The sequence below is a fragment of the Diceros bicornis genome, chromosome 16, assembly GCF_020826845.1.
Source record: "Diceros bicornis minor isolate mBicDic1 chromosome 16, mDicBic1.mat.cur, whole genome shotgun sequence".
NCBI lineage: Eukaryota > Metazoa > Chordata > Mammalia > Perissodactyla > Rhinocerotidae > Diceros > Diceros bicornis.
In genome coordinates, this window is record NC_080755.1 from 64,850,903 (window position 1) to 64,995,081 (window position 144,179).

General features: G+C 46.2%; 1 protein-coding gene across 5 annotated transcripts; it reads right to left on the reverse strand.

Moving 5' to 3' along the window:
• Positions 1-3,400: 3,400 nt before the first annotated feature.
• Positions 3,401-118,787, reverse strand: ZNF516 (zinc finger protein 516). 5 transcript variants are annotated; one of them, XM_058557318.1, is made up of 6 exons: positions 118,674-118,787; positions 69,568-71,494; positions 19,504-20,964; positions 13,110-13,214; positions 12,144-12,211; positions 3,401-4,334 (listed from the first exon to the last, which is right to left on the reverse strand). In XM_058557318.1, the coding sequence occupies exons 2-6, from the start codon at positions 71,315-71,317 to the stop codon at positions 4,275-4,277; spliced, it is 3,444 nt and encodes a 1,147-aa protein (XP_058413301.1). In that variant the 5' UTR covers positions 71,318-71,494; positions 118,674-118,787; the 3' UTR covers positions 3,401-4,274. The 5 variants fall into 5 exon arrangements, with proteins under 5 accessions (XP_058413301.1, XP_058413299.1, XP_058413300.1 ...); XM_058557316.1 differs by lacking the exon at positions 118,674-118,787 and adding an exon at positions 118,331-118,458; XM_058557317.1 differs by lacking the exon at positions 118,674-118,787 and adding an exon at positions 117,920-117,979.
• Between the last annotated feature and the right edge of the window lie 25,392 nt (positions 118,788-144,179).

Sequence of the window (144,179 nt, forward strand, 5' to 3'; positions counted from 1 at the left end):
AAACCACAGATCAAGACAGGCTGTCAAAGGATTTAAGCCACCTCCTGAAACAGGGTAAAAAGGTCTTACAAATCTCAAGAACTCCAAGATGTTTTTATTGATTTCAAATTCCAATAGAATATGTTTTATCTAAATATTTTTATCACATAACTGAAACATTATTTTTTCAGAAATAGAGTTAAATACATCAATCTAGTGTATTACAAATTCTAATATAAAGAGTACAAAATATAGTTATGAATTGTATTTAAAAAAAGAAATACAAATTCTATGGTCTTTTGCATTTTACTGCCTCAAAGTATAATAGCAAAGTTGATGAAGAATGAACATTTTCCCCCGGTCACTTCCCACGGGCATGCTATGGGCTCTGGGGGCACCTACACCATCACTTGAAGTTCTGGCCCGTGAGTTTTTTCTTGTTTTTTTTTTGCTCAGTGAATAAAATGTTCTGTGATTAGAACTCAACAAATTTAAAAGGAGTAAAGCAACGTACACTACATCAGACACATAGACATCTGAAAGTGGGAAGGTGCAGTTACACAAACCCAATTCTTCTTTCTTGTACTTTCTGGAAACCTCTTGGGCTGCCGGGGTGTTATTTGTCTTGTTTTAAAGAAGGAACGCTGGCAAAGGGAACCGGGCCAAGAAAACCCAGGGGGGCACTGTCCTTCAGGCCCAGACCGAGGACTGCCATCACTCGCTGTCATCCCGAAGACGCTCATCCCGGGAGCCACGCTCTCTCTCGGCGGAAAGAACATGAAGCTCCCGGAGCCAGCTCCCTGGAGAGGAACGGGAATGGCGAGAACCGCTCCTCGCTGCGTCCAATGCTGCATCCTAACGGAATGCTGACCTATCGTATCTACATGTGCGTGTGCCTTTATACAGACGTCTATATAACGTCATACAGCCCGTGACAGAGGGCCCAAGCTGAAGGTGGCTCTTGACATACTGGGCAAAATCAACGTTCCCTTCTCTTACCAAGTGTCCATACATAAGTCCCAGGGCAATTTCCTGCAGCACCTTCTTTTCAGGAAACCAGTGCCTTTCTTGGTTTAAAAAATAAATAAGTAAACATTGGGGAGACCTTTTAAAGCATTTAGTACTTTTCAAAACCAAAAAGGCAAAAATCCACTTGGCTTGAAAATTTATGTTTTGACCAAGGTGAAATTTATGCATCTGAGATTGCCATAAGAACTTCCAGGAACCAGGCAGAAAAGTGACAGAACAGCTGATGATTTCTCAGAGAAGATGACTTTTCAGAGAATTTAAATGTTCATTCTTCAAATTAAGGAGTATGCGTGAATAACCTGAAAGATTTCTATAAGCTCATTATTTGTGTGTTATTTGAATTCAACAACGAGTAAGAAACGTGAGCGGGGAGGAGGAGAGGGTGAGGAGGAGAGCCAGACCAGCAGAGCCGCACCAGGAGCAGCAGGAGTGCAGGCGGGGGGCAGGGGAGATACACAGAGAAGCTGTGGTGTAGACAACCAAACCCTTTATTGTCCAGGTTACATTAGATGCCAACACTGTAAAAATCCTGTTAAGAAACAAGGAAACAGCAGACTGGTAGAGGTAGTAGAAAGTCTGTAACAGTCAGAAAGTGACTCACAGGAGAGATCATGCGGAAATTATCATTCAGAAAAAAGCGAATCAAAACATATTGGCTAAATAAATAAGAAAACACAAATCATATTAAATACTATGGTCGAACTGACACAAACACATTAACAAACCAATACAATACTGATGATCAGTGGAAGAAAGGAACCACCAGCAGGCCCGAAAACGGCTTGTCCTGGAGGGTAGCGTTCTCGCGGGGTCCCCCTCCCGTCTATTGAGTCAAGAGAAAATCTTATCTCTGTACTCCATGCAGCACACGATTGTTTCAACTGACTCGGGTTGCACACTCTGGCCCCGGGACCCCGGGAACGCACCCCTCTCTCCACCAGGCCCCTTGGAACAGAGTCTCCCAGGAAGACGCTCCCAGCTCTGAAAGCCAGCTCCCGCGTGCCACTGCGGAGACAGAAGAATGGACACGACACCTCCGTGTCACTTTGGGTACAGAATTTCTTTTAATAACTAAAACACAGAGAAACAGACAGGACTGAATCACTAGCCCCTGTGCACTCCTGAATGTCACCGTCCACTTTCAGCCAAGAAAATAAAAGCCAGAAAATGCAGAAATTATCATTTTGGGGAAACTATCACAATGATCCAACATAAATCAACAGAAAGGCATTTTGATTTCTAAGGTGAACAGAGGAATGTATCTCTGCAATGTATCTTTGCTCGAAATAACTTTACAGAACAGTCAATTACAGTCGTGTCATAGTATCTGCACGGACATTCCTAATTAACCAACACGACAGATCATTCTGGTACACGTCTGGTGTAAGAATATCAGGAAAAAATAAGTAAAAAAACATATATATATATACACATATATAATGTAAATATATGTATATATATAAGCTAGCCAGTTACATTGCATTGTTTGCAAAAGTTGCAAAGTAACCTGAACCGTCAAGTAATTTAAACTCAGTAACAAGTAGAATCCAGAACCAAACATTAACTAATAACAATAACAATAATAATAATAATATAATAACTCAACAAATCATTAGAACAGGAAAACCACACTTTAGTTTTTGTGTGTGTGTGTGTGTGTGTGTGTGTGTGTGTGTGTTTAAACAAGTCTTTGTATCAGAAGCCCATTTTCTACAAAAACTGCACTAATCCATTACTGTATTAAGTAAACGGTCGCTCTCACCAGTATTAAAGGTTAGGATAATTTCTGTACATGTAAAATTATTGCTTTTTTTGAAAAATATATTTAGCATGCTCGTTTTTAATCCATTTCCTGCCTTTACAAAATTTCACAATTAAAAAAAACCTAGTAAAGCTTTTGCAAAAAATTTCACAGAACGTTTTCATTCAAGGCAGCAGTAACTTTCGATAATGCATAAAATCATATGTGCAAAAATCTGAAACTCTCAGAAATATTACCATCACACACAGTGTCACGGTAATAGAACAGAAAATATTTATATCTGTGGAATACAACGTTAACTGCATACACTGCAAGGTTTAAGATCCTTGGTTACAGGCCTTAACCCCCACCACAAAAACTTGCATTTGCGTGACTGAGGAAGAGGTATATAAAGCCGCCCCCACCCACGGGCCTGGGGACCTCCACGCACCAGGAACCAGGTCCTCGTCCTGTGGAGGTCCCCAGGCCCAAGAAGGAAAGACACCTACTTGCTGGGGTGGTGCAGGGACAGATGGAACAGGGTAGGCCGGGAGAGAGGGAGGGAGAGCAGAAGGTTCCAGAGCACCAGCACCTGGCGATCTAGGGCCCCCAGACTGCTCAGGGATTCTCCTGCCATTACTAAAACGGGAGGGGTCAGTGGCTAGAGAATTTGTTAAGACGGGCAGTCTTCCTTTGTGAGCAGTTTGCAGAATGTAGCCCTGTTACAAAAAGGTCCTGAGAATAAACAAAGAAGCCTGCTTTTCTTAGTGTTCAGCTAGCTCTCTTTTCTGAAGCAGAAAGTGAGCATTCCCATAGACGCGTTTCCTCTGCCGGATTCACTCAGTACCAATGGTGGAAAGTACGAACGAGCACATGGGAAAGGCAAACGGCCCCCAGAGGGGTGCGATCAAACCTGTGAACAGTGAGGATCTTGTCACTGGGCCCTGCTCCATCAAGCCTGGTTTCCACAGCACCTGAACGCCACCTCCTGCCTCTCTCTCATTTACTATTTTAAATACTCACTAAGACAAGGAGAGGCCATGGTATTAATACTTTGTCAACCTCAACTCCACCTCTGTTTGTTCTGACATTACCCCGACAGTCCTTCTGAGCGTCGGTGGCTTCTATTACAGTGCTTAGCTTCTTCACTCTGTCCAATACACACAAGAATCTTTTTTCCAGTGTCTCAAACTTGTCTTGAACAATATAGATGCCTTGTGCTCCTACTATGCCTGACAATATCATTGTTTAAGAAAAATATGGGACTGTGGTCGATGAGCACATATGTGCATATAGAGTATCTACATGTAATTCTAGAGTATCTCATCTTCATTTATGGTTAAACGTTTAACACGGAGAGGCATCTCCCGTCAGTTTCCACTCCAGCACAGCAGCTCCAGGACTGGAGATGTCCAGCTGTTCTTCCATGGGGTAGCCAGGGTCACTGTCGGGAGGCTGTTGGGACATCCGTGAGGGGACTGCTGATGGCTGTCACAGGGCACCGGGGTACGCTGGAAATGTGTCTTTAGGTTCCCTTTCTGAGAGGCACTGTCTGGACGGCATCTGTGTTAGAATGGTCTCTCCCCTGGATGAGAAAAAGGAGACAACAGAAAAGCTCATTTCTGCCTTTTGGTGTCTAAGTGCACTTTTCCTATTAATTTTCTTATCAACACCCAACACCCAAGAACACAAACAAGGACCTTCACAGAGCAACCTAGCCAGGTCAGCAAAGACCCCTGACATTAGCTGTAACTCATTTACACGAGCACGAGACGGTTTAAATGTGCCTTCCTGCCTTCCAGAAGCAGCCTTAGGAAATCACTTCCAGTGACTGAGAGAGGATCGTTAGACTTCTCTCGCTGTTTCACACATAAGAATGGCAAATAATAGCGTCTGAACCAGCTCGGGAGAAAAGGTTAAAAAAAAGGCAAGATTGGCGGAGGATTCAGAGAAGCAACATTCTGTACTACAAAGTGGATCTCCACGTGAATGATGGTTCCAAAACCAGGCTGAATTTGGAGGCCCTACAAACAAAAGAGAAGTGCGGCTGTCACACAGGACTGTCAGAACCTGAGAGCTCTCAACAATTTCCATAAATAATTACCATGTTAGGAAAATAGAAGGGATATTCTAAAGTCAAGTAAACTGCAAGATAGAAATGAGAATAAATGTGAGCCTGCAGCTTTTAGAGAGTGCTCTCAAATGACACTTGAAGCATCACTGTTTGAACAATGGAGTTTACAATCTGAGGACAAAAACAAGAGAGCAAGATTAATCTTACTTAACTGCATTAACCTCCAGCTAAAGTCTTGATGAAGTGAAACCAACCGCCTGACATTAACATGCATACAGAAAATAGAGCACTCACGTCACATTCTAACTGGTTTCCAGCTACGCCCATAGGAACCCTTGAAATAAGTGGCAGGGAGAGGTCTGGTTGACATAATGAATTAAGAGCTTCTCTTTCATTAATAGTTTCAGAAAACTCCTATTTAAAATTGGCCCTCCGTTCATGACATCTACCAGTCGACATCTAGTGGAAGTCAGAAAGATATTCAAAATTTTATGGGGGGCTGGTGGGGCTAGCACAGCGGTACACACAGCAGTTTATTTGCAACGCAGGAAACAGTAACTGAATGAGAGATGTGATAAAACATCCTTAAGTAGGTGGTGAGTTTCCTGCACTAAACTGAGAAGGATGTTTTACATTTTTGCACAGCGACATCACGCCATGGAGAGATTCATCGTCAACAGGCCTCATTCAGAACTGGTTCTAGCTACGTTCAAGGAAGGAATGGCCTTTGCGTTTATGGAGAGAAAAACACAGGGCAGTGACTGTTAGCTGTCAGGCGATCAGCCTCAAAAGTGTCTAGGAAGTGACTGTGTGTAGCCAACAGATTTGCCAATGATTCTACGAAGGGGACAAAGAACGCAGAGGAACACGTGTGCTGTGTGTGCCTAGATTTCGTATACACAACACAGACCACCCCCCAAGTATCCACCTGGATCTCTCTTCCTGTAGACCAGCATACAAGCTTGCACTGGGTGGTAAAAAAGACCATTACAGAGCCAACAGGAGATGGCCCTCTCTCCATTAAGGACTTAAGTCTTACATGGCAGGGCCCCGAAAGTTTTAAAACTATTTATTTAAAAAGACTGCAAAATCTGGATAATGTAAATACCTTGGTTGTTAAACTTAGTCCGTAAATCGAGATGCACAGATGCCTATTTTCTCTTTATAACTGATGGGATGTGTTCAAATAACATCTCACTTTTTAGGAGAGTGGTTTTCACCTACTGATTCATTTCGACCAACACTGCATGACTCAATACAGCAATCCCAGAGGGTTTTAAGAAATGAATGACATTCACCTGAGAAACCAGGCACGGGGAAAATGCAGCTATGGAAGAAAGGAGCCACAGAAATACTTAAATTACTTGGACACATAATATTTTGAGAGCACACTCATTTTTTTCCTCCTACAAAGAAATAGTCAGAAAATGAGAAGCTCACTTTTTAGAAAATGTGGCTTTTCTTTTTTGCAGCTGTGTGAATTGTGGGCTTTTCAGAAAATTACTGCTGAAAGAAACATTCTCTTTCTTGAAGGCATCTCAATGTTCTAGGATGGATATTGCCTTCTGGAACTTGATGAGGTCTACTTCCTTCCCTTCTGTCTTTAGAAGGGAAGGGAATGTATATGTGCTCGTGTGTGGGGGTCGATGACACATTCACAAAAAAGCCTGTATCCCCCAGGACACACAAGAACCCGTCAGCCTTCAGAAGGAGCCTGCTGGACCAGGCTGGCAAGTGGTATGATGCTAAATGCTTAGCGATGTTACACACAGTACCTTCTTGACTACGACCTGTACCCAGCAAGCCGTGAGGAAGCAGGGGCTCGTATTATGGTGGCTAATTTTGGATAAATCATTAGTTGCATCATGACTCTTCATAGTACGTTGTACTTAAGAAAAACGGATAATGTGTTTTAAGATGTTTGTTTGGTTTTATGAATAAGAAAACTGCTTACACAAATAAGCTGAATTTTGAAATTTGATCTGTGATGCTGAGAATCTAAAAGTGATACTGAAAACAGATTACACATATATTCAAATATACCAACCTACGTGATTTCTTCATCATTTGCATTATAATATCCATAGCTAAAAATGAAACAAATTAGGTTGCTATTTATTTTCTCACTTCCTGTTATTTTGATTAATGGAATTATTTCTCCAGCTTAACTATTTTAAAATAACATTTAGAATAATAATAAACTATTAATCATAGTCTTTCAATTTTGGCAAAGAATCCAAACAAATCAAAACACCAGATTTCATATTTCAGCAGACGTTGGTCTGGTCTTTTAAATCCCAGAACCAGAGGGTTGGGGAGGGAGCGGGTTAATTTTTCTTGGTTTTAAACACTATTTTAATTTTTAACGTTTAACAATAATATAATGGAAAAAACAATTTCTCCACAACACTAAAAAAAACTTCCTAGTTTTTTCTCTAACATTCATAGGACAATGATACCCATATTTCAGCATATAATTTTCAAAAAATCTTCTTTCTAATGATGAATATTGATGATTACTAGAAATTAAACATGTACTCAATCATGCTAAATATATGACAAAACAACTTGAAAATGACAATACACATAAACTCCTCCTCTCATTTAGAATTTTGCTCGGGGTATGATCAGAATTATCTTCATAACACAAGAAGCACAAACAAGGAGGGCCTTTACTCAAGGGCTGGAGGAATTATCCCCACAGCTACGGATGCTCCACTCGTGAAGATGGCTCCTGACCTCTGGCGCCCAAACGCTTTTACAATAAATGCAAAAGAATGAGATGCCAGGGAACAGACACTGTGACATGGACTACCTATTGGAAACCCTAGTATTTAATGCGGATCTTTAACTTCTAAGGACTCAGTCAGCCTTTCCAGTCCACCTGTCAGAGGAAGGCGCTGATAAAGAAGGGATTGCTTCTGGGACCTCCTACGGAGAGTGTGTGCCTGTAACCGAAGGGGCTTAACCAGCGTACGTGCAGAAGAGAGACCACTACCAAAAACACACCACAAGGAAATTACCTTATTTCTCCTCAAAGTTCATGTTCATTCTGACCTAACTGAATTAAATCAATTTCAGCATATATACCTGGACCTCAGGCCTGCTGAACTGTTTCACTGAGATCCATGGTACACTACGATTTGTTCGAATTATCCAACACAGAAAATTCAAATAATAATATAGCCAAGTAGGGGCAGGCGTTGTATGGGTGGGAAAAGGCCATCTTCAGAACAGAGGAGGAAACCATGTCTACGCTGACAACACTTTTCTCAAACCAATAGTTTTCTGTATCCTTCCTTTCAGGAACAACTAGCAACCAGCCTGTAAGACAGACCCAGACAGACAAGAGCATGTCTCAGCACACTGCGGGCTCTGACAACGCCGGCAGACACCAGTAAGGAAACAGCCACTGGTTTGGGTCCCCAGCACATCCGGGGCGGGCTTGGTGATGACGGGCGTATCCACACAGGCGTGAGGCCGTGCATCTGCAGGTTCACAGGCTGTGCACCACACGAATACTCACACGGTACCTGGTCTCCTCCAGGTATAAGGACGACTGTTCATTTCAGAATAACTGACAGTAACAGATAACTCACTGAAGCGTGCCCTGTGCCAGCAGGTCTCCTTTCTGTCTTCATCTTCACAGCAAGTATACAAGTGATGTTGCTGCTGTCATTATTTTATAGACGAGGACACTTAGGTGAGGATCAAAGTTAGAGCCTTCTACTCAAAAGCCCAGTACCTTAACAATTTACATTATTCAGAGTAGAATCAGCTGACCTTGACTGAATTTAAATGCTGATAGCTATTAAATATATAGGTTCCTGGCCAGGCTCGATCTTCTCCACTTCAAACCGACATCCTCATCTGCCTGTTGGACATTCCTAGTTGGATCCCCAAGAGGCATCTCGAACTTGGCTGGAACCTAACCTGGAACCGGTTTTGTCCTGCTGCTCCTGCCCCAGTCCAGGCTCAGGGAACGGCTGCTCCCCAGAACCGCTGCCTTCAGCCAGAACCTCAGGACCACTTGATCCCATCCCTTCCCCATCATCTCACATCCGATCCCCAAGTCCTGCCATGTCCCAAACCTCTCCAGGCCCGTGTGCTCTTCCCCAGCCCCGCCCTAACTTGTGCACCTCTGCGTCTCACTGGGATCCCCAGAGCGCCTCCAAAGCGGTGCTCGGCCATCTGTCCAGAACCCCCGAAATCCACTTCGACCTACTCCAACCTGATGCTCTCTCTAGAGACACAAGCCTGGTGACGTCATCCCCCGCTCAGGGCTCTCCTCTGCCTTCAGGGGGAAATTCGTGCATGTCAGCGTGGCGCCCAACGCCTGGGGGTCTCTCCAGGCTCCTGTCCTGCACTTCTGCCTACCCGCACTGGCCCTCTCTCCTGCGGCCTCGCTGAGCTTCATGGGCTCCTGTAGCGGAACATGCTCCTCCACCGCTGGGGGGCTCTCGCAGGGGGCACCTGCCCTTCCGCTCCCAGCGGGTCTTCTAAACGCCCCAAGCCTGGGCTCCAGGGCCCTCGCTGTATCACCGTGCTGCACCACTCTGCCCTGTTTTCTTGTCTACACCGCCTCCTGGACCTTAGGGACCATACAAACAGGAAAAATATTTGCCTCGTCCCCCCAACATCCTGATTGTCTCCCCAATATTACAGAGCCTGGCACACAGTAGGTGTTCAATATTGTTAATGAGTGAATCAATGATTACTGTAAAACTGACTCCCAAATACTGTTTCAATTAGATAATTTAGCATCTATTATGTATATCTATAAAAGTCCATCAACTTTAAGTGTCACATCAAATAATTTCTGCACGAATACACGGTGTTGTATGATTTAAAAAAAAGTCCACGACCCACAGCTTCTCAAGCCCCCAGGAAAAGAATCTGATTTAAATATTAGTTAGTTAATGTTAGTAAAGCACTCAAAACATGAAAAAGAATGAGGCTGGTAAGTAAAGTGAGTCCTGTTCTAGATATAAATAACCACAGGATTGTTCCATGAATCCGTAACGTATCCTAAATCTAACACAATAAACAATGAGAACTACAGGATGAGAAAGAAAACAGTAACATTTAAACCTCTACCTATTAGTGATATTTGTCAGTTATCTCCACAGACACATCTCTCCAGGAATTCCTAAAGACATAGTTCCAGAGTACAGTAAGGAAAATGGAACTTCCTTCGAGAACCAGAAAATCCCGGGATTCATCAACAAAACGTACCTTCCATGTAACGAAGGACAAGAAGTACTACCCAGACAGGATCTGGAGCATGGCATTAAACAAACCAGCTGCCCTGACGAGAGAGGCACACGAAGCCAGCTCAGTTTTAATATCTCAGGCCTGAACAACCTCTAACATGAGATGGAAAGAAAGACAGTTGAGCCACCGAGGGCCATGCACCAGGAGTTAACAGTTACCAAGACCACAGGATCGAGTCACTATCCACGTGGAGCTAAGAGGTTAGTTGGTACTAAGTATAAAATAGCAGAACTTGAGTTTATAAAGACAGACAAAAATATAAATACAACTTTTCTCTATTATAATCAAGGATGGGTAACAACTGTTATGAATTCCCAGCAAAACCATAAGGAACACAGAAATAACTTAAAATACGGTCTCAGTGATTTCTTTGTTGATCTGTTTCTCCCTTGACGGAAGCACTTTCAAGAGGCTCAGGTAGAACTAATGCAGCAAACAGACTGACGTGTGGCCCTGAGGAGCCTCACTGCGTCATGCATCGACCTGCCTGGGGCTCCCTGCCCTCTCAAACGCTCTGATCGAAAGCCACGCCTTTGCACGCAGAAACACTCGGGATTGACTCCAGTTGTAATCTCAGTATGTAATTCTCCAATTACGGCATGACCCTGCTGTGACTACATCCCACAAACACATCACCGTGACTCGTGTCTCAAGGGGGTTTTATTTCTCTTAAAAAGGACAGCGCTACCTGATTCCAGTTGAGGTCACATATGTTCGGCAATCTTGTAATCCAGCATTCAGCGAGATGTTACTTATTTCACAAGTTGTCATAGTATCATGAAATAACTGCTTTACATTCTAAAACTATGGGTTTTATTAAGATAGACAGAAGTCACTGACTAAAAACTATCACACACGGCAAGGCATTGTGTCGACGGTATGTGGAGAAAAGGCTTTTCATGACAAATAGGAATTCTAAAAATGCGCTAAAAAACACAAACAAGTCCCTGATCAGGTCACGTCCGTGCTAAGTCCAGCTCAACTGTCAATCAGCAGCACGCCCTGGGTAGAGCCGTCCCGTATCTCCTACATTCTCTTCTAGTGAAACAGGCTGGAACGATTCCCGAGGCTCCTCTGCCCTCTCGGTCACCATCATCACCGTCAGCAACCGTGGATCCCACAGGTGATTACACCTGCTGGTGAGGGCACACCACCTGGTCTGACACCCCGACAGGGCCTCGGATGTTAATCCTGGTGGCAAAGAAAGCCCTCCTCATTTGCAAAGGGGAGAGTTTACAGTTGCAGAATCTTCTAAGGCAACCGGTTAGAAAGCAAGAAAGTTATGTAGAAAACGCTTGTGGGAGAACGGGAGGATGGGTGTGACATTTGGTAAGAGGGACAGGAAGGGAGAAGAGCTCTAAAACCACATGCTCTCATCCCATGATAACATGAGAGGCCACCTATGATGGCGCGTGCTTCACTGCTTTACAGCCAGACACTGAATCCTAGCATCACTCGCATCCAAGCACCCTGCCACGGTTTGTGGATACCAAATGGTTTACGTAACAAGGCCACAGATCTACCGTGACACGCATCATACGTACATGCACACGAGCGTTATGATGCATCATGGCCGTGCCAGTAGCATGCATAACACAGATAATCAAACCAAGAAGAGGACACAGACACGAAACACCACACTCAGCAAAACACTTCTTAGGGAGTAGAACAAAAATTCTCTTCTGAAGAAAGGAGACAAAGCATAGTCCGTTCTCAAGCAAACTTATGTGCAAAACCATCTTGGGTGGAAAAGTATGAATTGCTAATGTTTTAAGTCACCACCAAGGTCTCCCAATTCCCTCACCGCCAACAAGACTGAAAGTAGCCGAATCGACCTCAGCCACGTAATCACGGCTGAGATGACCTTCAGTGTTTATCAACCACCTACAACACTGTCCTCAAGGACTGGGTTCTAAATCAAAGCAACCTAAAATTATTTACACAGCTAGTAAAAAACCATTTGGTGCTTTCATGATGAACATCATGGCACACCTTTTCCCAGCCACCACATGAAAACCCAAACACCCAATTAATCGGAAGACCTACTTGTTTGGGGGCATCTGCAGAGGTGGCGTGGGCTTCAGCACCTCGGAGGCCATTAGACTCAAACGCCACTGTGGGAACAAGGGGGTGCGTTAGCAGATGAAGACTCGGGCTTCGTCACCACGCCACACTAAACGAGTCCATTACACATTAAGGACTTTTCACAAAGAAAGACACCAGCGCCTAGCCTGTGGCCGGAAAATACCAATTTACGGTAACACTTACTGTAAGAGACTGTGATAATGCAGCCTGGGGCCACTGCCCTTTTTAATTCAGACTTCGCTGCTGAAGAAAGCCATCACTGACAACATTAATTATCAGTGTGTGTGCAGAGGGACCCTCCTCCTGCATTACTTACCATTTGGCCTCTGTCATTTTGCATCAGACCGGCTCATGCATGCATCCTTCACACTTCTAATAAAGCACTCTCGGTCTCTCATCTCCCTGGCGCTGGGTGCTGTCTGCACAGACACTGCTTTCAGCCTGATACGGTCTCAGGCAAGCGCTTTACAAAAAGGCCCGGGAATTCTGCCACCCATCAATGACCAGTCCAAAGGGGGCCTGGGCACACACCACAGTGGCCGGTCAGTGCCAGTGAGGGAAAACCCAAGCCGTGGGTCATGCTGAAAAGGGCGCTTTGATGTCAGTGTGTGCTGGCGGCAGCAAAATTCATTAGCATATTCATTTCTGAGGAGTCTACTCTCTAATTAAAATGGAACATTTGTAAACAGGCTTATCTCAAATTAAACCACATGGTATTTGGATGCAAAGAAAAATCCTTTCAGGTGCGAGATGGGAGAGGCCAATGTGTAATTACAGAAGAGGATGCATTACCCCCACCCCATGGGCGAGATCTACACATGTCACCAACTGTGGAGAATGCAACAACCAGCAGAAGGGACCTCACGCCCCCACGCCCCCCTTGGGGTACTCAGACTAACACTGGGGTACGAGGGGCGGGTGGGGTACCTGCGTGAGCCCGCATGTGGGTCCTGAGGTTGCTGGGCTGGTGGAAGCACTTCCCACACTCTACGCAGACGAAGTCTCCTGGGCGGGCCTGCATCCGGAGCGTCCCTGGTGGCGATGGCCGTGGGTGGTGTGCAGGTGAGGTGGCGGGGAGGGGAGGCGAGAGGAAAACATCATTAGTCTGTCTGGCACATGGTGACGGAGGAACCTCCAGGCCCTGGGTGACAACTGTCAGCCTTCCTGGAGGCTCCCTGCCAGGCGCACACAGGACTGCAAAGGAGCATAAATTACCGCGAATTAACACCCACTCTGAAGACGCCCTCTTGGGCCGCCTGTCAGGTGGGCTCGGAGCAGCCGGATGCTCCCCCAGCCACCAAGGGCTCTGTCAGCAGCACATCACGCACATCGGTGTGATGCTGCGGGGATGAGGATGCTGCAGGGCCATGCATCAGGAAGCAGAGCATCAGCGCCCCACCCACCTGGCCCCTTACCTGTGTGCAGGCTCGGGGCACAGAGCAGACACCTGGGAACGAGCCCAGGCTTAACGCACCAGCTCCAGACTCCCTTCTGACCCTAAAAGACGCGCTCACCTTTCTGAGAAAGGAGATGCAGAGGCCGCTTACTAGTCTGGACAGGCGCCTGTCCTGGTTCAAGGCCTCTCTCTGCAGAAAACGCTGGTTTTTCATGTAATCTAGCTCCAGAGATCTCCCTGGGCCTGATCTTCACTGGTAGGCTTGGTGGTAACTCAACTCAATGGAAAAACAAAAATACTAACTAGAAAAGGTACTCCTGGGCCAGGCCACTGGCACAAGTGGTTATATGTGCGCGGTTCGCTGCGGTGGCCCAGGGTTCGCTGGTTCGGATCCCGGGCGCGCGCCAATGCCCTGCTTGTCGAGCCATGCTGTGGCGGCGTCCCATATAAAGTGGAAGAAGATGGGCATGGATGTTAGCCCAGGGCCAGTCTTCCTCAGCAAAAAGAGGAGGATTGGCAGATGCTGGCTAAGGGCCAATCTTCCTCACCAAAAAAAAAAAAAAAAAAAAAAAGGTTACTCCTGAAAGGACGATTTTTTTCAATGATGCTCCTAGAGCTAAGGGTGTCTGTAGCTGAAGTCTGACATTGGATGTAAAAGGCACATGGAAGGATGACAGGGGGTCTGAGTCAAATTAGCAGAGACTAAATCCTTCTTCTTCCTCTTGTCCTAAATCAGGGTGCCTCAACAGGCAAAATTAATGTGAAGTCACTCTCACATTACAGATAATGTTTATGGAGACAATAATCAAAGAAATGCATGAACTGTAAGGCGGATCTTGTCCCATTTCTCATTGGACAGGTCGTGAACAAGAGTCATAGAGAAATTTAAGAACTTGCCCATGAAGTTCTCAATTTCCCAATGCATCATCCAGGAAGAGAGAAAGAATAAGACGACACATTGTAACCAGTACTAATCCCACTGTCATTAACGAAAAATCACTTACTAATGGGGACAGGGGGCCCCACTCACTGTGACACATCAAAAGCGTGACTGGGCCAGATCGACAGGGCGCCGGCCTGCTCTGTGTTAACTGCTGCTTCGTGCGTGCTCTTTCCGAGAGTTTTAACCAAGCAAGTTGGGTGGAAGGAGACGCTTAGGAGGGCTGTCTCCAGATGATCTATGTGGGCCTGGGGGCTTCTCAGGGTGCCTAGACACCCCATATCCACAGAGTTCTGAGTATACACATCTAGTGCGAAACGTCACCGCTGTCGATAGCTAACTGAACATGTCTTTCAGGAATATCTTTCCTTCCTCTTATTTTGGTCCAGGAAAATCTCAACTTCAAAAGCAATTTTGTTCCCCATTCACTTTCATCATGAGCTCCGTCCAGTTGAGATCCTATGAGAACAATCTCTGACGATTACTTCGGTGGTCTGGATTTTCCGAGGGATAATCGGACTGTAGCTAAATCTAGATTCTAACCATACCTACCCAGGATACTTACTAACGATGGCAATACACAAGACAGCATTTGCGTCTAACATTCACAACATTCAAAAACTAAGTCATCATGATACCTTTTTCTAATTCTTTTAGCTATTTCCTATACAAACTAGCAGCAGAAAAAAACAGAGCACTTTTACTCACCCATCCTTATTTCCTTAAATTAAGTATGCATCAGCACGTGCGCACGCGCACATGCACATGCACACACACACACACACACACACAGTTTTCTCATGCCTTTTACCACATCACTTTCTCTTTACTTTTTAAAGAAAGACCCTTGCCCTTTATGGTCAATAATATTATGCCCAAGCCACTCCAAAATTCTGAGTTAATCACAAAGGTTATAAACTTCATTTGAATTGAAGACTACCTGGTGAGCAAACAGCTCTAACTCTCTGACCTAGAAACTCAAGTTGTATAGAAAGTGGACTCAAAGTGCAGAGGTCTGGCGAATCTTCCAGAGGCACGCACAGACTCTTCTCCACAGCCCTGCCACATGTAGCTTTATGATACTGTAATATGCCCACCTACAAGGGAAAAAAGGAGACTGAAAAGATTCTATGAAAATCCTACAAATATTCAAACAAAGGAAGTACAAATCCTTCATCATCATCATATTAATGTGTCCTTGTTATAAGTGACTTTTTAAAAGTCCCAATAAGAAAGATCTTATATATTATTCTATCTAGAATTATCCTATTCTATTATCTTCAATTTTTTATTCTAAAACCCATATTACTATATAATATAGGCTAGCCAAAAAGTCTGGAAACACAGATAATTTATTATTTTATTACTACTCTATCAATAAACCATTCACGTTATATTCATATATGTTTCCAGACTTGATAGCCACACTGTAGAACGACTGTAGAAAATGTAGTGTTTTTCACTCTTAGTGGGTTAGTCTGCAGGTCCCTAAGGGAAGCGACAATGGTCATTTCCATGTAACATCCTTCCTCTTCTGGCAGGGTTTCTAGACTATTCATTTCTATACAAACATCATTCAGTCGAAATACTTGTGGTATTTTGTGGTAAAGGTCTCTGAAAATTCTCTTTATTAACTTCTGAAAAAATTTGATGTCTTAGCGGCATCTCCTGATACCAGTGTTCTCCGTTTAAACAGAACACATCCCTTGAAAGATCACAGAATCACACTTCTGGCACCCACAATTATTTCACATACACCACAGATGAATTACTCTTCTCTTAGAAGATTCTCTTCTGCATATTTCTGCCTCCTCTACTACAAGGCCCTCTATGACAATACGTTCGATCAATGGCCTGCACGGAGAAGTTGCGGTCTTCAACTCTGCAGATGACACCCCACTAGGAGATACACAGCAAATGTATCAGACGACAAAATAAGACCCCAAAAAGTGCGGACAGACTCACAGATTAAGACAAGTCAAAGGATTATTTTGAAAAGAGATGAATTAAATATGATTCTAGATTTACGGCACACAAATCAACTGTATAATCCTCAAGAAGGAATGGGTGCATGGCAACAAGTGGAAAACAAAAACCTTAGAATGTTTAGTTACTGGAGCATTCAGTAATGTGTCAGTAATGTAATTTTTTTTTGGCTGCATGTATTTCCTAAGCTGCAATAATAGAGGCAGAGTCTCCATAACAGGAAACATTAATACTCTGTTCACCTCTCCAATAGTCAAACCACACCAAGCCTGCTGGATTCCTTCCAGCTACAAGAGCGTCATAAACAAACATTCAAAGAAGGGAAAAGGAACCAGTGAAGGCCCTGGAGGCCAGGTAGGGACTGCTTGAGCCTGAGATGGGATCCAGGAAAGGCAGAGCACAGCTGGAATCTGGTTCCAAGACTCAACAGACCATCACACAGACAAGCTGGAGGCTGGTTCTGTTCAGCCCCCACGTCGAGATCAGGAGCCAAACAGAAGTCCACCAGAGACAAAGGGGCCATCCAGGTGTCAGCAAGTCCCTTCTCACCAGGGCATTCAATCTTCGCACACAGGCCGGTCAAGGGATTTAGACACGCTGACCTCAGTTCTTCCCTAAACCCGGGAAGCTACGATTCTAAAAATGCACTTATTCACTAGTGTATTAAGGCCAAAAAGTTTAAAACACTTCCCTTAAGAAACCCCAATCACAGTGAACTTGAACACCATAAATTTGCTGACTTACACATAACTATATTTCAGTGTGTACATTAGAAGAGCAAATAATCCAAGAAGAACACACATGCTTTACGGACAATTTAGTATTTTTCGCATTTAAAAAAAATATTTAAACTCTCTTTTTAAAAAAAGCCTTAGAATCATTTATTTAAAAAATTTTAAGGAAAAGGAAAACATTTCAGGCTACTTTGACTTCAAATTCTGTCATCTGAAATTCTCAAATTCATAATTTAAAACTCACTTCTACTTTTTTGGGGGGGAAAAAAATCAACAACAATGTAGGCCCACAGGCCAGCACAAAGGGCCTTTAAAAACTGCGCAAGCCGCTTACTAGGTGTAAATTGGCAGGTTTAGAACCGTGTAATCCATGTAGGCCATTAGGGTATAACTAATTAAATTACAAGTCCGGTTTACTAAGTGGAAGTCATTAAAACAGCAGTGCAAACGTCTAGTTCACCCCGCTGGGAGGGCACAGTCACAGGGAAGGACTGGACGGAAGGGCGAGGAGAAGCGAGAACACAGGGCCCCCGCTGAAACGCACTGGTCATCTCGTGTCTAAAACTTCTTGGCTTTAGGGTCCACGAAAACCCACATCCAAAGAAACGAGGCTGGTATCAGATCCAAAAGGCCAACCAACACACTTTTATTCCATTTCATAGCAAATTACCTGCATGATTGGAAAATACTGCTGAGATTGTGTAAAGCTCACTTTATTTACATGAAACGTGAAAATGCTCAGCTACAGGGCAGCTGCCTTTCACCGCCTACCACAGGGCAAGTGCCCAGTTACACCTCAAGCATGGGGCCCCTTTGCCAGGAGACGGGACGAGAACCTTAAACAGGACACTCCGGTGCTCACTGTGCCTTACGAACACCTCGGTATAAAGCTTCTCAACAGCCTCCAAACTTCCAGGCCCTTAGCTTCATTCTAGAAAGTTCACAAGAAGCGCTGGCGCTGAGCAAGAGCCACAGAGCTCCACGCAATTCAAAACAGGAACAAAGGCCAGCCGCGGATAAAGACCCACTAGCAAAACCTCTAAGACTGCGGGACGCCTGAGTTTTCTCCTACTTGAAAAACACCTTAGTTTTTCTCTACGAATAAACACGAACCAAGGGCATCGCTCCATCATGCCAAGACAGCTCCAGCGTGCCTGTGGGTCCAAAGGTTCCGTAAGTCGCGGGAGAAACCCAGAGACCCACATTTGTCCTCCAGGCACCATGCAACCTGGACATCTCACACAGTGGATTTGGGGTGTCTCTCTGTTGACACAGCTTCTCCCAAACCTTGAACCACATCCTCCAAAAGTGCTCCCAACATCCTGGAATTTGAGGGACCAGATTTCAAAGGTCACTGTAAGTGGTAACCCACCTTAAGGAATTACAGGTGCATGATGTACAATTCTATTCAAAGAAGGGTTAGGACCACTCAGGCAACAAACTAGAGACAGAGCTCCATGGTGGTTTTTGTTTGCCTGGTTTTTTTTTTGGTTTTTAATAGGAAATACTTAGATTTCCCAGTGTTCTGGATGTGAAGTGAGAGCTGCCTTCACTTTATAATCAAGAACACGGGTACCATATCCAATGCTTCACTCAATGGAGCATGTGGAAACTGCTGGCAAGTCCTTAACATTATTACTATCAGGTATCAATACTGCAATACTGGTAGGAAAGGAAGATAACCATTTAAGGTATTTTTTTTTCTGGAATTTTAGCACAAATCAATTCCCCAAACTTGACATAGTACATTCATACCCTGCAAGGCTCTGCTTACCAATGGTGGAATCCTGATATCTATTTTTTTAATTATATATGTATAAAAATAAAACCAATCACTTCAGATAAACATTCTCGTCTTTTGAGAGATAAGAGACAATGAATATCCACCGATTCTTGTTTAAAATGACCAAGTGCAGTGCCATCAAGGCTGCTCCCTCCTGTCAAACTTTAGTGTGGGGGAGATGTAACAGGATTTTCAAATCAACACTGCCAGGAGGGAAGCCCGGCAGGGCCGCAGGTTAAGATGCCCACGAACACCAGGCTCGCACCCCCGCAGGCTGAGTGACAGGGAGGGGACGGCAGCACACATCTGCTACGCTCCGGAGCAGGCAGGGAGGAGACGGGGCGGGCTGTGCTGTTCTGCTCTCAGACACACAGCAGGTGGGCAGCATCTCGACCTTCTAAGGAGAGGCTCCTCCGTGAGGTCCACCGAGGCCGTCGAGTGGCAGCGTTCAGAGGGGAGGGGAGGGGGCCCGCACGTCTTACCTCTGTGCTCCAGTGCAGGCCCGCTAGCTCCCCAGCTCTGGTAGAGAGAAGCCAAGTCCTTTGGAATGTATGTCTTAAAGATACTAAGGATGTCCAGGCGCTTCTCATGGCCCTCGGACGCAGGCTCCTGCTTGATGGGGCGCACGACGGGCTGGGCCTGCAGGGCTGCGTTCCCTCTGGAGCCCACTCCACAGCTAGCCAGCGGACGCAGCTCCTGGCCGGCCTTGGAGGGGGGCTCTCGGGGAGGTAGAGGGGGGCCCCCATCACCTTTCACGTGCGGCTGACCCTGAGGCTGAGGGCTGAATTTGGCTTTCAGGGGGTCCGGGGCACTGTGCTTATTTGGGGGGCCAAGGCCAGCCCCCGTCGGGGGGATGACATACTTGTCCCCTGGCCTGCTGTTGGCCAGGGGCTGGGAGCCCACCCGGGCAATGACAGTGGGCGTGGGGGTGGCACTTCTGCTGAAGCCGCCCCCACCTGCTGCGGGCCCCGGTCTGGGGCTGGCCTCCTGCTTGGGCCTCTGCGGGGGCAGCTGTGCCGGAGCACCATGCTGCTCGGGGCTGTGGCCAGGTCTGGTCTGCCTATGCCCGTCGGGGCCGGCCGTCCACAGCGCACAGGGGCCCCCGGGATGGCTCTCCTTGCTCTTAGGCATGCTAGCGGCTTTCGTGGTCACGCCCAGGGGTGAGGAGCTGCCCTTGAGCCCTGGCGCCCCGCCTGGCACCTGAGTGCGCGTGAACCGAGCAATGGGCAGAGGCTGGCACTCTTTGCCCCCGAGGGCAGGCGGGGGGCCCGTGCGTCCGCTCCGGGCAAGGAAAACCAAGTTGTTTCTGATGCTTTTGTAACCATTGGGCTGAATCCACTGGGGGGCCATGGAGTTGCAGCTGACCCTGTGCCAGATGCGTTTGTGCATCCACAAGACCTCGGGGTAGTAGGTCTTGTGGCTGCAGTAAGGACATGGGTGAACGGCCAGAGCAGCTTGCAGCGAGGAGGCCAATTCCTTATGGCTGGGGTCATCCCGGGTCGACCGTTCGCTGAGGTCTAGCGGGATCAGGTCCGGGGCTGGAGCCCTTTTTCCTCCCCCAGAATGCTCCTTATTGTGCAAATCAGACAGCTTCTCTTTCAGGTGGCTGGCCTGGCTCTCTGACAAGAGCTGCAGATCTGCTCCTTCTGGAAAAGTCTGATCCGAATTTGACGGGAAGTTTGCAGCGTCCCTCGAGCTGGGGACTTCTTGCTTGGGATGAAATGCTGGCATCTTTAAGTCCATAGAGAACCTGGGCCGCTCTGGTCTCCTGGAAGCGTCTCTGCCGTTGTTTTCAAGTGCGGACACAGAGGCTGCGACCCCTGCTCTGGGTGCACCTGCGTCTCTGTCTGACGTGTGATCTCCGCGTGCACGACTCTGGTCTCCGTTGGAGAGCACGGTCGAGGCCACATCCTCAGCAAAGCAGCAGCGGTGTCGCCTTCCCCCTGGGGATCAAAATGTAAAGCGTGATGTTACCATCTCTCATCAGAACACACGAGACACAGAGAAGCACATCCAAAGCGCCTGCGGCCGCTCAAGAAAAAAGGCCGGAGCATCCTCGGGGAGCAACGCACGGGTGCAGAGGGGGCGGCTCGCAGGGAGCCCTGGAGGAGCTGACCAAACCTGAGGGCAGTGGGATAGTATCTGGGGGGGAGCTTCTCTTTCCAATTGGTCAAATGACTCAACAGACGGCAGGGAAACATAACATAGCTGCCTATCTAGTTACCTGTAACGACACAGCTACTAGTTAACAGAGGGTGACTAGCTATATCAAAAAACCAGGAGAAAGACTTAATCCTTCCTAACAGCATGAGGCTTCCCACGGCTTTCAAAGAACTCTCTAACGCAGTCTCATCCACGGCTCCTGTGGACTTCATCACCACCCCTGACCGTTCTAAGATGAGAAGACTCAGGGAGGCTCCTATGCAGCCCCTGGTCACAGAGGCAGGACCAGGAAAGAGCTGTCTCTGCCCTGGGGACCTCGGCTGCCTCAGAGACTGCGGGGCTACAGGTGGACTTCAGCCTGATCCAGGGAGGGTCCCTATGACACTCTCTTGTAAGGTCCAATGTTCAAGCCCCAAACCTTGACACCTTAAGTCCCCTCTGAAGGCCTGAGAGGGAGGGTCAAGTCAAGCTGTCCACACACCCTGCCCGCACAGGAGGCCCAAGAGAACCGAGCGTCCTGGATGGGGACCCCAGCTCTCCGCACCCGGAGTGCTTGTGCACGGACTCCCCTACAGCAAGACTCCAGTGACTGGAACCTGTCTCTTCCCGAGTGGATGCTACACGCTGGCCAGATCACCACACGTGGGCTCCATGGTTTTCAAGCTTCTGCAAAGTCAGACTAGACTACAACTCAACTGGATTCAACACAACTTAACAAAAACTCCGTTTAAAGTTTGCATGGATGACCCTGAGTTTATCTAAATCTAGAAGTCAAAATCTAGAAGATTTACAAACATTTCTGGAGATCATAAACCTCCCCCAACCACAGAGAGCAGATCCTTCATCATCAATACACCCTGGAGGCCGTTTATCACATCACAGCCGTGTCACAGCAGAAACGGATGAAAATGTTAGGCGTTCTCTTAGAGAAGGCCCAATGCTGTGGTTTTTACATAACGTGTTTTAGACATTTTAACATTCCGGTGGAATGTAGGTATCTGTTTACACATTTTGGGACTTAAGACTTAGGAATCACATCAAACTGGCAAAAAATTCTATTTCAAAGTGATCCTCATGAAGGCAGGAAAGCATCCTTCACAGAAGGCGTTTACCACAGATCTGAAGGAGCACAGTGACACTCACATTTTCCATTAGCGGGTAGGTAGGGAGCCACTCATAAGCAATTAGACATCCACATACAAAATGTTACCAGTCTGTAGTGATCAGCAGAATTGGTGAGGAGGTACAACCAAGGAGGGATAAATTTTATGACTCCCATCAGCTCCGAATGCTAACACTTAAGTAGAGTCAGGTCCGTGTGTCTGTCATGTGATACCTGGTATTGCTCAGAAAGCGCGCTGGGCAGCCCTGGAGAGCGCCACCGACGAAAGGGCATTTAACCCAGAATTAAGTACAGGGGAACATCTCGGCCTTTGTTTAATTCAGACTGATGTGCAGTATGTCAAGTTCACTTTTAAATTTTCAGAGTAACGCCCAGGGCTAATGGACCAAGTTTTCCCTGTATTAAAGGAACAGGGATTTATGAAAACACGCCAAAGGTGATCAGTGGAATTCATAATCGGAAACAATGAGGCCAGTGTAATCCGACGCTGCACATCCGCGGGGCTCTCTAAGCACATCTGTCAACGTCCCCGAACGTGACGCTCCCAAAAGGATTATAAAACGTCACAAGAGAACTTCCAGTCCCTCTGACCAAGACACTAAGTGAGAAACTAAAAGCAAATGACATTATCAGTGTCTACGATGGGGGCGGTGAAAAACTGTTATCAGAGGAAACGGTAACAAGAAGAAAGACTGTCTGCCAGTGGCATTCTAACTCCAGGATGACAACTGAGAATGGGGACTATCCATCTTTTGAGATCAAAATAAGGGTAAGAGGAGGGCAAACTGGGGGACCAGGTGCTTCCTCACACCAGGAGCCCGCGCTGTCACACCCTGAGCCTTCGCTCACTGAGGTTCCTCAGGCAACAGGTCTGGTGAACTTGAACTTCAACAGCAGACGCTAGGTCAGCTCCGAGAAGGCCTGCCAGCTGCCTCCCCATCTCGGGTCCTCCCCACTGACTTGGAATGGGCCCCCAGCAGCTTGGAAGCCACTGGAATAAACCTGCTCAGTCGAGGGGATTGCACAGTGCTGTCACTTAACACCGTCAGGCTTCAGTACATCCAGGACAAAGCAGGCCCAGAGGAGGTGCCACCCCAGTGGCCACGAGGGGAGCGGGGACTCAGAGTCTCTGTTTCCGAGTTCTTCGGGGCCATCTCTGATTTTATTCAGGAGGGCATCTCATCTACAAGGTGGACTTCCCAAAGAAGTAAGTTCCACTCGCGCAAAGCAGGCCTCCTCCTCCCCACTCCTCCTGCAGACGGCAGCCAGCAAAGAAGGCGTCCCCTCGGTTCTGCAGTGACAAGACAGGTTCTGCAGGGACACGGCTGGGCTCGTCCGTCTGCGGTGCTCACAGTTCTGTGCTCAGTGAACGCACAGCTCCACAGAAGCAGCATGCCCAGGACACTTCCCGAGACTCAGAGGACAGACAGCTAAGAGTCTGGAGCATTCTGGGTTTACGTAGATAACTGCATTCGACCCTGACCACGAGGCCAAGAGCGGGCATCTGGAGACGAGAGAATAGGCCGGAAAGGCCCAGAAGTCACTGCGCCCACAGGGAGCCCTGGTTCTGACGTCGGGCCGCAGCCCCGTGCCCCACAGCAGGCACCTCAGGAGAGCAGGAGGGACCTGCACAGGCCTCGGGAAGCACGCCCCATCACGAGCCACATGCAGGCAACGCATGTGCTACACCACGGAGGAAACGCCGTCACACACGTGAGCACGCACACACACGCACACATGCACACACACATGTGTACCAACAGCAGTCTTTTTTCCATGGCCCGCTCTCTCCTTAGCCCAAACGATAAAGTACATGACCTACACACGCCTCAAATTTCTCCGTCTCTTTCTAAATAGGACCTTCCTGGAAATGGTTAAAACGCCGACACGGGTCGGGTTTCAGCAGAGGTGATGCATGTCCCCCTCTGGCGGGGCCCGGCCACCCTGCACACACAGGAGCACATCTCACGTAGGGACTCCCGCAGCCGGTGGCTGAGCGGAGGTAGGGACATCCTTGTTTTAAATCCGAGGCAACAGCTTAAACGTACACACAAACACACAACCACCCCCAAAACACAGAAATACAGTAATTACGGGCACTTGGTGTAAAAATTACTCCCCTTTCACTTTTTCCATTTTTTTTTATTCTAAGAAAAAATTTACCATTCTAACCATCTTTAAGCGTTCCCCTTTCACTTTTATGACTGATCTGGGTTTCCCTGTGCAGTCTATTTTCCATTTTTATACCCATTTTTAAATCACTTCATTCTTAGTGTGTATCAGGGCCTCTTTTCTGTTCTGTTCTCAATTAAGACACGACTCAAAACCAAGCCTGTGTGTGGGTGCCCCTCCAGGAGACGAGGTGGCCCAGGACACGGAGCCCACGCGGGAGCCAGCGGACCTGGGTCCTGTCCGGCTCTGACTGGGGACCCCGAGACAGGGCAGCTAACCACAGCACTGGGCGTGGGGCCTCCCACAGGGGCAGGCTTCTCCTCCCTCCTCTGCAGGGCACCCTGCACACAGGAAGGGATCTGGCGTCCGCAGAGGGCCCTGGGATGCCAGGCAGACTTGCGTGCACCTGACAGCACATCCTCCCTTCTATCTCCTTAGTTTCCGTTTCCACAAGATGGGCACTCAGTCAACGTCCTGCCTCAAATGCTGTTTCCCACATTCTCTAAGCAAGATCCTTTCCTTGTCTGGTTCTTTTCCTAAGTGATTAAAATAAGGATTCTTCCCATTTCTCTCTCCTTTTATTTTGTTTCATAAAGGGCATTATTTATTTCCACACATAATGGATATAACTTCTTTAATTCCACAAATGTAAAGGATTCTCTCTCCACCCAGCCTCTTCAGGTTTCTAGGGAGCGTTGGCAGGTCCTTTCCAGGGCCCGGGCTCAGCAAGTGTTCAGCGACACGCGGGGCAGGGCTGCCTCGGGAACGCTGAGGAGTCTGCGTGATGGCTGGACCTGTGTACCCCTGTGCAGTCAAGTCAGGACCATCACACTTTTGTGAAGGAATAGGAGGCCCTCCTCTCCATTAATAGGGAGTGACAAGTGAATGGAGGAACAGGTAACTGCCAACACTGCATTCACGGTGACATCCGATTACACTTTCGGCTGACAAGGAAAACGGCTGAGGGGTGGCACTGAGCTAAAAGGTTAAGAAAAGGCAAAAGTCCCAAGCTATAAAAATCATGCAGGAAAGAGAGCCTGAGTAGCATCACTGAGATTCTTAAAAGAAGACAAGGAAGTTACCTGAATTCTACAGAGTCTTGGGAACACAACGTTTCCCTCCCAACCCCAAGATGGCTCCATGAGAACCACCACGAGGAGGTCCTTTCACTAACACCTGCTTCACAGTCTCCTGCAAGGACTTCATTTGGTTTTGAATTTCTCAACTCTTTATCACTCTAATTTCCTTTCTAAGAGATAAATTCGGAGAGCTCCGCTTTTTCCTATTTTCCAGTGTTAGTCTCTACAGCCAACACTGTCACCCACATGTGACATTTCACTCATGCAGCCAAACATCTCAAATGTTTTATTACACAATTCCAGTAACCGTAAGTCAGTTCACAAACTACCCAGGTACTATCCACACCCTTCTTTCCACAGCACAAAGGAGGAAAAATGCCCGGGCGTGTGGAAGCCGTGACGCTGGATTCTCACCCCAGCTCACCTCCCAGCTGCCTGAGGAAAGGGCCAGCCGTGCAGCCCGGGCGGTCCTGCTCCTGGGCCCGGCATGTCGGGGTGTCAGGGCGGGGAAGCACCCTCTTCACCTCAGTTCAGTCAGCTCAGGTCAAACACATTTGTGAAAAGTGTGTTCTTCCAGGCCCTCCCCCACAACAACCAAATACGGAGGGAGACACACGGCCCGTCTGTGGCCACACCCAGGGGCAGTTTAGCACACCTGTCGTCGAATGATTCTTAACTACCGTAGTTCACTTTTCAACACTGTACACACGTTCATGGGACTTAAATCACACTGAATAGCAAAGGAAGTAGTTGGTAGAAATTTTAACACAGATCAAAACATATTTTGCAACAGACCTGCTGAGAAAGCAGATTAGACAAATTCTGTGAGCCTTTGTATTCTGGTTTATAAAGTAGGAATAGTTTCAAAATATTTTATTCAGGGTCTGGCAAAAAAACCAATAGCACTATAAAAGCCCTCAGCTGTATGGCACGACTTCCCTCCACTGAGAGGGCTACCACACTGGTCATTCAGGGGACAGACCAGGCGTGGACCTGGCCTCTCCTGATAGTCTGGGGGACGAGACGAAACGTGGCTGGGATTAGAACACTAGGTGGACTGGAGCTGACCCGATGCCCCAGTCTGGACCAACAAGGAGGAGGGTCTCCAAAGGATGCTACGGCATCTGTCCTCCCACAGCCCCACCACCGTTTTTATCAATGGCCTAGACAAAGAAATGGGACTGGACAAGCTTGTCAGACCAGAAACTGACCCTCAGCTAGGAGGAAGAGCCAAAACCTTCACCAAAGAACAGAGACTCAGAAGCTTTCAACAAGATGGAAAAAAGGCTCAAAACTAACAAGATGAAATCCCATAAGGAAAAACAGAAAGTACAGGAAGTACAGGGTCTGCCTTAAGAGCTGCGCTGTGAAAAAGACACCAGGCTCCTAGGGGACCACAAGTTCAGATCAAGGAAAGCATCCTCAGCCACAGCCAGGGAAGCAAGGGCACAGACGAGCACACACCTCACTGGAAGAGCCCGATCTTGGCTCTGAACCACATACTAAAGACACACAAGATGAGCAGGAGCATGTCCAGGACAGGCCCATGGGGGGAGCTTTCTGGAAACAAGTAATATGAAGAATGATTGCAGGAACGTGGACTGTTCCACCTAAAAAAGAGGGTAGTGGCTGGACTGCCACAAACTTGGACGGTCGTTCAGTATGTACTGAATGAATGATTAGTTCATCAAGGGCAGCATTCTGGTTACATACTAGAATCATCTGGAAAGAACACGACCAACACTGGTAAGAAATTCCCAAGGCAGGTGCCTAGACCTGCATTTCAGGGAGAAGCCCGCACATCGGTTTTCTCTAAAAACCCTCTGGGTAACTCTGCTGTGGCCACGATGGAGGAGCACTAGGGTCAGCACAAGACAAGTAACTGGGCGTCACTGGGAACTGGATTTCGGGTGGGGCCAAGGCAGAGAAAGAGCTGCCGCAGGACCAGGAACCCCCCCAGCAGGTGAGGCAGAGGAGGCAGCCCCCCGGGACTGTGCGGGGACGACCTTCCTGTGGTCGCACAGGTTGTCCCTATGCCTCCTTCAGCCTCAGGTTCTAAGAATCGTGCACAGAAGCGACCCAGCAACTAGCAGAAAGGAACCGCTAGTGTCACACGCCTCTTCAGTGTCATCACTGCTGCTCAACTCACCGTGCATTAGTGCACTGCACACAGGTACGTTTGAGGGATTGAGGGGGAGACACTTTTTTTAAAAAAATGCTTTGTCATTGCTTAATTTATAACTTTAAAAATAGCAAGCTATTTTGCTCTGAGGAGCGCGGAGGCAGCAATCCTCCATGTAACCTTGGAATGTGCAGGAGGACGTGGTTTCAAGTCTGGGGAAAAGGCACTTTGTAACAGGAGCCTCATTTCTGATCCTTGGTTGCCTTACATCACCTCACACACAACAATGCACCAGCCCAGTTCAGATCCGTTTGTTTATCATATGACGATGGTTGTGTGCCTCTGACGTTTATTATAATTTCTTAGCTTCCCACTCTTTTGGTTAAAACGGAACACAAAACAGAAACTTCTCGCTAACGCCAACACCCCAAGCACAAAGGCATGAACACCTTTATCTCACTGTGTGCCTCCCCCAAAGACACCCTCGACAGACCCCTCATGTCAGCTGGAGCCCCTGCAAGCAGCTCCGTGTCCAGGGCACACAGGAAGGGTTTAGATGACGTCCCCCGCCATCAACAGATTCTGACCAGTCTCCCCAGTCTCTCCCCCCAGTGACTGGGCTGTGAACACAGATGACTAATTCTGAGACGATCACAGCAAACCTCACAGGTATCACCAGCTGCAGAGGTCTCCGACGGAACTCGAGAGGACACGGGAGGGTGGTTCACCCGCCCCGCGCGTGCCACGTCGCTGTTCTGCCTCCTCCACGTTAACACCAGTCAGGCCGAGCATGCCCCGGGACCCGCTGGGGGCCAGGCGAGCTCCTCAGTGCCCGCCAGCCCACTTACCCTCGGGGGGAGGGCACTGTGGAGCCTCGAGATGGCAGGGCCAGGACACGACGGGGAGACGCCCAGGTCACCCCAGACTGTGAGATCCCAGGCCAGCACCACTGGGCTAGTCTCAGGACGCCGTCCCCCAGAGCCTGGCCCTGAGGATCCCCAAGGGAACGAGGGCCTGACCTGCAGCAGGAACGAGACAGGTGTTGGCGGTCCCCTCCATGAGAAGGGGACGCTCTGCTCACTAACGCAGCCTAGGAGCCGTGCCACGTCCCTGCATCCGTGACCTGCCTCGCAACGTGTCTAGGAGGTAAATGCTTCGATCCGCATCTTGCAGATGAAGAACTGAGGCAGAACGCAGCTTGTCAAAGGCCTCGGGTTGGTCGGGGGTGGAGCCTGGATCCCAACACAGCTGTCTGAGCCCAGCCCTCACCCTCGAGCATGTCACTCCTGCCTGCTGCATCCACAGCTGGGAAGGGCTGGAGGGAACAACGCTGGCTACTGGCTGAGGTCCTGGGAGCACGGAGGCTGTGCAGAGGAACTCGCCTTCCTCAGGGGCACTGGGGAGGGCTGGGGGGCTTTTGAAGGGAAGAGAGAAAACGCTAGGAAGGCTCTGCATTTCAGGAAAAGGGCTCAGAGCGGGCCTGCCAGGGCACGGCGACTGGGGACATGAGCGTCTTAGAAGGGTGGCATCCGTCCACCAGGCGCTTCTCCCTGGTCACTCTGCTGGCGGCCTGTCCTAACCACTCCGACCATCAGGGGTCTTGGAACTGAAGATTCTTCTGCTGCGTGTGCAGCCATGAGAAACGTGCATGCTGGGAAATTCCGTAGGGAGCCATGGTCTGGAAGCTGAAGTTAGGGCAGTTGTCCCCAAACACAATTCATCAGAATTGCCTGGGCAACCTTTTCAACTGCAGGCTCCCGGGCTGCTGCTTCCAGACCCAAGGGACCCATGTTACAGGAAAACAGAACGGAGCGAGACTTCCGCAGGTGGCCAGGCACTCAGATGAGACCAGACAGGAAGGTGTCACCGTGTCCGCTCCGCCTTGGCCCCTCGCCCTGGGGAGCTGCACTTGAGCTGGCACTGACGGCCGTGATGCTGACAGAAGGACCCAGAAGGCAGGAGGAGGTCGGCCCAGGCCCACTGCAGGTGGGCAAAGGTGTGCAAGCATGGGGCCAAAGTCCAGTGTGTCTGCACAGAAACTGCAGACGGAGAGCGATGGTGCGAGTCAGTAACGCAACACCTCCACCGCGGCTCAACCGCTCTCAGCTCTCAGTGGTAAGCACGCACTTCACCACCAAAAAGCATCCTATTCTAAGGCAAAAAGTCCACTGAGGACTCAGATCTGACACTGCTTCCTTAGGGCAGTGCCTGGCCACAAGGGTGAGGTTAACACTTTGCTCTTTGTCCCCATGAAAATGAGGAGACTGGACAGAAAAGGGAAGAAGGAGGGACACACAGGATAAAGACCTCCAGTTTCCAGATGAGATCAAGCTCCAAGTGGGACGCGTCTAACAGCAGATCCTTGGGCCTGGATCCCTCGGTCAACACGGCTCTGGGTTAGAGACAGGACTCTTCACCCAGGAAGTGGCATTCCCGGGTTAAAACTATGCCCCAGCGTAGCATGGTGGTTAAATTTCTGCACTTTAACCACTTCTAGCAGCCCGGGTTCGGTTCCTGGTCATGGAACCACACCACCCATCTGTCAGTAGCCGTGCTGTGGCGGTGGCTCACACAGAAGAACTAGAAGGACTCACAACTAGGATATATAACCATGTACTGGGGCTTTGGGGAGGGAAAAAAGAAAAGAGAAAGACTGGCAACAGACGTTAGCTCAGGACAAATTCTTCTCAGCCAAAAAAGAAAAAAAAAAAAAACCAATTCACTCCCTTGCGCTTTGAGTCTCAGAAAACCAAAAAATAAATAAGTAAATAAAAACCGCCCCAGGTTACACAAGATAACACTCACCTGAGAGGAAATGAAGCATGGGGGGACCCTGAAGGTTCCAGGGCACAGAAGGAACCTCAGACGGAGCAAGTGAGAGCAGAAGAGAAGGCGCCCGGGAGAGAGCGCTGATCCATACACGGCCTTCCTCCATCTGCCACGCTTTCCTCAAACTGAACGACGGACAGTCTGGGGGAACTAAGACTCCACTCCACGTCCGTGTATTTCAAACTTTGCCCCCTTCCTTTTAAACTCCTTTGCTTTAACTAAACATGTGAATGAGCATCCGGCCATATGGTCACATGGCGGGATTATTTTACACATCCTGAACAAAGTCACTGAAAAAGTCTGCATGACACCTTAATGGTTGTAATGGAACAAAGCTCAACCTAGGGAATTTCTGCCCTGTCCAGCGTCCTCACTAACCCAGGAGTGTGTTCTCCACATGTCAATCACAACCCCACTTCAGGGCCTTTGCACCTGCTATTTCCTGTGAAACATTCTGCACCCAGAAGGTCACAAGGCTTCGCACCCTCATGAAGAAGCATGTCCCGGACCACCCTGCGTGAAATATCCCCACACACACCCCAATCCCACTTACTCTGTTCGGTTTTCCCTGGCAACTATCTTCCCTGGCATTGCATGTACGTATTTGTTTATTCTCTGCCTCTCCCCAAAAGGATCTGAGCTCCAAAATGGCAAATCATCTTTTATTCACTGCTTTATCACCAGCATCTAGGGCATCTGGCACGTGGTAGATGTTCCATAACAAATATTGAATGAATGAATAAAATAAGTCATTTAATGTCCAAGATTCACGTGTAGGAGAGAGCACCTATGAAAGTACCATAAAAAGTGTTAAGCGCAACATGAATTAGTTAATTCAGTGAGTATCTCTTAAGAGCCTGCAGAGAGGAAAAGTCACATGCATGGGGACAGTCTCAGGGGTGCAAGGGGTCCTAGCAGCACAGAAAAACTACTGACCCAGTCACCAACCTAGTGCTGTGCTGGGGTGGTGCCCCAGAAACACAGCCACTGTAGTAAATGACCACTGACAGGAGCTGGGGCTGGACACCAGGGCCCCACCCTCAGCCTGGTGATCTCTTCACTATTTATGGTAACAAGACTCCAGATTACTCAGACTTGGAGAGTTCCAAGGGGACCCACCCTCTGGAATCCCTTGGTCCATGAATGAAATCTGACACCTGCTCAGACTTCATGAAGAAAGGTCTGGCTGGGACAATATCCTTTGTCTAGTTCTTGCTGAAAACTAAAGACTTCCTATGACTAAGGCCTTTCTCCTGCCAAGTTCCCAGAGATCTGAGAACTGAACTTTGACTTTTATCACGGGCCACGACCTAACTCAGGCTGCATTTACCGTGAATTCTACCAGTACCATCCACTGGGCCATGAAATGGTATATTGATAACCAGCCAAATCAATACTTGATCTGTTAAGGCAAACTACTGACCTGACCAATATCCCAGTCTCTGGTATTCTGGTAGACTGTGTCTTTTAAAAAAATGTACAAGATTTTGCAATGAATGTGGGCTGAATCTGGAAAAGAAGAGTCCAATTTTATCCCTCATTTCCCAATTAAGACAGGGGCACTATGCAGACACACTGCACCTTACGGTGATCTGCCAGATGGAGATGTGCTCAGGCCCATGGGGGCCCTACCGCTGTCTCACGAGGATGTCAACAGATGACTTCTTTCCCAGGTGACCCTGCTGAGTAACTTCTGGAGGAGAATCAGACGCCATGGGAGACTTCTGACTTTAAACTTGACTATATTCGGGTTGGGTGCTCTTAAGGTAAAGCATTGAGTCTCCCGTGTACAGCAAATTTCCAGAACTTTTCATACTGGACCCCAAATGACCTCAGGTCATGCAATTCTAGAAGAGAACTTTCTCTCCAAAATAGGTGCAGAAGCCCATGGTGATGAAGTAAAACTCAAAATGACGGTAACATACAGCACTTCACAATGATTGACCCACCCTGGTCACGCCATAGCAAATGGTGAGGAACGTCCTGCTCGCCTTCCAAGGCCCACACGTTTCAGAGACGCGACCTCGCTGCCTCCCAGGTCCTCCTGCCACATAACCAGTGCTCCCCCCGGAGATGCGCAAGGCTGCAAGTAAACCGGAAATGGATGCCTCCTCCTGGGCCCTCCTCCTGACCCAGGAGGTGACCCGCGTACAACCTGAGCATGCGATTCGACTGGCAGCCCCACTCTCTTAATCAAAATCCAGACTGATATTGGTAGTGATGACTTCAAATGGCAGCCAGGGCTCAGGGCTGACAGCAAACTGCACATTCAGTAATTGGCTCTTCTGTCCCCGGGCTGTAATTATGAGATGCCCCTTCTTAGTTGTTCTTTTTTATTGAAAAAGAAAGATCTACCCACCTGATTCCACCCAAGTGTGGGGGTCAGGGAATCAGACAGAAAATAGCCTAAATCCAAGTTACACTAAAGTGATTTGAGCCTTACGTGGCACAAACAACAACCCTCCACCAAAAATAAAATATCCCTAGGACTCTAAGCCTGAAGAATTCTCACAAGAACTTCTGTATTAAAAATAATTGAGATTTCAGGGGCCAGCCCCATGGTGTACTGGCTAAGTTTGGAGAGCTCCACTTCAGAGGCTCAGGTTCGTGGGTTGGGATGCTGCACGCAGACCCACACCATTCGTCAGCCGTGCTGTGGCAGCGACTCACATATAAAATAGAGGAGGATAGGCAAAGATGTTAGCTCAGGGCGAATTTTCCTCACCAAAGATAAAAAAATAATTGAGATTTCAGCAGTAAATTTTAATATTTGTGAGTTTCTAGTAACTTTTATAACAAATATTATCAGTTACCAAAACCTGATGTGACAGCAAGAACGTCACAGTTTTTAAATAATGTTTCTCAGAAGATTCTTCTCTTATCATTTTTAACCTGTCTTAAAAGGGGACAACCAGTAACTTAAAAAGATACAGGGTGGAATAAAGGCAGGATATTTCTCGAGAAATGAGAGCAATTAGGCATCAAGATTTAGTTGCAACTTGGGAGCTACTAAGACAACTGAAATGCAAGAAATTAACAGAGACACTGCATAGGTGCCTGCGACAAGAAGAGTCCCAGGAAAGATATCTGAGCTGAAAGAATCTCAGAAACAGAAACACTGATTCTCAATGAAACGCGCTGAAGATCTAGCACTCAGCTTAAAACGCGGTGCAGGGGCATTAGTATCCTAAGATGTTTCGGATATGACGCAGAAAATACTTAAGAAAAAGTTTTAGCTGCAATATCCATGGGGGTTTTCAGTTAACAACACGATTTAAGCTTTCTGTGCAAGTAAAACAAAGAAAATGATGAAAAACACTGCCCCGGGCTGGTTTAACCTGGAAGTCCTCCTTCTGGAAAAATAAAGGAACACAGCCGAGAGGCAAAGACAAACTTAGCGTGTGTCTGTACAGAAGGACACAGGAAGGCACGTTAACAAGTGACCTACTTGGGGGGGCCATGTGAGTAAGCCGGGGTCCCAGCACACAATGATACGTGGACACTGCCAGGCCCAGGAGCACCCCCTCCAAAGCGAAAGTACCCCCGGGTTCTCACCACGCTCTTCCTGGAAGCACAGCCTTTGGTTTCCACACAGAATAATAAAAACTCGCTTCTAATCGTCCAGGATCTTTCAAGGACAAGTCATCCCTGTGGTCAGAAAAGTTCCTCTCAAAGGAGTGTTTTACAGCTCTCTTACTTCTGATGCATGCAGTGTGAACTACAAAAATAATAAGAATAAAAAAGTCTGAACGCAGAGGACACTGGCGGGATTAGAACAGTGTGTGACAACTGACTACTCCATATTTTAAATTTTTTATAAACGAACATGTGTTTTATTTCCTAAACTGTTCGTGCTATTTTTTTCTGTATGATTGAGTATAGTATACAAGTTTTCATTTTAAGTAATTAATATCTGAACATAAATAACTTGCAGAACTGTAACTTATCTGCGTTAATGGAAAAAAATGTAAATATCTTAGTACTTTGGAAGCCATGTTTTGATTTCCGAAGAAAAACAGTTACAAATTAAAAACAGGATTTCTGACTAAACAAATTAACCATGTTACACAAGAAAATTTAAAGCTTCAAATCTGGGAAAGAAATTTTTCAGAAACTTTCCTTAGTGAGTACAAAATCAACATTTTAAAGGTTAGTCAAATACCTCTAGTTTCCAGCCACAGCTTGCAGTTACTAAACAGTAGTTTGTCCCTCCATAAGACATAATCACGTTCCAGAAATCCAGAACTTAATAACTGCTTCCTCATTGACTGGACCATAAAAACGTGTCGCTCAGGCTGTTGCTGTTGTTTTAAAATCGAATCCACATAAAAAAGAATAGAATTTAAGTCCATGTTCGTGGCTACCGTACATTTTATACACCCTCCTTCGCCCCCAAATTCTAATAGCAAACCGAAAAAAATAGCAAATTCGAAAAAAATGCAAATGCAAAAATGAAAAGAAATCAAACAAAACTTTACAAACCATAATCTGAATAGCAATGAACATTTCCACTTTATACAGGTAAAAGGAAAGTAAACCGAATCTTATAAAGAACAGTGGAAGTAACTGTTGAAAAGAAGGTACTTACACCACTTTTAGATTTTAAGTGTCGTTAAGGAAGCAAGAACAGAGGAGGGAAGTCAGCACATGAAGCTTGTTTTGCCCTCCGCTGTATTGCTTTTCTTAAGGAACGGGGGTCTAGGATTGCTCACACATTACCAAGAAGCACTTAACTTAAACCACCTGTGTCTTTTCTTTCACACGTGTTTTAAGAGATCAAGAATGGAGGAAGACTTTGGAAGAGAAGTAACGCTGTAAATCTCCAACATAAAAACAACTACTATACACACAACCCGCATTTATGTGGTTAAAAAGTTTCTTCTGCTGCTTAATTATCCAAAAATACAAAACCCAAATTCTTTGCATTCACAAAGAAATTATAATGATCCTTTAAAAAGTCGGGATTATTTATGAGTATAGTCTTCAGATTTAAAACCAGGCACGTGTCTGACTTACAGAACAAAGGCCATTTCATAACATACCCGGGCCGGGCGGCAGTGTGGGAGGAAGACAGGGCCTTTCACTGGGAGCAGCTGCTCTGGGCGCCGAGGCGGGAACCGTCATGTGCCGATACCACCACTAGATGGCACCTGCTCACAATTTATCACCCTCTCCCTCCCTCGGGCACTACATGTGTGGTCCCCGGATTTCAGAAATGGAATTGAAGAGGCATCTACTTATAAACAACAGGTATTTACTAGCAAAAGATACACGCCAAGAACTTGCTTTAAAAATTCATCAGCACAATCGTGCACATTTCTTTGAAATACAGCTTCATCTGTAGAGCCACGCAACATTTGGATGAAAGCAGTTCATCAAAAGGTCTTAAAGCATCTTGTTTCACTTTGTTCATCGGTATTTTCAAAGGGTTAAAATACGGAGGGCTTTAAATTAACAATATACTTGAACTATCTGGCACAAATGAATTTAGATGAAATAATATATCTATATGCATTAGACTTTGGGTTATGTTACAGCCAGCATTATGCTACCTTCAAATGTCCAATTATCTGAAAACACTCAATTTAATGATCTAGCAATTGACTTAAAATATTTTAGTAATCTAGCAACTGACATGAAATTGTTTATCAATAGGTATTTTTACCTTGGCTTCAAAGTAGTGCCTTTCAAAGTTAAAATACAGGTACATTCTAGGGGTTTGAGCCCTGTATCCCATCTAACAAGGTGGGCCGTGGTCTCTGTCACCTCTGGACTCAAGTCTGGAGGTCTGAGTTCTGGTCCCAGGGCCACCGATGTCTAGTACGGAAAACTCCCTCACTCAATTTAACCCAGCTTGGCGTAACACCCCTTCCTTCCACAGGGAAGGTCTGCAAACCCGTTCTGTGCCCGACACTCTGCTCTGCTGTAGAGATGCACGTTACCTGCCCTCACGGGGCTCCGAGTTGGAAAACCAGGAATAACTTAAGACTGTGTAGGAAGTAGGCAATAAGATGGAAGCCATTTCTACAGTCGGCTCTTCCCTCTAGTGTGGTCTCCTGGACGGACCACAGAGCACCCCAGCAGAGAAACCACCACTGTGCCCCTCGTAGAGCGCAAGGCTGGGCGAGGTTGACACAGCTTTCCAGGCCTTCACTCGTCCACACTCACTTTAGAACCAAACAAGAGGGCCAAAGCAGGGCCTCGCAGGCCAGCTGGGGCCAGGAGACTGGAGGTGGTGAGGAGAGGGGGATCTGCCGTGGCCACCTGTGCAGGGACGGGAGCTTCAAGGGGGGAACACAGTCCACTGTATGCACGACATGGTGTGATTTCCCATGCCCTTTCATAAACAGAACTCGCCTGCGGCAAAATTAAAATTATTCTCACTTTTGAGTATTGTCATATATGTCTTCAAGATGATGGACTAAATGTTCCAGGGTCAGCTATTTCTGAGCATTTGCCAGGATCTGCTGCTATCTAAATGCCCACAAAGGTAAAACTTGATTATTTCATGAAGCTAACTATACAAAATAAACATCCCATCCTGCCTCATCAAACATTCATTCTCTTATGGCTCCAGCTGATCCGTAACCTGGACGGTCCTGACCCAGGACTGAGTTAAGTGTGAATTACCAAGCTGGGAGCAGAGGGGTGGCCACGGGGAAGGTTATCCAGTAGGTGGCAGCTTGTTTGGCTGATAATCTCACCCACACCAGAAGGCTGGGCACAGTGATCTTACAGCCTTTTATGGTTATAAACATATAAATGAGTACAAAACACATAGATTTCCTGTCTCTCTCACATGAAGAGTTCAAACTATTATATAAACACTAAATCTTCAAGTTTCACTCCACCAGAGACACTTAGTGGAAAGAATTGTTTTATATTTTACCTAATAATTTAAGCAACTCTCCCCAAATCACATCACTAGATTCTTTTTGAAATCTCAGGCAGGCTGCCTAAGCCACATTACAGGCTGTAACAGTGGGCTGTAATTATAGTGTTCTTCATTAAAATGCAAAAAAGAAAAAGCACATATACATTCCTCCTCCATGACATTCTTCATTCCTTAGTTTTCACTTCTTTTCTTTTTTTATAAAGAAGAAATAATGGTATTCCCCTTTCTTGTACAGCTTTAGTTTTGCTCCTCACTTATAACTCATCTTCCACTTATACAATTTTTAAAAAAATCAAGGCAGAAAGAATTACAGGCCCCAATGCAACAATGCCGCTCAGAGATCTCGGGAAAGCCCCAATTACTAACATTTATTTTCTCCATCATTTAGTCATATTTCTAATTTGAGAAGGAGTTGCAAAATAGCATTTCTGTGATTGTTTTCCAGGAGCTTGTTGGCTAAGCAGGAGCCCTGAATCTAGGAATTAAACATTTTTAAAGCTAAGTAAAGGGTTTTCCATCAAATTCTATTAGCTGAACTCAAAAGGAAGGGCCTCGGCCCTGTCCCTCTGTCTCCCGCTGGCCTGGCATCCCTCGAGGCTATCCAAAAGGCCCCAAAGCGACAGGAGCACGCCTCGGGGCAGCCGCACCGGTGAGCGTGAGGACGGGAGATATCTGGGGCAAAGGTGAGGGGAAGGGGGCCAGGAAACACAGTGTCACTCAGCCAACGACCCACTGCCACAGCCTCTCCCCCTTTCTGAGATTGTGATGGGCTCTGAAGAGTGACACAGAAAACCAGCATTTCTGGAGCACTGACTTTGTGTAGGCAATTTCTAGACAGAAACAACTGCAAGTGTGTGCACATGCGTGTGTGCGTGTGTGCGTATGCACGTGTAGGAGGGGAGGTGGCCTTCCGGGTGGGGGAGACGGCTTCTCTGAGGATGTATTTTGAGGGCACAGGCCATGTCTCACCCCGTGTCTCCGACTTGCTAAAGACATCATCTCGGTCAATACGAATTACTTTATCTGCCCTTTACGTAAAACTCTTACGAGTAACTGCAATTCCTCTTGCTGAATTCAGCAGTGAGCAAAGCACACACTGCTGTCCCCCAGAGAGGAGATCGGCACTCACCAAACCACCAGGGAACCAAAGGAAACTCACAGGGATGAAACACTGAGCCACCTACCAGAGGTCCGGAAGGTTCCGCCAGGGCGCCTCAGCTTTCCCCGTTCTACGAAATCTCATCCAGAGTATTTCCTGTTCTCAGGGACCTGTGTGATCTGAGTTGTCCCTCTGCACCCAAGTGAAGGGAGGGCCCCAAGTCGCCCCAAAGCCCCTGGGGAGACAGGGGTACTCAGATCCTCCGCAGAACACTGTGCGTTACGCTTGGGCAAGGAGCAAATTCGTGATTGCAAACAACAGGGATCTGCATGTCTACATTCTGTTACCTAAACTCACTTTTTAAGAACAGCAGCCACTTCGCAAGTTTTACATCTGACACTATTTCTTCTCTCTGACCTAAAAAATACCTTTATCAGGCTGCTGCGTTTCTATGGCCCTTAATTTATAACCTCCTTTTCTCTCAAAATGCTGGCAGCTTACAGTTTTACCCACTACTGAGAAGGATCTACTGATGGTGGCGGCAGAGTTGAAGCCATAGGATTGAGAGCCATAAACCACATTTAAAAATAGACGGTGTTCGTGTACGTTAATTATCCACAGCGCTGCTGAGTCATCCCATTACTGCACTGGAAATCACCAGGCCAACGCCGCAGCCTCCGCGGCAACCCGGGGGCGTTCTCTCACCCACTTCTGTCTGCATCTGTCTGTCCTGATCCTTCTCTCCTCACACGCACAGACACGTGTGCACACATGGTCACACGTGTACTGTCACACATGAACAGTCACATGTGTGAACACAGTTTCCCACAAGGGAACCACAGTGTGTTGGGGTTGGGAGGACCGCAGAGGTCAGCTCCTGTCCAACCAGATAATTACACACATGACCCTGAGTCCTGAGAACTCACTCACTGTCCCACAGCCAGTCAATTACAACGTCCAGAATCTAAAACCCAATGAATACGCCATTCTTTGAAAGGAGAAAATGTGTGTGTGTATGTGTGTGTTGAGGCTATTTTTAAAAGCTGAAAACATCAATCCATATTCTTAAAAACTTAAAGTGACAAATTCTATGCGCCACCATGAGCTAAGCAGCAGAAATCCCAGGGTCCCATCTTCTTTCTTCTAGTCACAGACCTCTATTGACTTTATGATTTATATAACACACGCACACCAAAACTAAAATATGGAAATGCAAAAAATGAAGTGGTATTATTTTTAGAATCTGGGAATAAATCATACTAGTCACATGCAACAGTCACAATGTCTTCAAAACCACAGTTCTACTGCCGAGTCTCCAGACGGGTCACGAGCAGTTCGCTGCACCCTTGCTGTCAGCTGCTATTCAGCCATGAGCTGACACGCACACTCCTCTGAGTCCCATGCGGACTCGTCCCAAAATATACACAGTGCCCCCGCCTGGGGCAGAAATCACAACATTTCCGCTCTGCCGGGCATCAGGTCATACAGTCAAGGACCACGGCCCTCCACTCCTTCCCAACTTCTTTCACAAAGCACCTAGGGCGCACGACCAATTTTTGGTATGAACATTACTGACAAGCAGCTAAACTACTGCAGTGAGCAAAGTAAGGACCCACTGAGGCAAATGGCTCCCTACGGATCACTGCAGAGCCTGGAAGGCACAGGGGACATGTCACGTGGGACCCGGGGCTGGCTGTCCCTACTGGCCTCGCTCCAGCCTCAACTACCCATGCCTTTGATCACGTGTGAGCGTGCATGCACACATGTGCATGTGTATGTGTGTGCATGTGCATGGGGGTACATGCATGTGCATGGCGGTCCCAGTAGGCTGCAGAGTCTGTTAAGCCACGTGAGACGGCACGTCTGCCCTCACAGTCCCCCAGCAGCCAACGCAGTGCCTCCACGAGGCGAGCAATACTCGTCTGGCATCCTGATTTTTGCAAAGATTCCAAACTCAGGACTCAGGCGCGCAGGAGGGAAACATGGTTGGCAGATATTAACTCTCCTTAAAAGCACCTGATGAAATGCCTTCCCAGAGCCAAGGCCAAGACACAACCCATCAGGTAAGAGGGTACATAGTTCCCAAGGAAGAGGGTCTGCAAAGGCACCAGAGATCAGAAGACCTCACCGCCAGACCCCCACACAGACGCGCTATCCGTCTCTCAAGACACACTCATGCACGTTCCAACGGGATGAGCAGCTCTGTTTAAACGTGAAGACCAGGGACCAAAGAGGCTAACTTTACCATTCAAGGAGCGTGCATTAAACCTAATCTACGCAAAAGACTAAGGTGCTGGTGGAAATTAAAAAATGTTCAAAAAGACTACAAAATAGCAAATAACATACATTTCAAGTCAACACAGGCCAGCTTAACATTTGAATTAAGAAAAGCGGCAGAAACCGGGTACATGCAGGCACCTGTGAGCTGGCTGCTGGAGGAGGCAGGAGGGCGGAAGCCTGATTTCCATTTGGTGGCAGCCATCTGAGCCCCCTCCGCCCCAGGCAGGACCTGAAAATGACAGGGGCTTCCCTCTGGCCCACCCCAGGCGACACTGCTGAGAGCAGAGGTCAAGAGCAGAGACCTGGGGTCAGCCTGCGGCTACGGCCAGCCTGGGACCCTGAGCCGGGGCTTCCCCTCACACATAAAATGGGGAAATTGACGTTATTGAGCAAAGCTGTGTAAGGGTTAAAGGGGACGACGCTCGCTCCTTGGCAGAGCACCTGGTACATATCAGACGCTCAAAAACTATGGTCCTAACAGTGCCACCTTCAGAGGGACTTCACAGGCTGGAACTGGCCTGAATTCGGCCCCCCTGGAAATGGCAAACTTGGTGTACGTGAGCACCTTCCTCCACTGCCTACTCACCCGGTTGTCACACGTGCACATTTACCATGGCAGGTCTGAATGGTGATGTCCCCTGGGGACAGTCTGAGTCGTCACAGGGGTTGGGGGCTACTGGCATCTTGGGGGGGAGACCAGAGACGCTGTGAAACACCCCCACAACACCCAGGACAGCCCCCACAACTCGACCGGCCTGAATGTCAACAGCACGTGGCTGAGAAGCCCTAGCCTAGGGCACAACATCCACCCGAGTCCGCCCAAGCTGCCACGGTGCTTCCGCAGGCCTGGAAACCCAGGAAACACTCAGGAAGCATGATGCCTCCAATGGGCAATGAGGATGGGGAGGGGACACCGAGGCCTCCAGATGTGACAGGCACATTAGAACTGCCAGAAGGGCAGGACGATGCCAGACCAAGAGGAGAGTGGTTCAGACTATGGGCAGGGGTCCAAACTCAGGGGAGGGGACTGTGGAAGTGGCCAGGACAGCCTTCTAACCCCCTTGGCTCCCAGTCCCCTTGTGTTTTCTGGACCCTCGAGTCCACTGTTCCACTAGTGGTTCTACTCAAAGTTAATGTTAAAACCACAATAAAGCATTCATCCACAGACAACCACAGTCACAAATCCTTTCGTATTTTTACAAAACGTCCCCATGTCAGTCTGTGACTCAATTAAAAGCATATGATGAAGTCACAGGTTGTTTAAGTGCAGAGCCACATTATCACACTCACACTGGATGATAGCCTGTCACTTACCCATATTTCAGGTGGGGTCAACAGACAATCCCCCATTGTTTGGAATCTCACTTATAGTCTCATGGGTGAAGGGCACACAGCGGGCCCAGGACAGTGCCAGGCCTGTCCAATCTGACTGGTTGGGGATCGATCTGGATGAGTGGCTCCCACTCCAACTGGACAATGCTACGCTCTGATATATTAAATAATTCCAGCGTCACTTCTGGCCCTAGCACAAAACACCCACAGAAGAGGCAAGCCAAAATCTGCTCCTGTCACAGAGTAACGCATCCCCAGGTCGCATGTCTCATCCACTGACGGTGTAGCCGCTGAGGGACGCTCCTCTGTGACCTGTGAGCTGGCCTGTCCTTCAGGACGTGTCACCCTCGGGCAGTACAGCATCACCTCCGACTGCAGTAATCATGAGAAAGCATCCTTGCACGCCGACACACTGAACCCCTCACCGCCGTTTAACTCCTACCTGGTTCTGCGCTTGAGAGCCCCAAAACCCACACCTGAAAGCCTGTGAAACAGCTGTCACGCCTCACCCAGGCCTTCGCCCTCCCAGCTAAGCCTTCTCGGTTTGCTAACCTTTCTGCATGGATCCGGGTTTCTAGGCTGTGGCCAAATCTTTTCTGTACATCCAGGAGACATACAAATCCCCAGCCATCAATAACGTTCTTCTCTTTTTTGCCAGCACAGTGTCGAGTCCCAACCGACTCCTCCGATGATCCCAGAATAGGGTCTCTCTATCTCAAAGACAGAGACCTGGAGCACCAACTGTGAGCGGGCAGACGGCAGCCCGACCTGCCTGGTGCGTTCTCAGGTGCACAGGCCTGAGTGGTGTCTCCCCTGGCAGCGAGGCCCACAGGTCCTCTCGTTTACAGGCAGGGGTGGACAGGTGAGCTAGCTGAGCCTTCACCTCTCCTCTGTACAATGGGTTAACGCCTGCTTTGTGAGGCGGCTGAGAAGGAAACGCACCCAGTCACAACCCCTCGACAACCATCTCCTCACAGGGCAGATCTCAGTGAACAGCCGCCAAGCCACCTGCCACCATGCGCGTCACCCTGGGCAGTGCTGCCATTGTCCCTAATTCTCTTGGCCTTTTTATGGTAAAATAAAACATAGATTCAGAAAACACACAAAACCAATGCACAGCTGAATAAATGATGCTAAGGAAGACACTCTCATAACCACACACAGGTCAAGAAACAGATGCTGCCAGCCCCCCAGAAGCCCCTCCACGTGGCCACAGAGCCCCTTCTGCCCACACAAGGACCCGCCATCCTGGCTTCTGCAGCGATGGCTCAGTCACTGTACAGTCCGGCCTCTGCAGTGCAAGCCACATCGCTGGGACACAGCTTGGGCCCGTCCACGTTCACTGATGTCTCTTACGTCCCTTCTGCCCACAGGTTGCCCCTCCACCCCATCCTTCTGCTGAGATTATTTCTAGAAGATCCCAGGCCTTTGAGCTGTGTGTTTCCCCCAGCTGACTGCTGTGGCCCCAAGTGGTGCAGTTCAGAGCTCCTCCCTCCTCTGTCCTGCCCCGCTGGCCAGGCCACCATTTCTACAAAGGCCCAGAAGGCCCTTCCCACCAATTTCCTGGGCGATCAGGGAGGAAGTCTCATGAAACAGAGACTAGCGGCGCCAGCCCCATGGTTTAGCGCTTAAGTGCGCGAGCTCTACTACTGGCGGCCCGGGTTCGGATCCTGGGTGCACACCGACCCACTGCTTGTCCAGCCATGCTGAGGCAGCGTCCCACATACAGCAACTAGAGGAATGTGCAACTATGACATACACCTATCTACTGGGGCTTTGGGGAGAAAAAAGGGGGAAAAAAAAACAGAGACAAGGCCGACGGTTTCTGGGCGCTGAGGAGGGATGTGGACCTTAGGGGGCAAAGTTGGTAGGAAAAGAGGGCACACGAGATTCAGTCTTCACCATACGTCACAATGAGCCTTCTGTCATCACCAGAACGCTGAGCTCCTAACCGCAGTCACTGTTTCCACGAGGACTAGCGGGCTCCCGTCAGAGAGCGTGCAGGTGGCAGGGGCACAGCTCTCGGGCCCCACTCTGTCCCGTCTCTGACCCACTCCGGAGACCTCGGGTTCTGGGTGCACCCAGCCTCCAGGGGAAACTGAGAAGCGGCTATGACCCGAGCGTGACTCAGCCAGCACCCGGCAAGAAGTGAACAGTGAGCTGAAGGAACCTACACATTGAAAAATGTCTCAGGACGGAAGGTGCAGAGGCTTGTCAGCACCACGAGGAAACCGAGGGCGCACTGCCCTTGAGACTGGGTCACACGGGACCCCGTCAAGCCAGGAGGGGGATTAGACAGCCAAGATAACGGACACCAACGAAGAAGCATGAGAGGCAGCCTTTCCAAACCGAAAAAAGGCACGTTTTCACGTTGACTGTTTCCTGTTCTCACTAATTCACATAAAACAACTTCTACCAGGCTGTCCTCGGATTTCCAGGGAGGTCCCACCTCAGTGGACAAAATACCTCCCATAAAAGATTTAGTGCCAACATCTAGTCACCCACGGCCTTAACAATCTGAAGTCAAGTCGCCATCAACACTGGGACTTAAGACACTGACAGCAGCACTACTCAACTGAGGCCCCTCTCCCACTCAGCAGGCAAGGCAAAACATGAAAAGTTAAACACATTCTCATCTGTGGAATCTTCAGAATACAGAAGAGAGCTGGAAAATATTAAATTAACAGTTATCATTTCAGAGGAATGTACAGCAAATGGTAGGATATAATCATATATAAATGTACAACATATAGAATCTCCAGTATAAGCAAATACAAACAAATGCATAGCTAGAATGGGAAAGTACCAAGAAAAAAGATTTCAGGAAAATTAAGTTAAAACTTTCCTTAACGTAGTTGTTCATTCCATTTCTTCTGCACGGGAATGTACTATACAAAAATTCAATTTTTTTATAGATCATGGATACTAGAGTAGAACTCTTTGATGACCAAATTTTAATTATTAAATTTAATGACTACACTTTCATTATGAAAATTAATTAAAATGTATTATCAAAATTAATAAAATTCTTTTCTTTTTTTTTGCTGAGGAAGACCAGCCCTGAGCTAACATCTATTGCCAATCCTCCTCCTTTTTTCTCCCCCCCGCCCCTTCCCCCCAAAGCCCCAATAGATAGTTGTATGTCATAGTTGCACATCCTTCTAGCTGCTGTATGTGGGACGCGGCCTCAGCATGGCCGGACAAGCTGTGCGCCAGTGAGCGCTCGGGATCTGAACCCAGGCGGCCAGCAGCAGAGCGCGCGCACTTAACCACCAAGCCATGGGGCCGGCCCCCTAAAATTCCATTTCTTAACCCTGCCCTCAAAAGACTACAGGAAATGCTACCATTGGCACAATAGTACACCAAAAATACGCTCAATGGCCAGTCTCAAAGATACCCGCTGGCATCCGTGCTGGGCAGTCTAAACTGGCTGACTCTGGCCACCCTCCTTGAAGCTGGAGACTTTGGAAAACTGAAAGAACATCTCCCAGATGGTCCTGCAGCTGGGTTGATGTTCCACGTCCTCAAATCAGAGGCTCTGGCGAGATCTGGAGAGAGGTGGCTCACGGGTGGTGCTGCTGGCAGGTGAGGGCATGCAGCAGGGGGCTCCTACAGCTGGGCCCCCTCTCCGGCCACCTGGCTGTCACAGAAGTGGCTGGACAAAGCTTCCCAACTCTTGGGTCACGGATCCAGGAACCCATTCTCTTGAGTCCTAGGTTTCAAGAAGCAGTATGCGGAGCAACATCTGTGATGCTGACAGTGGTTTCTTTCTTTCAGCACAGAGACGATTCTGGAACATTCTGGGAGGCATTCCAGGAGGCCCAGCCTAGACCAGGCCCCCTCAGCCCACTTAGCAATGCTGTAATTCCCTGTGTTAGATGCCTTCCTACTTGAAACACCTAGAGCAGTTCCTATTTCCTGCACTGAACTCTGACAGGTAAAACCACCTTCAACACGTACAATTCGCTGTTGCCTGATTAGGCCCCATTCCTGAGTGTGGGACCAAGGAATGCAAGTCATCACACTCACTGTTCCCAGCGCTTCCACACCAGGGGTAGGGGACAGAGAGTCTAGAAGGACACCCCCAATAGGACAGGAAGAGGCCACCTGCCCAGCCTTCGTCCATGCTCCTGGACTGTTGCTCCATCGTCCACTGCACGTGTGTGTGGCATTGCACACCGCCTCGAACCTCAGGGGAACCAGAAGAGTCTATACAGACCCTACAAACTGACCTGGTGACCTGCACAGTCAGCCCTGGGGAGAGAGTGCCCACAGTTTGAAACTCGTCTTGCTCTGAGGGGCTGCAACATGGATGAATAAGGGGGAAGAAAGAGGAGCGGACGGGACAGATGTGGTTGCTGACGGAGAAGGCAGGAGGCCAGCCCTGCTGCACAGATGTGGCCCCAATGGCTCAGGTGACCAGACGCACCTTGGGGAACTGGACCTCCCACCTCAAGATCTCCTGAACACAGTTTGGGGCAACCATGGGGGCCTGAGTCACATTTATTTCCCTCATGTTCCTTCTTTCTCATGGTGTCCTAAAAATCCCACTGAGCCCAGCGTCCCCCCTTTCCTCCACACAGCCCAGCTCTGAGTTTCCACCAAAGACACAGGGGTCAAGCGGGGGCCGTGCATGCCTAGGCCCTAAGTACACCCTTCTCCCTAAGTCCCACTTAAGAGTCATCCCTCCTCCAACACCAGATACTCCACCTGGGAAGAGGAGAGCATCGAAATCCAGGCCCTCCGTGAAGAAGCAGAAGTGGGCCTGAAGGCAGAAGCCCAGCCATCACTCGGAAACACGACACGCTGTGTAAATTACCGTAAGGCTTACTCAGACTCACAAGAAGATTTTCTGTGTCTTTAAAGTTGGCTCCACCCTCCCCTTCCCCCATCACGACCCCAATCACCCCAAGCTCGCCAAAAAAATTTAAAAAGTTGTTTAAGTACTTGAAGCAGAATTTAGTAGCTAAATCTTACTACTATATGACTTTAAAATTATATATACATATACACATACCTAATGTGCATACAATATAGAGTATGTATTTATGTCTGTGTGTCTGTGTGTGTAATGTGTATAATTTGTGGATAAATACTGACACATCTCTAAGTTCTGGACATGTTCAACAGAAATATATCCTTCTCAGAGAGATTCCCTTAACAATAAGATCTTATCCATCTTTAACTCCTTGCAGCACCATGGCTAATAAAGGTTTGTTGAATTGATCAACTGATCAATTGATAGATAGACACTAGGACTAAAGAAATAAAAGGACCCGTGTTTTCTATGCAATCACATATAAACCAATCAACTAAATTTTTCAGTACTGTAAGATAAAGGGCAAGTTTCTAAACAAACAAATCGTGTAAGGAGCAGGATTTCTAAGTGCCTAGGTTTTTCCTATTATTTCCTAATATTTTTTGAGGCATTCCAAAATTATTTATTCTCTCATTTAACTTCAAGTCTGGTTTTATCCTTTCAAGAATCCACCCTCACCCTCCGGCTCGCCGTAGTTTCGCCCCACAGAAACTGATTTTATGCGGAGAAAACGTTGTCTTTAATCTAAGCCACTTCTGGCACGGGTTACGTGTGACTGGATAAAACTAAAATTGAAACAGGTCTTTAAAGAACGATGAAAGCAAACATCAGTGAATAAGGAGAAATCTTCACGCAACCCCATGAATAAAAATGTTCCAACACAATTTTTATGTATTTGAAACCAGTGAACATCTTCTTTTTTTAAAGGTTTGGTTAATGTTTTCTCAAATTGATACAATATTTAAGCAGTTTCTGTAACTAACAAATAGCTTAAGGGATTTTACATAACTCTTATTTTTAAAAAATTAAACATTGAAACAAAAAGTGTTTTTGAGAAACTCTGATGCCATCAAAACTGCATTATCTTTTGCCCTTACTCTGAACAAACTCACTTTAAAATTGTATTTCTAACAGAATTTTAGACTTGCATGTACATATATATACATATATTCCTAAGCATTTAAACTAAAGGAGCTAGATCACTCAATATGGTTTGGCTTTTGGCATTAGTAATTGTTTACAATTCTAATGTGAGAAAACCTTATTTATTCTGAAACGTCATTTTCCTCTTTAAGAGCACGCTAGCACGTACTTCAGAAGATTTCACTGAAAAAATCTTATTTCAAGTTGGCATACTAGCTGTGATCTTCCTCATTCAGGGAGTGTTTTTGAAAAGTCTGCATCCCTAAAATTTAATGTACGGCTTTAAAAGTTAGCTGATCACAGGGCAAATATTCTCACAACATATGCACGAGACAGGAAGGAACGGTAGGAACGCAAGCAGCCTTCCCATGTCTGGGGACTTCCAGGGCTAAATGTCTGAGGCAGGATCCACTATACATAGTACTGCAGACCTAAGTTTTCTGCTTTTCTTACATCTTCTTCACCCAAAAAAAGGTTACCTACTTCATTCGCTCTGGAGCTTTTTAAAGACTTTTCTTCTGGCCAAACTGCCTTACTTAGGATAAGTTAATTACGTGAAAGGTAAAATAAGCCAGAAAATTCTAATTTTGTTTGTAAATTACGGTCTTAAATTTTTGAAAATGACACGTCACGAAGGATGATATAAAAGCGCACCCGTCATTCACCTTCCCACTAGGCACACACGGCGAGACCGGCCTTGAATCCATTTCTCAAATGAAGTAATATATAACTTACATGCATACACGCATAAACACTACATCACTCTAACACACTCACACACACCACACACACTCACCCACACTCATAAATGAACTGCTTCACCACAGCAGATCAACTATCTGATCTACCACGAGAAAACAATAATTCAGAGCCAGCTAAGCACTCTTATATAGCAAAACTGATAAAGAACTTCAAAGGCACGCCTATCTGAAATGCAGGGGTGCAGGCCAGCTTCCCCCTGTGATGATTACTCACCTCTGACGACAGTAACAGCAAACCTGGCTCCAGCCTGGCCACCTACCTTCACTGTCACTTTCCCACCACCGAGAGCACCTCTCTGAGCTGTCACTTGTACTATGAGTAAGCAGATTCCATCCCCGAAGGACCACGAGAGAACAGCCAGCGTCAAGTGGAGGTAGGGCACAGGCCCGTCTCTCCAGAGGGAATAATGGTCGGGGTGCTGCGAGGCAGGGCCTCCACAGCGGGTGCCCCTGGTTTCTGAGGCAGAGGAGGGCCTCAGAGAGGGAGTCGGGGTTCCAGGGAAAGGAAGAGTCTGTTGGGGCCTCGGAGTCAGCCACCCTCCACTGCCCAGGGACGACGGCTCCTGCAGGGCTTACTGGAAATGACGTTTCTCTCATTTCAACTTCTAGCACGGCACACTGAATCACCAAGTCTTACTGAACGGGGAAGAAAGACTCACAGAAAAGACAAACATTAACTTAGGAATGAAAACACTGTGCAGTCAATATATGTTTTATGAAAGTCATAAAGCTTCATGGTTGAAAACCCCGCTTCAGTCCTCCTGGAGCCGGCCAGTCCCACGGAAGAATGACCTCCGTGTGTCACACGGAGAAACAACCATGAGGGCCAGGGCTTCCTCTCTCTCAGGCAAAGCCGGTGACACTCCCCGATCCCACCATCACATCTCCATGTGTCCTGGGGCACTGCCGACTTGGGAGTGTCCCACACGCTTCAGACAATGCCAAAAGCCAAGGATTTCCCACTAATGACCAAAGACAAGATCTGTAAGTTATCCAAACCTACTGTTTGGGGCTTTTTGGTTTTTAGTCAACTATTTAATCCCGTTTCAAATCATAAGACTTAATCCAAGCCCAAACACCAGACTAAGACATTGCAACTTAGATTCTTCTGTAGGCCTCAAGAAACAGAAACCAGCGGTTCCTAGAATACTCACCATTCAGACTTCATCCAAAACATCTCTGAGTGGTAAACATAAGGCCATCTTTAATACGTAAAAACCACAGACCTGAACCTCCAGAGTAACTGAGACCAAGGTTTCAGTTGTCTCATCAGAGACTTTACTCATCAAAGTCTCAGACGAAGTAAAACTTTGAGTCTTCATCAGTGGCAAAAAAAACCATTTCTGAAAATACACATCTCCCTCCTCCTTAAATACTGCCTCCTTCCTGGGTTGATTTTAGATAAAAGAACATATACTCCCTTCATTTCCCCCACTCTCCCTCCTCCCAATTCGGGGGGGGGGGGACTTGAATCTCAAATTACAGCTGTTGTTAATAAGCAAGCAAAGAAGAAAGAAAAGCAAAGGCAGGACTATTTAGCGGTTCTCATGCTTAGCAAAGGGAGCCCAGAGACCTCCATAAATAACGTGGAGAGTACAGGGTCGAGATCGTCTGGGATATTGAGAAATAAACAGATTTTCACAATGCTGCTCAGTTTGGAACCATTTGATGGCTGCTCTAATGTTCTGAAATGCAACTTGGCAAACGGTCTCCGTGAGATGCCTTTGAACTCGGATAGCTTCCACTCTGCAGCAACTACTGAACGGCTCATCTGGTCCCTGACTCCCGACTTCAAAGAGCAGTCTCCCCCGTCCGGCCAGGCCCAGGGTCCAGAGCACCATCTCAGCCTTCGGTGTTTTACTCTGCGCTCCTCCCAGCTCTTTCAACATTTTATTAGCCCAGGAAAACGTGGAAACCAAAGCCATACGGACAACGCCAGGAATCCTGCAAGTCTTTTAAAATCAAAACTCTGCCTTCTCCCAATTTGAAAACATGAATGACTTCTGTCTTTACCAAGGATATCTACAAGAGATGCATCAATTTCTCTATCACAGGCTTTCTTAAAATATTTAAATAGGTATACAATCCAAGAACAGTTTTTTATTACTTTCACCTATCACATTAAGTAATCCTCGATACAAACCTGCTACCTCAGAATTCACATCTGATATTTCTTTGCTACTTACAGCCAAGAAGCATTAAAACTTGAAAGGATTTTTTCTCCCTTTTTTTGATGGAATTAATTTTGGTAGCTTTCAATTAGAGAAAATACTACATTGAAGATTCTTATTATCCCTAAAAAGAAAAGAAATACATAATTCCTTTTATAGAATTACCACTGTCATCTAGTTTCTGCACAAGTTTCAGAAATTCCCGTCAATATTCACATCATCTCCACCTCTGAGGAGGAATATATAAAGATTCAAAAGACAAGAGTGCCCACCTATTAAATGTGAAATCCCACAATTTTGCTAGTTATCAAGTTGCAAAAGTTTCTCAGCCTAACAAATACAACTTAATTTTTAAAATTAAATTATGAGTAGTTTGTTGGTAAAATAAATGTGTCAATAAAATACAGTATTTTTAAATTTCCCTTTCCCAATGCTTTCGGGGTCCCCAGTACATTATTTCCCTCCTGGGCACATCTTTCACCAGAAGTAACTCACCCAGATCACTGCCTGAAATAAAATGACCTAAAAACATGAAAAAAAAAAACAGGAAAAAGAAGACCATTTCTTGGATTAGCCCTACATGTGAGAAAAGAATTAAAGTGGAAACCAAAATCCTTTAGCAATAACTTCGTTTTAAATGTAATTAATCTCTATTTTCTCCTTGGAAACCTATAATATAGTGCTAAGCAAGAGAAAAATGAACAATCGCTTTAAAAGATAGAATTCAGTTGTGAAGCCAAACTTGAACAAATAATGATAGGCCCAGTTTGCTAGTAAATGAAGCTAAAAATGCCTTCCTGCTTGAGATAACTATAGAAGTGAAACGCTGGCTGAAAGGAAGGAGGGGCTTCGGGGAGGGGACCAGGAGGAGACCTGCTTCCTCCAGCCCACTCTCACGTCCCAGGTGAGAAACGAGACACAAAAGTCCGTGTGGAGTAGGCGTCCAGCCAGGGCTACAACCCCACTTAGATGGGCCCCCTCGCGTATGTCACACGGTCTCGCCAACACAGCACGTCCACGGGGAGAGGACCCTGGGAGTCAACTTCAGCCTCTCAAACCAGAAAGGATCACGTCTCCACTTTCTGAGACCCCGGGCCCCGCAGCTGTCCAGAACTGTACATTAGCTGCACACAAAAGCTCCTGATATACTACGTTTTAAAAATGGTCTATATCAGAAACTCTATTTTTATGTAAATTAGCCATGTTCAGCGTCGACTACTGACTCAGAAATTTTTAAGAAGTGAAGACAACTGAGAAGGAGTCGCGCTGAGTTCGGGCTGGTGCATGCTGGCTGGAAAGGGAGCTGGAGAGGGAGCTTGCAGTGAAGCTCGGGGCGTCATGAACCCTGACAGACAAAGGAGGGGGCCAAACACATCCCAAAAAGGACGGCTCTGGCCCAGCTGCTGCTCTCCGGGCCGCCCCAGCAGACGGCCCAGCCCCACGTCCTGCCTGTGTGGGAGCAGAAAGTGGAGTGAGGGGACACCCATTTCCTGGGTAGGCTTGGGAGGATGGAGACAAATAAAACTGGCATGTTCTGTGTCAGGGTTCTGCGGTTTAAGGAGCAGGTCACACGTCTGTCCTGGGCCGTCAGGCTCCCTCCTGTCTCAGAGATGAACAGAATTCCATCTGAGCCCCTGCTGACTTTTGTTCTTGCAAAGCTGCCACCAGGTCCCTCCCTCCACCCTCGGAACAATCTGCTGGACTACTCAAGGGTGGGCTGGTATGTTTTCAAAGCACCCAGGCCAGACAGAGCAGGACCAACAGGTGAACAGCATCCTAAAATAAATCGAATCAATTTTCCCAATGCTACTATTTCATTATTACATAAGGTACTACTCCAAACCGCATCAAGTATTGCCTATATTTTGGCAACATTTCACATTTCTTTGATTTTACTTACAGTAAAAAAGTATACATAGTGTCACAGAATACGTATTTTCAACAGAAAAAAGAGTTTTTGAGGAAATTTCCATAGGTCTTAGTTATACAGTGGGTCTGGCACCAAAGTCATCCTAGGCCTTTCTGCCTCATGCACAGATCAAATTGTATAATGTTGGTCATTTTATGGTAGGGGTTCTTTTTAATCTTAGAAATTAATTACTGCACCAGACTACCAATGATTAATATTGTTATTTTAAATAAAGCTATGGCTACTTGAGCAATTTAAAGTAAATCCCAGCAAAATTCAGCCAAGTTAGTATACAAGCCAATAATGCCAAACTGGTCTTTGGTGGAGCTGATTAGAACTCAGTAAGACACTCTGTTAGCTGGGGGTGTGGAGGAATATGCCCTGATGAGGCTTGGGCAAACGCCGTTCTTGGAGAGAGGTTGGGACAGGAAACCAGGAGACAGCCCTGTGCCAGCCACGCTCAGCGAGTCTGTCCGCCAGCAGGGCTATCCTCCCTGTCCCAGTCTCAGGTCCCTCAACTTGGGAGTAAAGGGTTAAACCACGCGTTCTCCACCCGTTCAGCTCCAAGGGCTCTGACTGTTCATGAATACAATCAGACTGTGGGGAACAAACACAGGCAGGGCTGTACCTGAGAATGTGCGACTGGGAGCTGACTTTCTGGAAGCCTAGGATTCAGAGATGCAGGTCAATGCAACCGTTAAAACAACAAATGTGATCTCCAATGAATGAACTAATTATGAGGCAGCTCTAAGACTGTAAGAGAAGTGGAACTCCATGTTGATGGGGAGGTGGAGAAGCAGAGATACCCAGAAGACACCAATTAAACAGAAGGGGCTGTGGAACAGACACGCTGTGTGCGGATCAACTAAACGGAGGCACGGACAAGGATGACCTGGGGGGTGAGGGGGAGGCGGTATGAGAAGAGAGATGTGTTTCCAGTTCTGCCAAGGAAAGGGCAAGCTGAGACAACTTAAACTGCAGGCAGTAAGGTGAGAAATTCAGATTATAAAATACGACAAATGAATAAATTAGAAAAACCATCTAAAGTAATTCTCTGCACAAATCTTTAAGAAAAGCAAAGATAACTCATTTTTGCAACTGGTTCGTTGAGTTTTACCTAACGAAAAAAGGCAAGACGTGCTCTCAAAATGGTATTTAGTTCTACAGTAACTCTAAATATTTAATCATCTTGCCACCTTGAGTTCGCATGGAAACTCTGCTGTGTGCATCTACGACTTTCACCTGGAATACTCGGAGATTCCAGGATTCTGTTCCAACAGCAAGCAGCACAGTCTAGCAGAGATCAAGGAAACCACGACTTCCACAAGAGAATTTACAGGCGGTTTTTCCAAGGGAAGAGACAGGCACGACCCCCAGAAGGAAAACAACGGCAAGCTTTTTCACAAGCTGGAGAAGGAACAGTTACAGGGATCAAACGCTGGGGTTCCTAAGTTCTTCTGGGGAAAGAAAGGCAGCACAGTCCTTCTTGCGTGTTTCCATTAATACTGACTTGATGTGAAGTGACAGGACCCCGCCTCAGACGCCATGTAAGCAACAGGACAGGACAAGACATATGCCGGCAGGAGATAGCGCTCACCTCTGAGACGAATTCAGGTGAAGCTAGGACCTTCAGCTAACTCACAAAAGCTTTATCTCAACAGAACACCAGGTTCCAGAACCTTCTATTTCAATTATACACCATCTTTTAAAATAAACTTGAGATCTTTTTGCATATTCTGTTAGGTTGGAGGAACGGGAGGAGCCAACTGTTTTTACGACACTTCATTTGCGCCCTGGAATCTACAACTAATGTCAGTAAGTCTTCAACAGTTCAACACAGGATAAAGAATTCTCAAGAGAATTGCCGTGGATTTTTTTCACACATATTTACTTAGTATTTTTTTTAACCAAAATTAAATGAGGCTAGATCATACATGGGCAAAATCTATTTAGAATCAGGAGAAATACATCCACTAAATAAACCCAATCATGACCAGGACTGACTTCCTCACATGGCTTTGGGGGAGGCATAGTCAGTCGGGGACCATTTATTTACCATTATTTGTAAAAATCACAGCCTACGGATCATGTACCACTGAAACCACAAAACACCTCTCTATCTGGGCAGCCTCTGTCTCAGGTATGATCTGAAGGATTCTGGAGTCTCCTTCTGGCTTGAACTAACGAGACAGGCCCACGCGTGATCTAAGTTTCAGTGGTTAGGGCTGAAGTCTTTTATTAACACCTTAACTCTTACCAGGTGCTTTCAGATACTTGCCAGTGTCCCACCGAGTCAGTGGAAAGCTGTGGCCCCTACGCTACACCAGAGAACACTTACAGCCCCCAGGGAACAGCGTCATGGAACAGTGAGGGACGCCAACAGGCCTCAGCACGGACACTTCACCTACACATTGCAGACAGAGCAGAACTTTGCACTCTGGACTCACACTTGCCCAAGGAGACAACCCCACAGCCTCACTCTTTAGGACACATGTCAGAGGCTGAGAGGAAACATCCACGGTCAAGGCTCCTTCATGCTGCAGAGTGGACTCAAACAGATCAGACCATCCTGAGTCAAGAGACTTTACAGAACTGAGGTAGAAAATGCCGTTGTTTTTTTAATCAAGCGAACAGACCAAAGGTAACTTCTGTTTTCCTTTGGGTCTTTCTCCACACGTTCTGTTCCACCCTCAACAGAGCGAATGCCGTGTTTCAAGGATTAACACACGTAAACTACAGAAAGAGAGCTACTCCGCCAGAAGGCTCCCCCTCTCCTCCCTCAGCTAGTTACTCTCCCGACACTCACACGTGAGGCTAGCAGCATCCCTGTCTGCTCCACAGGCCCCCATCAGCCGGCCTGCAGGCGGGGACCGACACCAGACATAGCCCGTGCACTGAACGACCCGACCTGCCAGGGCCTTCCCACGAGATGGGACACAGCATATCTAGGCCACCCGAATTCTGGATAAACGATGGACCGTTTTTTAGCATAAGTATGTTTCAAATATTACCTGGGATGTACTTATACTGAAAAAAAAAAGGACTCTGTTTATCTGAAATCCCAATTTAACCAGGCGTCCTATATTTTTATTTACTAAATCTGGCAACTCTTCACTTGTTCTCATCTGAAACAAATACTTTACTTGAATGAATGACTTCAAACAAGACACCGTGTGAGTCAGACACACGGTCCAAGAATGTGTCAGTGCTGATGGACACACAGAACATCAGGTAGCGAGAGGACAGTCATGCTCTCCTCCCTGCAGTATCGCTCACGTCCCCAGGAGAGGGAAAGGTGTTCAGAGGTCGGAGGAAAGCTGGCAGGAGACGCTGACAGCCCGTGCCTCAGCCCCAGACCATGGGCGCCTCATGACCGGCCTGGACCGCAGCGGGCCTCTGAAGCCTCCAGAGGGGCCCTCTGGGCAACGAGGATGCGGCGGCAGCACCTCGTTCCTTCGTCTTCTCTGGGCAGCAGGCAGACACGGCCACCCCGCCACTGGGGTGCGCTCTGGGCAGAGCACGCTGACAAGGGGAGGACCAGGACCCTGCGACGGCCGGAGGGAGAAGGGGGCCAGTTCTGGGAGCACAGAGCCTGCCCTCGTCCCTCCTCCGGCCCGGGCCCCGCCTCCTCTCTCGACCAGCCCTGTAACAGAAGCAGCTCTGACGTCGGAGTCACAGCGTGGGTTCACACTTACCGTTAATCTTGAGAAAGCTTCTTTGACCCTCCAAACCTCAGACTCCCCATCTGTATTTTGAGACTAACACCCACACCCCATTGGGCTGTGACAAAGGTGTACCAAGCCCTCAGATGCTTGCATAAAGAGGCTAGTACATGGACACTTGCATACAACACGGTTAATATTTCAAGCCAGTGGAGAAAAGACTGATGACTAACTGGAGAGCAATTTGGAAAAAATTAAAAACACCTCACAGGATACACTAAAAGTTCCACATGGATTACCTCAGTGTGGAATAAAGTAAATGAAGTAAAGCAAACTAGCTTCATTCAATGACAATATTTTAACAGCAGGGTAGGAAATGTCTTTCTAAGTTGTGTGTAAAACCCAGAAACCATAAAGGAAAAAATTGACAATTCTTGCTTTTTAGAACTTCTACAATAAAAGATTTCACAGAGTAAAAAGTCAAATGGAAAACTGGGAGAAAGTATTTAAACCAAACGATGAAAGATTCATATCCACAATATATAAAGAGTCCCTATAAATTAATAAAAGGAGAAACAGCACATTACAAAAATGTGCAAAGTGCATGATCAGGGAAATCACACAGGACACACAATGGCCCGCAAATGTGAAAACCCGCCGACTCTCTCAGAAACCAGAAACACGGAAATTAAAGCAATAAAAATAGAACATTTTTCTTTTTTTTTTTTTTTTTTTTTTTTTTTTTTTTTTGTGAGGAGATCAGCCCTGAGCTAACATCCGCCAATCCTCCTCCTTTTTTGCTGAGGAAGACGGCCCTGGGCTAACATCGGTGCCCATCTTCCTCCACTTTATATGGGACGCCGCCACAGCATGGCTTACCAAGCAGTGCGTCGGTGCGCGCCCGGGATCCGAACCAGTGAACCCCGGGCCGCCGCAGCGGAGCGCGCGCACTTAACCGCTTGCGCCACCGGGCCGGCCCCGAACATTTTTCTTTTTTAATAGGCAACTATGGAGAGTTGACAACACCCAGAATTATAGAAGACGTGGGACAATGGACATCCTCATAAGCTGCTGGCCTTCAGTACTATCTCCTGGTCTGGGTCCGGCCCATGCAATGGTCGTCCCTGCGTCTCCTCTGCCTCCTCCTCCTCCTCCCATCACTGCCCCCGTGATGCCCTTTCTCAGGAGAAAGGAGAGTGGGGAGAACAGAGACGTGGAGACCGAGAGTGGGCGGGGGGCTGGACTCCAGGCGGTCTTGCCTCCTCCTCTCCTCACCTGGGGGCAGGAGAGCCTGCGGGCAGAGGTGGGGTGAGCAGTACTAAGGCCAGAAGACTAGGTCCGGGGGACTCTAACCTTGCCCTGAAAGATCCTCCTCCCCCACCAAGAGGATGAGAAGGAGCTGAGAAGTGACAAATTCACAATGCACCCAGGGCAGAGGGACTGGGGCTTCCCAGAAGGAGGCAGGTCCGCGCGAATGACAACGGCAGGCCCACCACACTCTGTTCCTGGCGCTCCTATGGCCAATGACCAAGGTCTGGGGTTCTGTCTCTGGCTTTGGGACAGAGAAAAGATGACAAACTCAGGTGTCCTCTGAGCCTAGACCGACAGCCACTGGGTCCGCTGCTCCCCAACATCGTGACTTATCGCTAAGCATCTGGTGTTAGGTGATGCCCCGCCTCCCTACTGCCCTTCAGCCGCCTGATAAGAAAGGAGTGAGGGGAAGGGCAGAGGGGCTGAACATGACCAACGGCCATCTGTGTGGGTGTGGGCGAGGCTGGACCAACGGACGGCAGGAAGGAAAAGACCAGCCTTCATCTCCATTCTGGACGTGCTCCGCTAGCTCACAGGTATGGCACAGCTCTGAACACTTCTACGAATATCTACAGCAACACCCCCCCCCCAAAAAAAAAAATAAGATCTTTAAATTCAACGAAAAAGATCTTTAACTCAAGAAAGAAAAAAAAAAAAAAAACAAGAAATTCTGACCCAGAATGGGAAAGAAATCCTCAGAAGAGTAGATATTTAAAAGGCTCTCATCACAGACTGCTGTCTGCCAAGTGCCGTCCAGCCTGCAAGGCCATTCTGCATAAGCGATTCTATCTACTCCTAACTCCCAAGCACGATGCCCTTCTGTAACTGGGGTTTCAAAACAATATCAAGAGTTTGTTGCTAAGTGGTGTGTAGGCTATCACCATGGAAACCGCAGAGACTCACTCTCGCTGGTGTAGCACACAACCTGTCCAGAAGCTGCATGGTCAGACTTTCCAGAATTTCCCAAGTCTGGACTCCACAATTCCTTTCTCCACACCTGAAATTCAGGAGCTTTGTAGGTCCTCTTTAGGTGACACCTTTAACTGCCTTCTGAGGCTATTACTGATACTTCTCTACCAGTCAAGGTTTTTAAGGGTTTAACGCCTTGTTTTCAACCTTACAGCCCTCTCCTACCATACTTCATCATTTCTGAAAAACCAGTACCCAATCTGATTTCCTAAAAACGAAAATTTTCAATCTACCCCACTATCACCAATTTCTAGTCTAATACCAAAATAATCTGTATAAATCATATCTCATGAATCATGCAGTAATCAATTTTCTAAAAACCATTTTCTGTAACATTACAGACAAGTTTTAAATGAAAAGAACTAAGGTAACTAGCAGTCATATTGGAAACCTGACCGTCATTCCAAAATCAAGAAGGATGTTCTTGGGGCCAGCCCCATGGCATAATGGTTAAGTTCAGCACACTCCGCTTCGGAAGCCCAGGTTCACGGGTTCAGATCCTGGGTGCAGACCTATACCCCTCATCAGCCATGCTATGGTGGTGTCCCACATACAAAATAGAGGAAGATTGGCACAGATGTTAGCTCAGGGCAAATCTTCCTCAGCAAAAAAAAAAAACAGAAGAAGAAGAAGAATGATGTTCTCCAACAGTGCGTCCAACTAAAGAACTATTCCAATTTGCTCATATTGGAATCAACCGCTTTATTATCATACATAGGAAGACCCTGATTTTATGATTTTGAAGGAAGCCGCGGTTTTCCAGCAGGTTTCAGATATGAGATTCAGGAACCCATAATATTTTCTAAAGGATGGCCAACTCCTCAGAGGGTACCACTGAATTATTAAGTGATATATTTCAACAACCAATTAGATTATTAAATGAAAACAGTAATCATAGGAAATAGGGAATACAGTTGATTCACAGCCCTGAAAGTAACTATTCTGGAGTGAGAAGAAATTTTCGGACATGAGTCATACTCAGATCTGGCACATTTTTACAGGAACATATTTGGCAGCTAGCAGTTAGCCCCAATGTCTTACTAATCTGTGAAAATACTTCTCTCCAATCAATGGCTGCCTTTGTAAATAAAACTGGAGACAAGGTGTCCTTTAAATGGATATGAGGACACGGACTGCACACACAGAAGCAGGTAGCATTCCAGTAATGAAAGCAGGAACTTCTGACCTTTAATCTGGAGAAGAACATCCCTAGCTTTTTTAATTCTAGTAAAATATAGATCTAAAACTGTAATCCGTTTTAATATGCAAAGGCTTATGCAAACTGTGTACACAAATGCTGGATCGTATCAGTAGTCTACAAAGGGTTCATGAGCAACTGGCCTCAGATTAGGTCCAGCACAGGAAATTAAGAAATATCAAAAAAAAAAACCCTAAATTTACAAATGAAAAATTAGCAATGTGTGCCAGAGGTGTGTACACAATGAAAACACTTATCAAATAAAACCTAAAAGCTTAGAAAAAGTCTAAACTTACTAAATAACTCAGTGTACCCACTATGAACACATGGACCAAGGATGATGCAGAAACAGCAGCCCACTGGGTATAGAGCCAGCCCAGCCAGGCCCGGGCTCCAGTGAGGACCCTTAGGCCTTGAAAGAAAGGGCCGCCGCGCCCTGCGTGGTTCTGCTTCCGAACTCACGAGCAGTGACCGTGCACTGGGGACAACCAGTGGGCCCAGCCACGGGGCGGTGAGGAGGGGCCTGCTCTTCTCAGCAGCGGGCGACTCCAGGGCCGGGGGCAAAGGTCACATGGGTGAGCGGCCTTCTGGACGGTCTCTGCAGCTTCTCTGCACCTGCACACAAAGGGTCCCCCTGGAGAGGACAGGCTGAGGGGCGCTATAGGTCCCCCAAATGCTGAGCCCCGCGCTCCTCACTTCTCAGGACATCCCTCACTCCGCCACAGGCAGTGGCCCTCGCCCACCAAAGCTGTGCCTGCTGTCGGACTGCCCCACCTGTCCTAACCCCAGTCACCAGCCGGGGTCGGTGACACTGCACGTGGTGCTACTCTCCTTGTTCCGAGAGCCCTGCATTCCAGTGGGAGTCAGAGGAGGCCAGTCTGGACCCCACGGCCCTGCTCCCAGTCTTTCCACAGCCTCTGGCCTCCACAGCCGCCAGGCTCAGGAACCGTCCACAGTGAGGGGTGAAGCCACCCACTGACCCAAGTCCCTGCCTCCCGAGAAGCCTGCCATGAATCCGCATGAGGTCTGAGCGGGACTACCCCCTACACATCCTCGGTCGTCCAGTATTAGAAACGGCTCAGCCCACTTCTGCTCCTGTCCATGGTGATGACAGCTCGGGACAGCAGCCTTGGGACACAGACTCCCATCACGGCACCGACACGCCATGCGGGGTCAGAAGGCGGGGAAAAGGCAAATCCCAGAATCCTGACCCCAAGTCTGACAACTCACCAAAAATCACCAAAAAGTAAACTCCTGCCCATCCTCAAAGGCCACAACATTGTTTCACATTCACATGGCACTCCCAACTTAAAAACTTGTGGCGCACAGACAGTTCATGTTAAATACTCACTATGAGTTGAGCCCTTACTGTTGTCATTAGCCACCGCTACTGTCTCAGATAACATGACATCTAGACAACCAACAGAAACGACGACTGAGCACGTCGACTACTGGCCCTACCAAATATTACATTTCTCCCTGTAAACTCTGAAGAGGAACCTAACTCACCCGAGCGGAGCCACTCACTGTTCGTGTCATGAATACCAAGGGGCCGTCAGGATGAACACGCTGTGACCTCTGCCCTCAACGAGATCACAGTTCAACGAGAGATGAGGGGCATGCTAACAACGCATGGCACGAGACAAACACAAGGAAACTGCAACAGGCTACTAATTCCAGAAACAGAGAGGGTCACTCAGCCCGGAAGTGACCAGTGCAGGCTCAAGGGTGACAAAGCAGGGAGGATGGGACCAGCCAAGACAGCAGGGAGGGATTCCAGTTTCCAGGGTGTGCAACATCAAAACAGGATGCTAAGGCACACAGAGCGACTGGGGAGTTCTGGACAGGGCATTCGGGGTGCAGAGAAGGTGCAACAGGGGACAGGAGGCGGTGGGTCAGGGCCACAGCTGTGCTCCTAGAGGCCTCAGTAAGGAGCCAGAACTCTTCTACCTGCAATGAGAGTTGAGCAGAACACCAACCTGACAGTATCTGTGCTTCCAGCGAACAGCTGGTAATGGTATAAAGAAGTGGACGCGGTCAGGTGAGCCACGTCACAGGGACAGAGGGACTGCCACAATCAGACGGGCAGGCGTGCAAACGCTGGGAGGAATGCCGTGTGTCTGGGACAGCTCTGAGACGAGGCACTCTCTCAGGGGCAATGCAACACCTGGAGGCACCGTGGCCCCAGCTCACCAGGTGAGCCCCACTTCCACAGCAGGGGATCACCCTCCTCCAGAGCTGACCGGGAACCCCCAGCAGTCAGCAACAGACGGTTCAGAAGCAAAATCAGTGCAGTTCACTCTGTAGATGCTTCTTGACTAGGTGCAACTCACCTCTTCACATGTAAGGCCACATCACACAGGACTGGGGTCAGAGAACCAAATTCGGTTGTTTCTATCCACTATTGATGGATAAAATCTACAAAGAGGAATCCTTACATTTCACGTCAGGAGCAGCAAGTTCAAGTCTGCACTGGAGAAGACGAACACCTCCTCTTCATGACAAAATAGCACAGGTGACATTTAAACCCCAGCAAGGAGCCGAAAATCATAGCCAGCATCACCCATCCCACAGACTGGGAAAACCGCATCTGTCAGGGCAAGGAGGACTGAAATAAAGGAATTTAGGAGGTGAGGCAAGGACGGAAAAGACTACAAAGCTGTTACATCACTGGATTCTGTAAACACGGCGCATGCGTTTTTACTGGAACCCAGGAAAATCACTCATTTCCCCTCTAGAGAACACCCACTCAACGTTTACCACAAGCAGCCTCCTCCACAGCAGGGGGAATGAGCACAGAGAAGCCCAGCCGCCATCTTGTCCGCCTACGGAGCAGGCGTGAGTGCAGACAGGGGGTCTGAGCCCTGGCAGGGTCTGACCCACCCTGTGACCACAGGCTTCTGCCTCTTGAGTGACAAACCCGGACAGGGATGCTTTCCTAGGCTGGGAACCGAACCGTGTGGACCTCAGTTCTGGTTCTAACTCTAGTACTAACAAGAGTTGTGTCCATGGCATGGCCATGACGTGCCGGGCACCACACAGGAACGCAGCAACACAACCCCTTAGGGGCGTCACGGCCCCCACACTGCAACCGAGGAGAGTGGACACTCATGGGGCTATAGGACAAGACACACCGCTACTCAGCGCAAAAGGAGAATTACAGTCTAGGCCTCCAGGCTCACACACCTCCGCTAACCATGCTGTCCTTCAGCAACACACACACCACATGGCTTCAGGCAGATTACCAGATCTCCCTGTGCCTCGGTTTCCCCAATGATAAAACAAGGGGACAGACTACACATCCTTCAGTTCCCTCTCAGCTCTGAAATTCTATGATTCTATCTTGTGTCAAAAAGAGAGACAAAGCGAGATAAAATAAATCAAGTGTTTGACTTTTGCTAGCAAACTCAAACATTTGCACGGTGTTTGTTTTACAATAGTGAGTACATATAGCCCATATGCATCTCTCAGAGACAGGAAGAAAATCCCAGGGCACAGTCTCTAGAGCCTGATGTCTTTCACAGTATAATAAATTCATTCGGGAAGGTCAGGGAATGCAGCGTTCTGTTCAAGCAAATATTAGCATGCACGCCACGCATAGATGATCAATGCCTGAAGAATCAGAATAGCATAAAACTTACTTGTAAGAACCTATTTTCATCATAATTCAGTCTCCCTCTGATGACTGAGACAGCACACCAGGCAGGGTACCAGAGTGCCATGTGAACAGCTACCATCGTGTGTGTGTGTGCGAGCGTGCGCTACAAGTGCAGGTTGAGAGTGGTTCCTGGTTGCTAAGATGCTAACTAAACCACAGGGCATCCTGCATTCGACTGTCAAGTACATCTGAATGTTCTTCTTAAAGAACTTCACTGCATTTTTATAACAAATAAGAATTTAGTATGAGAGTTTTCCAGTCTTACTTTATCTTTTCCCAATGAAGTAAACTCTTCAGTGTTCAGGACAGTGTAAAACCATCAAGAATGTTGTCACCACTCATGGTTTGCTCAATCTGTTAGCATTTTATGGTCCCTCTTCTGTAATCTGGAGTAGACCTGCTCTTCCGTAACCTTCATCCCTACCATCCGGAGTTCTTTCTCTCCAGACCCCAGCCTGCGGGTGTTCTCTGGATGCTCTCTGCCTTATTTTGCCTACGTGGGAACAAAGTCCCTGGGGGAGCAGTGTTGGTCCTGGCATGGCATATGGCGGAGAGTGTCTCGCATGGCATGGCCTGCCACCTAACACCATCACTACAGTGTGTTACTGGGGCACTTCCCGGGTGGTACATCCATCTGTTTGTGGACACTTATTTGACATTACTCAAAATGAACCTCAGGGAGCTGGCCCGGTGGTGTAGTGGTTAGGTTCACGCGCTCCGCTTCGGCAGCCCGGGGTCTGCAGGTTCGGATCCCAGGCTCAGACCTGCCCACCGCTTATCCAGCCATGCTGTGGCGGCGTCCCACGTATAAAGTAGAGGAAGACGAGCACAGATGTTAGCCCAGGGCCAATCCTCCTCAGCAAAAAGAGGAGGATTGGCAGCAGACGTTAGCTCAGGGGTAACCTTCCTCACCAAAAAAAAAAAAAAAACCTCAGGCTGCCGGTGTGATGATGAAACTGGGCACAGCAAGACTGCGTGAGCCAGCCCAGGGACTGCAGGGGGCTGGCCTTCTGATCTCCCGTGACCAATTCCTCAAGCTCATGTCAAACAGAGGCCCCAACACCACGGAGACCCCTCGGAATCACCACTTCCCGTAGCTCTTGCCCAGGGAGGGTTCACTTTTTATAGGGAATTGTTCCCAGAAGTGCTTGCCTTCCTCTGCCCACGTAAACCGCCAGTTCATCATTTCCCGCCTATACCTGGAACCTCCCTTCGCCTCACCTGATTCCCTTTCTCGCCTCCTTGTCCACAACCCCTTCCTTTGTGCTATCACTTTTAGCCTCTTGGTAGGGCCGGTGATGAGTCCTGTGTTAAGGCAGAAGCCCCTCCCAGTCATGGAACCTGTGTGGGAGACGGAACCGGGCCAGGCTGGGCTGCATCTCGGGACCCGCTTCCCAGCTCAGGACACACACACCTCTAGTGGATTGCGCCAGAAGAACAACGGGGCGAATGCACCTGTCAGCGCTCCTTCTGCTCTGAAGTGAACCCTGAGAATAAGGAATAAAAGCTTCCCGTCTGAGCAGGCCGGGCCGCCACGTGCAAACACTCCTCCTGAATTCACACCCACATTCCACAGTCCGACTTCTGTTCGCTAGATCCACCCTAAATCCGGTCACAATGGGTGCACGTATAACAACACCTCCTCCTAAGCTAGAATGTTCTAAGGACTGTCCACTCTCTATCAACAAGAAGGAAGGAGGGCTGCTGAACCTTCTCGCTGGCTGCACGACCGTAGTCTGGCCCTCCTCGCCGGCCCTCGCGCAAATGTAGACAACTGGTCAGTCTCAAAGCGTGCGCTCAGCTAACATTTTAGAGTCAAAAGACTGGACCTTCTTTCAATTATGGTGGAAAGAAGATGAGCTCTAATGTACAAGCGCGTTGGCCTGGAGGGAGGCAGCGAGCACAGAAATATAGGAAAATGGAGACTTTCTGAAGTAAGTCCATTTTTTCCTTTAATTATCTTTCCTTCCCTTGACCATATTTTTTATTTCTTAAAACTCTCTCCTTAATTCTTCAAACTGCATATAATTTTATAGCACTTGTTCTAAGAACTTTTTATTCTATTAGGTTGAGTCATACAGTTTGCCCTCTCTGTCAGTCAAAAACAGTCAAATACTTGCAATTTCATATGACTTCATCTAACACTTGGGGTTTTAACATCAATTAAGTTACAGTGAGTATCCAAAGATATCTAGAGAAGGTGGGCTCAATAGACTACGGATTTGATGTGACAGAAGATGTTAGGAAAACAAGAATTGGTCAAAACCTGGGGTAGTCACATAAGTTTGAGCAGAAACGATGGAGATGAACAGCGGGAATGAGCTCCTCGGCCTTTTGCATTGAGGCAGGTTCAAACACCTCACTGGCTCCGGGCACCAGGCGAGGCCGACTACGGGGCCTCTCAGGATGGCACCCACTCTAACAGCACAGGTAGTGCAGGAAGAGAACCCTTCAAGAGGACACACTTCGCAGGCTTCTGTCACACCCAAGCCACCGAAAGGCTTTCTGAGCAGAAGGCGACTTTGGCCTATTTCCTGGAGGAGCAGAATATTCACCTGTCCTCCCTCTAAGCACACTGACTCTGCTTTGTGTTTGAAAATGTTCATTTTTATAAACTTCAATTATATGCCCTTTCAATACTCCTCTTCCCTAATTAAAAGGGTTAATTTATTGTGAACTTCAAAACTGTACTTTCTATCAGCACCATGTCACTTTCTCAATGGAGGATTAAAATCTAGCTTAGTAACACATTTTAAATTATTGAATATTATTCACAACTTGGCTCTTCTACTATCTTAAGTCAGTAATGAGGGCTGCTAGGACCCAGTCTCCTGTGTACATAAAGGTAACATGACAATCAAAGCCTTCCAAAGGAGTAGACAGCAACCCTCAAATGAAAAAGAACGTTTCATGAAAAAAAGAAGTTTCTTTCAATTAATCTGATAAAGCAAATTATCTCTAGATCCAGAAGTAGCATTCAAATCCATTCCTGGATGTCAACAAAACTTTGGGTAAAATTGTGGCACAATGAGGATTTACTTGAAGAGTCACAAAAATCTGAATTCTAATGCCAACTCAACTACCACAAGTAGACGGATTCATTCTTATGAGAACTGTGATCTTTCATCCCTCAATTTCTACATATTTCCTCTAACAATTTTAACCAGTCATCCCAAAGTCCTATGAGAATTTAGTCACTTAAACGTTTAAAGATCTAAACAATCTTTGAGTAACAGGAAAGGGGAGCGTTGTCTGAAGTTGTATGTGTTTTTTAACAAAAGAAGGGCAAACTACATATCAAAATAGAGAACTCAAAATACCCATTTGCTTTTCCAAAGTGGCTGCTTCCAAGGCCTTCACCAAACCCTACAGATGAGAGTGCTTTGTGAGTGCTGACTCCATGCAACACCCATCTCTCTCATTAAGGAGGATCCGTGAGTGCCACGCCAGACCATTAAAGACCTGCTATGACTGAAAAGTGTGTGTTTTTCAGAGGAAAGATACTGCCCTTTGGGTACAAAAAGTGACCCGTGCAGGGGCCGGCCCAGTGGTGTAGTGGTTAAGTTTGCGCAATCCAGTTCAGCGGCCCGGAGTTCACGGGTTCAGATCCCAGGTGTGGACCTATGCACCACCTGTCAAGCCATGTTGTGGTGGCATCCCACATACAAAAAAAAAAAGAAGACTGGCACAGATGTTAGCTCAGGGACAATCTTCCTCACCAAAAAAAAAAAAAAGTGACCCGTGCAGACCTACAATGTTCTTCCATATTTTATGCCACTGTCATGCCATAAATTTCTTTTTCTAGCTCTCAGTAAGCTACAATATCCTGCTGATTCTATCTTAACTTGTTGTTAAACTCAAGTATGATATATAATCTTCTTATAGAATCATCTGAGGTATCAAATTTCTCAAAAAAATAGATTACATATAGAGAAAATACATAATCTCATTAAGAAGTAAATGACAATCTCTAAAATTTAACACACCTGAGAAGAAAAAAGTAAACTCCAATCTATAGTGAAAATAATTTGATCTTGCCAACATCTTGACTTTGAAAGCACTAGTAAATTAGCTTATTATTAATCATTTGATCATCATCATAATAGACGGGGCAAGACCCAAGAATCTTTCCAAATATTAAAAATAATTGTCTTCAAAGTAAAAGAAAAACAGAGGTGGTGCTGAGCTAATATTTTATTCAATGTGCTCCAAAAAGGAGTCACAGTATTATTGGAATGTGACCAGTAAAATCTATAGTTGTAAAAATTTTAAAAATAGGAAAACCAAGAATTAATCTTCAAAAATGCCACTCAGGGGTTGCAATTGGGTTCACCAGGTTTTACATGACAAACTGTTAGAAGAATCCAAAAAAGCTTACAGAAAGAACGTGCATTTTCAGAGAACAGTACATCCCCCTGCTCCTTCCCACAGGTTAATGACTAAGAAATGAAGTGTGAAATACAGGTCGATGCATAATGTGTCCATTTACCTGTATGCACACTTATAAATGTGTCTGCAGACTCAGCACAAGTTTTACTACAGGATTAGAGAAACGATTTTATTGACTCAATATGTATCTGAGTGCAGTAGGTTCTCACATAACACACTGTATAAACCGACAATAATTAAACTCTGTCCCAAAGACTTAGCTAAGCCTCTAATGAGGAAAAAATGACATAGATTTGTGTTTTGTTGTAAAGAAACGCACAGGGGTCGTATCCTCACTATAGAACGTAAACAGCCTTGCTGAAGGCACGGGTTCCTGGACCCCTGACCTCCAGGTAACAGCCGCACCCATTAACCAGTGATCAGGGAGAAGCGAAACACATCCCCAGCTATGGGGACAAAGTTACACGTTCTATCACTGAAACATCACCTTACACTTAAAAGAATCACCCAAAACAAAAAATAATCAAAAAAATATCAAAATGTTTAAAATTTATAAAAAGAAGAAAAATAGCGAAAACAAAATTGGGCAAGCATCTTTAAATATTTACATAGCTGCTATCTGGAAAGTAATCTGTTCCAATTAGCCGTCTCTAAACCCACAGGGTTACTTGAATCCAAGGAGATTAATCACGACCGCACACCAACTTGAAGTTACTCTTTCACTCGGCTGTCTGGTGCAAGAGAGGAGGAGAGCAGAGGAAAGTGTGTGTGGACACATGCGTGTGCAGGCTGTATGGTGAGAGAACTGGGTCTGGCACTGCAAAGGAAGAGAAGGGCACATCTCAGAGGTGGCCCATCACCTGTTCTTCGCTCAGAAATGACCAGGAGAGACCATCAACTCAACAGGCCAGAGGTGTTAACTTATGCAAACACTATGGGCAACTAGCAAAAAGAAGCCTGAAGTGGAGCTGACAGGCGTCTGCATCTGCGGGTTGGACCTCCAAGTATACGCCCGGTTCAGGATACCCAGGTGTGGGGCCACCAAGGTGCAGGGCTACCTGTGCCAAGACTACCTGGGTCTGGGACACTGGGGCAAGGGCTACAAAATCAGAGTTACCTGGGTGTAGGACCACCTGGAATATGGGGCTGCCTGAGGACTGGGGCTGCCTGAGGCTGGTACATCAGGATGCCGGGCCACCTAGGTACAGGGCTACCTGAGCCCTGACTACCTGGGAGCCAGGACTACCTGGGCCTGGATCAGCTGGCTACAGGGCTACTGACCCTGGACCTCCTGGGCTCAGGTATACCCGGGCATGGGACCACCTGGGCATGGGATACCTGGGCAGAATACCTGGGCAAAGGATATCCCGGGAAGGGCTACCAGGGCACAGGGCTACCTGGGTGGGGGGGCCACCTGGGCACAAGGCTCCCTGAGCGGGAACACCTGGGCGCGCGGGCTCACCTGGTGCCGCGTCGGCCGCGCCCTCGTCTGCGCTCTCGTCGGCCAGGCCGGAGCCCGGGGAGTCGGCGGCGGCGCAGGCCGAGCCGGGGCTGCTGGGCTGCGAGGCCGAGTCGCCCTCGCTGAGCGAGCCGCAGCGGGCGCGGGGCGCGCGCTCCCCGGGGACGTCGCGGTCGCGGTCGCGGCGCGCGCGCCGGTGCACGCGCGAGTGCAGCACCATCTGGTGGTAGGTGCGGAAGATCTTGCCGCACTCGAAGCACTCGGACGACTTGCCGTGGCCGGCGGGGGCGGCGGCGCGGCGGCTGGGGCGCACGGCCGGCCGGGGGTCCAGGGGCCCGGGCGCGGAGTCCCCGGGCGCGCCCGCCCTCTTGCGCGGGGGGCCCTGCGCGCCCGGCTCGGGCTCGCGCTTGCGCTTCTCCTGGCTCACCAGGATGTACTCGCGCCGCTCCTTGTCGAAGGCCACGTCGCCGGCCAGCGCCTCGTCCCACGCCCCGTACTTGAGGTACTCGGCCGGCTCGGCCACCCTGCCCCTGGTGGCCAGCTGCCAGGCCTGGTAGCTGTTGACCGGGTCCAGCTCGGCCACGCGCCGCCCGGCCTGCCCGCGGGCGGGCGCGCCAGGCTCGGCGGGCCGCAGGTTGAGGCACTGGAGGAAGAGCCGCTGGGGGTCGGCGGGGCCGCCCTGCGCCGCGCCCTCCCCGGCCGGGGCCCGCGTCCGGCCGGCCTCCACGCGGCGGTGGATGGCGTTGTGGGCGTTCAAGCTGTCCAGGTTTGTAAACAGGTTCCCGCACTTGGTGCAGACTTCGTAGAGGGACAGGCCAGCCACGATCACCTCCTCCTGCACCACGTCGTTGATGGTGGCGATGGGGTCCAGCTCGCTCTTGGGCTTGTTCTTGCTCCCCGTCTTCGGGCCGTGCGCCTTCATGTGGTTCTTCAGGAACCACGGCTCCTTGAATCTTCGACCGCAAATGTGGCAGCCGTGATCGAAGGAGCCCCTGTGCTTCTTCATGTGCGCCTTCAGGAACCAGGTCTGGCTGAAGGCCTGGCCGCACACCTCGCAGGGGAACTCCCCGGGGGGCAGCTCGGGCTTGCCGCTCTCCACGTAGGCCTCGCCGCCGGGCCCCTGCGCGGTGATGTGGTCCCTCTCGATGTGGCTGAGCAGGGACTCCTCCCTCAGGGTCATGTAGCTGCACAGCCTGCACTTGAAGGGCTTGTGCGCCTGGTGCACGTGCTGCTCCAGATCCTTCTTCCGCTCGAACTTGCTCTTGCAGAAGGAGCACTGAGCGGCTCCGGCCTTGCCCTCCTCGGGGGCACCCGCGGTGCCCTCCGTCTCCTTCTTGCTGCTCCTCAGCAGGATCTTGCTGTTGTCCATCTGGGTGGCCCCGTTCAGGATCTTGTTGCAGGCCGACGTGCTTTTCGTGGGACTGGCGCAGCCGTCCAGGCCCTCTGACACGCGCATCTCGCCCGCCTCGGGCTCGTGGCCCTGGATCAAAGTCCCCGTGCGGTGGCTGCGGATGTGGATCTTCAGGTTGCCCTTCTGGGACGCCCTGTGGTCGCAGTAGGGACACTTGTAGGGCTTCTCCCCCGTGTGCTTGCGCATGTGCTGCGACAGCGAGCTCTGGAAGGGGAAGCTTTTGCCGCAGATGCAGCAGCTGTGGCTTGTGGCCCTGTCCCCATCCACCTCGGGGCTCCTGCTGGCCCTGGCGGGGCTGGGGCCCCTTCTCAGCTCCATCTCAGCCTCTCGGTTGCGATCCATCTCCAGGACGAGGGCTCGCCCCGAGGAGGCGGGCTCAGCTCTCTGTCACAGGGGCCTGCCGGACAAGGTCTTATCTCGCCATCTTCAGATAAGTCTTTTGCGTCGCAGCTGCAGAGATGTTCCCGCCACAAAGACGTGCAGATCCTACCTGGAGAGCATGGCAGGCGCAGCGAGCACCTGAAACAGAAAAGACACAGAGATCTTAGGAAGGAGCCAGTAACACCCTGGATGGTGATCGGCATGCTCCTCCAGAAAAATCTTAACCCAGTCCAAATAAAAGAGACACCAACAAAAACGTAAACCGATGTACAAGCAGCTGCTTCCTTTAAAAGATCAATAAGTAAACAGTAAATTATTGATAATAATTGTGTGCTAAATCATTAAAATAAATCATTGTAAATGACTGCATTCAATTTTTTTAATCAATTAGATACCAATTCTAATTTAAGGAAAGACTGTGGTGAGAGAGTTTGTGGGAGTGTGAGAAACGCTACGGAGCAAGGACAGCGTGTGGAAACGTGGAACAAAGAAGGAGAGTGGAGACCGTGGAGGCAGAGGCTGCGCCCAGGACAAGCGAGCTGCAAAGGCAGGTGACAACTGTGAAAGGCACTGCACAAATGTATCTCTGTGTCTAGACTTAAGGAAACGGGTCTTTGGTTAAGAATGTAGATGATTTAGTAAAAGAGAGGCAATGAAGTGCACAAGCAGAACCCTGCGCTCTCCGGTGACAGGTGTCACACTGTGTGGCCACTGTCACTTTCATGCCCCTCCCACCCTCCGGAGAACGAGGGCCCCGGTCTGAGTGGCTCCTCCAGCCACCTGGCATGTCCAGCGCCCTGTGCACAGGCAAGGGCAAACCAGGCAAGCGGTATCCAGCGCTCTGCCTGACACACAGCAGGCACCCATCCACACCCCAGGAAAGCCAACATGATCGCCTGTAACCACAAGGGGGATCCAAGACAGTGCACCCCAAAAAGCAACGATGTCCAGCAAAAACAGGAATTTCCACCTGACTTGTGATAAGTACAATACACAAAGCAAGGAGCCTCTTAGAAAGGATGTTCGAGGTACGGCGTCTTTCAGGACAGTATCCTGACGGGTTAGAAAGGGCGGGAGGGCTACCCACAGCTCCCCTGGGACACGGTCTGTTTATCCTTCTTATCTCTAAACAGAAGTAGTCAAGATGATTCTGAAGGTCTCCCTTCTGGGGAGGCTCCAGACTTGCATGGAGAGGCACCCAGATGGGCAGATTTTCTTTAAAAAGAAAACAAAACTATAACATGTAGAAAAGAAGCCGTGTTTTTACAAACTTTTGTTGAAAAATGAAAGCTCTCCCCTAAAAGAACCCAGACAGCGACTCCTTGTTTGCTCTGGGTTGCCCCACCTGCCATGTTTTCACTGGAGCAGACACAGAAAAGACTGACGACAGGATGGAGGGGCGAGGGGTGTCCACCCAGACGTCCCCAGGGAGTGGGGATTCTGAGTGCATTACACTTGTTCCTCCACGTCCCCACGAGGGTGCAGAGGCCATCAACGACGGACACCTTCTGAGAAGACACTGCTCTCTCCAAAAGCCTCCTCCCACAGACCCGTTCAACGACAGGCAGAAATCTTATTTCAGTGATGTATTCTAAAACATCTTTCGAGAAAGCCCCAGGCTAGCAAGTTTCCCGGGCACCTAAAGAAACCAACACAGTCTGAGCAGCAAACTGCAGAAGGAGGCAGGAAGCAGAGCGGCCATGAGGTGTTGTCACTAACACTGTGACTACACTAACAGGTGCACAAGTTCCTCCTGATGAGACAGGGAGCCCCAAAACTCCATGACTCCAATAAAATAAAAACTACCCCTAAGATTGGATAAACAAAGGGGGTTAATAAGAACACCTACCTATTCATGACAATTCCAGCTAATTTAAATTATTTTTTTTGGTGAGGAAGATTCACCCTGAGCTAATATCTGTGACATCTTCCTCTATTTTCTATGTGGGACACCACCACAGCATGGCTTGATGAGTGGTGTATAGGTCCTCGCCCAGGATCCAAACCCGCGAACCCCCGGCCACCAAAGCAGAGCGTGCGAACTTACCCACTATGCCACTAGGCCGGCTCCCTCAAGCTAATTTAAATTATTTTTTCAAGTTGTTTTGGTCTTGGCACAAGTTCTGGATGGCTGTGTATTATTTATGATGATTTATAAGGCAAATGATTGGCATGTATCCACTTCTATCCCAGGGCTTATTTCATCCCCCAAATGTTGAATGTGATGTAATATATAAAGTATGAATGATACACACTATTTATATTTAACTTAGTGACCTAATCTGGGTATAAAAATCTTAGGAGTTTAAAGAACCATATAGAAGTAAGTTTATAGAGGAAAAAAACACTGGAAATGGGTGGCTCTGAAATAATTTTACAGACTCCACTGGACCTCTAAGTTGGTTCATAAAGGATGTTAAATGTCAGACAGTTCTCCAATTCAAGGGGATCAAACAGCCAAAACCCAGCCACAAAGACAAGATTCACAGAGTACGAGCATTCAATGACTTAAGGATCCTAAGAGGTGACCCACAAAGGCACCTGGAAATTACAGTGAATTTTCCAAGTGAGAAGACTTTGAATCATCAAAAATGCATGCTCTGTGGCCAGTCTGTTCCTTCCTTCCTTCCCTGCTACACCTTGGTGTTTTCGGCAATTCCAGGAGCCACAGAAAGATCTTTCCAAGCCAAGCTACCACTCCAGGCGTCTGCACATGGAGACCCCGCCTTCGTGCCACCCAGGTGTGGCAGGTCGTGGGGTTCGGCCAGCACTGCGTGGTGCCAAGTGGACCCTGGGAGCTGGTCCCCCGTTAACCAGCCTATGGCTTTCAAGGGCGTCTTTCACATCCTGGGCACGTCTCCTCATCTGCCAGGTGCTGAGGACAGGACTTGAGGAAGCCGCGTCTCAACAGTGCCTCTTGCAAGCAACTCCTCAGAACGCCACTCAGAGCCCCTGTACCAATGCAGAGTGGACAGTCCAGGAACGATAAAACACCTGCCCAGTGGGGGCCTCACTTCTAATACCAGGCGGCATCCTCCCTTACAGACCCGCAGGCCCAGAGCGAGTGCACGGGAGAGGATTCGATGTGAGTGCAGCCCCATCCCCTACCATGGAGGCGGAAGGAACTGGCTCAGGTGGTCCCCGGCCACCTCCGGCATCCAGGCACATGGTGGGTCCAAAAGGATGCAGCCGCCCTGACCGCCCTGCTCCCCCTCCTTTCCGTGGGGGCCTCAGAGTCTTCTGCACACTTACAAAGGCATTGCACTGCCAACTTTCCTTACTGAGAAATCCCTCTCCCATTTCCTCATCACAGCCCTGATGTTGCAAGTTTCTGATTCCCCAGCAGCCCCAAGCCTGGACACTTTCCCTCAAGAAGCCCAAAGACTAGAGAATACAGTTTTCGTTTCTTACTTGGGCATCCTCCAAAACTAGCTTGAAAGCTTTACTCAAAGCCAGCAGGGCCCTGCAATTTACAGGAAAATTCTCAAGTTAGGGCATTAACGGTGCCCCTGCAATCAGCAGACAAGATCTTCTTTCTCTTTTGCTTCTCCTTCTTCTCTGCCCACTCCATCCCTCAGAACTAAGCCCTGCTATCAGTCCCCGTGAGAGTTGCATGGGACGTGTTTTTACAGAACTTATAAATATTCTGGAGGAGAAAATATATCAATGTACAAATGGAAAATACGCTATAATGGTAGTAACTATTTAAGCCCAAGACACCATTATCCTAAGGAAATCATAACATCCACAAAACTGGCTCCACTTGGAAAAGGTCCAGTACGTGGCCCCCTTCCTCATGCCCATGGTGGGCTCATGAAGTTTCTTGCAAACCTTTAAAAAAACAGTTAAGAAGTAATTCCCTGCAACCGGCTCTCCTTAGTCCGTGGCCAAATCAACAAATCTTTGTAATAGTTCTTTTCAGCTGCAGGCAAAAATTGCTATTTAAGACAGGGTCATCACTTCGTTTCCAAAAAAGAACAAGAATGCTGTCATCAGAACTTGCAACTTAAAAATGCACCGCGGGCAGCGGCCCCAGTTAGAAGGCTCAGGGGGACGTTATCGGCCCTCCCAGCACTACGGGCTCTGCTATCCTTGGTTAAAAAAGCCCACTACCCTCTGTGAGCCGGGAGGGTCTCAGACAGTTTCTCAACATGTATCCTGGTCCCTAGTGGGGGTGGTCCACATCCGAACACCACCATGGGACAAAGGTTATACTCCTCCGTGCCAGCCAAATGCATTTCAGTCCCGGGCTGCCCCTGTTTCGCTCTCGCAGACAAGCACATGCACGCCAAATGTGAGCTGGTGTTCCAACTTTTCCTAAAACACATTAGCCTCAAGATAAAACATGTAAATAAATGCTAGCATTTTACCCAGACCAGAGTGATTAAAGAAAGTCTTCCAGCAACACAAACATGAGGAGGGGAGGGAGCAGAGGCGAGAGCATTAGCCGACACGACCACACGTCAGCCCGCATACGTACACAGAGGCCCCATCTGAACACCATTTTGCCCATCATGAATCACGGTTTCGTTCTTATTGTGTTACAGACTTTTTCCAAGGTTCTAATTGGGAACTTGCCAGACAAGACTGTAATTTAATTGTTTAGGCATAAAAATGCCTTGCTGATTAGGGTTTTAAAATAGATTTCCAATGGATCTCTCACTGTGTGTGTGTGTGTGTCTAGAGATCTAATGAACAGTGCAGCTACTTTTTAAAAATGCCTTATATAATTTTTGAAATAAATTTCGTTTTGAAAAAGGTAAGTTAACCACATTTACAAAAAAATAAGAAAAAGTAAAATGTTTATTAAAGAAAATAAAAATGTATATTCATAACAAAAAACGCATTATGAGGGAGATGGGGAGGGGTTTAAGAGGACAAAATATAAAAGTTTTGAAAATAAAATATGTAACTAAACTTTAAAGAATAACCGTGTGAACGCATAAATAAATAAAGCGTTAGGTCTCAAGACGTTGGAGAGAGGCTGCTGCCACACTCAGAGGTTCTCTCTTCCCTGCAGAGCACAACTGGAAGGCACTGACTTCCCCAAGACTGCTTCCTCTCACTGGATTTGGGATCAACTCAACCTGCAGGTAAAGGTTCCGGCCAATAAACCACCCCAGTAAGTGAGCACCCTGAGCTGTGTCTTCCACCTCGTCCTGGTGGTCCACTGAGGGGGCTCCTGTGCAGGGCGAGGACGGGGTAACCCACTGCCCCACAGGAACTCCTTTAGAGCAGGCCCTGCAGAGCCAGGTCCAGACCCTACAGCCAGAAGAAGTATTTTATGCAGCCAAAGGGTCTATACAGCACCAACATGGGCGACCACAGTCTCCATGGGCATCCGGAACCCCCTGCCCCGACGGCTCCTCATGCGGAAGCCCCACGACTGGCGGGGGCAGATTTTACGAGGGTCCTCACGACAATTCCTGAGAGCCTGCTGGGCGCCGAGCGACTGATGGGAACCAAACAACTCGTTGAATAAATTAATGAAATGTCAACATAGTACCTAAACATAAGTAGTCACTGGCAGTGACAATATTTGGTTTAATAAATTCAAAAAGACAAACTAATAGAAGCTTAGGAAGCTAAATGAGAAATCATTCACTAGTCACTGGACCCTCACAGGTTCACCCAACAGGTTATTCACTACCATGTAACGTCTTCCACCAACAGCTGGAATCACCCACAGCAGACAGGTGCCAACACGTCTCCGCTCCAGGACTCTCTATCAAAATTAAACTTTAATATGGACGGGATGTTAGGCCACATTCCAGAACTGCTATTCCTTTTGTTAGGTTGGTAATATAGGAGAACCTTCTTATTTTTTAGAGACATGATGAAATATTTTAGAGGTGGTTCACAAAAAAGAGAGAAAAAAGGTAGATATGTCAAAGAGTTAACAGTTGCTGGACCTAGATGGTGGGTGTATCTGTATATTCATTACTCTTCCATTTTTATGGATTTTGAAAGTTTTTCACAAAAGAAATTAAAAAATAACTCCCTCGGGCCGGCCCCGTGGCTTAGCAGTTAAGCGCACGAGCTCCGCTGCTGGTGGCCCAGGTTTGTATCCCGGGCGCGCACCGACACACCGCTTCTCTGGCCATGCTGAGGCCGCGTCCCACATACAGCAACTAGAAGGATGTGCAACTGTGACATACAACTATCTACTGGGGCTTTGGGGGAAAAATAAATAAATAAAATTATAAAAAAATAATAATAATAACTCCCCCTTGCAACTCCAGTAAGTAAGACAACTGAAAGCAGAGAAGCTCTGGGGGAGCGGGGTGGGGGTCGGGGGCCCTCACCCACCCCTTCAGGCCCCAAGGAAGCTCAGAGGGCTCTAAGAAAGGCAGTTTGGGAAATTTACCTTTTGTGAACTCTAGTATTTAAAATTCAAAGAAAGAAAAACCATCTGAACGATATGAAACTGTTCCAATGAAAAGCAGTACTTTATTTCAAGAGATGCTTGCTGATGTTTCAGAGCCTTGCCCGGAGACATTCAAGGAATCCACCAAAGTTCCGGTCACGGCCTCGTGCAGACGGCGGCAAGCCTCCATTGCCAGCCAAAATGCGGGCGCCCGCTTACGTGGGCGTCCACGAGGGTCCTGTCCATGCTTCCCCAGCAAAAAACCAGCAATGCTGTGGAGGTTTTTCTTCCATATTTTAAACAATCATTTTCTGACCAGCAAACTACGGCGTTGTCAAGGGAAGAAGGTAAAATATCCTCTATTTTCAAATAGTAAGCACCTCTCTGAATCTACAGGAAATTTTGCCGTCTTCTGCTCTGTGAATTAAACCAACACAAAGCAAATGCTGAACAGTTTTATACTAATTAATCTTCCTAAAACTATCTAAGTCCATTCTATCGAAACCTTGTCCTGAAAAAGGAATCAGAAGGTTAATTTTCAAATAACCTCTAATGTTTACAGTTATTTGGCAACAAAGCAACACCGTGAGTTTCCCTAAGCTGACCCCAACCAGACCGGTCCACACAAGGGCAGCCTGAAGAAGGGGAAGCACAGGAGGCTGCCAGAACACTGGAAGTGCCATTTCCTGCCCGAAGTTTAGTGTTTCCCAGTTTAGGGAAACAAAATCTGAAGCTTGTGCTGTTTTTCAAATAACTCTCTACTTGGATGTTTCTTCAGTTCTAGCTCATTCATTAACCACAGCATGATACTCAGAAGTAGTTTTGGTTTCCTCGACGGCGTGGGGTCACTTGCTGGGGGCCCACGGTCTTCCGGAGGGTCCCCGTCCAGCACTCGGAGCTCTGGTAACAGGAGAATTTGTGAAATTTGAAGAATTGGTGAGGCAGGGAAGATGCCCATACAAAGAAAACAGCTCTCAGCAGACAGCATGCCCAGGATATCTACAGGAGTGTCACGGCTCCAAAAGGCAAGTCGGAACACAAGAGGGCGCGTCTCCCGCACGGCCTGGCGCGCAGTTCGCGGTTCTGAAGCGACTCTGAAGCAGTCACTTCTGCCCACTGCCGCAGGGCCTGCCCAGAAACCCACGCCCAGGGGTGCCGGCCCGGCCGGGAGCACACTGCCCGTTTGTTCTCCTGCAGACAATGAAATGGGCTTTACTAGTTACACTGTAGTATTATGAGCCATGAATTAAAATACATCATTAACATCCTGCTCGAGCTTATCTACTGCTGAGACAAAAAGCCTATTCTCCAAACAAATGGGGAGAAATTCCCTAACAACAATGAGAAGTTCCTCTCCCCACACACCAATCTGCCCAAGATTAACAATTCCAGGCTTATAGTCCCCAGACCAGGGTCCCAGTGGCTCCGTGAAGCAGCGCATTCACTGCTGGGAGAGTAAGGACCGCTGATGATAAGGCCTGGAGGCCGCCTCGCTCAGACCAATCAATAATCCATTATGAGCAAACTACATTTCCACCCTAACCAGAAGAAATGAATAAGAGGTGACCAGAATCCGAGGCATTCACAGGACGCCTCACCCCACCTCCCCCACTAGGGTAGAAGGACACAAACCCAAGATCCCAGGCGCAAGGAACCCACAACCGCCACCGCAGGCCTTATTTTCAGGCAGCCAAAGAACAACTCACGCAGACAATTCTGCCAAAAACACTCATTTTTGAGGTAAGTCTCAAATACGCTCTGTTCAGAGCACAAGGTAATGGGAATGAACCATCAACATGGTGACAAAATTCCATTTTCTTAAATGCTGGTTTCCTTTATTTAGCACCTACAAATAAATCAAAGCAAGTGCCAACACGTTAGTCCCCAAACGTAACTAACTGTCCATAATAAGGTTTATTATGCAAACTCCGTGACCATTTAAGAAGACTCACTTCGATTCTGTACGTCAGACCACGGCTTTAGAACCATCGCTCCCTTTACAGCGAAAACGCCTGGATGACCTACATGTTATTCTGCAAGTAGGTTACCTTTTATGAAGCTGTTTACCACAATCTGTCAAAACCCCAAATAAATTCCTGGTTCAGGAGAGGAGAGACCGTTTCCATCTTCACCTCCAGATAGAGGGTACAAAGAGAACGTTTATTAAGAGTAAAGATGGCATACTAATATATTTGCAGAAGAAAAACAAATTAACATCAATATATAAGCTGCCCATCTGTCCTTTTACTAAAATACAAAGATTGGTAGTCAAATCTGACCTTACAGGAGACCCAAAAAAAAACCAGATGAACACACAATTGTTAATCACATTCAGAAAAGTCCAAGAATAAAGGAGGGAGGATGTGGGAATTTTCTTTCTCCAGTCATTAACAACATATTCTGAGAAATCCAAGTAAATGCATTACTGTTACCTGTTAATTACTATCTCCCAAGTCTTATATTAATAGTGACTTTATCAGTCTGTTCGTCCTTAAAGAAGTGAACTTCACAAAACTGGAAAGAAGAAAAGGAACAGGAGCCAGAGCTCACCCTGTGATTTTCAGCAGATAAACGGCCTGCTGGAGCCACGGAGAGCTGGGATCAGGGGATCTGGCGGTGAAGCCAGCTTCCCTCAGCGCCGGCGCTGCTCTCGGAGTTAATGACCTTGCCAACGTTTCCATTAAGAGCCCCATTTCCAGAAGCTCAGAACTGCATCTCCCCCAACCCGGGCGGCTGGGATGGAATCTGTCCTCACTGAGGACTGCTCAGCTTTTTACAAGAAGAGAACAAATCGCTGACTCTTTGTTACATGAACCACAAAAACGGTAAGTTTTTACTTTTTCGAGGAATTCAGGAACGCTGAAAACTTGAGCACACCAGAGAAAAGGAAGGCTCATACATTTCTATTTTTAAGACAAACATGGAAAATTAGAGGGCCTTAGACGAACTGCAGGGAAAACCCCCATTTGCAAGTGGCTTTTAGGTGTTTACTGAGCCTAAACTCAAAAGTGTAGAAACTGTCACCAATTTAGTATCTAATATAAAAATTTTTTAATTTCCTTTTAGAAATTATCAGCAGTGAAAACAAAACAATGGTGTGCAGAAACTCACTGTATTTTTTCACTAGGTAACACTCCTGGTCTTCTAGACATACCCTTTTGAAATGTCTATTAGTTGATTGTAAAATACATTTTAACTGAAATTTCTTTCTACAAATAAGCTGTATCTTCTTCCACGTAAACCAACAGCAAAGGGCAACATTTGTCCCAACACACACACGTTGACCTATTTTCCAGCATCTTACCTAAAACCAACATTTCTCTCATATAAGAAAACAGACTGCAATACCTATCTAACATTCTCTCTTTCTTCTGTGCTTTCTGTGAAAGAGCCTAGACGTCCCCACCATCAAATCAAAGACAGAATTGTGCCGAAGAACAGAATTGTGCCCAATAGAGAGAACTGTGCGCAGTAAGCCATAAGGCATACTGTTAAACATCACCTTCTGAGGTAGTACTGTTTAGCACAGAAGTCGGCCCCCCAAAATCCCTTCATTAAGAACGCATGGGGTTCTTAATGAAAAATAAATACTTCAGTCATCAATTTTACTGAATTCTAAGCAACAGCTTACAAACATTTTCTGTAAAGATACGCTGAATTGAGTATATTTTGGTAGGATACCTGAAAGGCATACCATGGAAGGAATTATTTAACATTTTGTTTGCCATTGTACAAACACCAATCAATACTTTAAGAAGATCAATATTATAAAAGGACAAATCTTCCCAAAATGCTTTCCTATACAAAGCGCAGACACTATAACCAGTTTAAATTTTCCAGATCCATTACTGCCAATAACTCCTGTAACGTGACCTAGTTTATCAGGAACACACACAGCACCTTTGAAAGCAGCTGGATGGCTCGGCCTCTTCAGGAGAGCGATCTATCAGGGAATGTTTACAAAGAGCAATTCTTGACAAGAACATGATGTCACATCGCCCCAGGATCTATCCTGCACCGCCTGTCGAAAACTATATTTTCAAGCTCACTTAATGACACATCACTGCAAGTTCTAAGTTCTGAAGATAAAAGACCATCTACACTGTTCTTGCAAGGAACAAAAAAGGATAAAGCAGCAAAATTCCACTTTAATTCCCCACAATAACATTATTGTGTTATTCAGCGCCAAAAGCTAAGAAAACGCTACACCTGAAGTGATGGTGAATGATCTTGCAGAAATAAGGGAGTATTTTTTCTAAGCCAAGCATCTTATCCAGCAACAGCTTTTGATAAAAGTTAATATAAAATAGAACGAGGCATGTTTTTGAATTTCAAAGCTCCTATCCCACCCCCAAGGTCCCTGGAGAGCAAAGACATCGAACTGGACGTGGAATCGCTCTGCCGTCGGCCCAGGCTGGATTACTGGGGAATGGAGCGCGGCGCTCTAACAAGCACGGCACTGTCCTGTGGTGCACAGAGACGATGGCATCACACCAGTTGCTGCAAATATTTTCGAAGAGCCCGAGACCGTGACGCTGATCCAGTGACTGTATCTGGGTCATCCGCAGATTCCAGCTAGGTCCACGCTGAAAGTTCAAGTCAGGACAGTGGTGGGCGTGCACTCTGATGGTGCGTTCGTTCTATCACCACCCTCACTTTTTTCTCCCTCTTTTCCTCCCCCCACCCCAAGCACACAGCAGCACATCACACTCGAGATCCCCTTTCTCTGATTTGTTCAGCGCAGGTGAAGTGAGCAGACGTGCCAGGCAACAGCTCCAGGTTCCAGATGGCCCCATGGGCACAGGCAGTGGAGCCAAGGGCTCGGCCAGTGCAGGGCGAGCGGGCCACAGGCCTGGGGGCCTGCTCTTGTGTTCTCAGGGACTATGACACCCAACTTAGGGACAACCTGGGTCAAGAAAATTACTCAGGTGTTAGAGTTTACTGAAATAAACCACGTAAACGCCTCTTTGGTCAACTCACTGTTCAACACACAAGACGCACAGGTCAACGCAAGTCTGTTGCACAAAGATGCCACATTACTACACACCCGAGATGCAGGACGGGGCTCTCGTGAGCACAGACCTCTGTGGGAGGGAGAAAACAGCCAAACAAGTGCGGCTTGCACCTTGAATTAACATGGTACCAGAAAAATAAAACACAATTTGTCTAGAGTCTATGTTTCCAACTCACTTATCTGAATGAGCTGCTGAATAAATACAATTGACAAGCAGAGGCCATCTTTACCTCCCAGCCTCCCCAATGCAGAATGGGCTTGTGGCTCACTGCACAGTCCCTGTCTCTGGCTCAAGGAGGAAGCAGGCCCCATCAATCTGAGACACGGTGAAACCCACTCATCCCCTAAAGGACACGCGCTGTCACTCCAGCTGACAACGTGCCTCCTCTCTCCTCTGCGAGCCCAGCTCCCAGGAAACAATAGATGCTCACTTTAGCTCCCGCCCCTAACCAGACTCCCTGGGAGGCTGACGGTGCTCAAGCAGAACCTTCTCTGCCTGTCTGAACCCCGGGGTTCCGAGCAGCCGGACTATTCAGGGACATCTGGATTACTGATGGAGAACTGCAGGAAGAGAAGCATGTCTGGGACCTCCCTCAACTAAAGGGCCAAAACTCACACCCTTTTTACCCACAAAAAACGAAGAGCAAGCTGGTCATCCAGCAAATCCCAGAGTAAGATGCCGGGAGCTGAGCCACTACACTGAGCACTCTTCAGGCCGAGATCAGTCCCGTGCGGCCTCCCCGGGCACCACCGCCTCCAGCGAGGAGCCGCCCAAAGCCCAGACTCGCACCACGTATGCTATGCACATCATAATTTCAGGCTCCTGCACGCAGCCCTGGCTCCCCCAGAATGTGCGAGCAGCACATTTTCACACCATCAACACACTGTCAAACTCTGACCCTCAGAACCAAGGACCGGGTTTAAAATGCGCCACTGTGTACTCACACATTTCAGGCATCAAAAGGCACCATCCACCGATACACTGTGGGGGGTTTATGACTCCAATTCTAACTACAAATACTGTTGGTGTCTCAATTCTATCCTGAAAATCGCATTACCGAGCTATTCATCAACACACACAGTGTAATACCGATTTCGATTTCTTGTTCTACATTTACTCTGAGTTTTGTTGTTTATTTTTCCAAAATGGGTTTGCTGCACTCAGTACACCCACTCACAGAGCACGGGGAGGCGTGGTCAGTCATGCACAGCCCTGCCCGTTTCTTGTGCAGCAGCGAGAGCCACAGGACGGGAAAACACCACATGGTGCCTTGGATCCGTCATTCCACTCGGCTAAGCTGACAGGGCCCGTGAGAAGGTGGAGAAGCCTGGCCAGGAGGACGCCACACACAACAGACAGAAAGACACTCACGTTTAGGGAGTTACAGGTAAGCACATGTGACACTGTGTGTGTGGCAAAGGAAAACCATCTGCCTAAGTTCCTTGCATGTTAGAATCTCCTTTCTAGAAAGTTCTCGACAAGGAGCTACAGGGTTTGTAAACAATTTTAAGCTTTTTCTCCTTACTCTGAACCTACCTGCATTTTCGATAAGCACACCATATGTGCTTTCTTAGGTAATGGTAGTTTCCTCAAACTACTTCTTAAATCTCTTAAGGGAAACCGTACTCAAGAAAAGGCACTAAATAAGTGACAGAAACCTTTCAAACCAGAACCAAGGATAACACCACGCTTTGAGGGGTGACGTGCAGCACCCCGCTCTGATGGGGGCCTAGAGTGCAGAAGAACTGCAGAATAATCAACTTTTTTTTCTTTTAACACAAGGAGGTTCCTTTCATAAGAACGTGTTGATCCAGTCTTGCAATCTGGCAGGATAATTCCTTTCAACGTCACACTCTGAAAAGCCAGCTTCTCTAGGAAACAAATGGAAAATATCATTTTACTTCGGAGGAGATAAGCTTCTCACTCACCGTCAAGTCCCGACACATCTCACAGCCATTTGCTGACACGACCTCCGCTCTTCTTAGAGGAATTTTACCGAGCACCCTGTGTATGCCATGGCCTTCCATGTGCACAGCACTGTCTTCTCGGGATGTTTCATCATAATCATTCATTCAGCTAAGTACAACTTACAGCTCCAATTCCTGATGTGGACAAACACCCGAGGAAGAGCCGCCACGGAAGGAACAACTTTCAGAAACAGCATCTGGGTCACACTGAGTTATAAAGGTTCGTGATTTTCTCACCAGACGCACACTGCCGACACATTCCATCATCCAGGCACACATCCTCAGCCCACACGCACACACAGGCACGGAAAGAGCCTCTTTGCTGCAGAGGGGCTCAGTGTGAAAACCCACCCCACAAGGACCCTCTGGTGACCGGAGCAGCCCCACAGCTGAGATTCCAACAGCCACAGATGAGCTGACCACCGAGGCCCCGTGGAGAGGAGATGGCTCTGTATGTGTGTGTGTGCGCGCGCTCGTGTGTACAAGCATGCATTTGTGTTCTTTTAACCTAAAAACTCACTCACTCAAAATGCACCATGCCTGGAGGTAGACAAGTGTGTCCAGTTCCAATAGCACTACTGAGAAAGCACACATCCACGTTCCCATGAACACCGGCTTCCTGAAGATCCCATTACCTGGTGCCCAGCCCTCTGGGCCTACCAGGCAGCAGCACTGCCCCAGGTTCTAGGACAGGACTCTACCGTGACGGTTAGCGTCTCCAGCACAGGCAGCGCTGTGGACTCGGGGCGTGCTCAGAAATCCCTGCTGACCCAGACAGCACTGACGGTGTGTGTCCCTCGCCCCCATCTCTGGGGACAGCTGTCCTTCCCTGCCAGCACGGAGTCTCTCGCCACCAGTAAGCACATGCGTCCTCCATTGACCAGCTGGGGAAGGGCCTGCAGGTGAAGCCAGGGTCCCACTGGATATGGCAGCCTGTCTGCACTCTGCTTGGGACCCTCTGTTCTGTCTGCATGGTGTTGACGATATAAAGGGTAAAACAAGCTTTCTTCCTCTCTCAGAATGTGTTCCAGCACTAACTCGCATCTTGTCTGACATGACGCCATCAGGGACACCCAACACTCAACCATCACACACCCTCTGCAGCCCGTGTGTCCCGAGGTGGAGGCCCAACATGGACGGGAACTGGGGCATCGAGCAGACCCAGACATCTGCACCAGAGACCAGATATTTTTTGGAGGACGGGGCTCTATCACAACTTGGGGAGATCCCAGGGCAACTGCAGTCCCGGGCGGTCTGGGATCAGGATGGCGATAAACGGCCCACAAAAGGCGCCAGGAAGGAAGCGTCAGACTCCAGCAGACAGGAGAACATGCCAGTGAATGAAAACGTGGGGGTGGGGTGTCTGCCACCCAGGCGCGCCTTCCTGGTGCTGGGCCCGTGGGTCTCACCAGTCCCAGAGAACGCAGTCATGTCGAAATCACTGGAACCCTGTCTTCTCACCACTATCAACGTGCGACAAGGAACGAGTCCACTGACAAATGTGAGTGGTGCCTAGAAAACACCACTCCACATTTCCGAGCAGGATCACACTGGGCGTTAACATGTCCGTCAAACACAGCAGGCGGCAAACTCACCCAAATGTTGAACAATGCTGAACTCCCATTCAGGTGTTATAAGAATGTGCTTCGACCTCCCAATCAAATACAAAATACTGTCGGGGCCACAGATGTGACCAGAGCACTGGCCATCAACCAAGCGTGTAGACCTGAACCTCTGAGGGCCCAAATGGAGGTAGACGAGATGAGAGGCAATGGTTTCGGGTAGCTGGCAAGTTGGCCACTAGCCATTAACAACAAAAGGGAGGAAATCTGATGGTGCCAGTATTCTCTCTTTTTTAATAAGCCCAGTAGCTCATGAACCACAAGTAGATGGCTTTACTCAGTTACTATTCAGGGCTAGAGCATTTCTGGAGTAGCACACCAGTGTCTATTGCGTCTGAGCACATCCCAAGAGAGAAATCATTAAAATACAAAAACTACAGTGAAAATAAGGTTACATTCCCAACCATGGAATCCACGTTACGTTACTGTCTCCTTCATTCACGAGGGGCAATTATTTACTCCTTTGTTTTTCTGGAAGTAATAGATGAGCAGGAAGTGATTTTTACAACCTACTGAAGTTGACCATCAGTGATGGCTTATGGTGACACAGAACCAGGAGAGGCACCGTTTCTAATGGAACACCCACCACCACCACCAACAGGCCCCGTCCTTCTCCGCCACAGGACAACCGTGACAGCGTCCTCAAGGGGACTGTGGTTGGCTTCCCCACCTCTCCACGCCATGGCACCCTGAAAGCAGGACTGTTTGTCTGGCATCAGGGCTGAGCAGACGAGGCCACCTGTAGTCTCCTCACACCCAGAGGTCCCAGGCGGCCAGCATCTCACATGCCTGGGACCCAGGCCATTTGAGAAGCCCTGGAGGCCCTATTTAATGTGGCCTGTAAAGGGATGTGGGGGAATCATTTGCCACCTAGTTTCTGTAGCTGTCAGAAATTCATCTGTAGGACAACATTTTGCTATCTTGCATTCCAGATGTAAAGTAAGAAAACGTACCTAAGTCCTTAAACCAGTGCCAGGTACACTGCAGGCACTCAGCAGATTCCAGTTCTTCTTTTTCAGGCCCCAAATCCAAGATTCAGTAATAGCGCAGATGCTCACAATCAAAGCTCAAGGAAACCCAAGCCATTCCCGTCACCACTCGGGGGGGATCTGGCGTGGGCGTCCCGAGGCCCACACCCCAGGTCTAACCACTCAGTCAACAGATACTGACTGAGTGGTATTTACATCCCGGGCCAGTCAGCCACCAGGCGGTGCTCCCACCTGGGCATCCACACCTGCAAAGGCAGGGCGCTGGCCTCCTCCTCCAGGGGCTAAAGGAAACTCCTGGGCGCCCCTCCTCCTCGGACACTGCAGTCAAATGATTTTCCCCAAATCCAGATATGAGACATAGGAGCTCTCTCTTTCGATCTATTTTGCATTAAAATATCTTCCAGATTAAAATCAAATTTAATATTTTCCTTCAGGCTTCTACATTTATTTTCACAGTGTTTTCGTCCCAGAAGAGCTTTCCAGGCCTCCCTGGTGAGCCTGCCCTGGCCACATGTAAGGACCACGATTATTTCTGCCCGCGGCCAGGCCACGCGCTACGTGGGTTCCCACAGCAGTGGGACTTCACCGGAGCTTTCAGTGTTTCAAACTCAAGCGACTCCTTCATACAAATTCAAATCAAACCTTTTCACAACTTTAATCAGGTGACAATCCACACAATTACTGGGAAAAAAGGAAGACGAGTTTGTGCCACTGTACGTGTCCTTATAAGGAACTACAAGCTCGACATACTTAAGCTTCTAGAATGACCCTTTAGGTAGAAACACAGAAACCACAGAGGCACGGTGCACGCATGTCCAGCACAGGGCGTGCAGACAAAGGCTCCGATCGAGCTCGTTCAAGACCCGCCCAGTAAAAACCGAAACCCTTCCCTCCGCCGACACAGATGGACCTTTCCTCCACATGCACGGAAATAAGTAACATCCAGAAGTTTATAATTAATTGATCCACATTACTGCTTGCTGCACTTCCACGGCACCTCCCAGAAGGGAAAGTGCAGCTGTCCACCGTCTCTGAAGCTCTCTGCCCCAAACTACCACCCCAGTGCTAGCAAGCCGTGCAAAAAAAGTGAGTCTTACTCATATGCAAACTAATATCCTTCGAGCAAAGCTTTCCCAGATAATAAAAATGAAAGCACTCCTCCCCACAAGCACCCAGCCCCGCAGATCTGCTTACACAGCTGTCTCTTGGGAAAATTCCTCAAGAGTTTTGCTCCACTTCCCTCTACGATCCTTACGTCCTCATAAAAAGGACAATGAGAGGGTTTCGCAATCAGGTGTTCTTGTTTGGTTATTTCTCTCTTTCCCATCAAACTCCTTTTAACATTTTTCCAGCTGTGCCAGTAAAAGCCTTCCTGCGCCACGGTCAAACTCAAAACGGTTCTTTTAGCTTAAATGCTCTCAATCCCAGGTCTGCAAAACAGAGGTCCGAGGGACTGAACAGGAAGGAATTCTAACCGAACGAAATCTGACTCCCCTGTGAGGGTGTAAATGAAGCCACAAGACCCTCCACGTGTGCCCTGTTCACGGCGCTGCCCTCAGGAGAAGGCACGGACTCCACTGGCCTCTCGGAGTCAGAAATGATCAGAGGTTCAGTATTAAAGTAATTACATTTTTTAAGTTTGCTATTGCTTTTTTTTAAGAAAAAAATAAAATGATGCACATGCACAAGCCCTTTCTAGGGCTACGCAGATGTTCTCAGAACAAACAGAAGCACCCCAAGAGCAGCTGCAGCGAAACACAGCGAGGTGAGCAACTGCGGACAGGTGGCTTCTCACCCACCTGTCTGTGAGAGACAGCCGAGCGGGAGGCGCTGAACGCCGACAGCAGAGACGGCGGCAGGGACACCTGCGAGGCTGTCTAACGGCCTCAGCTCTCTCAGCTCTCACCACCTGCGCCGGCCGTCGACGCAGGCCACCAACACACCCCACAGACACCTGCCACGCCCCCTTCCCGTGCTTCCGCACACACGTCATGCCGATGACCAGCACCAACGCCAGGCCCCGCGGGTGGCTTTTTCTTCTGGACATCGCATCTGTAGAGCAGCACCGCACGCCTCACCCTGCGTCATCATCTGAATTCACAAAGCAGACCATCGGATCAGAGGCCACACTGCGCCCATCAGACTGTGGCTGTGCTGACCTGACCAGCCAGCTGCTGGAAAACAGCATTTCACTTAAATCTCGGCTTCCCAAATTTTCAGATCGTACGGTGTGCGCTATTGTTCTCACCTGATTGGAAAGGCATTCCGTGTATATTTGAGAGCAAGCTTTAAAAATGACACTTGCAAACATCTTTTAAAGTCTGAAGTCTGCTGCCTGAGCCATAAGCAGTGCATGCAGGTAATCCTAAATTTCACATACTTTTTTAAAAATGAAACAAGGCAGGTGGGGATCCACTGAAATAAGATCTGGTGATTTCCCTTTCTTTACATGATCATGCAACGTGCCTTTATCTCCAGGTTCAGGAGCAGGAACTCACACAACTCTACATGAAATGACTATCTCCCCAGCACTCATGGATCCTCCGGCCGTGTCTCACAGTGGTGGCTGGGGATCTCAGAAGGACTGCCGGGAAGTGCCCGAGTTCTGGAGACCAGGATGCACAGCCACAACAGCTATGTGGGGTGACAGAGGCACGGGCCTTGCAAGGTCTCTCCTGCACCCCATGCCTGCTCATTTCACTTATGAAGAGGTTAAGAGGTGTCTTTTCATTTTTTCCTTTTTTTAAAAATTATTTAGTCAATGCATCCTTGAAGACCCGAGATGGACCAGGGAGGACGTGGGGCAGGGCCAGGTGTGGAAGGAGGATGAAGTCCGAGCATCATCAGTGATGCAGAGAAAGTGCACGTGGGTGTAAGAAGACAACTCCAGCCGTGTGCTCCGTGAGGGCAACCACAGCCTGCTCACCCTCAGGCATCTCCAAGAGGCCCTGGCCCAGCAAAGACCGGCCAGGCCCCGCAGGCGCCGGAGCTCTCCAGCGGCCCAAAGTCTCCTCCGTCCACTGAGCCCGACGCACCGAGACGGCCATCGCACGTCAACTATCTGCTGGACGATTTGACTTCAGAGTCTGGGTTTTTTTAAACGAAGCACTAGCTTTTTTCTGACTTAGTTTTTCCTTGACAGAAACGAACATTTCAGAGTTATAAGCGTTCAGAGACCATTTCTGGCCTCCGGACACCTCAGACGGAACAGGAAGAAGACACACAAACGATTTCATTCTTTAGTCAAGGAAACTCGAAGAAGAAAGAGGCCTTTTAAAACCTCTGCCACCTCCCTTGGACCGAGGGAGCCCATCTACATCAGAGAAAGGCCTGATTCTGGGACTTCCCGGATGGCAGCCGGGAGAAGAGTCCAGATTCCGCCACAACGTGCAGTATGAGGGGCCGTGGCCATAAACGCTCCGGACCTTTACTGTCAGACTTCTTCAGCAACAAAAGACAAAGGAAGCAGAGCTGCGAAGACCATAAGGTATAAATAAATTTTAAAAGACTAACCCCTGATGCGATGGATGAGCCTGTCCCCTCTGTGGTCGTCCTCTCAAACCCCAGCCCAGTGTAACTGAGGGAAGCAGCAGAGAAACCCAACCCCGGGCACAGCCTGCCGACCCCAGCCGGCCCTTCTCAGAGGGTCGTGGCCGCGGAAGACCAGGGAGGGCAGAGGGGCCATCAGAGCCCCAGAGACTGAGGAGGAGTAACAACTAAATTCAGCTCAGCCTGGGGTCCCAGGCAGGAAACCGTGAAACTGCCACACGGCGCGAGTTTTAGCTCCTGGAGATGCACCAGTGTGGTCCTTCAGGTGTGTCAAACACACTGATGAAGCCAGTGAGGGGAGACAGGGACTCTGAAACATCACTGCAACCTGCCCCAAATCTGGGCATATTCCAAAATTTAACATACAATTACACTGCATTGTATGCTACGCAGAAAACCATTCAATCATTTACAATAATAAAAGATTCATCATAAAACATCAGAGAATGTATGCTTCTAAAAAAGCTGTCTCATTTCAATGAAATGTTGTTGCTATGTAAAAAAATTAATAAATGAAACAAAATTACAGAGAAAAGGCCAACGTGTGAGAGATGGGAGACACAAGCCCCTCAAACCCAAGGAAGGTGAGGACATCCCTGGGGTGGCCCAGTCAACCCAGATACGGACCTGCCTCCGGCTGGGCAGCATGAGGGTCCCCGTGGCGTCCCTCTGCTATCTCACCATCCAGGAGACTGCCACGCAAGCACACAGGTAACAACAGCTAACGTTGAGCACTTACTACGTACCAGGTGCTGTTCTAAACACACTCTCTGGGCCAGCCCTGTGGCTTAGCGGTTAAGTGCGCATGCTCCGCTGCTGGTGGCCCAGGTTCGGATCCCGGGGGCGCACTGACGCACCGCTTCTCTGGCCATGCTGAGGCTGCGTCCCACATACAGCAGCTAGAAGGATGTGCAGCCATGACATACAACTATCTACTGGGGCTTTGGGGGAAAAATAAATAAAAAATAAAATTATAAACACACTCTCTATGTATCAACCCATTCAGTCCACACAACTCCCCTGTGAAGTCATTATGGTCATTCTGTCCACTTTGCAAATAAGGAAGCTAAGGCACAGAGAGGGTGAGCACACTGCTAACATCACACAGCATGGAGGTGGCCGGGCGAGCGCTGGGCTGGGCAGGTGGTTTGAGTGGCCCCTCCGATGGTTAGTGGGGAGTCTGGGGGGCTTCCTCATGGTTTGCTTGGGCTGGGAGAGAAGCAGAGAGCAGAGCTCCACGCTTAGATATTTCTTGGAAACCAAGACTGCAGAATAGAAGGGATGAAATGGAGAAGAGAAATGTGGGCGAGCAGGCACAGGCCAACCGAGGACCAGGCAGGAAGAAAGTTCTAGAGGCAGAGGCACACGATGAGCTCCTAGCGGGAAGAGGACCTGCAAAGACCGCCCGTGCCCACATGCTCCCCTGCTCACCACAGCCCAACACAAACTTCCTGAGTGAAGGCACGCAACTCCACAATAAAACCTTCCTTTCCACGTCTTTTCAGACTGTCGACTACTTCTCTTCCGACTTCTCACGTCCCCTGTGACTCATCTAAGCCTCATTGGAGATTATCGAGGCCCCTTAGGAGCGAGTATTAATTCAGCTCCTATGATATATTTTACATACGACGTTAATTACTTTTATTACTATTAGGGTCCTGCTAACTCAGAGGCAGTAAAAGAACAGGCAGAAGACACTTCCACCAGAGACTTCCATTCCTGCAGGGGTTCCGTGACCTCTTGCCTTTCCACGTGCCCATTTCTCTCCCCATTTCCCCCTCCTATAAGGTGTGCAACCTGCCGCGCCCAGACCACACGCACAGGGCCAGGCCAGTGTCCTGTGTGAGGCTACTGTCCCCATGCAGCCCTTCCCTCCACGTGCGATTCATTCAGCAAGGCTCACGCCAGGAGCCCACGAGGACAGACCCACAAATGTGGGAGGGAGGACTCCGCACAGGAACACCGTCCAGTGGGTACAACCCGACTTATGTCCCCAGCAGCCATGGAGGACCCGGAGCACCAATGTGGGCGCCCGATAAGCACCGGGGGTGAGTTCCAGAGAAATGCAAACTAGAAGCCGACTCACTGGAGGCGGCGCTGGGGAGACCCAGGGAGGCAGAGGAGCTGGGTCAACATGGAGGGCGGAGGGGACTTCCCAGGTGTGAACCCCAAATCTCGGAATCGGTGTTCACCAGACGCCCCTGGGGCCGAGAGGGAGGAGAAGGAATGCGGAGAGAGTCGGGGACACGGGCCGAGGGACAGGCAGACAGTCGAAGAAGGTGAACGTGATGAAGGCACTCGCTGCCGGGACGATTACACATTGGGGTCCAGAGGACGGGGGAGCCGCCCAAGTCTCGTCAGCAGGAGACGATGACAAGGGGAGCTGGACGAGGACGGAGAGCCAGGAGGCAGGGCCGAGGACATGGGCTTTCCAAAGGAGAAGGTGAGAAGAGCGCCCGCCAGGGCTCTATAAGTTCAGGCCCACAGGGAGGCCCAGGGGGCACTAGAAGGAGACCCGGGGTCTCTGGGCAGGAGTCAGAGACAACTCTGGGTCTCGTGGACCACCATCTCCAAGAACCTCGGGCCCAGGAGGAACGTAAGCACGGCTAGTCCCGTTCCGTTCGCCTCAGAACCAACGATTTGGCCAAAAGCAAACGACCAGGTGACTGCAGTCAGGTGACAGAGCGAATGTCACCACCAGATCTCCCTGGTGACAACCCGATTCTAAGCACCTTGGGGACAGAATAAGTCGGGAGACAGCGCACTGGCGGGAACGTGACGCCAGGGTCCTGGGCCAGGTGCTGGTCCTTGTAACTGTGATCTTGAGAAAGACACACATGTCTAGTCAATTTATAGAGTCGGAGCCTCAAAAACCTTTCACAATCTGCATGGGCAGCCTCGTTTTCGAAGCAGAAGTTTAGTAATTTCCTGCATCTGCCAACACGTTCAAACCGTAAGTACATTCAATTCCTGATTTTTCTGTTACCAGATAAATCCACTTCCACGTATAAAATAACCATATGCATCACAGCCTCTCAAGGCAGCTCCATAAAAAGGATAAAGTAATCAACGAAGGGCAGTAACTCGTGCTTCTGATCACTACCTGCTGGTTTCCAGCTCCCTCTACGGCGCTGGACAGCCTTTCCAACAAGAGGAATCACGTATTCCAAACTCCTGCCGGAGATCGAGGGAGCATCTCAAGCAATGCTGGATGGCGGTCAACAGGCCCAGGTCCTGCCCGTCTGCACACAGATCCTTCAGCGCCACAGAGAAAGCCAGGCCACCTTTCAGACACGCGCACGTCCACCTTGGGGGGGGGGGTCTCCTGCTGCATATGTGACACCCCCACAGTGAGACTTGCTGCAGCACAGCGCGCTCCGATGGGTCACAAAGGTTGAGAAGCAGGGAACCTCTGCTTCCCACTTTCACAGAAATGTGTTTGTTTGTCTGAAAGCAAAGATACCAAAATCCAGATTGGCCATGTCCTTCAACCTGTGTGATTTGGGGCAGGCTCGTGTTCACTCAAGAAGGAAAACCACCCCGGGAGCTGGTTATGCAACAAAAACGCTCACTCAAGGGGAATAAATGAAAATGTTGATCAACCCTCCCCTGTTAACTCTACGGTTTAGTCCTCAAAGAAGAGCCTTGGGGACACAGACTGTATTTACGACTCCACGTTTATCTGTCTCTCTAACGGTGAAAGACCCTGGACCACTGAGGCACAACACTGATAAAAAAGAAGCATCAAAAAATCACATCAGGTCTGGAAGCGTTCTCAAGTCTCCAATGTCCCACCCTAGTTTTAAAGGCATTTAAAGTCCATTCCCGAATTTTTTTTTTAATGAAGTTATAGTGTTTCCACATGTTTAGTTCTGTGTGCCTGAATATAAATAACTGAGGGAGTTAAACGAGGGTGTGCTGACGTTCCCTTTGCGGAAGAAAGTTTCTGCTTTCCCCCAGCAAAATGTAAAATTAGTAAAGCGTGCAGGACGGTGAGGTCACCAGCCCAAAATTACACCCAAACTTATTATTATTAAGGATTTGCTGTCCTGTTTTTTTTAAATTACTAAGAAAGTTACACTCATTATATCTTTATATTTAGAAAGCTTTTTAAAAATAAGTTTTAGTAAAGGTCTATGAATGTATGTATTGTACAGAGTGGACAGCTACAAGAAAGTACTCATGATTTTAGGTTACATATTTTCCCTTCTACATTGAAATAACCAAAAACCTAGTAATAGTTTCCACTACTGCATTTAGGGCAAAAATGCTTCTTTCAATGTCAGAAGAAATTAAATAAAATTACAGGGTTTCGTCAAGGGAGGAGATTCACTTTTTAGACAACAGGGATTATGGTAACTTTAGCCTCCTGACCAGAAACCTTAATATTTTTAAAAATATAATTTAATGTTGGGATTAAACAGATTTCATTTTCTATTTTTGTCTTCTTCCATTTGAGAGCCCTGGAATCTGAAAGGTTAAGTCACACTGTACAGAAAATCAGACACAATCGCCTATGCTCCTCTCAACTAATATTCATTCATTATAAAAACCAACGTAGGCACTGAACTACGCGTACACTTAAAACTCACCAAAATGGCAAATTTTACATTATATACACATTTTTACCACACCAAAAAATGCAAAATGAAAATATATAGTTTTTAAATGCTTAACATCATTTAAAATGCTTTAATACTGTACTCCCTCAAAAATCATAACACAAAATATAATAGGCGTCATTAAGTAAATAATCTATTGTTAAAATTATATGAAATATGTTAATCTTGAAACAGTAGTATCCCAAATGAGGATTAGACTTCAGATGTCAGAGGTCATCACTAGAACCCACAAACTGTTCTAAAAAAACTTTTTTCTAGACGAGGCAGCCAATTTTCATGAGCCGAATGTGGAACAGCCTGTCTATGAACGACCCTGCTACACTCTATGTTCTCTGCAACGGGTTCTCTGGGCCAAAGACTTAAAGAAAAGTGTCCCTTTTTTCTTCCCAACTTTTCCCTTAGCTCTGGAACAAATCAGAAGTTTTAAGAATACGACTCTAATTCGAATACAGAAAGAAGAGTCCCCTAAACGGTGCATTTCCATCCCACACAAACACGCTTTCAGAGTCACTCTTCCTACATTCCCTGCTTGAGGAATTCCAAGTTCAAGTTATTTCAGATGCAGCATTTAACTGACACTGCAGTGCTTCCCTCCAAGGAGCCCTCTTACAAACCAGCTTTGGAATGCCCCACGTCTTCCCGACTGGAAATTCCATACGAATCCTATTCTGTGCTCTCTGGTTTATTCTGAGAATTTTAATCCACTTCATTCTTTGTTACAAACATTTTACAACCACTCTTAGCCAAAAGCACTGACGTTCTGGGGCCGGCCCGGTGGCGCAAGCGGTTGAGTGTGCGCGCTCCGCTGTGGCGGCCCAGGGTTCACAGGTTCGGATCCCGGGTGCGCACCGACGCACCGCTTGTCAAGCCGTGCTGTGGCAGCATCCCATATAAAGTAGAGGAAGATGGGCACAGATGTTAGTCCAGGGCCAGTCTTCCTCAGACAAAAAGAGGAGGATTGACAGATGTTAGCTCAGGGCCCATCTTCCTCACAAAAAAAAAAAAAAAATAGCACTGATGTCCTGACTTAATACACATTTAGGACTTCTTATCTATGATTCTACAAATCCCTGGCACTGCAAGGCCTACCCTGCCCTTCAAAGTGTTTCCACAAAGTTCAATAAACCTGATTTTTAATTCCTTCTAGATTCCTTTCGCCTTCCTAAGCAGTTTCCTTTCTTTAAAAGTATCTTTGTAAATAGCTGATTAATTAAAAGGCACCTTTCAGGTGCTTTATTCTCCCCACATCAAAGATAACAGCACAGTATTCCTCACCAACCTGTTAGCCAGAAGAAGTAAGCAGCAGAGATAAAAATGCTATTCTAGTAAAAACTCAAAGAACAAGTTTAGAAGTAAGCACAACGTATCACCAGCTCCAAGGTTATTACATCCATCAACCCCAACCTTGTGAACTCAGAAGGCAGGTGTCCTCCACCACCCCCATCCTTCCGGGAGAGGGGACAGGCTCTTGCATCACCTCTGACACCTGGCAAGACACAGAAGCAACCCCACGCAGAAGCCTCTCCCAGGCCTCAGTCCTGTTCTCTGTAACGGGATGTGTCGCCTCAGATTTGTCACTTGACTTCTCCGGTCCTTATTTTCCTATTTGTGAAATGAGTGCTTTGTAATGGGCAGACTGCAAGGTTTTCCCACAGCTACAGTCCCACGGGGGGCCTACACCAAGTGTTCCTGGTGTCCCGGGAGGCCTGGGCCACCGCTGCCAGAACATTCCACGCAGGAGCAGTCAGGCCTCTTCCTGGAACTGTTCAATGGCCTCACTGAACTGTGGGATATAATCTGACAGAAGATACTCAAAGTCCACCAGAGCTCCCCCAAAATCCCAGTCCAGCACTCGGTGACACTGCCGGTCGTAGGGAGCCGGACTGCAGCCCCATCCTGGTGCAGCCTCGCCCCGGGGCCAGACCGGGATGCCCAGGGCCTACGTCTCCCAGCCCCACAGTCACCATGTCTACACTGAGCCGCATCCCGTCCTTCTCCCCCGAGGACCGCCTACCTGGTGAGGGCACCACTGTCCCTCAAGCCCCTACAAGGGATCCAAGACGGTCTGGACCTCCCTCCATCTCTCACCGGGTCCAATACATCACCACGTCTCCAGGATTCCACCTTCCAATGTGAACCGGTCACTCTCGGTCCCTCCTCTCCTGTCTCACAGCCACGTGTCTACCCAAGCACCGTCCCCCCCTGGACAGCCCTGGACCATCTTCCCTAAACGGGCCCCCTTCTTCAGTCTCCAAGCAGGTGAGCCCCCTGCTGCAGACCACTGAGGGCCCACCCAGAACACACCACCGCACCACTGCGGAGAGCCTCACAACGCCCATGGCCTTTCGGACCAAGCCCCACGTCCTCCAGATGAGGCACAGGGTCAGGACTATCTGCCCCAATGACCTCGCAGACATTGCCCATCAGCCGCCTGCCACCCCTCACACGCGCACACGCACACATGTGTGCACACGTGCACCCTGAGGCTCCAGCAACACTCACCTCTTCTGCCCCCTCAGGCTCTCACCATTTCCCATCACCTGGATTCTTGTCACACCCGCCCTGCTCAGGGAACTAGCACCCTCACCAGCGCCTCCTTTACAAACCACTTGGAAAAGTAATCCAGTCAAACAAAAGCCAACTCCAAGAACTCACAAGCAGAGAAAATAAAAATGAAAAAAGTCTGGCGATGATCACTAAGCCCGGTAAGCAAAGAAGTATAAACAAATCAAGTCTAAACAACTGTGTCCCACACATAAAATAAACGTGTAATTATTCCATTTCCTGAAATAAAATATATAATGCAAAAATAATAAATTAACAATAGTAGACTATAACAACATACAAAAAAGGAATTACGAGAGCGATAGGGGAAGAGATGAAGAAAGAGGAAGGTAATAGAAGTGCACTAATTTCCTCATCTTTCCAAAGAGGAAGTCAAATTATATTGTTACTGGAGTTGATAAATTGAGAAATACAGGTTTAAGCAGAAGTTATAAATATAACCACTAGTAGAATTAAAAACATTCGACTTCCTACATACCTTCTGACTTCAAGAATTAAAGGAGAGGAAACAACTCATGGACCAATACACAAAAAATAAAAGAAAAAGCATAAAACAAGATAAATAGTTTTTTAAAAAATTAGGAAAGAAGACCCAATAAATGTTTCAGCAATAACTATAAATGGAATAAACTTACTTATTAAAAAATATTCCATGACAGGGTTAAAAACTAAATCCAACTGTCTGCTCCCTACAAAAGCCAAACCTAAAACTACAGAACTCAGGAAAGCTGGAAGTGCAAACAGCATGCAGCAGGAACACAAACAGATGCAACAGTGAAAACAAAAAGATCGTTAGAAGTTTAATTCATGGTTTTAAAAAACGACATTGAATTGCACTAAAGCCATCTTATAATTATTAAGAGTGAAAAAGAAAGAATCACAAAGGAGATAACTGTCCCAAATCTTTAAGTCAAATAACACAGAATAAAATACATAAAGCAAAAACTCCAGCGGATGCATGGAAAGATCAACAGAGGGAAAACAGATTTACGAGAAATAGCAAATCTCTCCTAAACCTGGCAGATTAAAAAGGCAAAAATAATAGAGAACTTGAATTAAAAAGTCATGTGTAACCAACACAGAAGCATCAAACCCCATACGTGCCACTTGGCTAGATGGGCACAGAAGGGGTAAGGTGACTCCACGTGAACCACAGGCCTCCAACAGCTCCATAAATCAGAAATAGCACAGATCTCACGAGCTCCATACAGTACTGTGATACCAAAAATCAACAAGTAAAAGCAAAAACAACACTAACAGGAATTCAGCCATTTGGAAAATTTTAAACTCTCCATAACTCCTGGGGAGGAGGAACCAAAGAGCAATTGCACAACCTCTCCTGACACTGCCCCATGGCAAAGGTGTGAGCACAGAGACAACTGAAAGCATAACTAGCTACATCATTGAAAACAAAGGAAATATGTAAATGAAACATCAAACTCAGAAACCAACAAAAAAGAATTAAAACCCTTAAATTTGAATTTTAAAAAGCAACAAATCAGAAAAGAAACAACAAACTGATAAATAAAATCAATAACTGATAAGAAGGAAAATTAAAATAATACGTTTCCCAAAACTCTAGGTTAATAAATGTGATCATATGGATGAAAGAAATTACTGATTTTCTAGTAAAATATAAATGTCCAAAATGTACCCAGGAATTGACAGAAAAAGTAACCAGCACAATAATCATGTAAGAAATCAAAACTGTTACATATTCCTCCACCCACTCAAAAGGGGAAAAAAAAAAAAATCAGTGAAATTCACACACCTTTTCAGAAACAACTCAGATACAGGCTATTTGCAAGTTTCTGGAGCAACAAAAACTTACATATAGTGAAAGATATAAAAAGATAAATACTTGTAACACAAAGCACACAGCTATTATCCTAACAAACAGAATATTCTCACAAAGCAACAAACCACTAATAACTCAGTGGAAAAACTGACCAAGTGAATCAACAGGTGATTCACAAGAGAAAGAAAATGATCAGCAAACATTAACAAATGCTCAATATCACTTAAAATTTTTTAAACGCAATGAGACTTTTACCGTCTCCAGTTCGCCAAGACTTAAAGGACTGACAACACTTCAGCGCTGACAGAGAAGACCATCACTCACGCTGATGGCTACAGGGATGTCAAATGGCATTTTCATATCTTTTTTGGGAAATTTGGCAAAATCTATCCATTAAAATGCCCCTCCGTGACAAAAATTCCATCTCGGAGAACTTATCCAAAAAAAAGACTCCCACGAGTGCACAAAACTCGTATCACAGAGGCCACCGCACACTAGGAAACTGGGAGCAAGGCAAACGCCCACCCACAGGGGATAAGTATGAGCAGCGTCCTCAGGCAGACATCAGCTTGCAGGCGCTGGCCCGCTCCTGCGGTCTTATGGGTTGGAACCAGGCCACATGGGGCATTTGGACATCACTGAGGGTATGTGCAAATATCTGCATTCTGCACATCCCTTAAAAAGAATGTTGTGATGCTACGTAAACAAATAAGCTGTAGAAAAACTCACATGACATGGTGCCACTTTAATTTTTTAAATTAAAGTCTATATATATTAAAAATCTAAATACATTAAGCTAATGTAAATGCCTAATACAGTGAATGGCATGTAGAAGGCACTCTGTAAATAGCAGTTTGCTTAAAATAAAATTACATCCGTGTTGTGAAACGTCTAACATGCTCTTTTTTCTCAGAATGCAATTTCCCCTTTAGGTTGTAAATATCTTGAAGGCAAAGATGATGAAGTCTTTGCAGTCTATGAACTATGCATTTTGTATAATTGTCTGAAAACAAACAGCTTAATGTGGGCAAGGAGAACACTACCCTAAGTATTTAGCTATAACTAGATTACTCCAAGATGTGGTTGAAAACTCAAGTGATGTGTATCTGCCCGGAATTCCACACCACCCTGCAGCCCCCTTTATGGTAGTAAACGAAAAATGTGCATCTTCATACCATTTTGTGAACATCTACGTAACTTACTTTTGAAAATCTCTGTTATCTGTCTTAAAAGCCAAGTACTTATGTCTGTCTTCAGCCCCTTATGCAAGAGAAACAGTGTAAGACATTGGGTACCAGTTGTCAATGCTTAATTCTGGTTCAACAATTAAAATGTGTAGCTTCATATTAATTCTCTGGAATAATGAATTAGGATTAAGTCACGGCCAGCAAAGGGAATCCTACAGAAGAAACAAAGTCAATGCCACGGGCTTTCGGGAAAGGAACTACGCTTGTTCTCAGCTACTGCAATTCCTCTCATTTAAAAATAGGACATAGCGCATATTCCCAGCTCCAACAGCAGACATCTTAAAATGTATTAAATAAAGTGACTTTCAAATGAATATGAAAGAAATTCTGCCCTGAGTGATTTAAATGTAAGCCTATAGTTCTGTGTGTTTCCCACTAACCTCTAAAAACAGCCATGGTTTGTCCAAGAAAGGGATGTTTTAATCAGAACACTAATTTACTATGATACTCAAGTCCCATCTGACTAGCAGATCCTAAGGCAACCGAAGACCTATAAATTTCACACCACTGGGCAGAAACCTCCTGAGGTCCTGAATCCCTCAGATGTATGGCCAATGGGGGGGGTTACTAGCTCTGGGGGCTCAAAGTGTTTTCAAGATAAGGGCCCACTTACAAAATCTAACTCGTTTAGACGTACGAGGATTTGCAAAACTCTCCTAAGAATTTTAGGTCCAAACTAACAAATGACGATCCTAACAGTGAAGGTTCACTTTTCTCCTTTAAGTAGAAATACCCCTTTGCCTAAATTTGCCCATGTCCAAAGCACCGTTTTGCTGAGCCACTGAAACAGAAAAAGATAAATAGCACTTTTTATCACAGCTGAACAATGCAGATTAGGACTGTGTTATTCCACCTGAACGCCAGTCGATCTTATTCAAAATAAAAGTCTGAAAAGTTTTCTGAACATTGATACTGCAATTCCACACGCAAGATAGCCAACAGAATTCTAGTCTGTTTCAACACCATTTATCTATCAAAAGAAGCACTTCAGTGATTGCTATGGCAAGAAATGGAACTTGACCCTCGGTCAAAATAATAAACTTGCTGATGTGAACACCTGGATTTAAAGGCAGGAGTAATAGGTAAACCATAGTATCGGCGCAAAGAACAGGACCAGCCCCAGGATGAGGAAGCAATTTAACTACGTCTCATCTTGAAATGTGACAAAACTGAATAACCAAACTGAACAGCAGTCTTGAGACACAGAGGGATAAAGACCAGCTCAGCTCTCCCTCCTAAAGACAAGGGCAGGTTTTCGTGCCCACCCGTGGCACGTCATAAATATACCAACACAACGTGATTCTGGCCATTTTATGCTCGTAAATACCCTCCCTCCTCTCCCTTCCACACCACCCCAAACACAGTCGGCACTCACAACACGGCCCTCTGTGAAGTCCTTGAGGGCAGGAGCCTTGTAGGTGCCTCTGTGTATCTCGCTGTACCTCTCAGTAACACAGGAACAACACAGGAGACGCACTCAAAATACTGTTGACATGAAGGAACGAGAATCCATTACATGGCATTTAACCCTCATCTCCTTAAAAGAAGCATCCTCTTCAAGGAGATTCCTTTGCTTCGAGTTATCCTTCCTTCTGAGAAATAGCTTTTATGAACCATTATCCTTACCCATTCTGGGTGGGAAATCTTCATTTTTATTATTAATAGTATCATATTTAAATGACCCACTTAAAAAAGACTGGTCAAATACATCTGTTCCAGATTCATTCTGAAGGGAAAAAGCTGTACCTTCCCACATGGCTCTCCCTAAGTGGAAACCACACTCAAGCTTCGATACAGAACGACAGTGCCCTGACTTCTAATCCAACAACTCTACTTCACATCTCTAGGAGCTGGGAGGAGAGCTCAGACGGGAACATGTTCATCCACCAAGAACGTGTGAGGGAGGGCCCATCAAACCACCACAAAAAATAAGAAAAATATTCTTTCCTCAACAGAAGGAGCGTTTTGTTGATACTCTGCAATTACACCAATTTACAAGATAATAAATTAACTCTGCCCAGGGTTTTCACTCCAGGTATACCGTAACCCAAACAGAGGTAATAGTGTCTAACATTTTATAAATCTGCTTTTTATATTACGCGGTTAAAAAAACTAAAATGAAGCAAATTATGATAAAACAAGTTTAAGGCTTAACACGCAATATACATAGCATCTACCTAATCAGACCACAATTCTCATCGCCTTTCTAAAATAAACAGATGATTTTTTTTAATATGCAAAAAGTAGGAATAACCAATTTCCTTACACAGTTCACATGCTGGATGTGAAATTATCATCAGATGAGACAAAGAATAAACTCACACCAGCATGATCTTCCTTCTGCTTTCTGAAATCCTCAGGGTAAGCAGCCTTCATCTGTAATTTACTCTGCTCTGTAACTAGTTACTTGCAACAGTTCCGGGTCACTCTTTCAAAGCTGCCATGTACTGCGCGCCCTCCTTTCCCAGCCCTCAGAGAAGGCGGCGTCTCACCCCATTTCACAGATGAAGAAGGGAAGGCATATGAGGCTTAAAAACTGGCCAAAAGTCATCGCTGGCGGATGTTGGATTCGCAGTGCAACGCCAGGATGAACAAACCTGAGTTATCAGATGCCGTATCAGAGGTGGGGGCTGGCTGCAGGGAACACAGGAAAACACCTAGACGGGACGGCTCTTTGTTCCGAGATCGCGCTAGCTTAATTTATCACGTCTTAGAAAGGAACAAACGTTCTTCGGGGTCAGGCCCCAGCCTCCCGCCATCTCCGCTGCCTTCCGCAGGAGGCCCCCTTCAGCCCCCACCACTGCCACCACTGGCTCTGGCACAGATCTTGAGAGTGGGGGAAAAGAACCTTTTTCCCTCAATTAAACTGCTAGGATTCAACTGAGATATTTCCAAATTAATGTATCTTCCCTTAGTGTCCTTGTTTAAAAACAAGAGAAAACAGACACAGCTGTGCCTGCGGAGTGGAGATTTCTGACTCAACCTCGGCACCTGGCTGTGGCTGATGGTGGGCACTTCCCAAACTGGGCCCGTCATCTCAACCCCTACAGCTGCACCATCCTATACGGTGGCCAAACAGGGCCAGTCCAAATGGGGATGAGCTGTCAGTGTAAAATACACACCAGATTTCAGCGACTTAGTGTAAAAAAAGAACAAATTCAGTAATAATTTTTATATCATTCACATGTTCAAGTAACATTTTGGATACGTATGCGTTAAATAAAACATAATTATTAACATTAATTTTACTCATGTCTTTAACCTTCTTCATGTGGTCACTAGGAAATCTAAAACGACAGATGTGTTACGTTTCCATCAGGCAGCACCGTCCTAGAGCAATGGGTCAGCAAACTGCGGCCCGCCACCTGTTTCCTTACAGCTTATGAGCTAAGAATGGTTTTTACATCCTTAAGCATTTGGAAAAAAATCAGAAGAAGAAGAATATTTTGTGACACATGAAATTCAAATTTCAGTGTCCATAAATTAAGCGTATTTATTCGCTGACATGCTGTCTTGGGCTGCTTGCACGATACAAGGCTGAGCTGAGTAGTTGCAGCAGAGAACGTACGGCCCATGAAGCCTGAAACACTTCCTATCTGGCCCTTCTCAGCAAGTCTGCCCACCCCTGCCCTAAGGTTTTGTAAATACAGACCCCTGGTTTCTGAAGCTCAGGAGGGGGGCTCTGGGTTTCAGTGGAACCTCCTTTAGCCGAGGAGGCGAACAGGCAGCCGAGAGGGCAGGAGAAGCAGAGGTCAGCAAGCCCAGGGTGGGGCCGAGTCCCCCAGGCTGGCTCCCATGGCTAGAAGCTGGTGCAGGACTCGCCCTGCTTCAAATCCCCAGACCACCTCTAAATTTCTCTTTCTGGATGGATTACTCAGAACTTTTGCTCGACTTCAGAGCAGACACAGCCATATACTGATTCCGTCCCAGATCAGGAGACCCTACACACCGCAGCTGGCTCCCAGCTTCTCTCAGGGGATTCATCGGTCACCCCAGCCACCTAGAAAAGGGAGGGGGCCGGGAGGACGGCCACTGGTCTTCATAATGTGACCTCCACAGGACACAATTCCAGACAGCTGAGGCCAAGACTCAAACTCTACACATTTTAACAAGCACGAGGAAGGTCGTAACCTCAAGGTGACTGCCCAGAAGACAGTCTACTCTGATAACCCAGCCGCCGTGGGACTCTGACCAACGACTTCACCATGAGGGTCTCAGCGTCCTCATGGGCAACAGGGGGCTAACATGACAGCCTATCTCATAACAGTTATGAATACTAAACAATACACATAGAGGATGTGAGACACTGCCTTGCTCACAGGAGGCACGAGATCGATGTTTGTGAAAAGGAAATGAGCCTTAACAGACCACTTCTGAGCTATTTATTTGGGGGGCTGGTTATTAAGGCATTCACCAAATTTGATTCAAGTCTATAATAAGTCATTAGTCATAAAAATTAAACTTCTAATATAATGGGAAACTGTAATGCTCAATAACTTGGAACATATTGTCATGGTGATTCAAAAAATAGCTCTCAACGCGTTCTATTTTGTTCCTAAGCCCTTGGCTCTTCGTGTCAGAGTAGCTACAAGGAGCAACCTTTACAAAGCCACTGTAGCATCGCCTTAAGAATGTTGTTGAAGGCACTGTCTACATAAAAACACGCAGCCTGTACAAAAACACACAGCCTATACAAAAACAGCCGATATACAAATCAACGTAAAAAGTTTCCTTTAGGGTTATGTGCTAAACAAGGATTTTCCTTCACCGGAGAACTGGTGAGTTTCGTCCTTAGCATCGATTCAACACATAAACGGCCATGTTTCACTCTTTGTTTCAGTTGCCGGAAAGCCCAGATTCTAAATTTTGGTTCAAGGACAGCGACTGGAGGGGACGTTATGATCTGAATATGTAATATTATTTTTCCCTTTGTCATGACTTATTTCATTTTCTTGTCCTTGATTATTATTTATGTTTTACTATATATTTAATGTGTAACCTCAAGTGCACCTCACATCCTTGATGGAACGAGATGGGTATAAAAAGCAAACTGTTACTACCAACAAGCAAATAACGAGATTTCAGTTGCCAGATACTCAAACGAGCCTGCAAAAATTCTCACACAGGGCATCCAGGATGATGTCCATAAAGTGTCACACTGATTAGATAAATCTTTGCAATTTTTAGTTTACACTGGTCATAACGTATTTTGTGAAACTTCTAGAAAGGTGGCAAACCACCTAGGATATAGTTTCAGGTAAATAATGAAAAAGTACTCAGTACTATCTTCTTCAGAAAAGGAAAAAAAATTCTAAATTTTGGTCTCAATTTAGTGATTTTTCCTCTTAAGAGAAAACCTACAATGTCGGCTATGTTCGCTCACATGGAGTATGCAAAAGGAGACAGGTTTTCTCAGTGGCTCTTGCACAGAGAAGAAAATTTCACTGCACCCCAGCCCAGCTCCCAATTTCACTGGAGCAGGCTCAGGGGATGGAGACTCTCTATGGGCTGGTAACAGTCTGCCAAGTCCATACAGCCACCAGGAGCAGACTCGACTCCAGCCAGCCCACCCCATGGGTCGCTGCGTGTGGCCACGTGTCTGACTTGCCATCAGAGAGAAAAAAGGGAAATGCACACCTCACTGTGTTCAGCTTGCTCCTCTCCCCAACTTCTCTTTCTCCTCGTTGCCTGCCATCTTGCCCACCTGCACCAAGGATGTGTGGAAAAACAAGCGCCCACCACTCTTGGTGCAGCCTCCACCTGTGCCTCCCCCCTGACCTGCTCTGGACCCCGACCCTCAAGGACTCAGCGGTCCTCTGCTCCACCACTGAGAACTGACCCATGCAGATGCCCCGCTCACCACCAACGCTCCTGCATTCACCTGCTGCTGCTGCCGCTCAGGAAACAATGTCTATGAGAGACTGGCAGTCTGTCACAACCGTCATTTGTCTCCTCTGACCCTCTTCCCTGCAATTTTTTGGTGGCTTTTTTCTTTTAGGACCTTCAATCCCAGGTAGGCTCATTTACTTTCTACGTTCACTCTCTTATAAAAAGTGATGTTAGTATGGGTGTTACCATTAGGTTTCTCAAGAAAATCTGTACCCTGGCCCCATGCTGAGCTGGGAATCTGTGCAAACAGCTGCCGGGTGTCTTCGGTGCCCTGGGCTTCCCAATTTCCTCCTCGTCTGAGCCCTGCCATGCTGCAGTGGCTTTTGAAAGGGATGACCTGTCCAGTTCTCACACTCACATGATATTCCCATTGAGAGATGCAAAAATGCAGTCAACATTTTTTTTCTCTCTGGAGCTGGAGCTAAGCATCAGAAAGTGAAACTGACATGGGGACAGTATTCCATCTACGGCCCTAAATAACCGATCCCTCTGGGTCTACACTCTGCACTGCTAAATCAGCATTACATGCTCTTAACAAGCTCATCTTGAAAGTGGACTCTGACCTCAACTTACTTTACACGTTCGGCATGCCAGTACCTGTAAAATGTCAGGCTTCACCCAAAAATGATCTCTAAGTTCCCTGCCAGTTATAACATATAAATAACTCTCAATATTAACCTTGTAAAACAAGTCCAAATAGAAATAACATAAATTCACAAAGAAAGGTAAATAATCATGAAAGTAAATGTTTTCCTTTCATGGTCATTCTATACAATTGGTTTAAACCTCCTAACCAGTATAAAAACCATAGTCTAGAGAAAGGAGCCACATTAACCGTGCTCAGGCCAAGAAGGTGCAGTTTAGTAAACTACCACCTTGTAAGCATCTAAATGGCGCCTTTGTGGCCCAAAAGATCTAATGCACTTTCCCAAATGGTCTCCTATTTCCACAGACAGTTGGAAGACCTAATTTAACAACTGCCTGAAACGCATACCGGCAACTGCCCTTGAATGTTTGTGACTCAACAACAAACATGGATTATAAATCCTCTCCCACAAGCATATAAAATCCCGAATTCTAACTACAGTAGCATCCTTTTTTAACCAATGCCTACAGATACTTAAAAATGTGTAGCTATTAGGAAAATTAACCTTCCTTTCTAAAGTTCAAATTCTAAGCAGCCCATAATCTTTCATCAACCTAGAAAATAACTGATAAGCCAATCTTCCTGTAAAACCATTAACAGATTCGGCTTTTCTGTCACCAGGGTAATTTACTGAGGCCAATTTTAATCCTCCCACTAAACCACTAATCCCATGACTCTACAGAATTGTCCCCAAGTCTACGTTACTATGGCAGGTACTTATACATTACGAATTCACTTATTTACCAACAGTCATATTTCTTAAGTTGGCTTTAGGAATGAGATCATCTTCCTCGCCTCATTTTAAAAAGTAAAAACCCATTTTTGAAATAAGGAAGCCACTTGAGCACCTGGGCTGTGTTATACTCATCACAATAACACTAATTTAAATTACGCTTGGTGTTACTCAAAGGGAAAATTATCATCATTATGCTAATGGTCACGCTAAGACATGAAAAGCTTTGGTATGAGGAATCTAAATCTGGTGGGAATATGATTATCAATGTGAATGATGGTATTTTCTCAAACTGGCATAAAAACGTTTTCTCTGTGTCACTGATAATGTCAATATAAATTATGCATCACCAGAAGCTGCCTTCATTCACACTGTGAAATTCTCTGAGCGATACTCAGGCCCACCTTTCTGTCCACATACGCCCTGCTTTGGGGGCCCACACATGAATGGCTATAAATATGTTTACTTCTTTCCTTAAAACAGGAAAAACAGTATGATTAAAGCTAATGAGACAGATTCAATGAGAAAGAGATAGCTCGAGACAGTCAGCTTTGGCGGCCATGCCACAGCCACACAGGAGGTTGAAAATGGAGGCAGAATGTTCTGTGATGCTCTACATTAATAAATCTCTGAGACACGGCATGAGAAGCCACCCTTGTGAATTAAATACAAGTCTATCCAAAAACTCAAAAATAACATGTGTAAACAAGTCCTTAAGTGCAAACACCACAGTTCCGCCTCTAGATATTCCAGAACAGCACCACAAAAGTTTAAACTACGGAATAGGATCATCCATCTGTTCACTGATTCAGCCATCCATTAAAAAAACTGCCAAGTCTTTAAGGGAAAAACACATATTTTTTAGCTCTGAGTTAAAATCACTGGAATAACGGGGAACTAAGCAGTGAATGTCCTTTCTCCCCAGCCCAACCTCGGGTTGCAAACAAGCAGCCAGCAGAAGTTTTAACTACTCACACGGGGCTCCGTATTTTCCTGAATTAACACAGTCAGTCAACATTTAATGTCCCACTATTTCCCACAAATTTTATTTTAGGGACAAAAAAAGGGACACTTGTTCACTACCCTCAAATAACTGATGGAGAAGCTGCTAAAGCCATGAACAGCCTCTCCACACAACCTTTGAGGCATCTTTCACTGTACTAAATTTCTAAGAACGTTCTCGAATGCCGAAATAAATCAATGCCTAACGCGGCGCCAAGTCAGCTCAAGCAATATAGGTTAAATAGTGCCATATGGCAGAAACAGACACATGTTGCCCTTTTCTGAAACAAAGGAGAAAATTCCTAAACAAATATCCTTTACTTTCCTCAACATGAGAAGAGTTGAAGGCAAGAGGGTTTTTCAAGTGTTAGTAACTAATGCTGAAGAAAATTTTTTAATTCTTGGCCATCAAGAAAAAACTGCAGAGTTTTAACAGAGAAGCTCAATTTTTAAGAGCCTCCCTTTAACATGTCCTGAAAGCTAACACCACACTTAGCTTGTGCTCACATCCCCTAAATGAGCAAGAAAATAACAGGACAGCTGTATCCGAGGGCTGAGCTGACATCAGCAATCCCCCGGGGAGCCAGAATCAGTGAGAGACTAGTCTACCTGCTTTTGAAGGAATAAAACACCAGATTCATTTTGTCTTGAAAATAAAATAGAATCAATATTTCATCCTATTTCCACCACACTGCTGAGGAACTGTCTGAACTTCACAGTCATAATATAGTACCTATCTCTTAAACTAAATTTTGAGAACATAACAACTTGATTGAATTCCTGACCAAAACAACAACCAGAAAGAAAGAAAATCTACCAGAATGAACATATATTTGAAATAAACAGTAAAATGTATCTAAATCTGAAAGAGTTGTTTTCTAAATAATTTATTTTTTCTATTCTCCTGTGGTGTTTTATTCATTATTTTATAGATATTTACATGTTTGCATTCTAAAAATAGTTGCATTTCTAATTACTCCTGCTTTGTAATTTTCAGTACCATTTGAATTGAAGAAGAAACACCAGATCTTTTTCCGAAAACTACTTTTAGGGAATGTTGAGAGCCACAAAATTACACTTCTTTACAATCCGAACGTATGCTGCTGGAAAACACTGCATTCTGGACATAAATATGACAGCCAGCTCCAGCTTTGGAAAGAAAAGCTTCAGCTGTTCAAATCACGTGCAGCCAGATGCAAGAGATAAAGAATACACAGAACGGACAGTTGCAACTACTAATTTTTACCAATCCATCTAAAATACACTTGCTATACCTTAGCAGAGAGTATAAATTCCAACTACAAGCAACACATTTATAGCGCCTGTATATGCATCCACCCTATAGCTATTTAGGTCATACCCCTAAAATAGTCCTCTTTGGAAAAAAATTAATTTTAAAATAAAGATGCTTTTTAAAGAACTGGATGGGGAGGCATTTTAAATTCATAGACCAAGTTTTTCTTCATTCTTCCCCTAAGGTCAATTTTATTAATTCTTCACAATAAACATTTGATGTGATTCCTTTCTTAAAATGGGTTTGTGACAATTTGCCAATATTCCTGCAAACTGGAAGACATTCATAGCTAGACGCCAATGATAAAGAGGACTCTCACCCATAAATCACTCCCCACTTTGGTGAGAGGGGTGGGAGAAGTGGGGGATCTCAACTCACTAGGGCAGAGGTCACCCCTCCATCAAAGAGAACCCCCCATGCCCACCCCGAAACCACTTATTCCTGGGATCAGGGAGGATGGAGGCCAAGGCTCAAATCTGAAAAACGCTGTCACTCTCCTGGCCCCGAGACACATTCAAACCCTGAGCAGGCTGCTGTCAGCATACCATTGGCCATCAGGTAGAAAGGTTGGGGTAACAGCCCCAGGGGAGGATGGGAGGGTGGGCCACAGTCAAGGCGGGCTGGCTCATGCCACCAGTTAGCACCAAGCGGAACAGAATGGAAGACTGCTGCTACCCAAACTGAATGGCAGCCATGGACGCGTATTTGCGGTCCACATGTACATCTGCCTTCTGGAAGCTCCATCCTGCTGTCTATCTCTATAACACACAGGGCATGTATTCCAAACACCACCTCAACAGCCTTCAGAACAAATCCACTCCTGACACTGCCATCACTTGAAAAATGCAAATCCAAATGAGATGCAGTTTCCTACCAACAGAGGAAGGGTCTGGAGCTCAAGACCGTAATATAATTAACTCTCCATGTGTAGACATTAAGAACTCTGGAAGCAAAGGGCAAGGGTGCCAAATGGTCAGCAAGCGAAGGAAGGTCCCTGTGCTGGGTGCTAGCTAAGCAGTCAGTGTACGCACAGTGGGGGAGGAGAGCCCGGCACCAGGAGGCTCAGGGCCGTGCACATAAGGCTGGGGCAGCATGCTGCACAGGCCCACTAGGATCCTCTGCACTGCGTTCAGTAAGACGAGTTAATTAAACTTTTCCCACACAGTCTCTAGACCGTTTGAGGGGGAGGGGTTGGGGCAGCAAAGAGATGCATTTTTGAAAGAACTAACTGTCAGAAGAGCTCTATGCAAGCCCTAAAATGTCTAAACATTACAGCGTGTACCATGTCTGCTTTTGAAGAAGGAATGTTACTTCTAGTTCAAATATTTATAAAGCACATATCTAATCAAATAAATTAAACTTTCTTCTGCTTTCTTCCATCAGTTCTATTCCTTCTGCTTCAATCTGTGCCTACACTGAGAAAGTTTCCATGTCTGCAGCTCAATTCGGCCATCAAACAGCAATGAAAAAGTTGTTTGTTTTCTACACATTTAACAGACATGCTTTATTCAGTTAGAAATCTAGTTACACTATAAGCAAAATACCACTTTTAATTATATAATTAACACATGCCTTTTTCACCAATGTTGAAAATGGAGTAAAAACCAAAATACAGCAATGCCTTGAACATGGAAAACAAGCATATTACAAAAGGAAAGCACACACGTTCAGACAAGCTCCTTCCTGCTGAACGTAATCAGCTTATATTTCAGTTTCCTATTTCTGTGGCATTAAGGTATAATGCAGTTGAAACTCTAAACACAATCTCCAGTCAGACGTCCAGCCACTCCCACAAAATTCTTTTTAAAAGATTCCTTCTGGTAAATTATGAATAAGGCCAACACGTATCCTGGAAAATGAATAAATAAAAATCCACAACAACCCAATAAACTGAGTACTGGTTTTTCAAGAACCATCCATGACTAAACTCTGCTTAAATTCCTAGCTCACATTATCATTTTTCCCTATTTGGTAAGACTGAAAACCATCTGTTGGAGTGTACCTCATTTTGAAGTATTCTGTAAAGAAGTCTCCTTTTCTTCTTCACATAATTTTTGCTCAACTTAATCTCCACATTAGATGCTTCATCTATAAAACTCAAATATCCCCATGTAGGAGCAAGGAAAGTAAACGAGTTTATGGAAGTGGAGACACTGTGCTTTCAGCACTGGCCTGTTTTCAAAAACATCTCTCCTATTCACTCCATGTTGGTCTCAGGGACATCTTTATAAAGTCAGAAAGGCAGGACTTCAGAGTCCCAGGAAAACTTCAATCGGTAAATTAGCCAGTCAACTTGAAAGGTCGTTTACAAATAACAATGGGATTAACACAGGTGATGTAAACTACTAGTCGCAGGTCATCAGCAACTAGTATCAGCTACACATCCCCAAGTTAAGGTACCGAAACTGGTACATTTCAGTATACTAAGCCACTGGAAAGGTGACTGACAAACAAAAGCTCTCACAAATAAAAATAGGCAAAACTCCTCCTTTTGCACTGTTGAGTACTGTACCTACTAAATATGCTACTTTGTTGTTTTGTTTCATTTTAGAGAGGCATTCCCATTCCTCGTAGTTAGCTTTATTACACATCCCTTGGGATGATTATTTTTTTAGAAATGTGCTCTGAATGTTTCAGTACATTCAAATCAGCAAGTTTAAGAAAACCAAGTCCTACTAATGAACTAAGAAAAATATTAGACATGTTTGCATCTTAACACATCAAAATTCTAATGCCATTACCAAAATGCTTGAGTCTTGCTCAGAGCTCGGTTTCTCCCAGGGCCCATTCAAGATGGCACGGGAGTCACTCTCGTGAAACTAAAGATGTCCTCCTCCACCAACCCAGCTCCCAGGCACCCCCTTCAGCACTCAGCTCGCTCTCCAATTTTACCAAGAGGGGGAAACTCTCTGATTCGTGTGCAGCAGTGGCATGCGGTATATTTAATTCTGGCCGGTGTGTGTAAATATAAATAACACGGCTATTTTGACGCCACAATCAAAGAATGCAACAGAAAATGAAGGAGGAACAAACAAACGATAAGATGAGCTCATTTTTACGCGGCTGTAGAAAGTATCCTATCAAATAGCATGCATGCCTGGTTCCTTAAAGTAGCACTTACATTCCTAAACCAAAATACTCCAATCATATTAATAGGGCGGCTTAAAACATAATCTGGACAAGATCCTGTTGGGGGAATAACTACCCTCGCTTCTGCTCCGATCAGTACTTTCACGGTTTTTATTACACAGCCACAGGGTGGAGGTACATCAATTTTTAAATCATCTTTAATCAGGATTGGAGACTTACGGCAGGTTCGTGGGGGAATACCTTTCGCGGCATGTTTAATCAAGACCCCCGTCTAAAGTTCCTTTTGTGACTCGCTGCTAGGTCAGCGCGGTGCGCGCCGAGGGTCCAGGGCCCCTGCCCTTTGTTAACGCAGTGGACCCCGCTGGCAGGCCAGGCCCCACGACCACGGGCACATCTGGGCTCCCAAAACCGCCCCAGAGTCCACGCGGGCTCCCCCGCGCGGAGCCGGGGTTAGGGCACACCGGCAGGACACTACCCCACGCGGGGATGCCCGGGCCCGACGCCCTCCAGCACCTCCCACCCAAACCCGCGCGGTGCCCCCGGCCCGGGACCGAATCAGGTGTGAACACTTATGTAATCGTCCTCGGGGGCCACGCCTTTCCCACCGCCCCACCTCCGCCAGAACAAAGTGAAGTTTAAAATAGAAACCAATTACCTGGCCTCCGCAGCGCCTCGGCCCCCGGAGCGCAGTCCGCACCGCCCGCAGACCCCCGCCCGGGCCAAGTCCCCACCCCCCGGCCCCGCGCAGACCCCAGTGCCGGCCAGGCCCCCACTCCTTGCCCGGGCTCCGCACAGACCCCCGCCCGGGCCGGGCCCCCACCGCCCCCAGCCCCTGCGCAGACCCCCGCCCGGGCCAGGCCCCTACCACCCCTAGCCTCGCGCAGACCCCGGCCCAGCCCAGGCCCCCGCTCCCCCTACTCCCCGGACCCGGCTGCCCCACCCCCTGCCCCCTCCCTCTTGCTCCCTCCCTCCCTCCCCAGCTGCTCCCCCCGGCCCTCACGGACCCCCGCCTTTGTTACGGTGCGAAGTTGGGCCGTGGGTCCCCGTCTCTTTCACTTCTTGGGTTACAGTGCAGGCGTGTGACGTCCGCTCCACATGACGGGGGCGGGGGCGCGGGCCGGGCCCTCCCCCCTCTCCACCCTGCCCGGCCCGCCCACGGCCCTCCCCCCGAAGCCCAGCAACAAGCTGCCGCCGCCCCGCCCCCGCCCCCGGGGCGGGCAGGTAAATCCCCCCGCCCTCGCCACGCCCCCGCCCCCCGCCTCCCCCAGGGGCGCCCGGCCCAGCGCCGCACCGCAAGGAGATACAGAAATAGGAATGATTTAATCCAGCGACACCTTCCCAGTGCTGCCCATTCCTCAAGCCGCTGGCTCACTGAGATGGGGCAGAATCAGGTCTAACTCGGGGACAGGGGGCGGAAATGGCCCGAGTGGGAGGTGCGGGGCGGGACACCACCTCGTAACCTAGTTAGCTTCTTGCAGGGGGAGGACGAAGGTCGCCTGGGGTCGCCCATGGACCCTCCGGGTGACCTCGGTGCAGCCCGGCAGCCGGGCACACCATGCGTGGACGAGGCCGGGTCGCGGGGTCCCTCCCAGGGGGTCTCCCTGCAGAGAGGGGCACACGTGGGTCTCTAACCCGTCCACTGCAGCAGCACCCTCCATCCCGGAGTGAAGCAGCACAGCAACTCCAACAGTGAAAGAGAGATGCCACCTGGCCAGGTCTGGTCCATACACTTCCACACACACACACTACCAATATTCCTGGGGAAACTGGTGCCAGATTAAGCCACTACGAAACGTGAGGCGGCCCGTGACGCACTGCGCGCGTGAATATGCCCATTGTGCAGGGAAGACGTGGCCAGCTCTCCGCATTCATAAGTCGGGTGGGCAGCAGAACTTTCACTGACCGTGAGCAGGTCAAATTCTAGAATTTGCTAAGTATCAACTTCCAGTGAAACAATAAAATTTGAAGTTGGAAGGTACATACTGTCCTTCACTTTTCTACGGAGTTAACACCGGTCTCAACAATCCTGGTTCTCTGTATGTTTCGCGCCTGGCGAGTGGGCTCCGTCACCCGGATCCCAGGCGCGCCGCGTGGAAACGAGAAGGAAGGAACCGCGCATTTCGATTCCCCAATTGTTGAGAAGCACAATCACATCACTCCTCTTTTCTTCCCCTTCTGCAGGTTTCCACTTGAATCTGAAAGCGCCTCTTATGAGGACACTCGGAGGAGGCAAGGTCTCTATCGGGAGTGCTGCGTGCCCATCTAGCTGCAGACTCGGATAAAAGCGTGTCCACGTCTACAGCACACAGCTGTGCAAATCAGAAGCCTGCGGATGCGCGGCGCTGGTCGGACTTAGTGTGCAGACACATGGGCGCATGCACGCGCGCGCGCGCACACACAAACACACCCCCCAAATTACCTCCGGGATGGAGAAAGCCGCTGCGGATTGGCCGGCAGAACCGTCACTCACGCCCAGGGGGCAGGGAAACTCTGTGAGGCTGTTTCCTTCTTTTTTTCACCCCCCTCCCTACCGTTTCATTTAATGGTAAAACAACAGCAGAGCTCTGAAAGTTAGCCATCTGCGCGGAGAGAGTTTGCCTTCTTTAACGAGGGGGGCGTCAGACAATATCCACTTAGACATATTTTGTACTTCCACAATGGCTGAAAAGGGAAATTAGCAATCCGGGGTGGGGGCGGAGAGGAGCTCGGAGTAAGGAGGGAGGGGGCCATCCGGGAGGGTTGGACGCAGGGTGAAGAGTTGTTCTCAATACCCAAAAGGGACTTTGACCTTTCATTGATCTCGAAATTAAAAAATGTTTTTCACAGGTCAGATTATTAACAAACGCCTGTCCTAATTTATGAACTCATTATTTTAACTTTATTATTTAAGCATGCGCCAGCAATCGTGTTTCCTTAAGAAAGAACTGACCTAATTTTGGCTGGAGATAAACGATCATGTTAACAGATGTTAATCTTGTAATCTGTTTTTCCTGTAAGCACTTTACATACGCGGGTTTCAGACCTTAAAAATAACATCTTTTCCAAAAAGACCTGACGTCACAATTCACTCCCTGAAAAATCACTCCCCCTCTCCAGTTTTTTTCCTCTGCAATGATTTCAAAGACATTAAATCTTTTTCACTTTATAAATGCTGATTTGTTCTGCCTCAACTCCTACAGGCTTTTATTTGCATTTCAAATTCCACAGGTTACACCAGTCGCCTTTTCAAAAAAAATGTAAACCAACAATGCAGCTGCAAATGGCTTTTTGTGCATCTGGATTAAATAAGGCACAGAATGAATATATTTAAAAAGAGAGCTGAGCACGTTGATCTTTGCACACCCAGAGACCAAGTAATTCTTTATCAATAAGCCCAGCGGAATGAGAAATATACAGATACACAAGCCAGAAGCTCCCGGTCTGATCCCGGTCTGCTGCGGGGAGCTTATTAACGCTGATAATAAATGGGACTAATTTACAGACCCACATTTTTCGGGCAAAAGGCTAGGTCTCTCTGGTCCCTAATAGCAGGGGTCCATTGGCTTCCCAGCCCACCATGGCTGATTGTCACCGCACACCAATCTTCGTCTATAAACCGCTGTTTTAAATACCCAACTCGGCTGGCTTTTAACAAACTTATTCATACAAAGTTTCTTTAAAACTTGACGAGGCGGTTTAATCTAAATACTGATCATAACTACTCAGTATGTTAGTTCTCCCTGGAAATGGCAGACAACGCGCTTTTCCACCCCCACCCCCCAAACACACACACCCCACAGCATTCTTCTTTTCTTGTATATACCCGGGTATATACCGGGATCAATACCTCCCCCACCCCCACCCCAGCGAGGCTGGGCGCATCTCCAAGGAGTCCCTGCCACCCAGATCCCCTCTCCCCACCCCTCTCGGAGTCATTGCGAGAACCCTCGGCCCCCGCCCCCACCCCTGCCCTAACTTCCCTTCAGGCGCTCTCACTTCTTTAATGTTAGGGTCACTTATACGCTCCCAGCTGACAAGCATGCAGCCAGGGGAGGGGGGAGGAAAAACAACCCCCCCACGCAAACACGTCCCCGAGGCAGCAGCGCTCAGAGCCCACAGGCATCGATCCCATCAGCCAAACCCTTAATAATTGAAGCGGCTCCTCAGGGCCCGCAGCCCCATCACCCACCTTCATTAGCCGGAGCGTTTTACTTTAAAGTAAGGCAATTTGCTCTTTGTCTCCTAATGGATGGAGAGCACATCCGAGCTCCCCTCCTCCCGCGTCGCCTTTGACGAAGTGTACAAAGCCAGAGCCTCTTCCGCGCTCCCACCCCGGCCCCCACCCCGCCCCTCCACTGCGGTAAAAACCACCTCCCGGGCGCTAGCCTCGCCGCCCGAAGTTGCATGTTCCCTCTCCTGGAATTGCGGAGCGGAGCAACTACCAACAGGGAAAGCCAAGCCGCCCTCCCCGCGCCCTGGAGCCCCTCCTCAGCGCCCCCCACCCCCGCGGCGCACGCCCGGGTTTCTGACACTTCCAGGCCCGGGTCTCCGCGCCCCCGCCCCCCGCGGGCCCCGCAGCGCCCCCGACCCCGACCCCTACCTTGGCGGGGAGGCGGCGGGCCCAAGGAGGAGGACGCGCACGCCCCGCGCCTCTGAAGGTGAAGCCGAGCGCCCGAGGCGCGGAGCCGAGCGCTGCACTAGACCGACCGCGCCAGCTGCGCCCGGGCGCGGGGGACGCGCGAGGGCGCGCGGGGCCCGCCACGCGCCCGGCCCCCTCCCCGCGCCGCCCGCGCGCGCCCAGGACGCGCCAGCCCCGCGGGCACCCCGGCGCCGGCCCGGCTCGAGGGGCTGCACCGCGCGGAGAGGGGGCTGGGCCCCTGCGGCCGGGCGCAGGCCCCAGGCTTCCCCCAGCCCCGGAATGGTCTGCCCTGTAGGAAACGCACACGCTCCACTATTGTCTCATCAGCACAAAGTTCTGCCACACTGCGGGGAAAGTCTGGAGGCTCGCGATGACTCAGACGCAGATAATTCTTCCCCTCATAGCACTGAATCACGATCCCAGTGGCTAGTTGTCACCCCTTTTCTCAAGGACTAACGCTGCCGCAGATCCAGTTACGGGAAGCTGTTTACGCACACACACACGGATACACACACACGCACGCATCCATACGTGCAGACGTGTTGGAGATGCATTTTCAGCCGACTTAGGCACCTGAGCACTAAGCCTCGAATCCAGATTTCTACGTGGGTATCTTTCCGGGGGTCCCAGTTGGGTGTGCGTTGCAAATGGCTTAGGGTGTGCGTTTCACTAAACTTCCTGGTAAATGCGTTTGGGGGTATTCAGACGCAGAGTATCAATAAATTAAGTCCTGAATCAAGATCAAAGGGGTCCCCCTGGAGAGACTTTAGAACGAAGATTCTGCTGTAGAGCAATTTAAAAATGACTGTTGTTTTTATGTTTATTTTGATCCTTGAAAAGTTCAACTCTAATTTTTCTGTTTTTCAAACTTCATTTCTTCACCCCAGCTCCTCTCCGTGGGCCGTAGTTAGTTGCAATAAGTTGAGTCTGGGAATAGAAATCCCAATTTGACTCCAAGTAGCACCAATGGTACCCGGCAGGGGGTGGAGGTGGGGGGTTGCTGCAGAAAGGGAAGGGGCGGGGGTACGGGTTGGAGGAGAAGCGGGAGAGGAGAAGGAACCGGGAGGGTTAGAGGGAGGGGGAGCGCGCCCCTGAATCGGTGATGACGTAGACCGAGGGAGCCGTGGCCTGCGGAGGGTAACGCAGTCTTCTCCCACCGCACTTCTGGCCACATGGTTCTCCTCTCCTCCGGATAACTCCGCAGTGGAGATGGATTCCGTCCAAGACTCCGACGTAGCCCCGCTCGACAATCAGCGCTGCAGTCCAGGCGTTACCTTCCGCTGTGGCATTTTTCTCCGTGCCTAACGCTCGCTAACGTTCACTGCTGATGCAGCTCCGGGCCTCTCCAACTTATGGCATTTACAACAGAAACTCCTACAGAAGAGCTCAAGGGAGGAGCTTGTGCCTGCAAAGCTGGAGTCCCAGACACACGGGCCATTCTGCGTGTGTATGATGTGCGTGTGTGATGTATGTCTGTGTGCATGTGTGCGGTGTGTGTGTGTGTTTCGATGGAGGAAGGGGGGAGTAGAGAGACAGGGAGAAAGAGGGGTGAGCACCTTTGCAAGAAGAATCTGCGAATCATAAAACACATAACATGTAAGCTCCCTGTGATTAATGATCTGCACTAATTTGGATAGCAGGCATGGTAAAGGTCATTGACAATTGTTGCTGGTTTCAGCATGAATGCCTAAGTGGGATGTATTCTTGAACAATCAAATTTAAGTCTACTTCAGTGAAAAGGATTGATGTGCCCACAATTCATTACAATACACAGTAAAATTGCACAAATAAAAGTATCCCCCAATTCAACTAATTACATGAATATAAATGGCATATGTAGACATAGATTTATTATCACATATATAAGTATGCACCCACAAAGAGATTAAAATTTACATACTTGAAATTTTAATAGTTTTTTGTAGTATTTTGGAATGATTTGAGTGGATGATAAAAATCTACTACCTTCATCTGCATTCTTGGGTCCATTTAAGACTACAGTATCTCACTAATAACTTCCATGTGTTGAAAATTAACTTAGATCAACGAACAGTGAGCAAAACTTCCACACTCCGCATAAAGTTGTGATTTTCATGACTTGCCTCCTTTCTCTGGCCTGCTTATCATGTGATTTTACTCAGGGCTATGGCTGTTCTGAGATGATGTGCTTTAAAAGATTTCCTTTCTTCCATGTTTCTCCTACAATGCATGCAGAATCTGAGAACGTAATTTGAGAGATGGGCAAGGGTTACATTCTGGAAAATGGCAGCTTGAAAGTCAGCATGGTTTTATTACTGGTGAGAGCACCATTCATGACAGGAGAAATGTGTTTACATTATTTGTACCCAAAGTCACTGGTTGTTGTTGGTTTGTCGACTCACTATTATTAGCTTGCCCCAGGAAAAAAAAAAGGTATAAAAACAAAATATTTAATGAGGTCCCATACTATTCCCTTAGCATTGCCAGAATTTCAGTTGTTTGATATCTTCAAACATTGAAAGTAGACATTAAAGATTAAGGACTCTTTCTGCAGAAAATACTAATCCCTAAAATCCCCCAGGAGAGGTTCTCCTATTTTGAAATGTTTAGGTAAATTACAATATTTGGGTAGAAAATAGTCAGCAATATTAACAGATTAATGGTTGAATATATATGTGGCTATTTATAACAGACAATAATTCTGGCTAATGAAGTAGATTCAACGAGAAAATATATTTTCCCTAGTTATTGTCTAATGAATTATTTGTTCAGCATTTGGGACTCTGCTCCTTCAAAAGCTAAGGAAAATGGCATTTTAGTGAAACTGTTCAGTGGCTTGTCTGGACAACTTAGGCGACGCCTGATGGGTAGACATTTAGATAAGAAAGGTTCTGAGGGGTCGCATTATAGAATAGCTAAGACTAAAAAACAAACCAAAAGAACCCCCCAAAAAGGCCTCATCTGTCTGAAAGCTGGAAGTGAAACTCTCTGAACTATGGTATGAAATCCAAGACAAACTAAAAAATATTTATTAAATATGCATGCTTAAAAATGTAAGTGCACTACTTAGTAAATATTTCATATTAATTCTATCTCTTTGTGAATTTATTAGGATTTTCTGAATTATATCTGAGAAAGGAGAATGACATTATGCACCTAAATCTAGGGGCAATCTTTAGCTCTCTGAACAGGCTTAAATTGACATTTCAGAGTGGATTAGGGATGAATATGAATTAAATTGTCAATAAGTATTCCTAGGTAAAGACTCTCTTAGGACAGTATAGCTGCCCACTGCCTTCATATTGTTTGGAGCAGTAACCATTTCATGTGTAAATAGAAACTGGCTATTTATTTCATCACCAATGGTTTCGAAAGTATTACCCCAATCCTAACTTGCTTTTCTTTCCTAAAATCTTTCGTTTTCACAGAACGTGGAAACTCAGAGAATGCACTGTATTCAGATGCTGGAGGAAGGGACCTCGCAGGTCAGCATGAGTGTATCAGTACGGAATTTAACATATGGCTGCCGCTGGCCGACAGGAGACGAAGTTGGGATTATATTTTAAATAGTCTTCTACAAAATGGCTTCAGACCTCTTGAAGCTGAAGTCAACTAACAGAATATTTTTAATCTTTTTGTGGGAAACTCTCTCAGTTCTCTTTCTTAAATTTTAATTCTATTGAAGGTGATGCATACTCCAGGAATGAAATAGATAACATACATTTCTTATACACACACACACACACACACACAGGCACACTTCCTTCTAGTGTGATCTGGGCCCAGATAGTCCCGTGTTTACACTAAGATAGCTTCTTACTGGACAGCTTTCTCTCGTGCAGTCCTTTATCTGCAGGAGAACGTAGGCTCAAACTGGCTGTGCTTTAGGCTTATTTACTCATGGTTGAGACCTACATGTTGTTGGAAAGACTTTTGTGAATATTTCTTCTCTCTCCGTAGTAGCCAAGTCTGAAGACGCCTTCAGCAGATAGCCACACCTGAATTTTTAGATAGTTTAATAATCAGCAAAGCATCTCTTCAAGATTCTGTGCAAAATATACCCATATGTGTGACACAGAGAATGCCTGACTCATCTGTCCCCACAGCAGAAAACGTAACAACTTTCCCAGGGAATCAGCATTTTTAACAATCTGTCCTTGTTTTCTGCTCATAGGAAAACTTCATGATGACCCACAATACTATTCTTATCGCAAAGTAGATTTTCTTTTACTCATTGTTGGCATGCATATGCTTTGGTTAACAACAAAGACAGCATTAATAATGTTGGATCACAGAGTTAGTGCAGATTTGAAACTGAGACAAAAGTATTTTAGAGGATATACTAACAGTTTGAGGATGGCAGTCACATTTCTCACCATTTGCAGTTGTAGGTAACGACATCAGGCCTTCACAGCAGGTAGAGGGCCCTCAAATCTGTTCTTCGTTTCACTTTAAGTAAAAGACTTGGCAACAGCTGGCTGCAGAATAGCCGATACAGAATTCCACAGATGTGGTTCATAATGGTTTGAAGAATAAAAGGAAGTAGGCCATAGAGCAGAATTCATTTAGGGAAAGGCAAATTCAAGGGTCCCTCTTTTGAAAGATTTCCCACGTTGGGGAAGAGGGGGACTGTTTTTCTTATTATCTTTTTTATAATCCTACAGTATGTTAATCACTGAACAGATAGGTTGTGACCTATTAACACCCCACGTTCTTACAACAGCAAAACCATTGACTTTTTCTGCCCCCAAATCTCATTATGTTTCATCATGCATAACTGATTACATGTGCATGTTTATGCAAACTTTCCTAAGAGAACTGAAAATAAAATAAGGGAACCAGCCATATATCTCTTTCACTGTGGGTAGGCTACACACACTTGTAATGAAACTGGGCAGGGAAGAAATACTCAAAGACCTTTACATGAGGTCTCATTTGACACTGACATAATACAGTTTGAAGGAAAGTAGAATTTGGCATTTAGGACGTTTAATGGTGTTAGAAACAGAACAATAAAGAAAGAAGTGATCGGGATGTGGATGAGTAGTTGTCATAAGAGGTCAAGACGTTTTGTTGATGAGGAAGGCTAGGTACATTTTTTTTTGGTGACTTTTTCATTGTGGTAATATGTACATAACATAAAATTTACCATTTTAACCATTTTAAGTGTACAGTTCAATAGTGTCAAGTACATTCACAATATTGTACAACCATCACCACTATCCATCTCCAAAACTCTTATCATCCTGTAAGACTGAAACTCCATAACCATTAAACAACTCCCAATTTCCCCTCCCCCAGCCCCAGGCCACCACCCTTCTACTTTCTGTCTTTATGAATTTGACTGCTCTAGGGACTTCACATAAATGGGATCATACAGTATTTGTCCATTTGTGCCTGGCTTATTTCACTTAGCGTGTTTTCAAAGTTCATCCATGCTGTTGCATATAACTAGGTACAATTTTGCCTTCTTTAAAAAAGATGCAGAGGTTATATATAATGGACTTTGCCAATATATAAATGGCAGTGCACATTGCCAATATATAAAGAACTTTGCCCAATAGACTGATTAATGAAGTGACTATAAACTCAACACAAACAATCCTCAAGAATTTTTCTTCTTTTACCTAAAATGATCTCCTTATCTGGCTGTCTTTGCTTGTCTTTGCCTCCTTATAAGCTTCAGAGGAAATATTTAATAAAGCCCCAACTGCTTCCCAAATGGAAACCAGTGCAGCTGTAATTACATGAGGCAAACCTGAAGGCAAATTTCAGTTCAACACTCTCTGGTTAGTATTTTCAGAGCTTACTGATGACTTATAACCAGACTACTTCCCTCTAAAATGGAGGAGCCATATTAAAAACACCAGAAAATTAAAAATTAAAATCAATAAAAAGAAACAGAGAAGGTGATGTATGAGGCTCCCGAGGTGGGTTAATTAATGCGGCCAGGCACTAAGTAACCCCAATCTGCTGGCCCCAAGGATAACCTGTGGTTACGAGAATTTATCTTTCTGAGGACTGAACTGGGACACTTCGGCCTCTGCTGGGCTGCACACAGGCCTTCCTTTTCAGAATGGAGAGAGGTGTGTTAGCGTGCCCCAAACAGATACTAAACCAATGGCACCCAATTAAACTTGGAGGGCCAAAATGGAATTTTTGGAAAAGACAAATAGTTTGCTCTCTTACTGAGTCACTAAATTGTACTAATTGAGTCACTAAAAGCACATTTCTTTGTGCTTTTATTTTTTACTGCAGCATTGTGGGAACCGTGATCAGTGGACAATGTGGGGAAGTAAGATTAGATTAAACATTAAGTATTAGCCACAACATTTCACAGAATGAAAGTTTAAAGTGTCTCAGATAGGCAGTCATCACTTAAAGCACATGATGACAAAAGTTTAACAGAGTTTTTAAATCCTAATTTTTCACATCTGTATGTTCATTCATTCATCATTCATTCATTCCACAATGACTGCTCTAAGCCAGGCACTAGATTAAGCACTAATTTTAAAAATAATATTTATTATATGCTTGTTATGTAGAAAACCTTCCTAGAGCTTCCATTTTGCGTCATTTAGTCCAGTCATCCCACGAGGTAGGGGCCACTATCATCCCATTTTACAGAAGCCGAAGGACAGGCTCAGCGTTCACAACCCCGCCCAGCCCGCAGAGCTGGCGAGCACAAGGGATGGTGGTGAAGCCAGCAGCCTTGAGTGCAGCCTGGACCACATCACTAACCCTTTACATCCACCTGCCCGCCAGCCAGAACACGAGGGCCTCAGCTATTTTAAAAATAATTCTATAGATGCACCAAGCCAAATCTGTTTTCTCCTACTCGTTTTAGGAACCTGTCACGAACTCTCGTATCCAGCTCTCATTTTGCTTGTTAGTGGTTTGCACTTGTGTAAGTTACATCACATCCTCTGGACTCGCACTCAAGTTGGCATCAGTCACTTACCATAAGCCTTGTTAGTCTCTGTACCCATACTGTGTATTCCATATTGTGCAGGAAGACCTACTAACTGGTGGACAGAGAGTCCCTGTGAAAATCTTTTTTAGTTTCTCAAAGGATTTGAGCTAAATATATAAAATACAAAAGAAGAGCATAAGCAGTGGGAGGAGTTAGCTCAGGAAAAATAAGAGTAGAAAAATAGTGAAATCCGGGTCAAGAGAGGCTCAGCCAGGCTTAAATAAGCACACACTGACGCATGGCTAGTGACGCCCTGTGTTGTTACAGGTGGCAGAATTTTCCTCTGAGCTTCCTAGCATCCAAAACAAAGAGAGAAGCACCATTCTTTACACGATTTGCACATCTATAAAATAAGAAGTGTATTTTTCGACAGAAAAAGTCACGTCCTACCATGGGTGTCTAAGGGAAATTTCTCCTACAATTTCTCAAAAAGAAGAGATCGTGGAATGTCATGAACTGTATTCTCAACAATATTTTTACCAAACAAAAAAATTCAGGCAGTGTTCCTCAAAGTAGTTTGGAGGCAAAACTCTCAACCTACAATTTAGTAAGAATTTACAGAATTACCTTATCTGCAAAGTGGGGAGAGCACTTAGAGTTGTGAACAAGAAAAAGGAAAATGTGAAATCACTTAAAATTGTTTTATATTAGTATGGACAAACGTTAAGCTCTTTTCTTAATATGCAGGTTCTCCCTCGCCATATAGTTGCTGATGTCATCAATATTATAAAATTATATGTTAATTTAATGTTGTTTTAAAATATCTGAAGGCATCAGAAATGTTATCTCAAATTGTATTATCGGTCTTGAAATGGGCTTCACTTCTAGAACCATTCGTTTTTTTTCTCATTGACTTTTAAAATTTGTTTGTTTTCATAGAATATCATTGGGATAGTCAGGCCTAGTGGAATCTCAGATTCACACCCCAAATCACAAACATTTAAGAACTGTTTCCATTCAACACCCCATCTAGATGTTCCCAGCTATGATGTGAAACAGACGGGGATTCTGCTCCATCCTCGCAAGGCGCCCTGCCCTCTCCCTCCGCTCTGGGAAGGGACCAGAGTCCCTGGGGTCACAGCCCTTCCTCGCTCAGGATCTGTCAGCACTTGGCTTCTCCATGAGAAACTCCTAAACTCTCCGGTCCTTGCCTCCTGTGACCGTGAGGCCTCCTAACAGCCTGGGTTTGTGGAAGCTTCTGGGGTGTGGGCTTCAAGGCACTTCAGCAACACGTGGCATTTGCAGGGTCCAGAGGTGCAGATTTACTTCTTTATTTCCTACTGCTTAAGCCTTGTGGCTTCCAGAAAGCCTTTATTTAAAATAAATACAGAAAAGATGTGTTACACTGTGAGTTACAATACAATGCAATCATCCATTAAGTACCAAACTCTGTTCAAACAAAGTTCATGGAGGGACTGACAAATTGACAAAAGCGAGGAAATTCAGAGCGGAGGGGCTGCCACTCAACCCGGGGGTCTCCCTGTCGTGCGGGGCGTGCCAGGGGAAAGCAGGCCAACAGAAAGGACCGCACAGATTTTTTGTTTTTTTTCCATCTAGTGTGCTTCTGAGTTATAATACCTTGGTAAATTGAAGGAATTGGTAAAAATAAAGGAATCCTTAAAATGAAGTAATTTTCTATATGTCCCTTTTTTCCAGAAGATAAATTACCCCATACTTGCAGAGTGGAAAAACAATATTCCACTTCCAACCCCTCCCCCATACCTCTTTTTTTTTTTTTTTTTTTTAATGCAATTGAGCTTATCCAGTTGTTTATACTGGGACTTCACCTAGATGGAGCAGAGAAGGATCTTTTAGGCAAACTGATAATAAACTTCAATGCTAAATCTTGTATTCTTTAGGAAAACTATTAAAACATGATTTTTACTAATATTTCCAATCGTAGAAAACATTCCTTTAGAACAGCACAAAAGAGCCTAACGGAAAAAAAAGTGTATTTGTGAAGTATCACATAGATAACCATTAAATTACTCTTGCCTCTTCAAAGCCAGGAAATTTCATCTTATTTTTAGAGGCAAAGGTGTGCTCACATGTGCCCCCATATTGAAAGTTTTGATGAAACTTTCTTTCAATCACCCACAACACAAAAAGAATTTCAAAAACTCAGCTCTGCGCTAGAAGAACCTGTAACAATGCTATTTCCAGTGACCACCGTCTTTTGCTTCCCCTATTCCTGTTATTGTACAATATCACCTCACTCTTCCTTGTGTGCAAGATCACAGGGAGGCTAACTGCAAATCTCCTGCTCACTTCAGCACCTGTCTGGTCCCGATTAAGCAAACAGGGAGTAAACGTGGATATCTGTACAAGGGGACTGTAGGAAGGCTGGGTATCTAACCCTCTGAGAAAAAATAGAGAAACCAAGTAAAAAAAGAGATTTTGTCCGGTGATACCACACCAAACAATTATTTCCAAAATGCAAGGGGAGTTCCGTCTGTATCAGTCGTGTCCACGTTAGGATGGAGCCATAAAAGCCACACAAATACTTCTCTCTTTTGTGTGTGGAGATTCCTATTTATCACTCAAAGATAACATGTAGAGAATGCCGTAGATATGAAGGGTAGGGACAGTGAATTATAGGTAATTATTTACAAGTCAAAAAACCCCACAATAACATGAGTGCAGTGATTGTGAAATGTCTCATCTCCCAGTGACCAAGGCACTGTTGTTCGTGTGAGTCTCTGTGTTCTCACCAGCTGTGATCAGAACAGATGACCATTATATTCCTTCTGAAATAGGAGTGTAGAGGGTTTGTCTTATGGAATTATAATAATTGCACACACTATATTTTTAAGTGTTCTCATTTATTTTATTTTAATTCTGCTCACAACAGCAAAGTGAAAGGGCTCAGAATTATTAACTCTATTTAAAAGTTTAAAACTTATAGCAAAGTTGTTATGTTTCCTATGTGCTACAGTCAATTAGAAGCCAAATCATTTTAATTCATGTAATGTTTTTAAGAATTATGTGTCTCAGAGCACAATTCTTACAATTCATTTGCCCCATGTACTACAAGGAGCTTTCCTTCTGTTGGTGTGTTTCACACTGCTCTATTATGAAATTTTAAGGCAGAACAATGTCATTGTTCTATTCTGTATAATTTCTAAATTCCCTGATACAGATACTGAGAAAGTTTAATAAAAATGATGATTCTCTCTATAGCCAAGATTTTCTTGCAAAATGTAGCAATTGGTGATGAACTGCAAATTTGGGATAATTCCCGCATAGACTCAACTTTATCAACCGGCGTCAATTGCATGTGTGATTATAACTTTAGCAGTCATCTAAAAAATGAATAATATTAAACAATATTTAAGAGGCTAAAGGAACACAAGGAAAATCTGGTTTTAAAACACACATAGTATTAGTAAAACCACATGCAAGTCATAAAGCCTAAAATATCAATTTGGAATCATGGCATTTAATGTTATCACAATGATAATAATATATTAAACACACAAGATGGGAAGAGATAGTCATTCATTCATTCAACTAATACCTACTGAATTAATATTTGTTGTGTGGTATTGCACTATGCCCTGAGTCTTCAGCCAGGACAGTTTTCTGGCTACAAGGTGTTTATGTTGGCATAGATGTTGCTCCATGCAAGAAGTCTGCCGAGCTTTCGATCTTGATAGAAACCATGCACATGTTCCCATGGCACTCTGTCGTTGCCCCTCTCTTCCTGGTTAAAGCATTTGTGGCGGGCTCTGTTGGTTACACACCCAACAATCACTCAGCCTCCATCCTAAGTGCCGTCCAACTTGTGCACGGCCAATGGCTGCAGGAAAGTGGAGAGCAGCCCCCGCCCCCAAAAGAGGGAGCTGAGGTTGGTCTAAGCCAATATGGCAGTCCCACTCCCCTGCCAGTGTGTGGTTTAGATACAACCAGGTGTTGCAATTCTGGCAGTGGGACACGATGGGGAGTTTGCTGGGGTGGGGGTGGGAGTGGGGGTGGGGGGCTTCCATCAAAAGGTCTTCTTGTAGATAAAAGGAATCAGAGGTGGAGAAATGGTTCTCTTCCTTGTCCTGGAGGGCAGTCACCTGGAGCAGTGGTAGCTTGGGGCAGTGACACCAGAGGCCACCTTCTACCCCGGAGGAGCGGGAAGCCACTGGTGCCACCAATTTGGGGGCAGATGCCCTGTCCTGAGACTTAGACAAATTTTCCTTTTTGTTTTAGCCACTGGAGTCAGAGATTTCTGTTTCTTTTAGTTAAAGCAAGCTACATCTGTTTTTGAAAATGTTGTTTGCTCTGCAAGCTCCCTCCCACAGTGGGCTCCACTGTGAGTCCACTGAGTGGCCAAGCATGTGCCCAGGTCAGAACACCAAGGGCCACAGAGGCTGTGGCAAGAAGGTAGACTTGACCACAAGGGCCACTGGTGGCCACAGAGGGGTTTTAGACAAGAGAAGGGCACGATCAGACAAGTTTTTAAAGACTGCTTTGGCTTCAGGGAGGAGAGAGGTTTAAGAGAAATCAGTTAAGAGGTGAGACACCGCTGAAGCTGAAGATCAAAACCCTGAGGTTTCTCAGGGCCTTGCGCAAGAGAGGAGGACCCTGAAGGAGACTGAGAGGAGCCGGGAAGGGCAGAAGGGAGTGCTGTCATGAGGTGAGGGAGAAATTCGTCTGAAGAGGAAAGTGGCCAAGGGTGTTGGACGCTTAGTGCACCCGTGCCTTCAGGAGAGCAGCTTCAGCGGAAATGCTGGGCAGAGCCAGACTGCAGGCGCGGGGAAAGGTGGGGGGCGGATTAGCCTGCGCTTCAGTCCCTGCCTGGAAGCGTCCTGGGGACAAGACAGAGGTCTTCCCATCATCGCTGTTTGTCTGGAGGTGGGATAGAGGGGAGCATGTTTAACACGGATGCGAAGGTGTCAGAAGAAATGAAGACAGAAGGTTCTGGGGAATGGCAGCCAGACCTCTCGGACAACACCCCCGGCTGTTTCTGCTCCGGCTGGTGGAGCCCTTGACCGGCCACAGCCTGCAAATATGTTGATGCTCAGAGTGTGAGTTAGTGAACGTCTAGGGAGCACCAGCGATGTCCATGCGAGCTGGGCCGCCACCGCAAGCAGGGCATTGACTGCACCTGTGACTGAAAGGCCTGCGTGAGCTCTGCAGTCAAAAGGAACTCGCCTTTGCTCTTAGGGGACCTGTCCCCGCAGCCGCGCTCCTGTCCTTCCAGGCCCAAGACCCATCTTGATGCTCATTCTCACCATTAGATCTCGCTTTGTGAAGACTGGCTTCCTCACTTGTGAAAATCCCCTCAAAATGTAGACCTGGAGCTTTACATTTTCTTCTTGCCAAGTGTTAACAAACCTCAGGGCCTGGAATTTTTCTCCTGAACCCCAGACTAAAGGAAATTGGAAATAAAAAAATAAATTAAAAAGAAGACAAAGGATAGAAGAAGCAGGGGTGAGTAAAGAAACCAGGAAAATGTATTAGTACATTTATTTATTATTATTTTTTTAACAAGGAACTTTTAAAAAAATTTTGGTGGGAAATTGTATGTTTGTTTTTAATCGAAGTATAATTGACATCGCTGCATTTAAATTAATGTCGGCTGTAAAAAATATAACAATAATTATCAGAATAATAATCCTCCCAAATCTCAAGACTAGAGGAGACAGAAAAAAGCAAGGTAAGATTTTTGTTTGTGTTGGGTGGAAAAAAGAGAAGTTTATTAATAGCGGATATTGACAGAAAGAAAGGTTCAATATATGTGTTCAGAAATTATGAGTAACAACTAGAAAAGAAGTAAGAAGAAGGAAAATTTCTTAAAACTAACAAAAACTTGGAGAAAGCATGGTAAATAGAAAATACACAATGCAGAATGAGTTAAAACATTTGGGAAATAAATGAAATATAATGAAAATAAATGAGGAGTGAGATGCTAAGATTGGGTTTAAAATCCGGTGATATGCTGTTCACCAGAGACAACCCTGACACACAAGAAGGTTAAGTACAAAAGGATGGACGTCAGGCAAATATTAATAAAACAATTAAATGTAATAATAGAAACAACAGACAAAATCAAATTCATGATGAAAAGAAACTGAGAAAAGTTACAAGAAGTTATTCAAACTGATAAAACTTACAAGAATATTAAAGTCAGAGACATTTAAGTACCTAACACTGTAGCTTCAAAACATATGAAGCAAGCACTAATAAATATTAAGAAAAAATGGAGAAGTCATCATTATGTTAAGGGACTTAGCAGACATCTAACAGAAATCATGGGTTAAGCAAACAAAAATAGTCGTAAATAACGCAATTATTAAAGTTAAGCTAATAACATATGGAATACTATAGCTAATGAAGAGAGAATATAGTCTCTTTGCAAACAAGTATGAGGCAATCATTGCAAAAAAAAAAAGTCACAAGGAACTACTGATAAATTCCAAAGTGCAGAAATCATAAAGGCATTATTCTGAGCCACAGTGCAAACAACCAGAAATTAACAACACAAGGATAGCCAACCACCTACTGGAAAAACAGTAATAAAAACTGAACAAAAATTTAAAACACCTTATATTTTAAAATATCTTCTATAACTACAAATTTAAAGATATTAAGAGAAAACCCAATCAGAAATTACAAACTATTTAGAGAAAAAGAAATGAGGAATCTACATATCAAATATGTGGATGTTGTCAAAGTGGGGTGAAACCACAGGGAAGGAGTCTTAAATAGGAATACATTTATTATAAAATACGTGAACTAAGGCTGCAACTCAGGAAGTTATCAAAGGAAAAGGAAATAGGGGCCGGCCCCGTGGCACAGCAGTTAAGTGTGAACGCTCTCCTTCTGGTGGCCCGGGGTTCACCGGTTCAGATCCTGAGGGCACACTGACTCACCCCTTGTTAAGCCATGCTGTGGCGGCGTCCCACATAAAATAGAGGAAGATGGGCACTGATGTTAGCCCAGGGCCAATCTTCCTCAGCAAAAAGAGGAGGATTGGCATCGAATATTAGCTCAGGGCGGATCTTCCTCATAAAAAAAAAAGAAAAATGAAATAAAATCAATCCAAAGAAAGGAGAAGAAAGAAATCAGTAAAAGTCAAACACAATTTAATGAAGTAGATAAAAATGCTAATAATTGAGTTGGACAATAAAAATAAAAAAATCAATAATCAGATAAACTTTGCCAAGTCTAACCAAGAGACAAAAAGAGGACACACATAATCAACCATTAAAAATAAATGATATGAAAATATTTTTAAAATTATAAAAGAATAACATGTATATATCAATAAATTTAACAATCCAAAAGAAATAAATTTTTCTAAAATTTTTTTCCAAAGTTGACGTGAAGAATAAGTAGCAACCTTATAGATGAAGAATTACAGAAAAATTTGAAAATAAATTAGATCTTTGATTTAAAAAAGCACCAGATTAAATGTTTTTATGGAGTTGGGTCATTTAACATTTTTAATTTTTTAATTACAGAAGTAATACATGTTCATTTAAAATAATTCAAAGAGATGTGAGTATATAAAGTAAAAAGAGAGTATCTCCTATCCCCTCCCTTTATCCTAATTCCAATACCTGGGAGTAACTCCTATTAACTATGGACCTTTCACTACAAACAGGCAAATATATATACACATATATATATATAAAATTTACAAAAAAGGGATCTTGTAACACATATTGTTCTACAACTTACTTTTTCACCTCAACCACATGTGATGACATCATTCCATGTAAAAAATATGACAGATGCATAGTGTTCTATTGTATGGATGTACCATAATACCTTGCAGAATAATTAGGTTTAGTTTTCCCTTGCTTCAAAGAAATAAACATCTATAGGCAATATTTTAACAACATGGAAAAATACTTTCCACCATACTGTGTGGGAAAAAGTCTTCAAACGAAACTAGAGAACAAGGTACTTCTGCTAGCGTCCCACCAGCGCTGAGGAAATGGTCAGTTCTAGAGTGATTGAATAATAATGAAAACTGAGGTCTGGGGTATAAACTTCCCAGGTCCAGATTAGCCTGACCATTTAAAAAAATATATGAAGATCAAAGAAAAACCACCTTTTTTTTCTGTACAAAGACTTGCTAATCGTGTTGATCCTCAGAGTCAGGGCCACCCTGCAGCTTCTGCTGAAGGGAATTAGGCACATTCTCTCACCCAAGCGTCTTCCATGATGCTGGAAGTTCAGCTGTTGACAGGTGTTCACTTAATCCTTCTAGGTGTCCCATTTCCCTGAAGTAACTCACTGAAGTGAAAATACTCACTGAGTGTCAGCCCAGATCTTGATTAGCCATGATCACTTTATGAGGCTGTGGGCAAAGAACTGGAAGGATACAATGTGGAAAAGAAAGATACCAAAAATGGAAAGTCAGAATGAATCAAAGATCACCCTGCTTAAACTACAAGGACTCTGTCAGTCTGCCTATGGGAGGTTGTGAATAGCATAGTCATGGGTTCTAGAAAAGCTAAGATTGAGACCAATTAAGAGACTAATTAATTCAGTGTCATGTTTCCTACATTGTCTTTGCAATACCCCAGGTTGATTACAAGGGATGTAAATAGTGTGTGGCACACTGTAGCACTGTTCCTACTTCAGGTCTACACTCTCTTTCTTTAGCGTTTCATTAGAATCATCTAAAAGTCATGCTTCTCTGCTTTGTATTAAAAATGACAGGGTCTTTTCAATAAATGATGGTGGGACAATTGGATATGCACATGTAAAAGAAAGAAGTTGGACCCCTTCCTCACAGCATACCCCAAAATTAATTCAAAATGAGTCATTGACCTAAATGTACATGCTAAAACTATAAAATTCTTAGAACAAAATAAGTAGTAAATGATCATAAACTTGGGTTAGGCAAAGCCTTCTTAGATATGACACCAAAAGCACGAAAGAAAACAAGTAAATTAGATTCAATTAAAATGAAAAACTTCTGTGCTTAAAGGATGCCATCAAGAAAGTGAAAAGAACTCACAGAATGGGAGAAAATATTTGCAAATCATGTATCATATCTGATACAGGACATGTATCCAGTATATACAAAGAACTCTTATAATTCAATAATTTAAAGACAACCCAATTTAAAAATCAGCAAAGAATCTGACTAAATATTTCTTCAAAGAAGATATGCAAATGACCAATAAGCACATGAAAAATGCTCAACATCATTAGGTATTAGGGAAAAGCAGATCAAAACCATAGTGAGATACCACTTCATACCCACCAGGATGGCTAGAAACAAAAGACAAATAATATGTGTTGACAAGGATGTGGTAAAATCCTCATACACCACTGGTCGGGGTGTAAAATGGTATGGCCACTTTGGAAAACAGTCAGGCAGTTCTTCAAAAGGTTAAACATAGAGTTACCATATGACCAAGCAATTCCACTCCCGGGTAGACACCCACGAGAAATGAAAACACATGTCCACACAAGAACCTGCACAGGAACCTTTGTAGCAGCATCATGCACAATAGCCAGGAGCTGGACACAACCAAATGTCCATCCACTGATGAATGGATAAACAGCACGTGGTCTATGCACACCGTGGAACACTATCATAAAAAGGAAGGAAGAACCGTAACATGCTACCATGTGGGTGAACCTCTGAGGACAGCATGCTGAGTAAGGGAAGCCCGGCACAAAAGGCCACATATTGTATGCTTCCATTTACACGAAATCTCCGGACCAGGCAAATCCACAGAGACAGAAGGTAGATCAGTGGTTGCCAGGGACTGGGGAACTTTCGGGAAAGTGGGGAGCAACTGCTAATGGATTTGGGGTGAGAAGAATGTTTTGGTCCTAGATGGAGGTGATGGTTGCATGACATTGTGTATTTGCTAAAAGCCATCGAATTGTACAATTTGAATAGATGAGTTGTATGGTATGTGAATTATATCTCAACAAAGCTGTTTTAAAGAAAGTGGCAAGGTCAATACCAATGATCTTCATCTGTCATGTACAACAAGGGTATTTAATAGCCTGAAAGACAAGGCATCTTCCTAAGTATTACCGTTACATTACCAGTTATTTTTTCTTAAGTGTGCCCAACTTCCCCAGTCTTCTGATCATTTAGAGAAGAACCTTGGTCACAGTTGTGAAGAGTGACAGCATGGCATCTGGAGAAGAAAGACAGAAGGAGTGGCTTCTTATCTTGACTTTGCCATGACTAGCTGTGTGACCTTTGGCAAGTCACTTAACTTCTCTGGGTTTTAGATAGCTCACCTGAAAAATAAAAGACCAGAGCTACATAAATCCTTCCACATTAGAATTCTATGATCCAGACTTAAAATGGCATATGTAAACATAAACATTATTATGAAAACAAAACACGTTGTATCTATTTCTTTAAATATGTAACAAAAAGTAAATTGTGGCTGTCTCATCTTTTACCCTCATATGTTTCTCAACTCTTCCATTACACAAGCATACTTAATTTTATACTTGAAAACACCCTTTTTTAAAAAAGGGTTGTATTGCATAGGTTAAAATGTGATGACTCGATTGAAACACAAGTCTGTTAAATCTATAAATACGGATGCAAGACATTTGTAATTTTCCAGTGATGAGTGGAGATATCTGAAACCCCTTGGTGTTTTTAAAGTTGGAATTCTTCTATGCAGAATTAAGTTCTCTTTGTTTAAACGTTTTCTTGGTTTTTAAATGGAATATAGACCTTGGCACATAGCTCTGATTCTCATAATGTCTGTGCCTGTGCTAACTTAATTTCCACAGGCACCGAGGGAGAGAGGGGCCTCCAGAGCATCTTCTCCAATAAAAAGGAGTAGTCAGAAAAACGCTTGATCCTAGTTTCACATGCAAACGTTGGTTACTTAACAATAGGTCTGCACTAATCACCAGTTGAAAGCTGTGGTAAAATAGTTTACAATATCCATCAGTAATGTTCCTACGAAGGAAGTAATAAAACAGGGAAGACCTCCTTTTGGTTTAGATTTCTAAACCAGGAAACTATGATCTACACAAGGCAAGAGCACTTTAATTCAATGGAGAAGGTATTCTTTAACCAAAGTATTTTTAGTGTGTACTTTTGAAGTGACGTTGTGCCTCTATGAGCTTGAAAACAATTGTGTGTATTTTAAGAATGAATGATAATACATTTGAAGATCTAAAAGTTGTTCAACATGGCCAGTGTCACGGTGGATTTGGGGGGACATCAAACATCCACCCACATGTGCCTCCCTGCGTTTGCTTATTATGATTGGGAAACTGATCCAGAGGTCATAGTGAACCTCAGAACACCATGAGCAATGAAGCCACAAGTGGCTTTTCCTCTGGAAGACAAACAGCCCCCTGCAACATGAAGGAGCCCAGGATAAACACTGGTTGCTTGCCTGTTAGGGTGTGTAGTTAGAAACAGTCACTGCTATAAGGGTGTCCTTGTGTTCCCTAATTATTTCTGCAACTCAGAACGCATAGAGATGGGATGGGGAAATGAAGAAATGCACGTGTGACATCAAGAGCACCACGTTTGCCTGGCTTCTTCACTGTCTTTGTTATTTAAATATCCCGGTGTGTGAGTATGAAGACAGGAAGTGAGTTACACAGACCTCACAACAACATCAGTATTGAGTTTCAGATAAGCAGATCTGCCTGTGCTTAGGGAGCTGATATGTATTTAGTTTTTTGAAAACGCTAAAAAGTACTACATTTTCTCTGGGAAAAACATTTTCAATATTTCAAAAGGAGCTTTGACAGGACAGCATAAATATTCTCCAGTTAATAATTGCCACTTGGGCCTGTAACAGCTGACCTTAAGTATTTAGCTTTGTGCTTTATTGGTGTTTCTTTCAAAACACTAAAATCTTGTCTTCGACGGTGAGAGAGAGGTGGAATAAAGGAACAACACGCAGGGCACTGAGCATGGTCTCTGCCTGGCTCTCCTGGGCTTGCACGCTGATCAGAATCGGAGCAGACAAGGAGAGATCCTCTTACTTGATCCTCCCACGGCCCCGGCCCTCCTGCCCACATGGCCCTGGTGTGGGAGCGGCTTCCCGGGGCACAGTACCCTAGACCCCGAGAGAGAACTGCTGAGAAAAGCTCCTTCCTCTTTGAGTTAGAATCCAAATAGCTCCTACCTGAGTCTTTTTTTGTTTTTCTATTTCAATGTACTTGGTTGTATTTTGGATTTAAGATTTTAGAAATCTATACATTTTCCTAAATTGAGGAATATAAAAGAATTTTGGTTCAGAGAACAAAACATGTTAGTAACACCTACAGAATTTAGCTTCTCAAGTCTCACGTGTTAATAAGATGAACGAGATGAAATGTAGTAAAATGGCATGGGTTTTTTTTTTTTTTTGGATTATAAAGTTATTAATTTTATTGACACAAAATTTAAAATGATATTCTCAATTTACAATATAGTAAAGCAGCTCTTTTCATTGTCCCAAATGAAAACTTAAACTCGAGAATAGGAAGTGGAGAGGAGTTGGAAGGAGAGCTTTTACGAGTTTCCATGAGTTTCTGAGCTGCTGTGATCTCGGAGTGAAGAATGAGCCCTCACTGCCCTCCCCGCCCCCGCCTTCCAGTGGGCTCAGGAGATGGTTCCACTTTCTGCTGCTAAAATGAGCGCAGCCTCGTTACGCGTTATGTGTTATCTCTGCAACCACTTCAGCGTGATAAATAGCTGTGTCCCCCCTACTTTAACACAGTGAATGTAACTTAAGCTTAAAGAAATAACTAACACATTTTCTTTAAAGTTTCTCTTAGATCACAAAATTCTGATGAAATTTTAAAAACATAAAATCAAATGTTTGGGGGGAAATTTGCTACATTTTGCTATCATGTTTTCCGGATGACAATTTGCCTTTAGCACATAATTAGTTTGTTAACAAACTTTATTTAAGAACTGCCACATTTTAAAACTCATTTTAGGATTTGTGAGAGATCCAAATGTACTATTTCAGAACAAAATCAACAACCTAATTTCTTGTCACTGGTTCAGCCTTATTCTTCCTTTACTTTTTTTGTTACAGTGTATGAAGATTGCTATTTTGAAAGCTGTGTGCACATTTATGAACAACTCATCTTGAATAGCTATTTGTATGAAACGTAAACTTAATAAGCTTGGGAAAGCATTGTCCCGTATTTGGATGGCAAGTGGCCCGCCCCTTTCAAGTGGCATTAGCGAATCCCAGCTTTAAAAGCTTAATGAACGGGCACATAATGCTCAGTAGGCAGTCTTGTTAGAAACTACAATTTGGTCTAAAGACAGCTTTTTTATTTATTTGATTTGCCGATTTCTCAGAATTAGGTAAACTGTTGCTGGTCATATTGATTTATGTTAGAATCACTTGCAAACATCATTTGGCGGGCTTTTAGGTGTCTTAGCTTGATCTCTGGTTCTGGATTTTCTCAAACATTGAGAAAAACAAATCAATGGTCCTTTGGCACTTAAAGCCTTATCTTAATTTCACTTCAATAACGTGGAACTCCCGACACACATTGCAACAGTATAATAGGTGTGTATACACATATATGTGTAGATTTTATATTTATATCTATAATTGGATTTTAATAACATTCTCTCCCAGTTATGACTCTACTTTGGTTACAGTTTGTTCTAGGACTCCCTTAGTCTTACTGTGAGAACAACTTGATCCTTCAAGTACTATTTAATGGCCTTGAGGTTTGATACAGAGACTAGTCTTATGTTCATGCATGGACTTTGCAGCAGAACGCAGTCTAGTTTATCCCTACACTGTCAAGCTCCCTGGGTAATAACTCCTGACATTTGTGAGGTTAAAATATAGGATTAATGATCAGCTTTTAATGTGCAAATCAAGTATTCAGTGTAAGAGTAGCTGGCTTTCCTTTTACCCATCTCATTTAACCCAAATTCTCTGTTGAAATAAGCAGTGCAGGCTGAGTTGTCTCCACCTCGAATGACTCTGGTCGTGTAAGGATGACGGTTCTAACTAGCTTTTGGGGGAAAAATAGGAAATTACAAGAAAGCCTACTTGGAAAAGTGGCCTGTTTGTAGTTCCACTGAAACGCCGTCCAGACTTCAGAGAAGTTAATGATTAACTTTGAAAACTGCAAGGCCCGAATCTCAGCCTGAAACGGACGAAAGCTGAGCCGGGGGTCTGAGTCCCCGCTGCTAGCCGTCGGGCCCCCCATCTAACGTGGGAGCAGAGGGGCATCACTGGCTTCCACGTCCCAGGAAGAAAAGACTGTCTTCTCTGGTTCTAAGGCTGGAAAAGGTGCTCTCCCCTGAAAACCTCAGCATAGCTGGCTGCCGCCTTAAACCGCTTGACAGCATTCTTTGTCAGTAGATGTTAACAATTAGAAAATAGTTTTCATTCATGGCAACCTATTAAGAGACCACTTATGTTTGCCAAATTATATGGTATAAAAACTATTCTTTTGTAACTGGAAAAAGCATTTTAAACTATAATGCTAAAAGGAGCTGTGTGTCTATCGTCTCTGCCACAAGAGAGGACGTTTATTTTGCAAACGGTATCTGCATTGCAGTGACAAGTTTCACGGCTGATGTATCTCCTGCTAAATCAAGTCCCTTTCTTTCTTGAAAAAAATTATTTGCCATTTTAAAATAGCCTCCTTCCTGCCATTTTGGCAGGTTTTAGGTTTCTTTGGCCTATTTATGTATTATAATGCACACGTTGATTCACAAGGCTTTCTTCTTCATGGCTACATTGTTTGAAATGACTTCCTTGGTCTCGGTACCATGGGTTTACTGGCACTTCCATCCCGGGGACAACAGCACGCGAGGAGGCCTTCACGAACCGCGTACTGTGTGTGCACACACCTCTCACACTTGCAAGGAGGACAGCAGTCGTGACACACACACTAGCGTGAACACACCCCACATTTCAGCCAGTAAGGTCTCTCGGTCATTCTTTGTAGCACAGTGTACAGGCCGACAGGGAAAGGACAATCAGACTACTGGGGACTTTGGTGGTAACAAACTGCTTCTAAACAGCTCCCAGGGGATTTCTTTTGTTATTTCAATAACAATGCCAATTTAAATGGATACCACTGATTTCTAAGAATCCAAAGCAATATATAGTTAATAGCCTTTGAGAAACGTAAGCCACATATAAATTAACCTCACCGATTCTCTTGTCAGGGTGTTTTGATATCCAGTCATGGGAGGCAGAGGTTTCACAGAAGCATGTTTTTAAATTAATATGGTATTCACTGGGAGTGACATCAGCTTATTAACACTAAGACACACATGTCAATCTTCAAACAGCGTCCTTGCGTGTAACCAGTAGACCCCAGGGAGTTTCTGCACAAAGACTGACTCTATTTTTGGGGAACGTTCAGCCAGAGTTCTGTGTAGGCTGATGAATGGGGTGGGGAATTTTGGGGGAAGTGGGGGGAAGAGGGGCTGAGCCCAGGCAGTTTGGGTGAATCCCGTGGTGCATAAAAGGCAGGTTTCTCTTCAGCGTGGCGGGCCTGTGGCCTTTCATGCTGAGCAGGGCGCCTTTCCGCTCGCAGAGCTGCTCCTGACCTCAGTGGGGATGGTGTGCAGACTCAGCAGTGGGTACGCGCTCCTGCCCAGTGGGCAGGACATTTGTGTGTTCCTTTCTCCACCTGTTGTGAAATGGAGCAAAGCTCACCATTCCTCGCATACTCGTCTGTGAACACTGATAGGATGGGCCAAATCCAGGAGGCAACGGCACACATAAAATGCCCACCAGAAATCCGTATTCCTGTTATTGAGATCACTTAAGAATTATGTTATTGACAGTAACACAAACAATTATTTCATAAGGGCCATATGACAGAAAGGGCAAAGATTATGGCATATCCATTTTCTTAACCTATAGTCTTTTCTGTAATACATATCTTATATGAGAAAACTAAGAGTAGAGATGGGGCTTTCCTAGTTGCTAGGAATCAGGTGTTTGAATTGTGTAGATGAATATTTGTCAAATATCAGTAATTTCAATTACCCTGTCTGCATCTCTCTTCTCCCCAAAATCCCCAACTGATGACCACCTGCACTAATATTATGATATGTCATCAAGACCATGCAGAGAAGTCTCTGTTGAGGTTTCCTTTCTTTCATAAATAGATCTCCAGGCATGTCAGTTCTGTACCCTCAAGAGCTCTGAAATGAATTGAGGGAAGTTGGTATATTAAGAAGGCCATTTCCCTCAGAAAATAGCCAGGTTTGACATCTGGGATGAGGATCTTGATCAGGACAAACCGATGAAGTCTTCACACCGAGAGGGAAAGACTTGCTTGAAAGAGTGAACTAACCATGTTAAATTTGGAAAAGCATAATTAAGTTGACTTTAGCATTTTTTTAAACTGTAATTCCTGTTACCTGGAAACAACTTCTAAGGGAAGTTAAAATCACTTTAGTTCTTTAAAACAAAAGTGGAAATTGGGGGTAAAAAACAATGTTCAAGTTTGAGAAGAATTGGTGTCAAAAAAAACTCTCTATGACTTTTTAAAATAAATATGAAGAATATTCAGTGATTGTCAAGATTAACTGGCCAATTAATATTATTTTAAAAAGTCATTGAAAAACCTGATGTAAGTCACCTAAACCTCTTCTGTCAGTGTTTTGTTGATGTTCGAGACAGCTTTGGGGTTTTCAAACCTTAAATCAAATAGAATTGAAAAGTTGATAAGAGCACAACAGTATGCACACATGTGACATGAAAGTGACAATTCACACAGAATTCGATGTTTTGCAAGAAAAGTGACTGAGACGTCACAAAAATTGGGCAAGATAGATATCATTTCCCAACCAACATCATAGTTCATATGTCAGACTATGATCAATTTATATTTACCAAAGTAATAAAATAAATGATTATTACTTAGATATTACCTGTAATTTTTGCATTCAGAAAATCTTTGTAGATTGCCAACCAAAAAAAGTCATCTTTAAATGAAAATGTCCATTTACTTCCCTATCAAATATTTATGCCTTCCAACTTTTTTTATGTCCCTTAGAGACTGATCAGTCTACCAAAATCAAATACATCATTAAAAAGAAATACAAATGAAAGACACAAATGATGTTGAGAAAAGCACAACTTAGAAGCTTGTTTATCTGATTCTCAGATGGTTGCATAGGGAGTTTTCTTATTTTAGAAACCACAGGAAAGAACCATGTATTAATTAATTTATTAATTCTGGAGAGAAATTGGCCCTTGAGTGGCTGTCTTACAGGGGTGGGGAAAGCCGGGTTCTGGTTCACCCCACACAGGACAACATGGAGCGTGCTCTAGAGCATAGCCACCGGCTTCTCACTGTGTCCTCACGGGGAGCTCTCAGCTGCCTGCTCTGTATCTTTATTCACCAAGAAGACTGTGATGTGGGGTTCAGGACAGCAATATTTTCACAAAAGGAACACTAAACCTTCCACATTTTCACCCACAACAGCTCGAATGTCGATTTGATCTGAGCCAAAGGCTGTGTGTTCCTGAAGAGTAACATGTCCACTGTGTCTTTAAAAGAACACCTGTGTCAGCCCCCCTCTGGTGTTTGCACTTTTACCTGTAATCTGATTGCGGATAGGAAAGCAGAACTCCAGTACCCCTCCCTGGCACCCTGGCACCAAGATCGTTTGTTTAGTTAGTAATTCTACCTAGCCCGACTTCTCCCATTCGCTGGAGTGGCTGAGCTGTCTACAGAGCTGCATCTCCATGGCAATGGAAAAACATGATGCTCTGGAGTCAGAGAGGGCCAGGGAGCCCCTGAAACCCTGCCCCCTCTCCGGCCTCGAGGGAGGGGCGGGGCTCATTTATATGTCTCGTTTAGGGATGTTGGGATTCAGAGATCAAAGAAGGTCAAAAGGGGACTGTTGGAATGGGAGATATTTATTGTGTTTAATATAAATACAAACGTGTCCAAGAAGAGAAACTGAAACCTTAAAAGGCATGTAGATTGCAGTTAGTAAATATAAATAACACATCTGAAGACCCACAGACTGCTGAAATTAACCTGCACTTTAGAAAGCTGTCTTAATAGAAATTGGGATAAACTAAGACAGTAACAATCTCCATTGAAATTGAAAATAGAAATCAGTTGAAAACATTGATTAAGATTTCTAACTACTCTTTAGAAGTGCTTTGTGATACCTTCTGGCTATAAAGGCTAAGGTTACCAAGTGCCCTTTAGAAATTTCTGGTTACACTTCTTAACTACATAGGTTTTGTTATTAAGAGCATTTGTTTCATACTATTAACCACACTGTTTACTTTGTGCCGTTAAACAGCATTAACTTGACACATTGTGGGATGGAGGCACAAGTGCCTGTTGGAGAAAGGGGCTTTGTGTTTGGGGGGTCCATTAGTGAAACAATAAATAAGCCTATAGCAAACCTGATATGATGGGAAATGACTTCTATTCAGTTAACTCAATTATTAGTGCTAATTGGGCCAGGTGAAGCATGGATAATTGAAATTCACAGATAATCCAAAAACCTCTATTTAACCAATAACTTCAAACTTCTTCCCCGTCAAATCAATTACCAGAGGAGCTAACAAGTAGAAAAAAATGGATTAAATTGAATTTCACCTCCCCAAAGATTACCACTATGATGTCTTCTTATTGATGAATTCAGAACAAGAGCCAAAGATTGACTATCTTCCAGAGACTAAATGACAGATAGTCCTCAACAATTAAGAAAGAAAAAACTATATTCCAAAAGTTTGTTTGCAAATCAGCTATTTGAAACTCGGAATGCTTTTTCTCCTAGAACAATGCGATTCACTGTGGTTAGGTTCCAAGGCCGCCCAGAGAAGCCGACCAGTGAAGCCGACCAGTAACCTAATGACATGGGAAATATATTTAGAATTCTAAGTCCTTTATCAATCCCGTTTGAGTCCTAAACCCTTATCCTCCAACCCCCAAATCTCT

Bases quoted from the DNA above. Each gene is read 5' to 3' on its own strand.
- ZNF516 (XM_058557318.1), bottom strand. From the start codon at position 71,317: ATGGATCGCAACCGAGAGGCTGAGATGGAGCTGAGAAGGGGCCCCAGC. The intron at 20,965-69,567 runs GTGAGCCCGCGC...TTTGATCCCCAG, and splicing joins CGCGGCCGACGCGGCACCAG to GGGGAAGGCGACACCGCTGC. The intron at 4,335-12,143 runs GTAGGTCTTCCG...TTTCTCATCCAG, and splicing joins CTGCAGATGCCCCCAAACAA to GGGAGAGACCATTCTAACAC.